The sequence below is a fragment of the Rissa tridactyla genome, chromosome 2 (genome assembly GCF_028500815.1).
Source record: "Rissa tridactyla isolate bRisTri1 chromosome 2, bRisTri1.patW.cur.20221130, whole genome shotgun sequence".
NCBI classification, from domain to species: domain Eukaryota; kingdom Metazoa; phylum Chordata; class Aves; order Charadriiformes; family Laridae; genus Rissa; species Rissa tridactyla.
In genome coordinates this window covers 98,310,671-98,440,202 of record NC_071467.1, presented here as the reverse complement: position 1 = coordinate 98,440,202, position 129,532 = coordinate 98,310,671, and the positions used below count along the sequence as shown (strand labels likewise).

General features: G+C 40.7%; 4 protein-coding genes across 16 annotated transcripts; 3 read left to right on the top strand and 1 right to left on the bottom strand.

The window, feature by feature from the left end:
• Positions 1–43,187: 43,187 nt before the first annotated feature.
• On the top strand, positions 43,188–68,611 carry DEK (DEK proto-oncogene). Of its 3 annotated transcripts, none has more exons than XM_054193638.1 (11): positions 43,188–43,326; positions 45,331–45,477; positions 47,807–47,908; positions 48,405–48,514; positions 51,213–51,307; positions 53,993–54,113; positions 55,305–55,487; positions 62,152–62,284; positions 64,570–64,718; positions 66,015–66,083; positions 67,032–68,611. In XM_054193638.1, exons 2-11 carry the CDS (start codon positions 45,342–45,344, stop codon positions 67,041–67,043), a joined length of 1,110 nt encoding a protein of 369 aa, XP_054049613.1. In that variant the 5' UTR covers positions 43,188–43,326; positions 45,331–45,341; the 3' UTR covers positions 67,044–68,611. The 3 variants fall into 3 exon arrangements, with proteins under 3 accessions (XP_054049613.1, XP_054049612.1, XP_054049614.1); XM_054193637.1 differs by having other exon boundaries at positions 43,189–43,485; XM_054193639.1 differs by lacking the exon at positions 43,188–43,326 and adding an exon at positions 43,943–43,962.
• KDM1B (lysine demethylase 1B) lies at positions 65,125–100,176 on the bottom strand. Of its 4 annotated transcripts, none has more exons than XM_054193632.1 (22): positions 100,091–100,176; positions 97,354–97,456; positions 96,413–96,537; positions 94,477–94,566; positions 93,368–93,479; positions 92,539–92,655; positions 91,538–91,576; positions 90,248–90,452; positions 88,975–89,159; positions 87,961–88,137; positions 87,740–87,814; positions 86,230–86,367; positions 84,572–84,743; positions 83,404–83,531; positions 81,855–81,986; positions 81,387–81,461; positions 80,437–80,553; positions 79,475–79,600; positions 78,123–78,245; positions 75,877–76,029; positions 75,185–75,268; positions 65,125–65,142 (listed from the first exon to the last, which is right to left on the bottom strand). In XM_054193632.1, the coding sequence occupies exons 2-21, from the start codon at positions 97,441–97,443 to the stop codon at positions 75,185–75,187; spliced, it is 2,463 nt and encodes an 820-aa protein (XP_054049607.1). In that variant the 5' UTR covers positions 97,444–97,456; positions 100,091–100,176; the 3' UTR covers positions 65,125–65,142. The 4 variants fall into 4 exon arrangements, with proteins under 4 accessions (XP_054049607.1, XP_054049608.1, XP_054049609.1 ...); XM_054193633.1 differs by lacking the exon at positions 65,125–65,142 and adding an exon at positions 67,224–69,640; XM_054193634.1 differs by lacking the exons at positions 65,125–65,142; positions 100,091–100,176 and having other exon boundaries at positions 72,418–75,268; positions 97,354–97,631.
• On the top strand, positions 98,370–127,744 carry TPMT (thiopurine S-methyltransferase). 8 transcript variants are annotated; one of them, XM_054193642.1, is made up of 11 exons: positions 98,370–98,509; positions 98,985–99,138; positions 101,037–101,198; positions 101,976–102,068; positions 103,169–103,301; positions 103,768–103,820; positions 108,517–108,591; positions 109,332–109,417; positions 110,399–110,443; positions 114,580–114,696; positions 126,483–127,744. In XM_054193642.1, exons 3-11 carry the CDS (start codon positions 101,059–101,061, stop codon positions 126,626–126,628), a joined length of 888 nt encoding a protein of 295 aa, XP_054049617.1. In that variant the 5' UTR covers positions 98,370–98,509; positions 98,985–99,138; positions 101,037–101,058; the 3' UTR covers positions 126,629–127,744. The 8 variants fall into 8 exon arrangements, 6 of the variants coding, with proteins under 6 accessions (XP_054049617.1, XP_054049615.1, XP_054049618.1 ...); XR_008465160.1 differs by lacking the exon at positions 98,370–98,509 and adding an exon at positions 115,750–115,844 and having other exon boundaries at positions 99,048–99,138; positions 126,483–126,536; XR_008465161.1 differs by lacking the exons at positions 98,370–98,509; positions 126,483–127,744 and adding exons at positions 115,750–115,844; positions 123,177–123,276 and having other exon boundaries at positions 99,048–99,138.
• On the top strand, positions 112,921–114,585 carry NHLRC1 (NHL repeat containing E3 ubiquitin protein ligase 1). Its single transcript, XM_054193636.1, has one exon. The coding sequence runs from the start codon at positions 112,934–112,936 to the stop codon at positions 114,122–114,124; it is 1,191 nt and encodes a 396-aa protein (XP_054049611.1). The 5' UTR covers positions 112,921–112,933; the 3' UTR covers positions 114,125–114,585.
• Positions 127,745–129,532: the final 1,788 nt, after the last annotated feature.

Here is a 129,532-nt window from a genome sequence, read left to right as displayed (position 1 = left end):
CCAAGACAGGAAGCTTCCTTTGTAACAGAGGAGGTCACCAACCTGTCCTTGTCATGAGAAAAAAATGTGCACACTGTTTTCACTTCTCGAATTCTACTGCTTTTTCTGTCCTGCCTGAAGCTCTTAACTGCCCTTTTTTGGAAATATTAAGACAGCTTTATTCCTTCCAACCTAGGCCAGTTTCCTTGGTGATGGCTTTGCCTTCGCCTGGTGAGGCTCTATCTACAGGCTTAAAGGATGGCTAGAATAGGGGGGCTTAATAATATATTTCAGCCCAGATCTTGTTGTTTTGACTATACCTTCTGGAGTTGGGGATGGGCAGGTCAGAGACGAGACAGAACTGAGGCACCTAATTTTATGCCTATAAAAACCAACAACAGGACTTCCACAGACATCTAACAGGCAAGACCAAGGTGTGGAGCTAAAGCATACCTTTGATTCGTGCCTTTTCTTTAGGTATGATACAGACTTAGCCTTTGAATAATTTAGGGTGAGAAATGGTTTCCAAGTTGAGAGGGATTACTCCAATGGACTGGTTATGCAGGGAAATGCTGGAACTGAAACACAGCCATATAGGAAAACCAAGAACTCGTCCCTCACTCCCAGCATCCCTCTCTTTACTCGACTCCCCGGGAGGGTTCCCCACGCCATTCCCCTCATCTTTATAGTCTCCTTTCTCTATCCTACTTTACATCACCCTAATTTATGTTGAGCCCAGATGTGAAAAGTTTTGTCCAGATCCACTTTTCTCCCTGTGGAATTTAATTATGTGGTTAGACAATCTCAACGAATAGAGTTTTTAAGGATTTCAGCCTCTCAGTGTGCCACAGTAAGGCTGTTTGAGGGAGCTCATCTTCTCCCTGCTGTTTTAGGCTGGCCACTTTTGCAATGGCAGCATCCAACAAGGACACAAGACCACTTCCCAGATGAGAAGCAGCAACATGTCAAAATGCATGCAACTGTTTGCTGGCAGGCATCTTATCATATCACAGCTGTAGTAACAAAATTCAGGATGGCTCCACATTCAGGTCCCTTTTTAGGATGGTGATAAAACTTTTTTCCCCTCCTCTGCTCAGAGCAGAGAAGACAGCAATTACAATAATCTCCTTGAAAGGACATCTTTAACACGCACCACCTAGCAAGCGGTTTTTGAATTCAACAATCTCCAAATTAGCATAGTGGGAACTCAAAAACAAGCAGATTGCTTGCTTGCTGCAAGTGACGTAAGGGTTATTCAGTTGCACTGAAATAATTTGGGGGTTTTTAATTTCATGTTGTTTATTTTTGTGTCTGTTACATTCAAGTGCCAGGTAATTTTATTAAAAATATGTGCTTTTGACCTATTAATTTTTTAAAAGTCTCTTACAAAACTAGGTATACCCATTTGGGCAGAGAGAATCTCTAGGAAAAGAAACATAAGTTTTACAAGCCTGAGCAGGGGCAGAAGGGCAAGAGGCATACTAAAGCCTTTGCTTTTCCAAACACTGCTAAAATCCAAGCAAATAGTGTTTTCTGCTTCACTACTATCTGCGGTCATTGAAGAAATGACAAGTGAACTCATCTTTTTTTAAGCATGACTTCATCTGTGAAAATCCACTGGCTCCACTTAACTTCCCTATGCTTGTCCGGAAGAAATTTAAACAGATTTAAGCATATCCTCCAACTTTTTATTTTCTCTCTCTCTATATATATATAAAAAAAAATATATATAAAATATATATGTATGTGTGTGCGTGTGTGTGCGCGCGCGCGTGTGTGTGCGTGTGTGTGTGTGTTTCCTGGGATATGACAAAACGAACTAGTCAGGGGCAAAATTTATCAATACATTTGTTCCCACAGAGAAACAGTTTGCATTGTATGATATAAACAAAGCTTTGAAGTGTGAACTCTGAATCTGTATAGATTCCATGAGTTCTCTCTTTCTGTGACCATGGTATATGAATTCACGGTGAAGAAAACGTGCTCAGTGAACTCTGTCTACAAGTAAATAACTAAATTTCTCCTTACATTATCCTTAGGATAACTGTCTACATGATTGCAATTTACAAATCTGGGGAGAAGGCAATTTCCCAAGTCACAGGGAGTGGAAATGCCGCTTTGTGGAAGAAGAATCAGAGGCTTCAGACAAGAGCAGAAACATCTGGCCCGCTTGCATGGAAAAGGTTCTGACATCTCTCTCACTTCCCATATGACCAAAGTTAGGTCAGCTCCCACCTGCAGGAGGCAGATGGGAAGAAACTTACAGGATCTTGAAGTCCAGAGAACACGAAGTGTAAGGAGGAAAAGGGAACAATGGCAGGGAAACCACTTGCCTCTCTTGAATATGAAATTAACAGCATGAAGAGGCTGAGCATGACACTCTCCTGCCTCTCTCCCTGCTTTTAGTTCATGCGTAGAGTACCTCTGCTATACTGAAAAAAAAAAGCACATGAAAGGGAGCAAAAATCACACTCACTTAACAGAATATTCCTAACATTGCATGAAAAACACACAAAAAAAGATAAAGCCATCTCAATTTGCTAATGGATTTTTTTCCTTTCTAAGACCAGCTCTTAAAATAGCCTCTTAGCTTTGTATAACTTTATGGCTTTTTTAAGCAACATAACCAAGAAGACGGCAAACTGCATTTCCCAGTAGCCTCGCAGAGAGCAAACTCAGTGGCAGAACCCAGACATGTAGGATCTCCAGCATCCCTGCTGGTGATCACAAATGTCTCACCAGTCTCTGGGTGTCCCAGGGAGCAAGTTGCCGCAGGCTTCAGCTGTGAAAACAGCAAGAAGCACCTCCCTGGGCTGATGAAACTGGAACAAATATGCTGCTTCCTACTGAGCAAACCTCAGAGAAATTATCCAGCATGACTTGGTAAGAACCGAGAAGTTCCACCTGAGATTCTTTTGAAATATGGCGATCATCGGAATATGCTACAGAAACAGAGTTTACAATAATGGCTTCTTGTCTCTGGGTTAAAAAAATTATCAGATCATGATGTGATATGTAGCACCCAAACTTTGTACATGGAAACAGAATTTGGAGTGCAGGAGAAGAAAACTTATTTCCACTATGGTTTTATTTCTGATGATATTAGTTTAAGTGTTTGAAGAGTTTCTGGCAGTTCTGTTTAAATGTTTTTTTAGGAATAGTCATTTTTCTCCCCCTCAAGCAAAAGGACAGGAAGCATGAATCAAGACTGTTTAAAAACTAAAATAACAACTTCCTTTGTCCTTATTGATAACATTTTTGGTTTTGTGACCTGAGTGGATATTTGTGTGTGTGTTGACTGTAGGAAATCTTTTTCCAGTGAGTCACTATTTTGATGCAACATTTTACATAAAGCCAACAGTTGATCTTTTGTGTCATTTCTTCTGTTGTCAATGGGATTAGGAGAGAAAGGAGGGAACTGAAAAACATGTAGGAAGAATAAATAAAATTAATGTTTTACAGGAAATTAGATGGATGTTCTGCTGCAGTTAATTTCCATTAAACACAGCAGAGTATGGTGTGAATGGAGATAGTGATGGTGAAGGAAAAATTACAAGAATCAGCTTTAGCTCTTTGATTGTCTGTCCAGGAAACACAGAAGCTACTTTAGCTTCCTTCAACTGGCAACAAGTACACAATAAATCTTTTGTCATTTAGCGATAACCTGAATGTGCAACACTCCATGTACCATGGCATTTTGAGTTTGGATATTATTATGGGCCAAGAGGTCCCATCATAGGTCCATCACTCTGTCCAGACCACCCAAAGTGTGTTACAGGCATTGTATCAAGTTTTAAGATTCCCTCATGTTAGAGTGTCCCCAAACTGTTGACCAAGATCTCTGCTGTCTCTGCACCATCAATTGCCAAACAATTTAATGTTTTCATTTGAAAATTCTAGGAGAAGATTACAAAATGCTGAATTTAAAATAAAGAAGGGTTTGATTGTTGTACAAGTGTTTCCAGGCATGTTGCTAGAAAAAAAGTCAATGAGAAAATTACTTTCTTCATTCAGAAGGTATTGTAAACTATGGTTTTCCTCAGGAATGAAGATTTATTAATTAGGTAGATTTTATGCTCCAAACTTGTACGTGAAGAAAAGGGTGAAGAGCAAAGCTACTGAAGCCTGGTTTCTAAGGATTTGAGTGCCTTAATACTACTAAAACAACCACCCCCAGCTCCCTTATATCGCTTACAATGTGCCCCTCGACCAAGGGCAACGCAAGTTATGACTTGCATTGACCCACAAGCATGCTAGTTAGTAAGCCTTATATGCAGTGCTGGTCTTCTGACCAAAAAAATGTACAACAGTGGAGCGCTGCCTGTCTTTTTACATCAATGGCTCAAACAGTTGCCAAGAGTACCAGAAGACAGCGTAATCTACATGAAATTCGGTTAAGCAGAATTAACTCAGCTCAAACCTTTAAGGATTAGATTGATCATTTCACAAAATTGTAGCAAAAGTCAGTGCGCTCTATTGGGTACCCTTCAGTCTTGTGACTAAATACACTAAAATGTGTTCTGGTTACCTTTCTGTTTCATTATACACAGTAAGAAGCAAAGAAGAAAAGCTTTCATGTGACATCCTGGTTTTCACCAAGGGAAGCCAACTTCAGGACTTCTTCAGTAGGCTTTCCACCCCCTTAACAAAAAATACCTGCAGCAGATACACCATTTAGATTTTTTTTTTCCTAGGCTTTGCCACAAACATCCTCTGACCTTGGAAAAGTGCACTAATTTTATCTTCTGTAACACCACAAAAAAACCCTTACTTACTTGTGCCGCCAGGTGTCTTGTATACTTTGTTACAGACTGTAAGGCATCTTGCATTTCCGAGCTAGATGGATTCAAGTGGAAAGCAGAGAAACATAAATGCTCAACAAGGAAATATGAAATGAATTCACAGAATGTCACTACGTTTGTTAGTCATTACAAAAAAAGTTTTCTAGTGAACATCACTGATCTGATGAACTGGATTATATTTGTTTGGAAGATAATGCAAACGATCATTCAAACAATACGAAGCATCTACATGTGGTGTATTTCAATCCACCTTGCCTTAGCTAAGGAAGAATAGGTAAATGCCATGCACACTCTAACCGCTTGGACACTAGATGCGAATACAAAATGAATACTAAATGCCTGCAGAGCACTCATGGGATCACAAGGGGCCACTGATACCTCTCATTTCTGTATCTCTCCCTGAGTTCTTCCTTCCAACTTCCCACCATCTTCCCTTTGACTCTTCAATGTATACCATGCATGCCTTGTTATCTCAGACACGCAAAGACTTTGGCAGGCAGTTCCTAAAACCTCCTGAATGGTGATCCCTGCACTACTTGTCTGAAACCTGGCTAAATCTACTCTAAAAGTTTAAATCTTTTCACCTTTTCTTCAGAATAATTATTTCACTCACTCAGCAAAACCCCAAATATCCCACTGTGAATATGGCAGTAGTTTATGATTTTTTGTATCTGTAGAAATATATTACATGCTCCGGTGTGTTTGATCTTGGTTTTGCCTTAAAGGCTTTCGTTGTGAAATGTGTTGAAGCAACAGTTTTTCTGTTAGTATATACATCTGGGTTCCTGTTTTACTGGAAACGTAATATGCATGACCATGATATTTTTATGCTTGTCATTAATGTTTGCATAGGATTATCAGAAGGTAACGCCTTCAGGTTAACACCTATTTGACAATTCCTAACTGCTAACATTTCTACTATTAAAATGCAAGTAATGATACGAGGCTGGATTTTGTGAGACTGTGAGCTAAATTAATTACGCAGCTTGGTAGCATTACATTTTATCTTATAGGCTACTTCAAGTCATGGTCCCCCTGCAAGGCATCACTCAAGCATGCAGGATGCTGCGCTGTCAGAAAGAGCTCATAGCCTGAGTTGCAATCAGAGGCGACAAGGAAGAGTTGTGAAACAAGACAAGAAAATTAAGGCAGGAAGACTGTAACTGGAAGACGATACAAGCTACCTTTGTACACAATGAAATGATTCAGAACATTTGGCGTCTCTTCTTCAACCTCCTTTCCTCCTCATCAAGAAAATATATAACTGCAATTCTTGACCAATATTAACTAGTCATCACTGTTGGCTAGCCACAGGTAGAAGTCATAGAGGAAGTGAAGAAGCTGAAGGAAGAGGTTTCCCTTATGAATAATAAAGCAAGGTGTTTTTTTTAGAGAAGGGGCCACATAGAAGGTCATAACAACATGAGCGAGGCTGGCATCATTGGCAGAAGACAAAGGAGCACCAGTGAATTGTGGAGGACCTGAAATGTAGGGAGGAGAAGCAGCAATTCTCCCAGCTGGAGGGCTATGGGAGAGAAGGCACTTGGCATGTGCTGCAGGCCAGGGTAGGAACTGAACAGCCACAGCCGAGCAGCCACAGCCACCACCACAGGATGGCTGATGGTAACACCTAATGCCTGAAAAACAGTAACAACCAAAACCACACATTTCCTTTCACCGTTTCCAGAATTGCTCATTTTGTCACTTTAAAAAAAAAAAAAAAGGCTTTTCAAGCACATTTTATGAATTGGACAGAATGCTCTTCCAGGCCTGAGAGCCACATGAAACACTTCATCACCAGTTGATCTCAAACGTTTTTCAGTCATCTGATTTCATCACAAAGCTGATGGCTCCTGCATGGCATTAACTGAAACATAATTATTGGGAGAATTTTTTCCCCCTTTTCACCTTTTCTCAGTTCTACCCACCAACCCCTTCCCCACTTTCCCTCTCCCCTCAAAAAATCCTCACTGTTTCAGACAAGTCTGGGAGGAACCTGTTTTAGTAATCAGTAGGGTGCTCCAATTGCTTAATCATGACACAGATATTGCCAACACCTCACTGTGGAGGTGTTTCTGATGGGGTTTGTATTTTGCCATGCAGTCTTCCTCCACAATGTGAGCCACCTTAATAAAAGAAGCCATTTTACTGACACTTACAACTGAGAGGAACTTTCCCTGTCATCTGTAATTAGAGCTTCAGTAACTGATTGTCCTGAAAAATGACACGAAGAAACTGTTCTAGGAGGGATTAGCTCTTCTTGGTTAGAAGCTAGAAAACAAAGCAGAGTGTTTAAATGCCATGAAATCAAGCAAGCAGTGCTCCACAGACCATTCTGGAAGAACAGTTCTATGTGGAACAGCTTCCTGAAACACAGGCACAGAAGGATGCAGAGACCTGGCTCTAGAAAGCTTCTGTCTGTCTGTCTGTCGCTGGGGTTGGCAGCAGCCAGGCAGATGGGCTGCTGATCCCCTGACTCGGCCCCCTTGCAGAGTCACACAACGCTCCACCTTTCCTCAGATACGAAGTCCCAAACCCTGCTAATACAATCAGCAAGGAATTGACTACCCCAGTCTTTGGCTAGACACGTTTCTCCTTTTCAAAGTCCATTTGACACATTTAATCATCATGAACGCTGCCTTTATCAAGCCTGCCTTCAGTCAAGTGGCAGATTCTCCATACTACCTGGGCAGGGCAATTGAAACCTAATGTGTTAGGGTTTCCGATCCCCTGAAGCTCAGATCTCGTCTTGAGCATTGCCTTGCCATGTTTTTAGACTCTGGGAAAGCTTTTAGCCTTTGAGAAGTGTCACAGGCTCCAGAGCTCCTCCTCCATTTCCACCCCCTCTTTCCGAGGGAGAACAATTTATCTTTTTCCCAGCCAGCCCCAACTGAACAAGCTCTCCTCTTTTTTTCTTTTCTTTTTTTTTTTTTTTTTTCCAGTCCGTTCCCACCACACTGACACCCACTACAAGAACACCGGATCAGTCATTTGTGCTCCCTGCAGCTCTTCAGCTTTTTCTGGGCTGTGCTACACTTGTAGACTTCCTCTCCGGAAAACTGCCCTGTGTTAGATAAAACTACAGTAAAACTAGCAACAGCTGACTGCAAGGGCTAGCCTGAAAGTCAAACGGCTCACACACCACATTATCAACATTTGGAGTGTTACACAACCTTTAGTCAAGTACATATGGTACGAACTGTGATCACACAATTGCATTATTTGTCTGAATATCACGCGCAAAACAAATCTGATGGTTGCTAATGAGCTTTTCAACTTCTGTAAAGGCAAAACCACTAATGCATGCTAGCACTGTGTGGGAATTTCCAGTAGGCTTTCCAAGGGAAGAAAAAAAAAGCGATAAAGAGCCCTTTGCTCCTATACCCCATCTCCTTCAAAAAGCTACTGAGCAAAGCGCTAGATGAACACGCTAAGGTCACCTGAAAACCAGCTCTGACCAGTTATTCAGTGACTCTTCAAGAACAAAATAAATATTGAATACTTTAAAACACTGTTCATATTTAGTATTTACCCTAACTTAAAAGGGGAATAGTCAGTAAAACAGAAGACTACCTAGTCAAAGCTACCACAGTAAAGAACCAGAAAACATTAAAGAGAGAGTGCAAATTAAGAGCTATTGTGATAACTGGATAGTGTCTGGCATCTGAACAAAAACACACTGCTGTGTAAAGGGGCATAATGTCTGAGGAGATGTGCAATTAGGACCAGCTATCACAGAGTTTAACGCATTATCACTTCAGACTCCAGCAGACACGTTCATGAGGATCTTAGTTAACTGAAATCAGATAGACACTGCTGGAGAAAGAAGCTACTGGTGTTCCCAACCGCTCACCTGTGGGATAAATGCCTTTGAGATCCAGAGAACCAGTGCACCAAACTACGGTTTATCTTTTTTTTTTTGCTAGACTGAGTAGCTTGCTCATTAAACCTCATTTTCCTCTCCTTCTGCCTTCCTTTTATTTTGCTTCCTCTCTTCCCCTGTATTAAAATGTGCAGTTTAATGTTGTTAAATGTTGTTTATGTTGTAATGTTGTAATGTAAATGTAATGTAATGTAAATGTTGTAATGTTGTTAAACAACTACATTTGTGAATGTTAGAGAAAAGTATCCTTTTGAATTCGTTCGGCAGGAACCAGCAGAGGAGTTGCATACAAGGACGAAAGATGATTCTCTCCATCCCCTCTGAAATTGTGGCTCTTCACAGGTGCACACCAGGCTTGATTTTGACATTCCTTTTTGACACAACTACATGCCAGTCTTGACTTTAAAGTTCCCTTTCAGTAAAACTACCGCTGTGCTTTCTTTTAAACTATTGTGAAGAAATACGAACACAGAAAGCAGAGGCACATAAAAGGGAACCTAGCTTTGCCCTCATGATTTATACTGTTGTTATAGTTTGAAGAACCCACGACAATTTATTGTCATTTAGACAATTACTCTATCACCCATTGACCCCTCCCCAACCGGGAAGGGGAATCAGGGAAAAAACAAGGAAACCTAAGGGTTGAATTATAAACAGATTTAATAAAATAATACTAAATAATTAATATGAATAATACTAAAGAATCAATATTGATATCGATACCAATATAAAATATACAAGGATTATATTCAGCCAATGCAATCAGCAGGAAGCTGTGCACTCCCAGCAGTGGACAGTAAACGTCGGACACCGCAAGCGCTACGGCTTCGGGAGGAAGGGAAGGGCTTAGGGGTCCAGCACCAGGGCAAGAAGTTCTCAGGATCTCAGCCATCAAGGGAGAGAGCGAGCTCCTCAGAAAACTTTATAATTTATATTGAATGTGACGTTCATGGTATGAAATAATCCTGTTGGCCAGCTTGGGTCAAGTGTCTGGGTCTCGCTCCTCCTCTTCCCTGCACCTGGCTAACTCGAAAACACTGAGACCTTGAAACGCACATACCATAGCTGGCTATAAAGTAAATATTTTCACACATTCAGACACCAGAGTCTTCAAAAAATGCAGTTTTCCCTAGCATTAGGAGAAACCTCACCAAAAAGTCAAATTACTGAAAGAGAAATTAATCCTGCATCGCTCAAACCAGGATAACTGTCAATAGAAAGCTTTAACTAAGTTACAGTAATATTATTCAGTTGAATTTGGCTTGTTCTATAGCAAACATATGTGAGCTGTAAATCTTAAGAAACAAAAAAAATCTATTTAGCTGTAGGCGCTTTTATATCACCAGTGGGCTTAGGTATGCTTTCAGTATTTTGAATATTTTGTCTATTCAATGCTAATGCCAGTGGATTAGGCAGATTAGGTATGCCTACCAGTGCAGCTCCCCGATAAATTACAGGCTTTCTATCCATAGCAGGCCCTCAATAGTTCCATTTCCTGTGGAAATGAAAATGTATTTTTGGAACATAAGAAAGCACTCAGTCATTGAGCCATTCACTGAAGTTTTGTTAGTACCTTAAGAATACAACCATACATTGAAGCATGCCTACTGTTCTGTAAACCACCCTGTGAGCAGCAGGACTAACAAAGCCTGGTTTCACAGAATCACAGAAGGGTAGGGGTTGGAAGGGACCTCTGGAGATCAATCCCCCTGCTAAAGCAGGTTCACCTACAGCAGGTTGCACAGGATCACGTCCAGGCAGGTTTTGAATATCTCCAGAGAAGAAGACTCCACAACCTCTCTGGGCAGCCTGTTCCAGTGCCCTGTCATCCTCAAAGTAAAGAAGTTTTTCCTCATGGTCAGACTGAACTTCCTGTGTTTCACTTTGTGCCCATTGCCCCTTGTCTTGTCAGTGGGCACCACTGAAAAGAGCCTGGCCCCATCCTCTTGACACCTGCCCTTTAGATATTATAAAAATTGATAAGATCCCCTCTCAGCCTTCTCTTCTCCAGGCTAAACAGACACAAGTCTCTCAGCCTTTCCCCATAAGAGAGGTGTTCCAGTCTCCTGATCATCTTTGCAGCCCTCCGCGAGACTTTCTCCAGTAGTTCCTTGTCTTTCTTGAACCTGTGAGCCCAGAACTGGACACAGTACTCCAGATGTGGTAACACCAAGGCAGAGTAGAGGGGGAGGATAATCTCCCTCAACCTGCTGGCCACACTCTTTTTAATGCACCCCAGGAGACCATTGGCCTTCTTGGCCACAAAGACACATTGCTGGCTCATGGACAACGTGTTGTCTACCAGGACTCCCAGGTCCTTCTCCGCAGAGCTGCTCTCCAGCAGGTCAGCCCCCAACCTGTACTGGTGCATGGGGTTATTCCTCCCCAGGGGCAGCACCCTACACTTGCCCTTGTTGAATTTCATAAGGTTTCTCTCCACCCAACTCTCCAGCCTGTCCACATCTCACTGAATGGCAGCACAGCCTTCTGGTGTGTCAGCCACTCCTCCAAGTTTTGTGTCATCAGCAAACTTGCTGAGGGTACACTCTGTCCCCTCATCCAGGTCATGGATGAGTATGTTGAACAAGTCTGGACCCAGTACTGACCCCTGGGGAACACCGCTAGCTACAGGCCTCCAACTAGACTCTGTGACGCTGATCACAGCCCTCTGAGCTCTGCCATTCAGACACTTCTCAATCCACCTCACTAGTCCACTCATCTAACCCACACTTCCTAAATTTACCTATGAGGATGTTATGGGGGACAGCATCAAAAGCCCTGCTGAAGTCAAGGCAGACAACCATCCACTGCTCTCCCCTCATCTACCCAGCCAGTCATGCCATCATAGAAGGCTATCAGATTAGTCAATCATGATTGACCCTTGGTCAGTCCACGTTGACCACTCCCGATAACCTTCTTTTCCTCCACATGCTTAGAGATGACATCCAGAACGAGCTGTTCCATCTCCCTTCCAGGGGCGGAGGTGAGGCTGACTGGCCTCTAGTTTCCTGGGCCCTCCTCCTTGCCCTTTCTGAAGGCTGGAGTGACACTGGCTTTCCTCCAGTCCTCAGGCACCTCTCCTGTTCTCCATGACCTTTCAAAGCTGATGGAGAGTGGCTTAGCAATAACATTTGACAGCTCCCTCAGCACTCATGGGTGCATCCCATTGGGGCCCATGGATTTGTGGTTGCTGAGTTTGCCTAAATCATCTCTAACCCAATCCTCCTCAACCAAGGGAAAGTCTTCCTTTGTCCAGACTTCTTCTCTTACCTCCAGGGCCTGGGATTCCTGAGGGCTGGCCTTAGCAGTAGAGACTGAAGCAAAGAAGGCACTCAGTAACTCCACCTTCTCTGTATCCTCCATCACTAGGGCACCCACCTCACTCAGCAGTGGGCCAACATTTTCCCTAGTTTTCCTTTTCTACTGATGTACTTGAAGAAGCCCTTCTCGTTGTCCTTGACGTCCCTTAACAGATTTAAGTCCAGGTAGGCCTTAGCCTTCCTCCTTGCGTCGCTACATACTCTAACAATGTTCCTATATTCCTCACAAGTGGACACTCCCTTTTCCCACATTCTCTAAACTTCCTTCTTCTATTTGAGTTTTTCCAGAAGCTCCTTGCTCGTCCATGCAGGTCTCCTGCCTCTTTTGCTTGATTTCTTACTCCTAGGGATGCACCGATCTTGAGCTTGGAGGAAGTGGCGCTTGAATATTAATCAGCTCTCTTGAACCCCCCCCTACCTTCTAGAGCCCTAACCCATGGGTTTCCTCCAAGTAGGTCTTTGAAGAGGCCAAAGTTAGCTCTCCTGATGTCCAGGGCTGTAATCCTACTTATTGTCCTGCTTCTTCCATGCAGGATCCTGAACTCCACCATCTCACGGTCACTGCAGCCAAGGCTGCCCCCAATCTTCACATCCCCAACTAGTCCTTCTTTGTTTCTCAGCACAGGGCCAGCAGCACACCTCTCCTCCATGGCTCCTCCATCACCTGTGTCAAAAAGTTATCATCAGTGCTCTGCAGAGACCTCCTGGACTGTGTGTGGCTGGCTGTGTTGCCTTTCCAACAAATATCAGGGTGATTGAAGTCCCCCAGGAGAACCAGGGCCTGTGATCATGAGGCTATTTCCAGCTGCCTGTAGAAGGCCTCATTGACGTCCTCTTCCTGATCCGGTGGTCCATAGTAAACACCCACAACAGTGTCACCCATATTAGCCTGCCCCTTAATTCTTACCCATAAAGTCTCAACTCGTTCCTCATCCACCCTTAGGCAGAGCTCGATACATTCCAGTTGCTCTCTCACATAAAGAGCAACTCCACCGTCTCGCCTTGCTGTCCTGTCTTTCCCAAAAAGTACGTAGCCATCCATGACAGCATTCCAGTCATGCGAGCTATCTACCATGTCTCTGTAATTGCAATGAGATCGTGTCCTATGGAATTATGCCCTAATCTCTTTCCTATGGAATTATGTCCTACATTTAGCACCCACAGTGTAATGCAGTCCCTAAACCCTCCACGGTAACACAGCTGTATTCCCGAAGCTCCCTCACAGCAGTCATTACTCACACAACACCTGAACTTCTCCATCACACATGCAGTGTCCTCCCACACCATTCCTCCACCACCTCCTCTCCACATCTTCCCCCTTCCTAGAGTCATCACCCTCACGCTCCCTCTTCCACCCAGCTCCTGCCAGCCTAGTGCTACGTCTGCACCGATGGGTGACCAGCGGCAGTTGAACAGAATGAATTAGACCTGAGCTCTGTCTCCTCCAGTGTGGCAGAAACCATTATAAATTGGGCAGTGAGTCCTAAGATCATTAGAGGGAAGATGGAATAGGACAAAGGAATAGACAGGGTGGTTGCACACACTGTTTTCTTCGGAAACTAAAAATTTAGTCTCTTCCAAAGGTTATTGGGATGCTGCTTGGAGCTCCTTTTCAGGAAACACATCAGCACGGCAGAGTTATCAGAAAATTCATCTTTCAAAAATGTGCTGGTATAATTATGTTTCACTGTGCAACTTCCACTTTTGGAAGCTTATTTACACAGTTAACTCAAAAGAGAGAAAATAGCCAATAAGTGTGTTGCTGAGTTTTACGCATTTTACTGAAGCCTTTAAGAAACCATCTAAAAATATTAGTACTGCTGCCTTGGACTGAGGTCCTCAGCCCTATCTTCCACCTACAGAAAGTCCTTAGCATAACAGAACAGCATGCACTACGCAATTCTTCAAAAAAAGATTGGCTTGTGGCAAGTTTTTCAGTTTCCTCTAGCTGTGAGAAATTAGGGTGATATCAGCAAGAGATTTAACATGTTTTTGGCTGTTGTGTTATGAGAGAGATCTCAATAGGAGTCAAAAAGTTTTTACATTTGTATTTTTAAACTGTTTCATGGAGCCTAAAGAAACACGCAATCTGAAAAAGTATGGACTCTCGGCAAAACCAACATGGATAGCTGGAGGCTGGAGGACCCCTGAAAATTAAATAAAAGGCAGGAGTGGAAAAATGGGGACAGTGTTGTGGATATGTTGGGTTTAGAGAGCGTGCCCGTATGCTTTGCATTGGACTAAATGTTGCTTTTTACCACTACCCACATAAAATTTCCCACTTGCAGCTGCACTACTCAGCTGAAAACGGGAAGCCATCAACTTTAGATAAGGGATAAACGTATCTATATATCTATCATAGAAACATATTTAGCTGTGATTACAGTGGCCAACAACCACTTTCTTAGATTGTCAATGAACTGCATTTCTATGAAAAGGGATTAGCACTAATTACTGTTGTTTATATGGCTTAGTAGATACCTATGGATTTCATAAACAAAACCACAGAACCACAGACCTCTTCAGCATTTCCACCCCTACTGGTATACAAAGCAACGAGAATTGGTTTTCGATGGTTACCACCAGTTTCTACTGGCAGAAGTCAGGGCCTAACATGAACACGTTGCCTGCACAGTGCTTTCTTCCCTTCCTTTTCTTTCATCGCCTCTCTACAATCCAGGAACACACTACCCTTTCCTCTAGAAAAATCCATGCCTTTGAAGAGGAACATTGATATAACTTGTCCTAAATGAAAAGAGGTATTAAGACAAATAATACTATATAGGAAAGAGGATTCACCATGTTTGTTAAGATCCCCAATTGAATTTCTTTCATCAGAAAGACAGAACTCTGAACGTGTTTTTAATTTTTGGTTTGTTATTCATGATTAAGGTTGGCATAATGGTTTCTTTTATTTACGAAATGTCAAAATTATACATTTAGTTATTTTTTTAAAATGTTTTTAACAGAAATGTTATTGAATGTTCCTTGTCTACAACCAGTTTTTGTTTCATAATTTATGCAGTGCAGAACAAAACTCTCCTTCAAAGAGTCCTGTATCAATCTTAATGATAGATAATGGTAGTAATTTATAATTTATCCTCAGACAAGTTAGCATTCTAGAATTACTTGACTCTTCTAAACATAAGCTTTTATCTTCTAATAAAGTGAAATACATCAATCTTTCCTGAGCTTATTTGGCACAATTTAGCTTCCTCCTGAAATGTTGCAATTCTCAGCAATTATTTGAATCTTGCTCTGAGACCTAGAATTGCAAAAGCTAAAAATATTAAAATACGCTATTTCAAGTAAGAAGCAAATATATTACTTCACACTAGCAAGAGCTGAGTAGAGTTAACAAATGATCCCAAGCTTTCCAAAATCACAATATTTTGTGTTCTATTTTGTATTCAAACAAAGCCCAGTCAAACAGAACTAACCATGACACAGAAGACTAGAACAATTTTAAAATATATTGTGATCTCTTCACTGAGCATTCAATCTGTTCAGCTTAGTGCCAACACAGGCTCTCCTTAAATCCTAGACTGCATTCGTGGGATAAACTGCTGATTATATCAAAGGAACCTTCTCCTTGCCAAAGTATTTGATACCTGGCTGGCATTTTCACTAGCCAAGTGTGTTTTGCAAGCTTTATGAACTGTGCTGCAGCCTATGCTATTTTGGTTCCATGATAGCTAGAAGCAGCAGCTGAGACAGATCCAAGCCTGTCATTTTCTAATCTAAGTCACCACATGCATCGTGCTTCATCAGTGATGAAAAGCAGAAATATAGCAGCCGGACATGTCTTAGGCTGAAGAGTGTCTTTGGCCATATAGTGGTTGGAAGACATTTTAATGAAGTCTAATGTCCATAGCTCTAATTCATTTTGTGTGCAGCAAACTGAACTACACATACACACTCAACGCAGACCGTGCATTCATCCTCAAATAAAACTGAAATTACTTTGATTCTGGCAATTGTCAGGTATAACATCAGCAATGTTTAGGGAAAGCACGCCACGCTATCCTCCATGGAATCACTTCCAGGCTCCTCAGCAAGACAGGCAAAACTAAATGTTACTGCCCTGAGGATCAGAAGAAATTAAGTAATTTTGTCCTCATCCCTGGGACAGCAATATGTAATTTGTGAACAGAAGCAGAGCTGGGGTATAGGTGGGTGGAGGCGCTAGAAGGGGAGTTATGGTAGGTGGTGAAGTTATTGAACTGCAGGGGCAACATGGTTTAGTGATGGTTTTGTCAGTGTTAGGTTGATGACCGGAAAGGTCCCTTCCAACCTAGACAATTCTATGAAGAGTAAGGGTGAGGACCTGAACGAGGTCTGGAGGGATTCCCAGATATCCCTAGGGAGTGGGTACCAGCAAGCGGTTACAGGGTTCTGAGTAGAGGTTTAGAAGCTGTCAGGGACGACTTGGGCCTGTAGCAGGTTTTCTTCTCTTCCTTCTCCCCGTAACCTCCCACCCAGGCCAGAGGGAGTCTGACCTCGGTACAGCAGACCCCTCTGCGTATTGCTTTTCAACTCTGTATCCTGTTTCCCCATCTCTTTCCCCGGCAGGCAAAGCACCCTAATTCCCCTCCCATCACCCTTGGATACCTTTCTCCATACATTCCTTTTCTCCCACTTCCCTCATAAGCTTCTGGCATGTAAGAACAATGACATGAGCTTGATGGGACTTGGAGAAGAGAGAACTGTAAGATGGACAATGTTCTTTCCCTGATCTCTTTGCAGGCTGTTCTGGTCAGTTAACACTTCACTCACCATCAGCCAGAATCATCCCTGACTGGTTTAATTCTTCCTTGTAAATGCATAGCCTCCTTTTGGACAACAGATACTTTGAGTCACCAAGTCTCAGGAATCTGAAAGAAAAGCCAAATGGAAATATCTCTCTCCAATCTTGAAACAGTTCAAATAGATCTCCTGCTCTTGTGCCCACTACACCATTACATTTCTTTACTTCCAAAAATTCCACTTGGAGGCTGAATGTTTTGTACAAAACAACCACACCAAGGGCTAAAAATAAGTTTCATATACCTGTGTCTGGAAACAGTACAGCATGGCCAGGAAAATCCAAAAAAATGGGGAGTGCTTGACAGCCAAAGAAAGTCTGTCAAGTAAAATTACTCTGCTGCTGCCAATACTATTTAACACATTATTTGACTCCACTGGTTTCTAGGACATTGATCCCACGAACCAAATATCTCTCAACCTATCTTTCAAGTCTTATTTGCTTCTTCAATGATTCACTTGCCATAGGCAAAAAAAATACCCTTCATTTTTCTAAACAAGCAACCTACGCATTGTTCTCCACAAACTCTTCCCAAAATGATCGTGTACATTTGTGTGTATGTAAAAGCTTTAAATTTCAAAGCACAATTGTATTAATTTTGGTGCATAATTTCAGGCTTCCCTCTGACAATATAAAATTATGCTGCCTAGAGTCATGTAAATTGGGTACCATAATAACTAATTCAATTTGGAATGTCTCTCTCTTTCTCTAATATCAATTATCGTCTACACCACCACAGTGTCATTGAAAAACACTAGAACAAATTATGCACAAGAACCACTTTACAAGGAAAAATCAAGAGGATGTATGAAAAAAAAATATCTGATTACAAAGACTGTGTAAACTGAGACAATGAGATCACTGTTTCCCTACAGCTTATAGAATGCTCCTATTTTATGCTTTTTCCCATCAACACAGAGCAGATTTTGCACCTCCCCCCTCCCCCCCAATGGTATCAGTTAACACTGGAATAAACACACTGGGTCCAAATTTCAGTCAGTGTAAGATGACAAAGCCTTTCCAGGCTGCACTAGAAATTTACACCAGCTAAGAATCATTCTTGACATCCGCGAAATGTATAACGTTTGATCCTTTTTTGAAAAGCAAGTATAAAGTGATTGAAAAACATTTCCAAACAAGTACAGCTACATTTTATATTCACCTCTGCATACAGTGATAATGTATAGTACAATGCAATGCAGATCCGGGCTTCATAATACAAGGGCTACTATAAATTAATTACCATGTATGCAAAGAAATCTAAAGGTGGACAGATGAGAAGAAAGAAATACAAACCATGTAGTTATCCTAACGACTTGGAATGGGAACATGAAAAAAATATCTTGACCACTAATCAGAAGAATGTATAAAAATTTAAACCAGTTAGATGACTACATATAAAGCCCCACTTCTCAAAAACTCAAATCCTTGCAACATAACAGGCTATACTTCTCTTCTTTCAAAGACATCGATTTATTTTTTCTTGAAAAGGAAAGCCGTACGCTATTCTAATGAAAATAGTGGTTTTGATTATTTAATTCAAGATAACAAAATGCCTCAGACTCGTCCACAATTATAAACATGATATTGTATCATTTTGCTTAGTCTAAAGAGCCCTCTAGTGTTCACCTACCACAAGCACAATAAATTATTTCAAATGACTAAGGAACTTCCTTGCAAATCTCTACCTATTAGCTCTAACAAACACCTATAGCTAGTGGAAAGAAAGCAAATTTTAGGCACTGGGTGATACATCTGCATGAAGAAAGTAATTTGAATTCCATAGTTAGAACTGTTTATCATGAGAATATTTCTATATTACTTTCTGTATAATTTTGAAGGACTCATTTAAACAACATTTCAGCCAACCATTAATAATATTCATTAATATATATTTGTTTATATATGTACAAAAGGAGCCCTCAGTCTTCAAAATTAACTATCCCTCTTGTTCAGTCACCACTACTGAAAGTCAGTGACTAATGGGCCATGCTGCAATTATCTCCAAAGAGGTATTTTTCTATAGAGGTGCTGTTCAGTTCAGCTCTTGAAGGACGACCCCATTCCAGTTTAAGCAATGAATTGCAAAAACTTTCAGACCATGTTGTGGAAAAAAGGCAGTATTAACTTAAGATTTCTTACTCATTCACATGCCCCACTCCTTCATCTGGGTAAACAAAACTGCCAGTGGAGATAAGCTACGAACCACACCACGACGTGCCCCAGCGCTACCGCAAGCTGTTGAAAAAGCATATGCCATATATAGAAAAAGACTATGCCTTTGAGTTCTCTATCGACCATCCAAGAAAAGATTTGAACCCGTTCCTCCGTTGAAAAGAGCTGCAAGATAGAGACGTGTGCAATCCATAAAATAGCACAAAATATGCTTACATTTTGTCCAGAGGGAATCTACCGATAGACACACACCATGTGTACCCGTAGGGAGACATATATTCTGGACATGAAGAAAGAACAATCTCAGATTGTTCCCTCAGCAGAGCAGTGCCTTAAGTTGGGTAATAACAATTGGCATCATCTATCCTTGTTGCATCCCCACACCAAAGAAATACTTCCTGAAGTATGGTGTTACTGGTCATGGAGACACCCTAAAACTTATCAAACCTCCCCCATTTTAAGTCTCTCTCTGGTGGGTATTCTGGCTTAGTTACTGAATGTCTGGATCCTCCTCCTCTCACCTGCTGCCACAGATACTGTCCATCAGGCCAATGAGAACGGGGAATTTTCCTGCTGAAAATTAACCACCTGTCAGATCAGGCCCCTACTCTGTCTATCATGTGACCACACAAGGGCCAGCACTGGCACAAAGCAGAAATCAGAACTCATGGGTAAGGAGAAAGGGCATAATCATCTCATTTGCTCACACTGTCCCACAGGCTCTGCCACCAGTGTCCTGACACCTGACGACGGCTCCTCTTTTCCTTGTCTTGTAGCAGCCATAGATAATACACAAGTTCCTGCTGCTGTTTCTCATGAATTGGCACTGCCAGGTCCTCATTTCTCTCTGGACAGCTAGAAACATCTTAAAATACAAATGAAAGGCTCTCTGAGCTCCATCTCTGTCTCCGCCTTAGTGATATCTACCTGTGCCATCCCTGGAAGCATTTAAGGTCAGATTGGATGGGGCTCTGAACAACCGGATCTCGCTGAAGATGTCTCTGCTCATTGCAGGGGGAGTTGGACTAGATGACCTTTAAAGGTTCCTTCCAACCCAAACTATTCTATGATTTCAAGCCACAAAATAGCATTTAGCTTTAAACACTGTATAGCTCCACCAACAGAAGGAATGCCTCATTCTCACCTTTCATATCAGCTTTGAAATAAAGCTTGAGATCTAGCTCACAATGCAGTTCAGCTGACTTGCAGTGAATACAGGTCAATGAACTGCTAAATGGAGCATCTTTGAGCCCTCTCACAGCTTCTCCATTGCTTCCTTTGCTTTAATTGTCAAGCTTCTACTCCAACTCAGGACTGAGCCTGCAGAGGTTTTGGCTTCGGAAACAGCTAAAGAGATCTCCAGGATAGGACTTTTTCCAAAACACACATCTACTGCATACAGTGATCACCTCAGTCATCCCAGGTTCTCCTGGACCAAACTAGTATCAACTCTGTGGAAGGTTCAGACCAATGAGGAAAAAGCAAGTATTTCTGTTGCAAGGAAGGGGCCTTCTGGGATGGCTCATATAGGAGCCAGCAGATCATTAATAGCGACTCTCTTAGACATGACCTGATTGCCTCTTTAAGGAGGGTAAGCCAGAGGATGAAGGAAGTAAAGAAAGGATAGGACCAGATCAACTTCTTGCAAACCCAGTAGTCACAGATAACTGTTTCCCGTCTCTTTAGTGCTCTCCCCCAGCCACGAAACACTCGTCCCAAGGTGCTAAGTTGTGGAAGAGTTTATGAAGGTGGACCTTCAGGGTACCTGGTACCCCATGCAAGCAGCAGAAGCTAGGCAGGCTTGTACTGTACCTTTTTTTGTGAGATTCACACCGAAGCAGCAGTATTTCACCCAAGGGCACTAAGCTGAGGAGGTGAACCAGTTTTTCAGAAGAATTCAATCTTCACAGTTTTTTTGAGTGAACTGACGGGTCCAGGGAAACACCTTATTTAAACAGACACCAAGGAACAAACTGAGCTATCAGAAAATCTTGACCTTTCAGCTTTCTGAACAAGTCCTGCCCCTTAAGCTCTACACTTACTTTCCTCTCCACAATGGTCTTGCATCTTGTGATGGAAGACTGCATCCAGGCCTTGCCTGAGGTAAAGAAAGGTACAGTGCCTATCTGAACATGAAACAGCCCACAACCCTGCAGAGACATAGTCTCCATGATGCAAATTTAAGGCAACTGCCTCTTCATTGCCTTTGCATGGATTAACAATCCTTCCTGTAAACGGGCTCCCAAGAATTAGGCAATGCAGGGTGAATATAGCTTTCCATAGATAAAGCATTTGATTTGATCCACTCTGTAATCCGCTCTGTAATCTCCAACACCTTGAGTTCACATTCCTAAAAGTGTTTATCGGTACAGTACTTGTTATTGAATCTTTCAGCCCACACCAGTAACAAGCACTATGGATTTCCCAGTGAGGGGTCATTGCCAGCTATCACAGCAGGATTACCCATTTTTAAGGGGAAACAGGTTCTTATCCACACAGCTGTAATATCAAGATGAAGTTAGTACAAAATGATAACTAACTTCCTTTTCTCATCCTAACATCAGCAAGCTACTGCTGGTTACACCTTAGAAACTATTTCATCAACTGTAGTCATGATCCAGACCTGAAAGAAAAATGTATTCTCTGCATTTAGCATTTAAAAAACTACTTGTGTACTTAGAAACACACACCAGAGAGTTCTTTACATTGTCCAACCAGTATCACGTCAAATTCCATATCCAGACTCTGAAGGTGCCTTTCAAAAAAAAAAACCAAAAAACAAACCCAAACCCCCCCACCCCAAATCCCCAAACCCGCCCCCCCCATAGCTTATCTGAAGATCTATCTATCTATCTTGTGTTTACAGAAGCACAGACTGAGCTTTTGGCCTTGGCAAAGGCAAAGGATTGGATATAGCACTGCCACTTACTGGAGACATGAAACTTTCTCAGGAGATTATGAGTTTACCTCAGCTCCTACAATTCTCCTAGACCTTGCTATGCATTCAAAATTGTCCAGGACACTAGTATATCCACATCAGTTTAATTAGCTTTGATGCAGCTCATTAAGGTGAATTTAACCAAGATTCTCAAACATTTTTTCCTTTAAGATACTTGTTGTCAGCAAGAAAGGCAATTCTTCGTCCACACCAAAGCTTTTTATTTAGGGAGATAGTGCAATAAATACTAAAATATTTTGACATTTTATTCCTGTTTCTTTCCTAATTTATAGTAGCTCTTCATATCCACTGCATGGTTGCAATTGAAAAAGAAAAAGAAATGTAACCCTGCAGTGAAATAAAAGGAAATATATTAAATACTCATATAAATAATATTAGATTTCTATAACTTCTTGATTTTTAGAAAGCCTGTGCAAGAGTTTTGAGAGTAAAGTTTGATAGCAAAGACATCCCCTCTGACAAGACTGATATTTATCCTCAAGACGTGCAAGACTCTCATTACGGAGTTCCTTTGATTTGCTGTAGTCTAATGATATATTATGTACAATAAGAAACATTGCTGAAATAATGGGATTATGAAGCATAACATCAGCTTTGTCTGAGCTCTATTAAGCAAGTTAGATATATGAAAAGCCATTTAGTAACTACTTGCTCACTCTTCCATTAGGAAGAATATAAAATATGTTAATATCTTAAGTCCCACATGTTTATTTACAAGATTCTTACTTCAGGGATTTGAAAGGATATTTTTGTGTTACAGTCACTCTAAGGACAAAAAGCGTGAATTATTTTAAATATGGAATGAAAACGTCCATTCTCTGACCTCAGTTATACCACGTTTGTACGAAAGCTTTAGAACTGTTTATTACTCCCTAGCATTAGCACAAGTTGGTTATCTAAATGTAAATTAAATTTATGTTTCCCATCAGAATCAATAAAATTATCAAGGGATAAGAGGCAAAAGGAAAATACATAAAATCCTATAGTGATTTTAAGTCTACAAAATTACTCTATTGAGGTCATTAACCACAAGGTCAAAGCACATAAGATTTATGAAGAACAACAGTACCATAGAAGAAAACCTTGTTCTCCCAAAGGAAATTCACTGCCACTTCACTATTATTATATTTTCCCATGTAAATCAGAGTTACATTCTCAGTGTCCTGTTATGATTTCCCTCTTCCTGTAACCTCTATCAGAAAATGAAAAAGCAGCATGAAAACAAGCAGACTGACACTAGAACAAATTAATTATGATGCTCTGACAAAGGAGATTGGACTGTTTTATTGTATTAACGATAATATAGATTAATTTTAAAGAACCCTACTGGTCCAACTTCACGGAGACTATGGATGCCAGAAGAATATTTTGTTAAAACAAGCAATAATTTCTAAGGTCAGGAATGAACTGAGCATGCCTTTATTGGACAGGAACATTTTCAAATACCTCCCATGACTCAAAATCATGTTTCACAGCTGCTATCAAGTCAATTGTCACAATCACAAGGTTACATTTTCACCCTGACATAGCACAAAACTACCAACTAGTCTACCCCTTGAGAAAGACACAATATCATATACCCAATTTATTCAATATTTTTTCCTCTCCCCCTTTAAAAAAAAAGGGTCAAGAAAAAACACATGCGCTACAGATCCCTGTTGAGAGGTGACTCTGCAGATGTCAACTCAAGTAACCAAGCCTGTTTACAAGTACTTCTGCCTTTATCTTTTAAAAGTACATTGAACAGAAATTATTTTTAAGATGTATAGACTCATAGAATCGTTTTGGTTGGAAGAGACCTTTAAGATCACCAAGTCCAACCATTACCCTAGCACTGCCAAGTCCACCACTAAACCATGTCCCTAAGCACCATATCTACATGTTTTTAAACACCTCCAGGGATGGCAGTTCAACCAATTCCTGGGGCAGCCTGTTCCAATGCTTGACAACCCTTTCAGTAAAGAAATTTTTTCTAATATCGCATCTAAAGCTCCCCTGAAACAACTTGAGGCCATTTCCTCTTGTCTTATCAGTTGTTACTTGGGAGAAGAGACAGACCCCCACCTCTCTACAACCTCCTTTCAGGTAGTTGTAGAGAGTGATAAGGTCTCTCCTCAGCCTCCTTTTTTCCAACCCAAACAACCCCAGCTCCCTCAGCTGCTCCTCGTAAGACTCATGCTCTAGAACCCTCAGCAGCTTTGTTACCCTTCTCTGAACACGCTTCAGTACCTCAATGTCCCTCCTGTAGCAAGGGGCCCAAAACTGAACACAGTACTCAAGGTGTGTCCTCACCAGTGCAGAGTACAGAGGTACAATCGCTTCCCCAGTCCTGCTCACCACACTATTTCTAATACAAGCTAGGATGCTATTGGCCTTCTTGGCCACCTGGGCACACTGTAACTTCATGCTTTCTATTTCATACACCGCTCTTTGATTAATAACCTATTTTTCCTTTCCACTTCTCAAGAGATATTTCAGAAATCAATGCGTTTTCCTTCTGCAATCAAAAAGGTTTATAGATCTCATAAGATTTTACATTGATCTCTTCAAATGTCCCTAAACCTTACATGCCAAACGAGGAGGAGGTTTCAATACTTACCCAACATTCTTTCAACCCATTTCAGGTGAAATAAAAGTCAGACATTAAAAACTTTACAACTGTTTCACATAAAGCCGGGTCTTTTCATAAGAGCATATGTGAACTGAACTCAGAGTTGAAATTGAAGCTACTTCAAATTCAAGTGCAACCCAGACCAAAGCAGGGAGCTGCTGCAGAACAGCAGTATATGCTACTGCCATCATCCTGCCTGCCAAAAACAGTTTGTAGCCCCAGTACACAATGTTCACTTCTGGTCATGGAGGGTTTAAAGACAGCAGCCACCAGTCCTTCACAGACATCACACAGTAAACTGGCAGGATTATATGGAATTAAGAGTGGTGTAAGTGACATTAAAATTCAGGACTTCAGAGCACATAATAATAGTAAACCACCAGAAACTGGAGGCCAAAATCTTGGACCTCTAGAGGCAGATGCCCACCTCTGAGCAGTGGCTGCTCTCCGGGTCCAGCAGTGCTGTTCTGAGCACACGTCCAGGGTCTGACTGCAGCTGTTCACAGACTTCAGACAAGTGCAGTTTTAATTCCTTGCAGTTAGAGCATTGTCCCTCATAGCAATATATGACATGATAAGCAATATTTGACGCAGAAATCTCTAATATTTAAATAACATTACGAAGCCTGGTTTTATTCAGTTATTAATCACAGTCTTGTATCTACACTTGTCCTTCTTACAACAATACGCTCAAACCTTTACAGTCATGCCTTCAAAGCATACATTTATCAACAGTGACATAATAAAAAAGAAAAAAAAAGTGCTAGAACTCAATGCTCCATACATTAAAACCAACAAGTTTTCTCCTTTAAAATAAACGTAAACAGAAGAGCAATAGGATTTGGGAACTCTTAAGTGTTCTTTATAGCACTCGTGATATACATTTAACTATTTGCTCACAGTTTAATTAAAAAGTATGGGGGGAAAGCAACTGCTCTGAATTGCTCAGGAAAGTTGTTCAGCTCTACGGTGCTTTAATATCTTTTAATATCTCTGCTCTGTACTTTAATATCTCTGGCTAACATAGCGGGTGTTTTCTTTCCTTCTAGCAGTTCCCTTTTCACTGTACGCTGGCTGAGACTGCTCAGCTTCTGACAGCAACCACACACCGAGAAAAACTAGTGCTCATTTCACCTTCAGTACTACAGAAATACCATACTAAAAAGAGGTAAAAAAGAAAAGGATATTGGCTCTTTTTATACTGATACTAGTATATACAATCACAGAATGGTTTTGGTTGGAAAGGACCTTAAAGATCACCCAGTTCCAACCCTCTGCCATGTGCAGGGACACCTCCCACTAGACCAGGCTGCTCAAAGCCCCATCCAGCCTGGCCTTGAACACCTCCAGGGATGGGGCATCCACAGCTTCTCTGGGCAACCTGTTCCAGTGTCTCACCACCCTCACAGTAAATAATTTCTTCCTAATATCCAATCTGAATCTACCCTCTTCCAGTTTAAAACCATTACCCCTCGTCCTATCACTACACTCCCTGGTAAACAGTCCATCCCCATGCTTCCTGTAGGTCCCCTTTAGGAACTGCAATAATGTCTCCCTGAAGCATTCTCTTCTCCAGTCTCAACAGCCCCAGCTCTCTCAGCCTGTCCTTATAAGAGAGGTGCTCCAGCCCTCTCATCATCTTTGTGGCCCTCCTCTGGACTCGCTCCAACAGGTCCATGTCCTTCTTATGTTGGGGGCCCCAGAGCTGGACACAGTACTTCAGTGCTCATGAGAGCAGAATAGAGGGGGAGAATCACCTCCCTCAGCCTGCTGGCCACGCTCCTTTTGATGCAGTCCAGGATGCGGTTGGCTTTCTGAGCTGCAAGCGAACATTGCTGGCTCACAGTCAGTTTTTCGTCCACCAATAGCCCCAACACCTTCTCGGCAAGGCTGCTCTCTAATCCACTCATCGCCCAGCCTGTATCCGTGTTTGGGATTGCCCCGACCCAGGGGCAGGACCTTGCACTTGGCCTTGTTGAACTTCATGAGGTTCACATGTGCCCACCTCTCAAGCCTGTCAAGGTCCCTCTGGATGGCATCTCTTCCCTCTAGAGTACCAACCACACCACTTAGCTTGGTGCCATCCACAAACTTGCTGAGGGTGCACTCAAGTACAAGTAGTAGGCCTAAACCCAAAATATTATTAGTGAACAAACAGTTCACTGTTTTCTCAGAACACTTTCACCCTTCCTTAGTTGTTGACGTTATCAGGTTGTCTGAGTTGAGCTTGAATGAACAACTTCATATCCCAAGCTTTTCTGAGAGAATGAACAATTGGCAAATGATAAATCACTGCTCAGTGGCACTCAGCCAGGAGGCAGGAGCTCAGTAAACCCACATACACTAATATTCTTGATGAGGGAGGCCCTCAGGGGCCATAAATTCCCTCCTACCATCCGAAGGGTATCACCACATGCATGCTCTCAGTCACTCTATACGTCGTACCAGCCCAGCTTCTCCCCGAAACCTGCGCTTCAATTCATTCCTGTGCACTCTGATACACCAGTGGGATCTACTGAGCTGATGGAAGGCAAGAGGACCATCAGAGCTCCCTTAATTCCTAGGAAGCAACTCAGCACAAAATAGGACATGAGCGTGTCTTCTGAGGACAACGAACCGGGATACAAACCAAATGAGGGGACTAGGAGGTAATGAGCTGAAGGAGGTAATCAGTGCTGAAGGGCACACTGCACAGTCTATGACTTTTTTAAATGCCTGCCTTTTATAGCTTTTGCAAATTAACAGACTCAGCAGGCTGGTGGGAATCTGAGTCATCTACAGCATAAAATAAATGTATTCAAATGTCAAAACAACTAAGTATGAGTTCAAATTTTTGGAGACATATTTTTAATATCAAAATAAAATAAATTACAGTTCTAATATGTCCACTTTTACTATGTCAAAATCTAGTGTTTTACAATAAATAAAATGTAGAACTATTACTAATACTACTTTACATTTGATTTTAAGCCCACAAAGTAAATTAATCTCTGTGGATACTGCAAAATCCCATGGTTAAGACTGACTTTATATACACACAAAAAAAGATAAACATCTCATATCAGAGCTAAAAACCCAGAAGTATTCAAAAGAATTAAAAGATTAAAACACAGTATTTGTCTTTGTTAACGACAAAGTATTTCTGATTCTTAAGACATTTTCCCTTCATGTCAAAGAAAACTTGTTGATTCAAAATCAAGTAATTAGAACTGTGAGGAAAGAAAGAAAAGCACCTCTGAACTGAAACTTTACTCACACTGTAATTTATTATTTTAAATATTTAGATGTGATGTGATAGCAACTTCCAATCTGGTGCAACTGTGGGCTTTCTCTGAAAGAAGAGCTCCCATTTGCCTCCTTCCCCTCACCCCTCCCTTCCTTAGCTTCCTCTCCGCCAGATCTAATAACTGTGTGGCCACAAAGCAAGACAGTCCAGCAAGCTCATCTGACAGAAACCTTACTCAGTCTTCTGCCAGCCTCCAAAAAAGGACGAACAGTTTTCCATCAGACCAGTTTACTGGATTTCTCTTGCCCCAGGAACAGAGGAAGTGTACGCATAGGTACAGAAATGCAAGAGAAATACACGTCTTTCTGCAGGAGCTGCAGTTGTACCAGACAGCATCACATCCAGACACACGCCCAGGGCATAGTTCTCAGCTAAAACTGAATTTATTTTATATTGCGCCCCCGCCCCCCCCCCCGCCCCAGGAAAAAAAAAAGATGGTACTGACTTCTCACTTGTGCCAGAATAGCACTGGTGTAGGCAGATGACCTGCAAGGTCTGGGAGCTGATCAGAGACTTGATCCTACAATCACAAAAAACCCAATCCGTTTCCAACTGGACCATGTCTATTATCCAGCTAATTATCCCATTAATGAATGCTAGCAGCAGCATAAAAGAGGGCAGTGACACGTGGTGGGTGGGCGGGGGAGGACAGGGACACCCCCTCCAGCAGAACAGGGACTTCAATGCAAAACCGAAGACAAGTGGGATTCCCCAAGGGAAGGAGCAGAGATCCACCTCGTGAGGACAACAGGCACAGACCTGCGCCTTCGCTCTCTGCAAACCTTAACCAGTCCCTGCTGCGACGGATGTGTTCACCCAGGCAGATGTGAAACTTTCCTGTTTTGGCAGGGTTTATGGCTTCTGCATCCTTTCACTCTGTGGAGACCATTTCATATTACTCTTTTTCTCCTGACAGTTTAATGAATAATACAGCAGAGTGGTTCCACTAAGGCAACACCACGGTAAAGAAACAGCAGTTCTCTTCCTAGTCCATTACTATTTGCTAAATAAACCAAATCATTTTATTTCTCTGTATCTGTTTTTTTCATAGTCCCATTACCACTTACTAAATAAATCATTTTACTTTATCCTTATTTTTTTCTTCCCATCCTCATCTTATACACTGGAAGCATCTGGAAATTTGTTGCTATTCGAATGTGCAACAACTGTACATGCAACATTAGTCCCTTCACCCCTCTCCTCATCAGCTATAAATGAACAACAGTTAATTCATTTTTGAAATAACCTAGACATTGCACTTTAAAATATCCTGAAATACTTGATTTTTCTCTGATTTTTTCAAATGTATGTAAAAACACCAATTGGTATAAACAAACACATACAAGCTTAGATATTATGTAGTATTTGCCAGAATAGAATGCAACACAGAAAGGCAAAATGGGCCAGTTCTCAACTCCGCAAAGGCAGAGACAGAATGCAAGTAGGTGAAAAAAATGCCTTAAAAAAAGAAGTTTTAAACGTTTTAATATACTGTAAGGATTGAACATTTAATTAACATGAGCAAAAGACAAAATATAAATGATTACAAGTCTACAAACAATACTTATACTAGCCTTTACAGAAGAACCCCAGACACAAAACCAGGTATCCTCAGAAGAAAGCAGAAACCAACACCTAGTAGCACTTCCAAAAAAAGCTGTTTCCAACTGCTCTGAACTGTTTGAATTCATTTTCAAAACTGCTTTTCTGAGGTCAGGAGCAGAGCCTATGCCAAAGAATGTGATCTGTTTTGTTAGTCAAAAGGGAGTATTTAGTTTGGGAAGCACCACGAATGTTTTAAGGGATCGTATTTTTTGCAGGTTACTACCAGGAAAATTCCAGATTATTGGGACTAAATTACAGGATAAGAAAGCGATATATAGCTACTTAAAGGCTATAAAGGAGTTTAATATGTATTACTACACACTAAGTTTGAAAAGTAGTCAGTGCTCCTAGACAGAACCACATAAATGAGAAAGATTCTGTATGTTCATCCAAATCAATCTGTACAAATTTAATCGTAATTCCAGAGAAGGAAGACCGCCTTACCCCACCACTAACTGCATTCAAAATTTCCTCTTGCACAGAGTTTCTGCAGGATGGCCTCACTGCATGAGTGTCTTTGGCATCAGGGATGTCCACAGCATGAGAAGCAGCCTTTTCTACTGCTGGAAGAGTGTGGAAAGATACTCAAGGATACATGTCCTTGTGTGAATGAAAAAGGACTCTTACAGCTTATCTACACAAAGAAGCTACTCTGTATTAATTGAGGGTATGAATTTACAGCGCTAATTCAAATGCTCAATAACTTCTTCCACATGCAATGAGTTGAACACTCCAGGATAATGAACTACTTCACATTCAACAAGAATACTCAGTACCCATAACAGGAGCCAGCGTGGAGCAACGGATATTGTGTACCTCCTGCTTTATTCCACTGCAGCTTTGCTTGGAAGACACACCTTAAGTATCAGGAAAATAGAAACTTAAAAAAAAAAAGAGAAAAAATCTAAACTGTTTAACTTAATGCCTTCACTTTTTGCAGATTTGCAGGAGAGAGCACGCTCCCACTTCACAGTTTGTAGACAGAAGGCTCATTTACACAGAGACACTCATGCTGCTCATGCAAGTCCTGCCAAATCCTGCAACTGAAGATGTCGGGGAACACTGAAGATGTTGCCCCTTTTGCTGCCTGCCTCATCTTCTGCCAAAGATGGCCCTTGCTGCAGCACAGTAAGCCATCTGTCCGGGCCTCGTGACATCCCAGTTCATAGATCGCTGTATTTGCTTTCTCTGAACAGAAGTTTGGGCGATGTCCCATTCGTGAACTACCCCAGCTGCACAGCAAGCGTACATGTTGTTCTGCCACCCTTTGTCCTGCAGCCTAAGGAGAGCAGCAGAACAGAGAACTAGACCAAAACTTAGCAGGGTTTATTTGCCAGAACCTTCAGGAAGATTAATTTGAGTAAGCTTTTAAAATGTATTAGTTAACCCATAAATAGAGTTTAAAAGTGATTGTAAAACGCTTTTGTTTAATTTACTTTAGAAGTCAGCTAAACAAACAAAAGTAACTTCCAAATATAAGTATCCATAACAGATTTCAATGTGATTTAATTAATACACTCTTGAAGTTAGCTCAAATTCATATTCCAGAATGTCCATGGAGTTAATCTGCAATATTTTTTCTGAATGTTCCTATGTATGCAAGCCCAGAGAGTGCTATTCATTTTCTCTGAGGCACAAAATGCCGTGAAGACAGAGGGCTGTGTTTAGCACTGGGCAGGAAGGTAGCTGTGAAGAAGTGTGAAGTGAAAGCATTTCAAGCAAGTATTTTTGTAAGGCACTCACAAAAATTACAAAAATGGCTCTGTTGCTTAGCTCATTTTTCAACTGAATTACTTAACCAGATGGAAAGCCAAGATATGTGACCTTCTGTGCCAAGTAAGGTCACATTTTTTTTTTTTAATAGATTTTAGAAGTAGAAACTACTCTGAAAAGACAAGCAAAACTTTTGGTGAAAACTCAAGGCGAATGCTAAGGCTATTACATAGGCAATTAGCCACACAAAACAGATTTAATCTAACAACATTCAGATTTCTGAGAAAAAAGGCATATATTATACCACCCCTATATTACTGAACATTCTGATGCATACTGCAAACCAAATTCTTCCTTGTTAAGTCACCTATTAAGCACACCAGAAAAAAAAGAAAATTACATACCTACACATTTTAAAGGAGAAATAGCCATGACATAACTAAATTGCTATTCTGATGAGAGCCATGGCATTTGTTTTTAGTAAGTCTTAACCTCTATAGCTAATGCTAGATCCTGCTTTACTTTTCAGTACCTGTATACCCTCCCAGCAAAGCTCAGAGCTTATTAAGACAGAGGCTTAAACTTAGAACTGAACTGACATTTACATGTCAGAAGTGACACATACAAACTCTCTGCAATTGAATCATGTACTCCCCCAGCTGCCTTCAAGAGTGGGATACATCAGCTCACAATTTACTGTGGGCAAACAGACTTTTCTCAGAGTAGCTTCATTCAGGATTCCTTTAAAACAGTGGAAGGACTTTAGCAGGCTTTAGGACATGACAGATCTTACACCCAATTTTAGTCAAAATTAAGCAAATTTTTAATGTTTAATAAATGTTTACTTTTCAAGACCAAAATAGGAAGTTTTATAGAACAAGCAGATCTAGTAATTACATATTACAATTTTCCATAAAGCTTTAAAACCTCTATGTTACATTATTACAGTCTACAATTCTGCACACAACTGCACAAACCTCTAGGTATGGGAATATGCCATCTGTATTTGGGTAGTTTGGGTAGGCAAATCAGGTAACCACTCTCATAGGCATTTATAGCATTGGGATTTCAGGACCCATTTCTGAGAGGGGAAAGGCAACTACTTCCAACTTACCAGAGTGTTCAAGTTACAGAGCTCATGTGTGATCAAGGATCTTGTAATCAATGCTGCAATCCACCACCAAAAAGTCTAATTCTCATCAATAATAAAAGCTGCTTTACATAGTGGGTATAACCGTTTCCCTTAAGGCCTAACTAAGATTCCAAGGAAGCCTTAACCCACCACGGGTAGCGGCAAGCATAATGTGTGTTAATTCATGATAATTTACAGCAGTTTAAAAGCACAGCAGTACAAGTCTTTCAAAAAAACAAATAGCATAAAGCAACTAAGAATAAACTAGAAATGGACAACAGATTTTTTAAAATATTTTTTTGATCTTTTATTTCCAAAGTAATAAAGCACTCAATGAGAAATGGCCCTATAACTGTCATATAGTTGTGCTTATGTAACAGCAGCCTCTTTCCCCAGCTACATTTCAAATTGAAAAAGCATTTTTTTTTTTAATTAAAACCAGGCAAAGGATTTTCCCATAAGCTTTCCAGGAAAATCAACCTCTGAATGAAAACCAAACATAAAAATTTCAGCAGGAAAGAGGAATATTCCAATAAATCATGAGTATGCAAGAACAACATTCAGACACAAGACAATGGTGAAAATTCTTATACAACTTTCAATTTATCAGGCCACTACAGACTACCACCTATTATAACAAGAACATAACATAACAATTTATTTTAAAAACAGCTCAGCTGCACAGGCATTATATTGTGTGCTCTCTACTTCTGTCTGATTTTCATATATTAGTCTTCAGTATCAGGAGCAAATGCATAAAAAGCATGAGAATGTGTTCTATTCCACAAAGACACTTTTGTCCACACAACTATGCATGTTTTGTTCCAAAAAGCAGTAGATAATTTTATAGAATTACAGGATTTTTTCCAAGTTTGACAGTTAACATTTTTGCCAAAATTAAAGAGTTGCAGTTTATTTATGAAATAATTACTTGGGAGAAGCTAGGATACTTAATTTGAAATTTCGCATGCTGTATCACCATCCTGTAAGCTGAAGAAGTACAACAAATACCTGCAACAACAAAGGTTCTACAACCAGAAAAAGAGTCTTGTGAAATTATTTTTATAAAAGCTGGAAAGAGTAATACCTGAAACACTCCACAAACTTTTGTAGAATATGAACAAAACTAAGATCTAGTTTACCAATTCTTAAATCCTTTAAAAATTATTAGGAGTAATACACCTCTCTGTGTACACCTAATCATTCATAAGATTTAAGTGAGACAGTTGTTCAACACAGACCTAACAAAAGCATCATCTTAACCAACATGTTGAAAAAATGCCTGTTTTAAAGTTAATTTTGCATTTCAAGGTCTTCCTCAAAATCTGCCTACAAGGTACCTAAATGTATGGAGTGAGGATACAGGAGACATCAGACCTGTGAATACTTTAGTTTCACTAACACCTCTTTGGCCTGACAACAGAACATCAACAGTAACAGTTGTTTGGTCATTTTTTGCTGAAATCTTGAACAGCACAAACAGTGTAAGTTCTAAAATCACTCTCAGAAATTCAAGCAAATAATTTTATCAAATTTTTCATGACAGCAAAACATGCATAATAAAACGCATACATGTTTGCAAACATAGCAGAGAATATTTGGAAGTGAAAAGTCATCAGTGAGATAGCCGATATTGGACACGTTTACACAACAGATGTTTGGTTTTCTGTCCTACAGCTGTCTGACACGGATCATACCCGGTGTTTCACCTTAACACGTCAAGCTGTAAAGCACAGCAAAGCTGCTGCTCCATAGACAGCAAAACCATGGAAGGAGACAGAATGGGTATCATAACCATTTCCAGATAAGCTATCCTTGTTAGCGATTAAGAGTCCTGGGAGACTATACAGTTTGACTTGACCCATTTACTTTGCTCTTTTCTACTGACTTTTAGGAAAGATGTTTTAAATTTCCTTTTTTTTCTTTTTTTTTTTCCCACTGTCCTGGCAGTATGGATGGGAATCAGCAGACTTGTAGCCTGTTTCCAGTTCTGCCACTAAATGATATACAAACTATGTTATTCCTCATTTTACTGAATCATAAAATGGAACAATAGAACTCCAATAACTGACTTTACTTGAGCAGCTAGCCCAAATTTGGCATCTTGGAGGTTATTTCACTTAGAGAGACTAATTGGTAATTCCATTAATAGGAATTTATTTATTTACAAAACACGTACATGGGACAGAAGAGGATGGGACAGAGGAAAAGGTGAAACAAAGAAAAAAATATTTCCAACTAGTTCATGAGCTCTTCTGTCACTAAGCATTTATACTTATATATGTAATCGAGGGATGATTATTAACTAGCTAGCCTGTGAGTTTTCAAAAAAAGCTCAACCAACTACCCACAGACGCATGCGGGCAGTAATGTGATGTTATTCCTGGAAAGTCTACTTGTAATGTCCACATTTCAGAAGTGGTATCACTCATCCTCCGGCAACTGAGTACTCAAATTCTGCCTGCTGTGACAGCCTTGCAATAATTTTCACTGGTACTGGGATTGCCATAACCAAAGTATTTTACAGAGCAATCTAATTTTTAGAATTACATCAAGTAAAATAGTGACTTGATACTGTCTGCAAAATAAATAGGATAACTAAAGTGCTGATTTCCATACAAGTAAGTGGATATTCTTGTGTTTGGGTATTTTGACCAGGAAGGCTTAACTCAACTTTATAGGAATTAGTTAAAAAACTATATACAATTCCAGTAAACATTTTAAGAACTTACATAGCTTCCATTCACTAGGCATCGCAATGTTTCATTGTTTTTGAGCAAGCTTCAAGTTTATTTTCTCCATATTATACCTACAAAATGCAGGTACAGAAATGTTCACTAATTTGTTTTTGATGACACAGGAGGTAACTGTTAGATGCAGAAAGACAGGACAGGAGCTTGTCTTCTATCTTCATACTCAAAAAGTCTTTCCACTTTTTCAAAGATGGACAGTTAAGCAATAAATAATAATTTGGTAAAACACACTTAAATCTTGAGCAACTGTTTTCTAAAATCCAATAACACATGTAAATACACTTTGTATTAGGAAGATTTCAGAATCTATTTCTGTTATGGTCATAAAAAATACTGAAATATGAAAGTGTCTTTCTGTTTAAAGAACAATAAAATTTACAACTACAAGCTTCTATTCTGCACAGAAAACTAAAAAAAGGTTGAGCAGCTGTTCTAGATCAAGGAGTTTAAATCCGTGTCTTCCTCCACAAAGAATGGCTGAGGTCCTAGGAATAAAGTTTGGGAGATCTCGAATTCCGCAGAGCTGACAGCAGGCTTCCCAGTAAATATCCAGCACCTCCCCTTTTGCATGGTAGCATCTCTGATCGCTCCTATGCCAGTATCTTTGTTCCTTTATACCATATCAGAGTACTGAATGCCCTTGAATTTCACTCCTGCTTGTGAGCAAAATCTTCCGCAAGCTAAAACATCAGGTGGACTTTCCTCTTACCTATTAAAACTCCTGCAAGCCAGATTGCTTTATCTCGTAATTACCAAGGTGCAGTCTTTATTTTAACCTCTCATAAGAAGAAATTTCTATCACCATGTCCACAGAATCTAGTCAGGAATTATGAGTTTCACAGCTTTCAAACCTTTCCACATCATTTGAATGTACTATACAATGGCACATTTCAAAATGATGGCCTTCTTCAGCCAGCTATATCCATTGGAAGAAGTGGTGAGTGATTCAGTCCTCTCAGCCTAAATGTATTCTCCCCTTTATTCTTTTTCTTAATCGTTATTGCATATGGATACCTCTTGGAATTATGTAGTGCATGCACTTCAGTGCAAATCTATCATGTTCCAAACTTTAAATGAGAGGAATCAATTGAAATTTGCTTGGAAAAATGAAAAAGAAACATGGTGAAGAAATGTAGTGACAGAATTCACGATTCCAGACTTTCTATCGTTGTATAACATTCAGATTACGCTGCAGCTCAGCAGAGACTTCAGAATATTTACCTTAACTTTCCCCCTCACGTGACAAACAGTTGAGTCTCACATTCAAAATTAGGCCTTAAACCATCAGTTTTCTCCAAAACAAGGATACTGCAATCAAAAGTCATACTTCAAATAAGCATTATCAAATTTCTTTCCACTTAAAAGTAGTGTGACGATATTTAAGTAGGTTTTTTCCCATCCATTTCCAATGACTCATACTTAGGTATCAGTTCCATATAATAAAAAGATGGGGTGTTTTTCCTTTACAGGCTTTAATAATTTAAAATATATCTAGGTTCTTACACTGCAAGCAAACTTTACCTAAAAGCCCCCTAAAGATGTGTTACCATAGGATCAAACATAGAACCTGACTTATGAAACAGTAGATCTTCTGTCCCATGCTAAACCCCTGCAGCTCTCTGCAGGCCTCCTGTAACTTTCCTTGGGGTCCTAGACCATGGTGGAACCCACCTCACAATAAGGGGAAGCAGATGCAGAAATCTGTGAAGCCTCTGGGATCCAGCCACCAGAGGGGAAAATATGAGCTTCCTATATTTGTCTCTACTTCAGAATGTCATTACTGGAATTCTTTAAGACTTTTTTTTTTTAACTTTAAAAGTCCTTCTCATCTTGTCTTTGCAAGGCTATTTATGTGCGTACACATAAAATAGTTTCCCTAAAGCTTTTAGTTATGTCATACCAGAATTTCCACTAAAAAGGTCATCAGAACTGAATGCTTGTAGCTTTTAGCCACACAAAACACCATTGTGGTTTCTTGCCCCTACTGAAAACATGTGTTACATCTATATTTCCAATTCTGCAAGTCCTATTAAAGAGAAGAATCAGTTAAATTGTGCATTATCCAATTTACATACAAATCCTGTATTAAAAGCCTGACTTGAGCTAACAAAAGTAACAAAATATGACAGAAACTATTGAATAAATACGGTATCCAGTTACAGTCAGGTAAATCTAGAATAACAGCTTGAAACAAATAGCATGGCATAAAGTCTGAAGTAATTGGGAGCAGAACTTTGCCACCTGGCATTTACTCACTTCACTAAACCTAAAGCCCTGGAAGGGTCAAGCAATGAATAACCACATAATTTGTGGGAAGAAATGTCTAGAAACCCAAGATACAGAGGTGAAATGAGGATAAATGCTTTGCTTCCGTGCTGAACTTTCTGGATTTTGTTAGTCTAAGCCAGGACATGGATATCGCTTTAATATGCCATGAATATTTTCAGTGTGAAATTCCATTCATTTAAAAATAAGATGTGATTCATACAGAATTCACATGGCAGGGCCTGGAATTTTAAAGTAGCTTGGATATAACATGCAGATGTATAAACCTTTAAACAACTTTAGCTGGGATTTCTTTTTTCTATATAATAAACATAAATGTTTCAAAAACAGACTGTAAATACTTGGAGACCGTAGCATTTGTTTCTATATGTTTATATTTCAGAATAAATATTAAAGGCTCAAATCTGAAAAGTGAGAAGGTTGTTCACAGTAGTAGTCTCTTCAAGCTTAAAAACTTTTGTAGGGTTGGATTTGCACAACACGTGGCAAAGCATACCTACAGAAAAGGTATGTGGAAAATACCTTAAAAAGCCTGTTAAAGTTACAGAGAGTACGTGCTTAAATGAGTGTTATCTAAAAAAATTTAAACCTTAATTAGTCTTATTACTTTTAACTATGTAAAATGAAACCCCCACTGAATTAACACTGCCAGAATAACCCCGGAGCAAACCATCAAGCAAACCCACATTCACAAGCTCACAGAGTCGAGAGGAATCGCACGAAAATCCCAAAGCTGAGAAAAGTTCACCTCTTTCACAGAAGATAATGCAATTAACACACGCACCACGAACCAGCAATCGCGCCCTGTTCACCTGAGAGGAGAACCCCCCCCCCCGGCGTCGGGCAAAGAGGGAAGCGGGCTCAGCTCCATCCCACCTTCCCTCCCTCCAAAAGGTACGCGTCGGTGCCAAGGTACAACCCCGGGCAGGCGTGGGATGGGGGAGCGCAGGCAGGGCACCCTGCGCAGCCCCTACCGCCACACGCCGTTCCCTACCTTTACCCCTCGCCGCCCGGGACCGGGACCGCTTTTCTTCTGGATGCGGCGCGGGTGGGACAGGCGGGAAGGCGGCCAGGGGAGTTGCTGCCACCCCCCGCTCCGCGCTGGCGCCTCCTCCTTCCCTCGCTGTTCTCCTCCCCGTCACGCATCTGCCGGCCGGCCGAGGAGGCTGCCGGCGAGAACGGGGCGCTGGGGCCGGCTCCCCCCCTGCGCGCCCGCCCCGCTGCTGCGGGCGGAGGAAGCGGCGGCCCCGGGCAGAGCTGGGCGCGTGGGGTGGCCCCGCCGCCGAGGCCGCTGGCCCCGGGCAGGCAACTGCCGACGGCGCTGCGCCGCTGCCGCCTCCTCTTACAAAGGGCAAATTCATCTGACGTTTCGGTGGAAAGGCTCGGTGCCGGGCGAGTCCCACGGCTACCGGGGTTGGGGCAAGGAGGGGCGGGGGCGGGCGGGAATCGCACTCTGAAAAGCCTCTTCTGGAAAATGTCAAGTTATATCATGTCCTGTCGACAAATTATTACCAAGATCACCTTAAATTATTAGAAAGCTACAAAGTTTTCCTCTTCTCGTTTTTTGGGGTTTTATTATTTTTTTTTAAGCACAGGTTGCCACTAGCAACATGCAATGCATGTGGAAAACCACCAGTTTCACTTTGTAGCTCAAAACTTGATGATGAGCTAAGTGCAAACGTGTCCTGGTGCAAAACAGTGATACCCTTGGAAATGTTCTCCATTTACAAGTTTAAAAAAGTGTAATTGTACATTGCCAACTGTATCGAAACCTATAGACCTGTCAAGTAGAAATTTCCAGACTCAAACCTTAAAGCCTACATGAATTGACAGTGTGTCTTTCTCTGAAGTGTGACTTACATAACATTTACATAGGTAACTGGCACATACGCCTGCTATTCATGGCAAAAACTCTCTCAAAAGTAGCGGGAGGCCAGGAACTGGGTGAGCACTCACCACAGGTCAGATTCTGTCCTTGCAGTACTTCACAAGGGAAACCGTGCTGCTAACAGAACTCCAACAGCGAGCGGCATGTGGGACCCCGAGGTGAAAGCCCAGCCCTGCCCTCAGTGTCAGCAGAGGGATGTAGGGAAGCTCACCGGACTGCCACCTGCAAGAGCTACATGCCAGCCCTTCAAAGTTCCTGGGCTCGTACCTGTAGATCTACATACTACATCTAAATACTTCATAGAAGACATAACAGCTGTGCAAGCTTTGACTGAACTTGCAGTTGCAGATGTTATTAAACACGCACAAAGCAGTAATATTCAAACCCTGCAGAGTAAGATTTAACTTCACGGTAACTGAAAGGTTAACCAAAATCCCAACATAGAGCTCAGTTTGACAGAGTACAGTGTTGTCATTCACACGCAGGTAGAAAATGTGACTTTATGTACTGTTTTGATTCATTGTCTATCTCTAATGTTTCTTATTACTTTAAAATTCTGTTGAATCTTTACATATACTTACCCTGAAGCATGGCCCAAATGCAAATTTCTAAAATACAGTGAAGCTGCTTAGATCAATTCACATCAATTACTCGTTTCACGTTTGCGAGAACTTGTATTTACAAGGACAACTCTTTAAGCTTCTTAAGGGTAAGAAACAGATGACAACTGGGGATGATGCAATAGTCTGCTAATCCTGAAACACTTACATGGGGAATAAAAAGGGGAATGCAGGATGTCAGAAGCGAGCAGGACTCCCCCTACGAAACATTTTGCAAATCAGGTATTCTTATCAGTCAACAAAGGTAAAATATCTCACGCAAATATGCAGTGAACACTTGGAGATACTCAGGATACATCATTAATCACGCCATAACTTAACTACATACTGCTCAAATAGTTTTCAAGTTTCTCTTGTCTTGTAAATTGTATTAATTAGCTCACTGATTAGTTCATACTTAGATTCCTGCTTTCAGGAGCAATTCTATAATCCTCAGAATCAAAAGCAATGTAATGCTTCTAACATTAATAAAGATGTACTTGGCGTTTACACAGGACTTTTTCTCAGCATTTCATAGACAAGCCAATTTGACATTTCTAGGAAATGTGTAGCCACTTGACTGTTACAGAGAAACTGAAGTGCCTATGTATATTTATATAACTCATACAAGAAGTGCCTAGATTATTAAAAATTAGCATCCCATAATTTCTTGCTGTGGTATTTTACTCTGTGGATAAAATTCATAATGAGAGTTACTGAGTACTTACTTTGATGCAGGGCACTTTCTCTGCATTCTACAGATGACCTTTTCTGTAATTTTGCCCACAGCAGACTTGCTAGTTTCTGCGTTGATGGCAGGACACTGCAGTCACCAGTCACTTTGGAAACAAAATAAATGCAGTCCTGGGGGACTTTGTACACTCTGTGAAGCCCGCACTTCTATTCCCAAAAGCTTCTCAAAAACTGCCGTATGCTCTATACTGAAAGCCAATCAACATTGCTTGCTAATAAAAGCTGCTCTGAACTAACCGAAAAGAGCTGTTTATATTAATTAACAGAGGCTGGTAACCATGCTTAAAATAGCCCTGCCTGCTGCACTCCAGCCTTCAATACAAGCCTGCAATGTATCTTTCAAACATGTCAGCTGCTTCTTTTCACAGCACCTTCAAACCATGTTTCACCATTTAATTCTATTGAGTTACTACATCTAAGAAACATACCCTTTGATATCTAAAAGTGAGCCCAAGGTACCTCCAGGATAACTGTTTTAGGGAACTAGTGTTTGCAGATAGAACTAGCTGTCAAAACTAAGACAGTGTCCTTAACGTTGGGACTATGGCAGTAGTGGAGCAGCCTCTCTGTGATGGAATAAGAAGAGCAGGCTACAGTAAGCAGCTCTTGTATTAAGTCTAAGAAGCTCTTAGAATCACTTATCCCTTTCCAATTTAGCCTTCTACCAGAACCAAGGGTTTTTAAGTTGCGTTTAGTACCTTTCACTACACTGTGTAATCACCTTAGATAATGCTAACATTTTATACCAATATAATTCTCATTCAGGTCTTTCAACTTTCAGCTGAAACTGTATCATTAAATTAACTTCATCAAGTTGGGTGGAGAAAAGGCAGCAATACAGAAGCGTCAATACAGTGAAGCATCCCAAAGCAGTGTATTGAGAACAAGCATCCTTACTCATAGTAAAAATAAGAAGGTATATCAGTTTTGGTCTTTGCTCTTGAATTTAGCAATTTCCCTTTAACACATCTGAAATTTTCTTCTAACTAATTTTCCCCCTCCTTCTGCCAAATTCTAGCATTGCTGATTTTTTCTAAAAGTCTTTTTAATCCCCATTGTCTCAATCTTGTCTGGGAGATGCAACAACCAATAACAAAACTGTTAACAGCATACTCCATAAACTCATAAATCAAAAAGATGCTATGAAGGGCAGAGAAGGTTTCAAAAGACAGAATCAAGAAAAGTTAGTTATTATAGCTGTTGAAGTTCTGCCAGAAGAAACCTGTGACAAAATGCAATTTACCTTCACTAAGAGTATATCAGTTCCTAAAATATTGAATTCAGTCTATGCTTAAGGATCTCCCTGCTACTAAAGTGATGTCTTCACTAAAACGATCAATGAAGCCATTATCTTCTATTTCTCTTCAAGGTGCCATTCTAGTGTGATATGTCTAGTGTGACATTAACATAGGTAGTTTAATTAGGTAAATCATCTCCATTGGGTAAACACATCCCTCCTTACAAAAGAGAGAGTCTAATTTATCATCACAACCTGAAGCACAGCCTTTGGATTTCTTCTGCCACGATTCTGAACTAATCCAAACCTATTCATCCTATAGGAAGAAGTCTGTTGTCTTCAAACATTTGTCTTGTGCCATTTGCGTTGCCCTTGGCTTAATGATGAGATTATTTTTGCCTCCTTAGTGTGTGTTAACTTCAGGCTTGTCTAATTGTGTATTGTTGGTAAATAATTTACATCTTTTCCTTTTTAAGACCACCACCATCTGTGATTGCACCAGCTTTAAGAACTTTAGGAAAAGGAATCTGCATCTCCATTGCCTCAATTGCAGGGTGATTAATATACACTCCTCAGACTTTCCCTTTGTACATAATGTATGAATTGTAGTATTTCCTAAGTGTTTTCCTATTCCAGATTCTACTATTTTGTAGTATTTATATTACACACATATCCCAGTTTTACTACCAATTCTACAGGACTATGCTTTCCACACACCTAAGATTTAACAGTTCACATCAGTGTGCCATTTTTCTCACTTCCTCTCTCTCCTTGACCTGGTCCCTCCCAAAGCCAGAGCCACCTACCCACAGCTACTCACACACTAACCAAAAAGCTGCTGTCAGTACCATATGGCTTGGAGACACTTATTGGCACTGGCTAGTTCGAGCTACTTCCTTCTCCAGCGTTTTCTTCTGAGCACTCCTGACTCCTGCCGAAGGCACCTTAAGACAAGCCTGGCCTCCTTGCGGGTTTGAAGAATAAAGCCTGGCAGGCCACAGGGCGGGAAGCGGGACGGGGCCTTTGCCCCTTCGGGGGCCGCCCGCGACCCCCACATTTTACAGGGGGTAAGGAGGAGGCCTCACTCTTCAGCCTCACTCTCCTACCTCAACGGCCGCTTTCTGCCGTTGGCCGCAACCCCCACAGCCCCCCCTCAGCCTGTCAGCACCGCGGCCCCCGCCCCGTTAGGGTAAAGCGGCACCGCCGGGGGGACGGGAGGTGAAGGAAAGGGCGCGGAGAGCCGCCACCCGACAAAGTGCCGCTGGCGGCGGGGCGGCCCCTCACACACATCCCCCCCACACCGGCGGCAACGCCCTGACGTCACCGCAGGGCGGGCGCACGTCACGCGCATCCGCACGCCCCGCCACGACCGGCCCCCTCCCCCTGCCCCCCACGCCTCCCCGCGCCGGCCGGGCTGCGGGCGCGTGATTGGCCGTCGCCTTCCCGCTTCCTTCTCCCCGCCCGCCAACCCGCCATTTTGAAAACCTTGTTGATTCCGGGGGAGAGAGGCGAGAGAGTGGCTGTTCGGTGGGACGGTGTTTGTGCGTGTCGCTCTCTCTCTCTCTGTGTGTGTCTTGCCGCCCTGCCCCCTTCCCTTGCCCTCCCCCCTTGTCCTTCTCCTCCGGTAACTGTCGCCTCCAGCTGCTGTTGGTGCCGCGCCCGAGGAAGGAGCCAGAAGCCGGGGCTCGAGCTGAGCTGAGGTGGGTCCCCGCCGCCATGGCCGTAACGGCGCCGGAGAGGGCGCTGCCGCCTCGCCGCGGTCGGGCCGGGCGGCCCAATGAGGCGGGTGACGAGGGGAAACGAAGCGGGCACGCCGTGTGTGGCGGGGCCGCTTGTCACCGACCGGCGGGGGCCCAGGCCTCCGCGGGTCGGCGGACGGTGTTTTCCGCCTGAGTTGTTTTGCCGGGCGCTGTGTCCGGCGCGGCGGCGGGAAGGGAGTGGAACGCTGCTTCCCACGCTGCCTGCTGGTTCGGGGAGGGGGATGGCGCTCGCCGCTGCCCCCGCCGCTGTTCTCGGCTGCCGGCGCCTCCGGGCGCTGCTCATCTCGTCCTCGCTTTCCCCGGCCTCCCCGTCGCACGTCGGCAAGGGGACAGGTGGCCAGTCGGTGTCCGAAAAGTGCTGGAGAAGGGTGGGAGGTGCTGTTGTGCGAGACTGTCCTTCTTGGGGCGGCTTGTGAGGTACTCTTGCCCGGCCGAAAATACCCCCGGCTGAAGCCTTCCTAAAGGTGGATCCCGGTACCCTTTTTCCCTAAGGAAGTCGTCCTCACGGACCGGGTTGCTGAAAGGCTAAGAAGTCACTTACTTCCCTCTTCCCCTCCTGCTCCTGTTGAAAGGGGAAGGAGAGACAGCTCGTAGTGCTTCGCTTGTTTCTTCCACTTGTGCGGACAAGTAAAATTCAGAGAGTTAATATCGTGAAAAAGTCGCGTTACTTTTTCGTGTCAAATGAAATTCTGGTAGTAATATCCTGAAAGATATTTTACATGTTTCTCCCCAGTGATTTAACAAAAAGGAGTAAACTTTCTTTTTTACCTTACTACTGGTAATGTAACTTATTTTTTCTATCATTTGGAGTGCTGCTGTTCTCTGACACCTGCTAATGTTGCATATGAGCAGTTGATTTCGTTGTTGTTTATTGAGACTGACCTCTTGCAGATCATATTGGCTTTAATATCGTAAAAAGAAAATGGTTAATCGTGACTTTTTTTTTCCCCACAAGGACTTGTACAACTGATGCTGTATTTTGTTCCAGATTTGTAAACAGTGAAAGACTTTGAAAACTAGAATTTTTCTAGAATGAACAGACATGCTTATCTTCCTTTGTTAGATGGGCATTCTCTGTCAGTAAGGAAACGGTACTGCAAAAGTGAGATGTTCCAAAGTTAATATTTAAGCCACTTCAAATGCTAAGAAAAGACTCCTTTTAAATATGCTAAGTATGAAGCATTTATTCTTTTATTGTAGATCTGCAGATTAAAACCAAAAAGCATTTTCAAGCCCTAAGATGCCATGGCTATTTGAATTTTGAAAGCAGTGTTAAATTTTTCCAAATTGCTTGTAACTCTTATTTTTTATTTTTCTGTTCCCATTCCCCATCTAAATATGTAGTTTGTTTAACTTGCTAGGAAACTTGTACGCATGGTTAACTGTGATCAGAAATAACTATTCAGCTTATAACATGGTGCACTAAAATTGTGATATCTTAAAACATTGCAGTTCTTAATAGATAACAGCATCAGCTGCCTTGAGTGGGTGTTTCTGAATGTCTCACAAAGCAACCTTGAAGTCTTCTGTGTGTAAAGAATTGATAACCTTTTAAACTGTTCTTAACCAGGCTAGTTGAAGAATGGATAGCAATTCCTCCTGAAAAATTTTATGTATTCTGTGCATGCAGAATACTTTAGTGTCTTAAAGAATGTAAACAACCACAATATGAGCATTATGACATTACTTCTACTGTACAAGAAGATTTAAAAAAAAAGGCAAATTTCCCGTATTTTTCGTGTATAATACTATGTTGATGATGGTTTCCCTGACTGCTTTTTGCAGAACCATACACCATGTCTTCTGTTGTTTCCTCAAAAGAAGATACAATGTCATCTGAAAAAGCAGATGAGAAACAACCTGAAACTGAAAACAAAGCTGAGGAAAGTGATGAAGATGAAGAAGAGGAAGAAGAGGAGGAAGAAGAAAAGGGTACGTGTTTTTCCACTGTATAAGTTGTCCTTTAAAAATGCCAAGTTTGCTGAATGCAGTCTCCTGTGATGTTTAATTGTACAATTATTGTTTAGGAGAATCTATGGTACATCTATCCCATGGGTCATAAATCGCTTCTCAGTAGACTGTAACAGGCAACACTAGAAAAAGCGATGCTGGTGTTCCTCAGGAAGGATTGAAGGAATTGCCAGCATCCTGGATTCCTACACTAGGGTTTGCTGTTGTGTGAACCTCTAAGTGATTATAAGAGGTAGTGTCCTTTATAAAATTATTTGTATAAAATTGCATATCCAAAAAGGAATCCTTTTTTTCCAGTAACACTCTGAAGTGATCTGTGTTTGCAAAAGAGAGAAACTTGAAAAATCTGTGCAGTGGCTTTGGAAACAATACAGATATCCTTGCTTAACTACTGTGAATTAATTTACCGGGTACCAAAATTTAATTATATCGGAGGGGAGAAATTCCATTTGACTAACTTTGTTAATAAAAGTCATGGCGATATAAGACGAGCAAGCAAGGCCAGATTTTTGTTGTGGCATGTAATTGAGGAGGGTAGTCAAGGAATACAAGATGTGATAAAGGAACTACTGTGCAAAAATGTTCATTCCTATTGTGAAATCCCTAGGCGCCTATTTTGCAAATGAAAGCATTCATGTAAATAGAGCTGCACCATGGCACAGTGAAAACCAAGTGTGCTGGTTTTGGCTGGGATAAACTTCTTCATAGTAGCTAGTATGGGGTTATGTGTTTTGCTGAAAACAGTGTTGATAGTACAGGGATGTTTTAGTTATCGCTGAGCAGTGCTTACACAGAGTCAAGGCCTTTTCTGCTCTTCACACCACCCTGCCAGTGAGTAGGCTGGGGGCTGCACAAGGAGTTGGAAGGGAGACAGTTGGACAGCTGATCTCAACTGACCAAAGGGGTATTCTATACCACATGATGTCATGCTCAGCATGTAAAGCTGGGGCAAGAAGAAGGAAGGGTGGGGGGTTTGGAGTTATGGTGTTTGTCTTCCCAAGTAACTGTTAAGTGTGATGAAGCCTTGCTTTCCTGGAGATGGCTGAACACCTGCCTGCTGATGGGAAGTAGTAAACGAATACCTTGTTTTGCTTTGCTTGCATGTGCAGCTTTTGCTTTACCTATTAAACTGTCTTTACCTCAATCCACCAATTTTCTCACTCTTACCCTTTTGATTCGCTCCCCCATCCCACTGCAGGTGGGGGAGGAAGTGATCGAGTGACTGCGTGGCACTTAGTTGCGAGCTGGAGTTTAAACCATGGCAGCAAGCCACTGATGGTCTTGGATTCTTAAGAGCTGAGGTCTGCCTTTAGGAAAGGCAGTAGAAAGAAAAGAGATGATGCTGTTTGGGAAACAGTAGAGTAATAGAATTAGGTTTTTGGAAACAACTGTTTCTTGTGTACACACAAGTATGTTTTGCTCTGTTTTCAGCAGATACATATCCAGTTTTGAGGATGTTCATACACATTTTGAAGCTCCTTTCAAATGTTAAAGACATCTGTTTAGCACTAAGGATAGTTTGATATGTGATTTGAGGTCAAGTATTTTAGTATGAAATGTTTAGGTGAAGCTTTGGGGTTTTCTCCTGACACAGTATCACTAAAGTAGTGATGTGCAATGTATACATAAACCAATATAAATGTATTCATTACTAAGCAGTACCAGAATTACTGGGAATAGTATTCTTGTAGTATTTCTAACACTTGTATTGTGCCTGTAGAGTGCTGTGCTGTGTAGCCCTGTGAGGTGTAGTATAGTTCCACTGTTCTTCTGCGTCTCCTGCTAATAGGTGTGGGTCCTCCGGTCCAGCAGTGAGAAAGTGTCTGCAGGCATGCTGGACTCACCTTTTGCACATCTGGTGGTAGTATTCTCCTTGACAGGGCTAAAGTGGAACTGTGCGCTTAGGGGCTAGGGCATCCCAGAAGGAGACCATGCAAACGGTGTAATTTCTGTACCTCAGAAAGACAGTGAAGGGAGAGAAGGATGGGTTTCTGAAAATGCACAGTGCTGCAGTCTCCATTGTGGGGTGAGGTTCCCTTTAGGAAATGCCCAGTCTTGTCTTCAAGGTTAAGTTGTAAGCAGGATTGTGGTTAAGAACTGGAGACTCCGATATACAGCTCCATAGAATCCCATTGATCTGTTAGCCAAAGGTTTGAAAGTGTCATAGTACCTGGCTATATAAATTTTTGATTTTCAATTGCAAAGATTTAGTGTCATGTTGCTTGTCACTGCAGTGGAATCTGCTTGTGTAATGAAACAATACTGTATTTAAGCAAGTTGTCTTTTGCAGAGAAGAGTCTCATTGTTGAAGGAAAAAGGGAGAAAAAGAAGGTAGACCGACTGACCATGCAAGTATCCTCATTGCAAAAGGAACCTTTTACAATTACACCAGGTGAGTTTGTCCTCTCACATTAGAATTGTGAGTGTTGGGAACGATAATGAAACATCTTAAAAGACCAAATTATTAATTTGTTGTAGATGAGGCCGAACTTAACAGAGTCATGATACTTTTTAAAATAGTAAGTTTATTATAATTCTATGAAAACCCTCTTTTACTCTGTAGCATCAATTTAAACCATAGAAGTTATATAATGTTTAAACTTACCTGGTACTTTCAGTGCCTCGCCACCACTGACAAAGGCAGGAAAAACTAGAATAAAAAGAAATGTCAAGTCCTTGTACCCTGGTCTAGGTACTATCAAGTAAGAAAACAAAGGGGTTGTCAGGATGCCTAATTGATAGGAAAAGGTCTGCTTAATGTTTGACCTATTATAATGTCTGATGCTATTCTAAAATAACTTTGTTTTTTTAAAAAACAGTAGATATTTGCATTTATAAGCACATAAATAAATAGAAATGTGATGAATCGCGTATTTTAACTGTTTCAGGAAAAGGACAAAAACTCTGTGAAATTGAAAGGATACAATTCTTTCTGAGTAAAAAGAAGACAGATGAACTTAGGAACCTGCACAAACTCCTCTACAACAGGCCAGGCACTGTAAGAACTTAAAATCAGTCTTGCATATCTGTTCGTTCTCGTGCATAGTGAAAATGTTTGTAGTATAGTTGTTTTTATGTTTGCACGTGGGGATCTACTTCTTAAGTGTCACTTATTACAAACTACTTGGAAAATGAATATTGCAGGACCAGTTAAGCAAGCCTGTAGCTTTTCTAACTCCTGTAAGCTACTCTCCCTGTAAAAATCCTATGGAAAAGTGTACTGAATTGTAAGTCTGCTTGAATATAGATTTTGTTTAATTTTTTTTTAATGAGGGGAGGGGTGGTTTACCTTATGAGGATGAGCTGGGAATAATTTATGGTTCACGTGCTAAAAGCCGCTAAGATGCAGAATATAGTAAAAATACTCCATGTAGTTATTTTGTTCAATGTAGCTTTTTCTTAGTACTTCTATTTCTTTTATGTTTGAAACCTGTTAGTGGGTTTTAATAAATTGCTACTTACCTAGTAATTTTCTCCTTTAGTTTGCACAAAGTAGTAGAAAGTAAAACTACATTATATGTAAAGGCTTTATAGTGTTTTTTATCACATTTATCTAAGGCAGTTAAAATATTTGTTGAAAACTGATATGCTTGCTTTTGTATTTAAGGATGAAACTTAAATATAATAGCAAATCTTTCTTGGAGCCCTGTATGTATCAGTGATCATGTCTTAAATTTCAGAGTAAACATGGCTCATCTTCTTTGCTAATAGAGGTAAAACAGATGTAGAGAAAATAAGGCAGACTACATTTTACTATTTCAATACACTTACCATATTTATAGGAATTTGGTTTTAACCTCTTTGTGTATTTTGGATACTTGAACAGCCAGCACAGAAACCAGGAACTGAACTAGTATAGATCCATGCTAGCTGTAATATCTCAGAGCAGTGCTGCAAATGCAATGCTTGTTTAAGTAGCAAAGAAAGATCTGTTGCCTCAAGTACTCAGAAAAAGAACAGTATATATTAATTAAAACCTAATTCTGTGAATTGCGCTATGTATTCAGTATGGCAATAAATCAGACTAGAGAATTTCTGACTTGGTGCATACAGAGTTTTGCAAACTTCTGGATTGTCCTGCAGTAGAATTTAATTGTTTGGTAGGAAAGGTACAATAACAGAACCATGTAACTTTCTCAGTTAACTGACTTTACTGTGGAAGTCACCAAACTGCATCCATTTACTCTTTATGAAACCACTAACACTTTTCTACTGTCTTTGGGGGGAGGTACTGGCATACCATTGCCTCAGAGTCCATCTTTCCCACTTTAGATTGCAGATCCGAGACATAACTGATTTAAGAGACTGTGTTGTTTACTGATTGTGCAACACACTACAAAGAAACTAACAACTTAATGATACTGTTATTAATAATTGATTTAGTAATCAATAAGAAATAATCTAATCAACCAATAGACACACAACTACTTGCAGTTTCATAATTATGTGCAAATTATATAATCGTAAATTGATACCTAGCGCTCCTAAGTCATACTAATTGTATGTATGTATGTAACTGTATTGAAATACAGCTCTTACCCTTCCCCCCTCCCCCACTTATTTGGTTGCAATTCCGCACCCCCTTTGCTCTGCCCTCCCACATTTAGTCTTTTAGACATAGACTTGTTGGAAAGTCCAGCTGGACTGCTGCAGCATCCCAGTCGTTTGCGTCCAAAGATATGAGAATATAATTATTTGCTTGGAAATAATATTGGTATGGTTTCATTCAAAACTGTATTTAAACAGAACTGTTGAGAACTCAGAATGCTGTTTAATATAGTGAAGATCAGATGTTGTCTTGTGTGCACGTTCTGTGTGTGCTTTGGATCGTAATTAACATTTTTAATAAAACATACCAATGCCATCTGCAAATTTTCTCTAGGTGCTGGACAAAGATAATTCTCTTTGGAAAAGGAGCTTAGCTTTGGTAAAATTATAAACTAATGGAGAAACACCAGGAACAAAATTTGTAGAACTGTTGAAAGTGAGTTCAAATTATTCTTGATAGTGTTAAGATCTCAGAAGAATAAAAGATTTGGGGATGTTTTTTAACTTCTTTTTTTTGATAAAAAGAGATGGAGTGAAAACAAAGAACTTAATATATTTGGGACCTTGATGGGAGCAATTTTCCCATTACAAGGGCTGTCACAATGAAAGTTCAACCCTATTGAGACCGCAGGTATTATGATAGAACTTGTAAATTGGGTGGTATGGAAATGCAAAAATTTGTTGTGCTACAGAAAAGGTTCAAAAGTACAATCACAGTCCAATGTAAGACTTTAGAAAAGTAAATAAAGCAAATCTGCTCTAGCAGATTATGTAGTAAAAATAAAGTTCACTATTCTATAACAACTTACATGGTACAAAGTATGCAACAGGCTTCATATGATCGTAGTTGTGCAAACCTGTAAATAATCATGCGGTACATTATAAACAAGCTTGAAATGGCAGGTGATTTTTGCCTGGTAAGTTATTAAAAGGAATTAAAAGTACCAAGACAACAAGAAATTAACTGTTGTAGTTTGGCTGTCATGAGATAGAGACGTAATGTATCTAGGTTATAACTTAAAGGGTAGAACTTTCTGTCATCAGAAAGCTAAATGCTAGAATAGATTTTTCTCATATGAAAAGTTAACAAATGTAATTGGATGAAATCTTTACTTGCCATGGAAAGTAATCTGCGTGTTCTGTTCTAGGTTGCTTCCCTCAAGAAGAATGTGGGTCAGTTCAGCGGGTTCCCATTTGAAAAAGGAAGTGACCAATACAAAAAGAAGGAAGAAATGTTAAAAAAGTAATGATCTCTGTTGCTACTTAACACAGTGTGACTCATGCTATATGATTCTCTTTATTTTCAAAATTTTACTTCAGATTAAATTTAAACTTTAGGCTGAGTAGCTGTTTCATAGCTCTACGATCTGTTTGAGCTCATTTTAATTGCACAAACTGATCTCGTAAGACAACTTGAAATGTATTAAAAGGAGTTAAATTGTGAACATTTCATTCACAATTCTTACAGTCCTGGCTTTAACTATCACATGCTAACTAGCAGGTTCTTCTGCCAAGGAAGGAAATCATAATTTCCCCAGGGCAAGCGTAGTGTTGTGAATATGTTGTGCTCTATTCATGGTGCAAACCTCAAAACCTTCCTCCTTCACAATCAAAGCCATTTCTGCTTATTGTATATGAAACATACACTCTTATTCCTAGAATTGCTGTAGCAACTAGCCTAACAGTATTTTTTTAATATTATTGCTTTTTTTCTTTTTTACTGTTTCCCCTACATAAGCTGCTGCTTTATTAACTGGAGAAACTGCTGCAGCTTGGTTTTGACTGGACTGAAAGGGTTTAAAAATGCCCTTGCATATTTGAGCAGCTAGTTGTAACAAATGAAAGAACTAATAACTTCTACATAGTTGATTCTAATTTTTTTTTTAGTGTCCGTTTGTTGATAGTGTGAAGGTTTCCAGAATGTGAAATTTGCAAATCTTCCTTCCTCAGATACACAGTTTTCTAGGAGTAGGGTTTGTCAAATACCTCTAATCTACAAGACAAACTCTGTCTCAGGATGGAGTTTTGACTATTTCCTACTGGTTTAATTTGATAATGCTTCCCCTTAGCTGCAAAAGCTCAAAAATATTTTTGCACATTTTTTTCATATTTTCTGTATGAATGAACTGCTAGTTAAGTTTTGTTACCCTTCAGTCTTCCACAAATATTCTAAAAACTGGTTGCATTGTCACTCATATCAAGGTACCGAGGCCTGTGTGCTTGTATTACTGTGGTAAGTTCTGCTGCTGTTCATGGCTGTGTATGAAATGCTGCTGATTAGATTATTAGTTTATTCTGACTATGTGGTTGATTTCTGCCCATGCTGTACGCTTGGACGTCATCGTGTTTTAACAGCATTGAACAAGATGAAAAAAGGAAAAAAAATAAGATCTTACTGTTTAGATTAAAAACAATGAGGGTTGAGGTTGTTGTGTGGATTACAGTTCTTGGAATTTTTTCTAAGTCAAAACTACTTGCTGTGGAAGTTCCTGACTCAAAACTTTGTATGCACTTGTTTATTCCACACTTGAACTGCATTTTAATACTTAGTACATTATGTTTGCTGTTATCTGCAGGTGTATCTTTGAAGCATTAAAAATATGGAAAGGATCTGGGAGGCAATATTTTATTCTTTGCATATATCAGTTCTACCCTAAATTGAAATACAGGGACAAATGCCATGTGTAACACAACTCAGAATTTTAGTCAAAGCAGCAATAGAACCACAAAATCCTAAATTCAGGATAGAAGGTCTTGAAAGTCTGAAACAGAAACTTCGATTCTATGCAGTTTTTAAATCTGTTAACAAGTTAAGTAGTTTTAACTCTTACGTTTTAAGAGACAATAATACTATAGAGGTTGACTTGATTATGCGGGAATACCTTACAAGTATTCGGTGTATCCCCAAAAGCTAAACAGGAAGGCTCTCCTCATGTTAAGATTGCAAAAAATTTTTTTATGACCTTGCCTAGAAAAATGATTGAAAGATTTGACTTCATCATTGGAAGGATGGTGAATGAACTATACTTGGAGGCAGGGAGACGCACCAAACCAGTTAAGGTTTCTTGTTCCGATGCCCTAAAACATGGGAGAACAAAGTTGTTTCGCACCCTTTAGAGAAGTTGTAGGCCACCATGAAATTGTTGCACTGACTTTTAAAATAAACAATGAAAAATAAGTTTCCTTTGACTTTGATTATCAGAAATAGCTGTTTAATTTGTGAAAAATGTTCAGACAATGAAATCTACTGTTCAGGCAGCATTGTACAAAATGAGTGAAGAGGAAAGCTAAACATTTGAAGGGAGGTAACAGGTAGACTAAGTAGGGGTTTTCTTGTGTTGCTTTTTTTTAATCGTGTTAAGCTTGCATTCTGATGTCATACCTTCATAGCATTTGACTCTTCCTTTACACTTTTTTCAGTACTAGTGGGACAATTGGTTCAAGATCATTTTGGAGTAAAGGGGGTGGATGTGAGAGTTTCTCTTAGCCTTCTGTCTTCATCAGTGGTACTTCTGTAAAGGGGTAAGGAAGTAGAGAAAATAAGAGGGACGACCACTGCCCCCTTATAGTTCAAATCTTGTTCCCACTGGATTTATTTTCCAAGATTGATTTATATTTTTTTAGGTTTTTTTACAGTGTGGTAGATTAGGAGAGATTCTGGGGAAGGCTTTTTTACTAAGATTTTATAGCTTTTTTTCTATATCCTATTTTACATACCTGGGGATTTGGGAATTTTCTTTTATTTTGCTGAATGTAATATGGTGGTGGTTCTTTGCTTAACTATAGATAAGACTGGAAACGTAGTTCTAAGTGTGTGTGTTCACATCTGTTGTCAGGTTGCAGACACAAACCAGATAGTGGCTTCTAACAGTCAAATGTTGACTGTTTAAGTTGTGAATCTTTTCTTTCTCTTTTTTTTTCTCTCCAGATTTAGAAATGCAATGTTGAAAAGTATCTGTGAAGTTCTCGACTTGGAAAGATCAGGAGTCAATAGTGAGCTGGTAACCAGAATCTTAAACTTCTTAATGCACCCAAAATCTTCAGGCAAGGTGAGATGCAGGTTGTTATGCTTGCTTTTATAGCTCTGTTCTGATAAAAAGTGGCAGCTGTCTCTCTGTTCCTTATTATTTGCTTGTTACCAGTGGCGATAAAATTACTGTTCTAACTTATTGAAGTAGTAGTGGCTTCTTGAGAGTAGCTCTGCTCCTGCAGGCATCCATGATGGTGTGAGGGCTGAGATAGAAACTATATGCTTACATGTATGTGCACCTGTTGTACACTGTTAGTGCACAAAAGTGTATGCGGTCAACACATGAAGCTAATTAGAGCTATCCATACCCCAATACCATGAGTAGCTTCTGCTTTGTGGGTGAATGTAGGGGAATAGACATAATATGTGAGCAGGAAAAAAAAAAGAAAAAAGATGTTAGAGCAAGGAAATAAAACCACAAAAGTACAGGAAAATAAGCTGTCAGATGTTACTCAGGTATGCTACAAGTTCACAAGTGTATGTAATCACATTTGGTCATCGCAAAATGGAATTTGTTGCAAGCCTAGGAAAACTTGCTTTAATTAGTATATGCTACTGCACTAGATTCAGCTGCCAAGGCTACTATACTCTATTATTAATCTTCTTGGACTTTCAGTTTTTAATCTAAAAGTGATACTTACATTGCTAGACTGTTGCTCAGGAAAACTAAAGTTATTCCCAGCAAACACTGGTAAGTGATGTGAACAGGGAGTCTGCATGCTGCCTTAGAGGCACTGGTACTGAGTGATGACAAAATGCAGTTTTGCATAAGACATGACAGAATTCCTGCCTGTAAGTCTTCTGAAGAGTTGTCACTAACTTATTACCAGAAGGAAAACCTTCCTTTTATGGATTTGGAGGGGGGGGGGGGGGGGCGCGTGGGTAGGTAAAAGGTTCATTCTAGATTGTTTTTTCTTGCTTCCCTTCCCTATCTCTTAACCTTTGAAGATTTGTTTGATTAGGGGGGTGGAAGGGGTGCTTAGCTTAAAACTGGAATTTCATTTTACTCAGGTCTATCTATGTAATGAATTTCTGATTATAGCAAAATGTTATGGCTTAAGTGTAGTACATAAAATAGTCCTGGTTTTTGTTTCAAGACTTAGACACCTCTTTATTTGTTTACTGTTCTTTCATGTGATTTGAAGGAATTTATAACTTTAAAATTCACTTTTATATTCCTATTTGGATAACACACCTTCCTGTCTCTCAGCCACTGCCAAAATCCAAAAAAACACCAAGCAAAGGTGGCAAAAAAGAACGCAGTAGCACTGGAACAACAAGAAAAGCAAAACGCACCAAGTGCCCAGAGATCTTGTCAGATGAATCCAGTAGTGAAGAAGATGAAAAGAAGGAAAAGGATGATTCTTCAGAAGAAAAAGAAAGTGAAGATGAGGTAATGAAGGTTTTGTTTTTTGGGTTGTGCTTTTTCACAACATAGGGCTAAAAAAATTTGTCTGCAATTTGTCATTATGTGGTTGTTATCTATTGGTAATTCCTGTAACGTGCAGAGTTGGGCGGTAAGTTATGTTTAACTGAATGAATGGTTTGAAAGAAAAGGGAATACATTTGCAATTTATAAGAGATTTTCATAATTTCTTAGTGCATTAAAGTTAGAGAATCTATAAGATAAGAGGTGAAGGTTCTCATTTTTGTATGTATATATGCACCTTATAAAACTGTCACTTTGGGGCAGCCAGGATTTCAGACATAACTGATTGTGTTTCTTGTATCATCTTGTGATGATTTTATTAATGTAATTACATGACAATTCCCAATCATAGAATCATTTAGGTCAGAAAAGATGCTTGGGATCGAGTCCAACCACCAACCCCACTCTACAAAGTTCTCCCCTACACCATATCCCCTAACACCACATCTAAATGACTCTTAAACATATTCAGGGATGGTGACTCCACCACCTCCCTGGGCAGCCTATTCCAGTGTCTGACCACTCTTTCTGTGAAGAATTTTTTCCTAATGTCCAGTCTGAACCTACCCTGCTGCAGCTTGAAGCCATTCCCTCTTGTTCTATCGCTAATTACCTGTGAGAAGAGACCAGCACCAATCTCTCTACAATGTCCTTTCAAGTAGTTGTAGAGAGTGATGAGGTCTCCCCTGAGCCTCCTCTTCCTCAAACTAAACAGTCCCAGCTCCTTCAATCGCTCCTCATAAGATTTATTCTGCAGGCCCTTCACCAGCTTCGTTGCCCTCCTCTGCACTTGCTCCAGCACCTCGATATCTCTATATTGAGGTACCCAATACTGGACACAATACTCAAGGTGTGGCCTCACCAGTGTTGAGTACAGGGGGACAATCACCTCCCTACTTCTGCTGGTCACACTATTTCCAATACAAGCCAGGATGGCATTGGCTTTCTTGGCCATCTGGGCACACTGCTGGCCCATATTCAGCTGCTTGTCAATTAGACTGCTTGTCAGTTAGAACCCGCAGGTCCTTTTCTGCCAGGCAGCTCTCCAGCCACACTTCCCCAAGCCTGTAGCGATGCATGGGGTTGTTGGGGCCCAATTGCAGGACCTGGCGCTTGGCCTTGTTGAAGCTCATTGCATTAGCGTTGGCCCGTCGGTCCAATCTATCCAAGTCTCTCTGTAGAGCGTCCCTATCCTCATGCAGATCAACACTCCCGCTTAGCTTTGTGTCATCTGCAAACTTGCTGATGGTACACTCTATGTCCTTATCAAGGTCATCAATAAAGATGTTAAACAGAAATGGTCCCAACACTGAGCCCTGAGGGACACCACTTGTGACCGGCCGCCAGCTGGATTTAACTCCATTGACCAGTACTCTTTGGGACCGCCCATCCAGCCAGTGCTTGATCCAGCAGATCATATGCTCATCCAGGCCACGAGCAGCCAGTTTTTCCATGAGAATTCTAAACAGTGTCAAATGCTTTTTGAAAGTCTAGGTAGACAATGTCCACAGCCTTTCCCTCATCCAATAATCGGGTCATTTTGTCATAGAAGGAGATCAGGTTCGTCAGGCAGGACCTGCCTTTCATAAACCCATGCCAACTAGGCCTGATCCCCTGGTTTTCCATTGTATGACTTGTAATGGCACTCAAGATGATCTGCTCTATGACCTTCCCTGGTACCAAGGTCAGACTGACAGGTCTATAGTTTCCCAGATCCTCCTTTCTGCCTTTCTTGTAGATGGGTGCTACATTTGCTACCCTCCAGTCCATTGGGACCTCCCCAGTTAGCCATGACTTCAGGTAAATAATGGAAAGTGGCTTGGTGAGCATGTCTGCCAAATCTTTCAGCACTCTTCGATGTAACCCACCCGGTCCCATAGACTTGTGTGCATCCAAGCGGTGTAGCAGGTCACTGATCACTTCGTCTTTAATTGTGATGACCTCATTCAGCTTCCCCTCACTGTCTTCTAGCTCATGAGGCTGGGTGCCCAGGGAACAGCTAGTTCCACTGCTAAAGACTGAGGCAAAGTAGGTGTTGAGCACCTCAGCCTTTTCCTCCTCCTTTGTGACTATGTTTCCCTTTGCATCCAATAAGGGAGGGAGATTTTCCCTAATCCTTGTTTTGTTGTTAATGAATTTATAGAAACATTTTTTGTTATCCTTAACAGCTGTAGCTAGGTTGAGCTCCAGCTGTGCTTTGGCTCTCCTGATTTTCTCCCTGCATAGCTTCACTACATCTTTATAGTCTTCATGGGAGGCCTGCCCCCTCTTCCAAAGGTCATAGACTCTCCTCTTATTCTTGAGGTCCTGACAAAGGTCCCTATTTAGCCAGGCCGGTCTCCTTCCCCGCCTACTTGTTTTTTGGCACGCAGGGACAGCCTGCTCCTGTGCCTTTAAGTCTTTTCTCTTGAAGTACGTCCAGCCTTCCTGGGCTCCTGTATCCTTCAGAGCAGCCTCCCAAGGGATTTTGTCAAGCATTCTTATGAACATGTCAAAGCTTGCCCACCAGAAGTCTAAGGTGGCAGTTTTACTAACCCCTCTCCTTGTTTCTCAAAGAATCAAAAACTCAATCATCTCATGATCACTGTGCCCTAGACGGCCACCAACCTTTATTTCCCCCACAAGTTCTTCCCTGTTCACAAGAAGCAGGTCCAGGAGGGCACCTTCCCTGGTCGGCTCACTTACCAGCTGTGTGAGGAAGTTATCCTCCATACATTCCAGGAACCTCCTGGATTGTTCCCTCTCTGCTGTGTTGTATTCCCAGCAGGTATCCTGGAGGTTGAAGTCCCCCACAAGAACAACAGCAAGTGACTGCAAGATTTCCCCCAGCTGCTTATAGAAAGCTTCATCCACCTCACTGCTTTGGTTGGGAGGTCTATAGCAGACTCCCACAGTGATATCAGCTTTATTGGCCCTTAACCTAACCCAAACACTCTCCACCCCATCATCACTATACTTGATTTCTGAGCTCTCGTAGCATTTTCTAACATACAGGGCCACTCTACCACCTCTCCTTTCCTGTCTATCCCTCCTGAAGAGCTTGTAGCCATCGATTGTGGCACTCCAGTTGTGTGAGGCATCCCACCACGTTTCTGTGATAGCCACTATGTCATAGTTTTCCTGGTGCATCATGGCTTCAAGCTCCCCCTGTTTGTTGCTTGTACTGCGTGCATTGGTATAGATGCACTTCATGTGAGCTAATGATTCCAACACCTTTTTGTGAGTATGGGCCCCATTTCCTACCAGAACCTTCTCAGGTGCTTCCATGATTTCTAAATGGCTATCTCTACTCTCAAATGAAATGGCAGAGTGAGAGTCCTCACTAGTCCACCATCCTTCAAGCCCTGGCATGCTTCCCTTGGGTTTACTCCTGACAGGCCCAGTTATCTCCCCTTCCACCCTCATATCTAGTTTAAAGCCCTGTCAATGAGCCCTGCTAACTCCTGCCCCAAAATTCTTTTCTCCTTCTGGGACAGGTGCATCTCACCTGCCACCAGCAGGCCAGGTGTCTCATATAGCAGCCTATGATCAAAATACCCAAAGCCCTGCTGGTAACACCAGTCCTGGAGCCACAAGTTGACCTGTTGTCTCTTCCTGTTAATTTCCTCATTCATGACTGCCACTGAAGGGATAGAGGAGAACACAATTTGCATTCCTGATCCCTTAAGCAGCCATCCCAAGGCTCTAAAATCTCTTTTAATTGATTTTGGGCTCCTTCTAACCACTCCATCACTACCCACCTGAAATACTAAAAGGGGGTAATAGTCAGAGGAGCTCACTAGGGCCGGAAGTTTGTCCAACACATCCCTGAGCTGTGCCCCAGGGAGGTAGCAGACTTCCCTGTGAAGTGGCTCAGGGCGGCATATTGGCCCCTCTGCCCCCCTCAGTAGAGTGTCACTCACAACAGTGACCCATCTGCTTTTCCTTTTGGAGCCAGTTGTGATGCTGGGTCCATGGCGACTTGGTCTCTTTCTAGCATTTCTGGCCTGATAGATATATAGATTTTTTATTTTATTTTTTTTTCCTGCATAGAGTTTGATTGGTTACCTAGGACTTGACTTTGAATTCAGTAGGGGTCCCTGACCTACCTAGCTGCATTGGTTTTGGATCTTGGTGCCATATTTCTCCTGGATTTTATGTCATGATCTCTCTTTTTGGGTTCTCTGTCTTGGATCACAAAGATAAAATGAGCAAAATAGTAAGCAGCCTTACAAAGATCCCTGCAATCTCCAAAGTATTCTCATCTCATTGCATTTTCTGTTCTCCTCTGTTTTCTTTGAAACTTCTTTTAGCCTTGCATAGTAGAAGAGAAATAAGATTAACTTTGTATTTAAATGCAAAACACCTTTCCCTTTCAGCCCTGTACTTAATCACAGAATAGATACAAAACATGGAGGGCTAGTACAAGTATAGAGCTATTTGTGTACCAAGCGTGCACTGATTTATCCATGTGCCTGAAGCCTGGAAAAAAGAAATTAAAAGGAGCTACAGGCTCCATCTTATCCTATATTTTGATTTAGTTGGGGCTGCCTTTTTAACTTTAATCAGAGCCCTGCAATGAACAGCACTTAGTCGACTGTTGGTGTCCAAGGAAATCCTTTATGTAAGCTATGGAACCTCTAGCTGTAGTGTAAGACCTTTATTTACATTTCGTATATTGCAGTGGAAGTGTGACAGGCTGTTAAGTAAATAGTCTGAGCTATAGAAAATAGTAACAAAAATCTTTTATTGAAAGGCCAATACATGTAACTTTATGTAACAGATTTTGTCACTGTTATTTTGATAGGTGTTAGTTTTAATTTATAAAGATTGTTTCATGGGGGCTTGGGGAATTTCCTTTAACTTAATTCTTAGTTTGCCCTTTTTTCTTTCCCTACAAATGGCAAATCGAAACAGGGCTGAAATACTAAAAGTTAATTTTATATTTGTTCATCTCTTCAGCAAGACACTTGTCCAACTGTGAGGAAAGGAATATCACTTTCAGAGGCAGGAGTTGTCTTTTAGAAAACTTTTCAAGAACTCAGTTATTTAAAGAACAAAACAAAAAACCACACAAAAAAAAAATCCAGCAAACAAAAAAGCCTCGTAGTAAACCCCATTGATTTAACTGGATCTTCTTTGCCTCCTTTCAGAAGGTAGGAGTTGGATATGTCTGCTAGGCAATAGCTGAGTAGGCTGAAGTCTTCAGAAACTGAAGTTAACTTGCATGGAATAAAAGCTTAATTATTACAAAAACACTAGTATGTCAAATTAGTTTGAATGGTGAAATGGGAAATGTCTGTGTTTGTACAGCTTTAAGATTGGAAAAAAAAAAAACCCACAACAAATAGTTTGTGACACCCTTTAACATACTACAAGTGAAAGGATGTAGGCAGCATATATGCTTTGCTGCCCCAGCTCTGTTTGAATCTTAGGCATGGAGTGGCTGGAATAGATTGTCCTCAGAATTATGTGTCTCTTTCTTTAAACAATACAAACAAAAAAAACCTTATTGTTACCTGGAAGCAAAAGATATCTGAAATATTTTTGTGTGCTGGGGGAGCATAATTTTATTAAAAAAAAATGAAATGTGAATGCTAGGTTTAACCTCTAACTGTATCTGGTGATGGTGCTTTAGTAGAAACTTGAAAGCTGAAATGCTAGAAACTACTAATGTTTATTTAGAAATGGAGTGGTCCTTGAGTGTATTTTCTGAATTTCAACAGTGGAAGTCTTTATTCTTCACTTAATGCTGCAGACTGAGTGCAACCCAATATAAATAAATATAATCTAGTTTGTTAAATGCTAATTTCATGAGTTGCACCGGGTACTAATGGGAGAAGCAGTTAAGTTATATGAACTAATCTTAATTGTTTAGATGTCATAGTCTGCTCAGTTGACTATGCTGCTATTTTAAACATAAATTAGAATTATGAATTTAGTAACTAGTTACTTTTGTTTTGTGATGTTGTTTCTCTGAAGTATGGTTTATTCCTGGTCAGTGTTCCATGTTTGTTTCTGTAAGGAGTTTTCAGCCTTGTCAGAAGTACTATCTAAAGATTGTGTTAAGCACACATTTAATTTGTGCCAAAAATGCAGTGCACTGATATGTGTATACTGTATGTATTTATGTTCTCAATTTCTTCTGCTGATGTTAACTTAAAGCAACAGTTTTTTGGGTTTACTAGTCACAATACTTGGCCAAATTATGGAATAGATAATGTAGTTCTCAGCTAGTGCAAAGAGAATTAGCTGCATGTAGTCTTAGAGAGCTATAGCACCTGGAAGTAAATGAATACAACGTACCACGTCCTTTTTTAAAGGAACATCTTTAAAGTGATTTTATAAGTTAATTATAAGTGTGAACGGAAAGTTGTAGCACAACAAACTATTGGTATCATCAAAAAGTTCTAGCTGTTTGAGCTTGAGAGTCCATGTAGGAGGACAATGTGAAATTTAAAAGAATGTAGGAATACTAATTCTGGGCATATTCCCCCTATGGTATAGGGGTAGAAATGACTAATAAAACATAGTAATTAAATTTGCTGATTTAGTTTGTATTGACAGAAAGGATAATTTCCACTGTGTAAAAGGGATATGGATTGTTTGCGTAGAAACCATCATTTTAATCTTCTGTTTTTCTTTATAGCCTCCTAGAAAAGCATCTAAAAGAGAAAAATCTAAAAAGACAGCTTCCAAAACCAAGAAAGCTGTGAAGGGTGCAAATGTCAAGAAGGCAGACAGCAGCACTACCAAAAAAAATCAAAACAGTTCTAGAAAAGGTAAATGTTTTAAATCTTTCATCAGACATTGTCTTGTTGTTTAACTGGGATCCTTATTAGAAAGCAAGCTTTTGCACCTAATTGTGAAAGAAAATAGAATTTGGTGAATTGTTGGCTTGCTACTTGATGATTCTTTCCTTGCAACAGTAACTTGAAAAAAAAAAAAGTTCTTGGTTTGGGTATGCTTCGTGTAATTTCTGTTTTTTACATATATGTACTTTTTATTTGCACATAAACTGAAAATACTAGCCTAATTCTCCCTTCTTCTATAATAATGTTAGCAAAATTCTGTTGGTGTCTCTATAGTGACTTCACACTAGTCTTATAATTGATCTCGTGGTACATATCCCACTGTGTATGTCTTTTGTTCAGCAGCTTTATGTGGTTTTTGTTAACATAGATAGGGGTTCTGCGTGCATCCTGTTCCTATTGGCTTTCTTGTATCTGATGATATACATGAAAGCTACACAGATATTAAGGATCTAAATGTATGTATAAAGATTGCAGCAGTGCAGGTGGGGACAGAGTGGTTTCTTTGTAAGCAGCTTTGCAGAAAAGGACCTGGATGGTGGCAGATGGTTCTCACAGACAATGAGCTGGACCCAGTTCAGCAGCACGCGTGCCCTTGTGATAAGGAACACTGTCAGCACTCTGGGCTGTTTCAGCAAGGGTGTAGCCATCAGGTTGAGGGAAGTGGTTACTACCCCCTATTCATCACTTGTGAGCCTGCCTTGGGAGTGCTGTGTCCAGCTTTGGGCTCCCTGGTGCAAGACGGAGACAGACGTGGACATACTGGAGAGAGTCCAGTGGAGGGTCAGTTGCCAAGACGGTCAGGGGGCTGGAGCACAAGATGTAGGAGGGGAGGCAGAGAGAGCTGGGTTTGTTCAGCCTTAAGAAGAGAGAGATCGGGGGGATCATACTGCGGTCTGCAACTACCAAATGGGAGAGCACAGGGAAGGCAGGGACAGGCTCTGCTTGGAGGTGACAGGCAAAAGGTGCCACCAGGGCAACTGGAATTACATGTTAGGGGAAGAAAAGCCTCAGCATGAGGGTGGTCACAGAGAAACGGGGTCTGGAGCAGTTGTAGAATCCCCATTGTTGATGTTCAGAGCTCAACCTGGCAGGGTCCTGTGCAACCAGCTCCATGTTGGCCATGTTCCGAGTAAGGGCTTAAACCAGATGATCTCCAGAGGTCCTTTCCCACCTTAAAATCTCTGACACTCTTATGAGATAGCAGTCATGTCCCTTTCACAATTGTAGTATGAGTTATTAATGCAAAATATATCCATACTGCAAATATACTTTATTTAATGGCAGCACCAGCATATATATGTTATAGAGCAGACATCAGTTCAGATTAATTACCCTGCTTGACAGTGTATTAAGAAAAGGAATCGTTAACCTCTTAGGCATGGAATTTTGCTAAACTTCTCAGAAAAGTAAACTGGCCTGTGCTGAATTCAATGAATTTTCAGAGTAGCTGGTGGCAGTACTAATGTGGCTGACTCTGCGTATGCTTTATTTTGTCATCAATGAATTTCATATATATGTGTGTGTGTGTCTTCTGCATATATTATGTAAGATATTTATAATGTCTTTACTCCTACTGCATTTCTGTGTATGTTCGCTGTACAAAAATCAAAATGTTAAGTCTGTCTGTAAGCTCCTTATTTAGATTGTTTGGGATCTGCTCTGAATTTTGTCTTGTTGGCAGTAGAGGAAGTGCATGGATGTCAGAGTCATTCAGTATAATACTTTTTCTTTTCGTGCTGGAAAAGATTGTAGGAGTGTCCTGTGCCTCTTCAGCTAACTTTCTTTAAGATTCTCTTCATTTGTTGTCATGGTGTTTCTGACAGCATGTTCAGTAATACAGCATTGCAAAATTACAAGATCCTAGTGGACAGCACTGCTGAGGAAAAAAAATTCTAGCTACTTAAAGCAAATAAGTACTTTTTTAGGGTCATAATGCCTCAATTAAGAATTGCTGTAATAAACCAAACCATTTTTTTTAGTTTGATAAATTACTTTAGTCTATCCCATACTTTCTAAAGTACATATTGATTTGTAAACTGATAGTTCATCAACAATGATGTGGATTCATAAATAAATGTAGTACTTGATAGAATTAGCTTTGGTTTTAAATGCATGGTCTGGCAAGATGTCTATTTTAAGGTAGAATGTCTGCATCAGATGCTTGCGGAAAGTTCTGATGGCTTCTCTTTTGGAGGAAGAAAGCAGACAAATGTAAATCTTCTATTACAATTCAAATCGTTCTTCCTATTTAGAAAGTGAGTCTGAGGATAGTTCAGATGATGAGCCTCTAATTAAAAAGCTGAAGAAACCACCCACAGATGAAGAACTTAAGGAAACCGTCAAGAAATTGTTGGCCAATGCGAACTTGGAGGAGGTCACAATGAAACAAATTTGCAAGGAGGTAAGCAAATATGATTTTGCAGTCTCTTTTTAGGCAGTGGGTTATCTGTGAACAGACCTTTGTCATCATTTCAGAAATAGAGGCTTGCACTCTGCACAAAGGTTCAGAAACAAAAATAGTTTTGCATTGATTTATTGACTTGCTAACAGATTTAACTAGGAGAGGTTTAATCTTAAGATATGCAACAATGATACCCACCGGTAGAAGGAAAATCTCAAAAGAAAAATTAGCTGCATGGAAAGTAGCAGTATTACCTCCAAAATATCTGCCATGTATTAAAGTGAAAATATTTGAGTTGTTGAGACAGTGCAGCAGCTTGCCACTGTCAAAAGGGGAGGGCTGTGTCACGCTCTCTGTACATTTGTGCTGCTCACCTTGCTCTCATTCCTCAGATGTTCTCTTTATGAGTCCATTCAACTCTCATCTGTCAGCAAAAAATGAATAGTTCTCAGCTGAGTTAGTGAGTTGAATCAGTTCAGCAATCAATTAATTGTCAGGACAGGTGCCAAGAAGGAACTGCGTAGCTGGAAAAGGGAAAGGTGGGGAATAGTGGCCCAAACACACCCAATACTGTTACCTTGATACTTCCTACAGTCACATGTTTATTTTCCTGGTTCTTCCAAGAAGTTGTCTTGAGAAAATTAAACCAGAAGTTACTCTTATGAGAAAACTGTATATTTTGTACAAATTCTTTGTCATGTTTATAGTTGTTTTAGAAGTCTGAAATTTGATATACTGAAATAAAACATTATGCATTTGTTGTCAATGCTGGCATCTTTTTTGTTTGGTTGGTCCTCTCCCACCCAGTTAGCTAAAGAGCAATTGTAGAATAGCACTGTAATACGTTGACTCTTCTATTAAGCACTTGAAAGGATCACAATTTTACTTGTTACTGAAAAATTAAATACACCTTGGGATTTGATATTTGTTTAGCTTCCTACACTAATGCAAAGTTATCTGACTACTTAAAGAGCATGCAAGACACAGATGGGAGAATTCTTATTTGCCTGACATGGCAAGCTAGGCATTCCAGTTTGTTGATGTGAAAAATTTAATCAGTGACCAAATACAAAAAAATGCATGTATTTAGATATTTATGTGGTCAAAATAAGAACAGGAAAATAAGCTTGTCGCTTTCCGTAATTAATAGAAGGCATTTTGGCAGTTGTAATACTAGAAGTACCACACCAATTTTTGCCTAATTTCATTTAAACTCCTTCTATTCATACAATACATTGCATGAAAGTAATTTGAGACTTGTTTTGTTTTTTCTTTTTTACTTCTTTTTTTTTTTAGGTCTATGAAAACTATCCTAGTTATGATTTATCTGACAGGAAAGACTTCATTAAAAAAACAGTCAAAGAGGTAAAGACTTTATCATTTAGAAAAGATCCTGGGTTGGGTGTTTTTTGGGTTTGTCTTTTTTCTTCAGCCTACTAGAAAGTGGCATCGCATCCTGTTAACACTAGTTTTAATAGCTTCCTGTATAGCATTGGAAGTTTAGTGCTCTGATAAATCTGAACTCTGGCTCCAGTTTTTTTTTCTTTCATATCCCTCTTTCACAAATAACCGCTTCAGACTCTATTTTCTTAGTATGCTACTGCTATTATGATTTCTCTGGTAAGCAGAAATAAAATTAAAGCTATCATAATTTTTGATGACTTTTACTCTCTGGAAGCTATGCATTTGCTTTAAATTACAGTCTTGCCTGCAAGGTGCCCTATAATTCATGCAGTGACCACATAGATTTGTAGGTAATGATGCATGAAGGTGTATAAGCTCTGCAGATCTGCAAGCTCTGGCAAAGAGAGAAGGCAAAAGAGCATAAAGATAGATAGGTTTTCTCTATATGTGCTTCTGGTAGCACAGTTATAATGCTGCCTTTGAGTTTGCTGCACTGAAGTATAGGCCTGATACAATGTACTCATGACAAAGGGTTTATTGTCCAGTCTGTAGTTGGCAATTTGTAAGAAAATTTTCAAGTTCACTTACTTTTGCTTGCCCCAAAACTAAAAACGGAACTAGAGAAGTGAGATTCACATAGTAGAGTTAATAAAGTAACTTTTGTTTTTCTTGTGGCTTCACTTGCAGATGTGTCTATATGGCTGTCTAGAAACAGTTGCCTATGTGCTGTGCATACGTTTGTCACTATTGGCAAAGGCACAAGAGAGCAATTTGTCTGCTGTAGGGATGTTCTTGTTTTTTTGTGGTAGCAAAAGTAGAGTGTATTTTATTGATAGTTTGATGCAAAAGGAGAGGCTGTGTGTAATTGCATTGAGAGCAAGGAGAAAACTAATGCACTTCTCATTTCAGTTGATTTCATGATCTGATTTGACTGTGGGAAATGAAGATTCCTGGTTTTATGTTCCCATGGATTTGAAGATCTGATAGGCACCAGCAAAAGAAACGTGTCTTACCCTTGTGGTATTTAGTCAGAGATGATTCTGCTGATCTAATGTTGAGTGTTGTTGTAAATTGCTTTGTGTATCTTTTTTTTTTAAAAAAAACAAAACAAAACTGCATTTGATGCAGTTTTTAGCTGAACATACTTAAGTTTCATGCATGGCAATAAATGTTCCATTTTTTTATAGTTTTTGTACATTTTGAATTGCTTTGTATAACTAGATTCATTGGAACCACCATAGCTTTTTAGTGTGGATTACTAGCTCGCAGGAGATTTTAAAATCAAGTAAGATGAAAGCTGCTTATCTGCACATATACATGCAGAGACTGGAATATTGCAGTATTGGTTATAAAGATATTTTGAATACATATCCATTCTGAAAATAACAAAAGTTAGTCACATGTTAATGTCTTATATTCTGATACATTCTACAGATGCAGAATTATTCTAAATCTAGATTACTGTCTTGCATGTGTAGGCACTGAGAGAACTGGCAAAGCATGGTAACGAATTGGCATATAGATGTTATTTTTGTACTTTTAAAAGGCTTTCTGTTGTGTATATAAAGTTATTTCAGATTTTTTTTGTGCAGATCAGTTTTTTAATCTTGTTATCTTAGGATTTATGACATGAAATGTCAGTGTTCAGCAGTGAGGCTGTGATGAAATTGGTATGCAGAAGCTTCATGAAATTACAAATGAGTTGAGGTTTTTACAATGTTTGTCCCATCTTTCCTTGTACAGAAACTAAACTGTAGTTTTATACTTCAGCTTTTCAGCGTTTAACTTTGTACAAGAGACTATAGGCACATTCGTTTCAATGGCTTGACATAGTAAATAAAATCCCTCCAAGGCTAGAGAACTTTCTAAAGTTCACTTTGCAAACAAGCTTGATGGCCTAGCATCTCAGAAGTGGGTATCCAAGATGTACAGCTGGGAGGCTCGATAGCTTTGGAAGCCCGCAGTGGGGCTTTCGAATTGGGCAGCGCTGATGTGTGCGGTTCATCTCTCTTCTGTATGGGAAAAGCTCTTCTGAACCTGACCCTTGGTGCCTCAATGTGGACAATGGTACTTTTAAGCCTGCAGTCTTGAACTTTGTCCCATAGCTTTTCGGATCAAAGTGAACTCTTTGCATACATTTTTGTTGTTTAGGTTTCTGTTCTCCATACGCCTTGTTGCTACTATGAGAAGTCCTACTCATAAAATCATGAAGCTAATAGTTGCCAAAGTGTGGGCTGCCATTAATGCTGTGAGCACAGAATCCCTCTGACTAGTATTGCTGGAAAGACAAAGTGTATTTTTTTGAATTTTATTATTGTACAGTTGAGAAATAAGAGTTCATAAATGATCTAAATTCTGAAAATGTTCAGCCAGTTAGACTATTAATCTTCACACACTTTTTGAATTTCTTTTGTGTGTAATCATTTATAATAAGGCTGAATGTAATGGGGTTTTTTGTATTCAATAAATGTCTTTCACAAAAATGTAAATCAATTTTGATGATTTAACATTTGCTTAAATGTATAGTAAAAAGAAAAAAAACTATACAGAAACAGGTTGTTGTCTTTATCTCATCTGGTAGAAAGTATTCAAGCCTGATTCAGCAGGCTACTTTAAAGATACTGTTGTGGAAATGTGTGTCCTTGCACCAGGATATGATTTTATATCTTCTGTGAAGTGGATTTAGTTTTGTTTTCCTTTTTTTTCTCTGAACAATCTTAGCATAAAGAACACTTTTTAATTTGCAATTAAAAACATCAGAAGTTTCTAAGTCCTGTTCTAAAGCGGTAAGTTACTTGTGTCAAGTTTTGTTGGGTTTTCAGATGGATTTTCTACAAATACTTGAACTGCCTTGTGATTTTTATGTAAATACACAAGTTAATTATGTGGGTCAGGAAGTGTTTTTAAGATGAGTGATTCCCAAGTATAAACACTTCTTAGAGTATAAATTATAACGAAAACTTACAAAAGATAGTGTACTTCTGTTTATTGTATATATGCATTACATGCCACTTTGGAATTGTGCAGATGGAATGGAAATGAACTTTGAATCCCTCAAATACTTTGTTTAAATCTTTTAACTACAAATAAGTGTAGTTCTCAACAGAGAAGAAATGTCTGAGCTGTTTCCCTGCTAATCCATACCAGTCTGGCTGCAACTGATAACAAGATTCCAGCTCTTTCTACAACTGAGGGAAACGCTGCAAGACAATACTAAAAGGTAAATAAAATGTCCTGCTTATCTTGATGCTACTGAATTAAAAACATAGCTGATCAGGTCTATAAATCCGGTATAGACATGCTCAAAAAAAGTCAAAACTGACTAACTGGATAAAATGTAACTGAATGAAGTGTTCAGGCATATACCTTCCAGATGTTTAAGATTGTGCTGATTATTGTATCCTAGAAAAACAGTCCGAACTTCTTGATTTGATTGCTTACAGCATAATTCCTACAGTCCAGTGTATTGGTTCCTCTGTTTAGTTAAGTTTTTGGTATTCAGTATTTTGGTTGGTGACCTGTAAAACCACACAAATTAACCTGAATGACATGCTTATATAAACAATTGTTCTTATAAGTGAATTAAGCACTTGAGGTAACAGTGTATGGGGCCCGGTTGGAGAAGGAAGATGGAGAGGGTTAGGTGGGGAAAGGGAAGAGTAGAAATTTTGAGTGAAAAGAGGTTACACGTCTTTAGGAAAAGAGATGAGTTAGAGTGGTGTGGTAACCCATGGTATATTGCTCAGGCACGTCTAATCAAGACAAAATTAGTAAGGCACAACTTTTAAGTGTCATCTCAGGTTTTTTCCAGAAGCTCTAGACTAATAGCCCTCTTGGACCTGAGCAGGCTTATGGCATGTGTTCTTTCTGCATTATCATGTTACAAGGCACGTGACAAAGCAAGATCTATGAATGTCTGGGTTTAGATCAGCCACTGCTAAAATGGACTTTAAAATACCCCTCTTGGAGCCCAATGCTTAATCTGGCCAAATAATGCCCTTGGCAGTCAGCATGGTGATTCCAGTAAGGTTTACTAGCTCTGATACTGTTTCAGAGAGAGGGTGGCTCATGACCACTTGGGTAGATCTAATTATTCCTGTTTCCAAATCCAAAAATTGACTATAATCAAGTGTGTTAGACTGAGCTAGATGAAACCATTCCTGAAAGAATTTCTGCTGGTGGTGGTTGTTATTTTAGTTCCCATTATTTAGGGAGAACAGTGGAAATTCTGTAAAGCGCTGAAGCATTGTCTGAAAACTTGCAACAAGAAATTTAGAAAAATCAGTGTTTCACTTGCTGAAAAAGTTAAGAAACATCTTGAATGTCGGTGTGTTATTTTCTTCCTTCAAAGAAATTTCTTTCCTGCCGTTGAATTTAGAAATATTTATTAAAGCAAGTAGCTGGAAGTTGTAGGTCTAAAAATTTATTCAGATGGACCTTGACTTGCAGAAGTGGGCTGACAGGAACCTACTAAAGGTCAACAAAAGCAAACACAAGATTCTGCTTCTGGGATGGAATAACCCATAAAACAGTGCAGGTGGGGACAGAGTGGTTTCTTTGTAAGCAGCTTTGCAGAAAAGGACCTGGATGGTGGCAGATGGTTCTCACAGACAATGAGCTGGACCCAGTTCAGCAGCACGCGTGCCCTTGTGATAAGGAACACTGTCAGCACTCTGGGCTGTTTCAGCAAGGGTGTAGCCATCAGGTTGAGGGAAGTGGTTACTACCCCCTATTCATCACTTGTGAGCCTGCCTTGGGAGTGCTGTGTCCAGCTTTGGGCTCCCTGGTGCAAGACGGAGACAGATGTGGACATACTGGAGAGAGTCCAGTGGAGGGTCAGTTGCCAAGACGGTCAGGGGGCTGGAGCACAAGATGTAGGAGGGGAGGCAGAGAGAGCTGGGTTTGTTCAGCCTTAAGAAGAGAGAGATCGGGGGGATCATACTGCGGTCTGCAACTACCAAATGGGAGAGCACAGGGAAGGCAGGGACAGGCTCTGCTTGGAGGTGACAGGCAAAAGGTGCCACCAGGGCAACTGGAATTACATGTTAGGGGAAGAAAAGCCTCAGCACGAGGGTGGTCACAGAGAAACGGGGTCTGGAGCAGTTGTAGAATCCCCATTGTTGATGTTCAGAGCTCAACCTGGCAGGGTCCCGTGCAACCAGCTCCATGTTGGCCATGTTCCGAGTAAGGGCTTAAACCAGATGATCTCCAGAGGTCCTGGGCATAACAGGATGGCAGTATTGCAGAACTTGCCATGCTTCTTCACCTGACCTTGTTCACTGGACTGTACTTAGTTGTAGACTCGCTGCTGCACTTTTATTTCTGATCTAAATTTTAGACAGATGTGCTGAAAGGAAAAAAATAATTCCCTCACACCAGCTATTCTCTTGGAATGTCATTCTTTGGGGGAGTGTGATGAAATCTCCTGATTTGTATGTTATTTTAAAAGATGCATTAGTATTTTGTTTCCATTTTAAAGATTGCTATTATTAGAATGAAGTTAACATTTTTCAAGACTAGTGTCAGCTGTAACAAAAATAACTTCCTGCAGGGAGTTAGCATTAGGAGAACAAAGCGTGTCCTTGGGATACAAACTTTGAACTGCTAATCAAGTACGACAGAGTTAGGGGAAAGCAGTGCATCTTCCACACAGTAATGTTTTCGCTGTTTCACACCTATATGTGGTACTTGTTGAAATACACTTTCAAAGGGAGTAGGAATTTATTTTTTTTTTTAAGCTGCCTGCAGTCAGACTTAGGGCAAATGACTATCTGACCCCTCCCACTCAAGAAGTACAATGTAGATAAGTGCTACCAGAATTTGTCACTGTTTGCGTTTTAAATGTGCTGGGTATATAGCCAGGCTTGCACATGCTTATAGTGATCTGTGCTAGTAGGCACCTTTTGGAATCGTGATCCTACAAAGTTTTCATACTGTTACGCAGTGAAAAGCATTAAGTGATTTTTCTGGCTATTTTAAAATTACGGGCCATGCTTCTAAACAATTATCACTGTAGGTTAAATTTCCTTTGGCTAAGGAAAATCTGATAGGAGCTTATGAATTGCTTTGTAAACCTTTGAGGCAAAAGACACTGACTGTTATGGTATTGTCCAAATAACAGCAAAGTTAATACTTAGAGCTCAGAGAAGGCTGTAGAGCAGCAATACTAAGGAATTGTCTAGCTGGAGGAATGTACTAAAAGGAAATCTTAAATCAGTATCAAATACAACAAAAAAGTAGGCTTAGCTGCTAGTTAAATTTAAAGGGGAAAAAACCAAACAAAACAAAACATGAGCATCCTGTGGATACTTTCCAGTTTTATTCTGCTGCTGTAACATAGTCACACAGAAGAGCTGAAGTGTAACAGATCATGCTCTGCATTCAAATATTTTTTTATAACATTTAAACAAATCTACTCAAAGAAAACATTCCCCAGTTCTTTATTTGCAGGGAATAAATTAAACACAAAAGAAAAACCACATACATGCTTGAAATAAACTTTAACATAAGTATTAAAAAAACTTTTGGGGAACATTAATTAAAGAATGAAGTCTCAGAACCAGCCTGATGTTCTTACACATTTCAAATGAACGTAAGTTAAAATGGAACAAACTTTTTTTTTATTTACTCCTCAAACTTAAGTGCAGCACAACACAGTTTAAGTGCCTTGGCACCAAAATAATATACAAATAATTAATAGACTAGGCCATTGGTAAATTTATCATTTTTTATCCTTTTTTTAATGCTATAAGTGCACAGCAGCTGAAGCCAAATGTGACAGTATTTGTTCATGTCCGTCTTTATTCTTTAGAATATAGGATTTATCTACCTGCAAAGTTGTACATAGATGTAAAACCCCAAATATAAATTAACAGGATGGAAGCATATGTCTAAAATCAAGCATGTTCAGGCAAACTTTGGTCTGCGGGAATGGATGCTGAGCTCAGCTTTGCAGACAGTTCCTACCTAAAATGTGGTGTGTTTATATGTTGTTATTAAGCTGACAGAAGTTTTGACCAAGGTCAGCTGAATTAGCTGTTGAATATAATGTTTTGGGCTTGTAGTAATAAGCTTTTGTCCCACCTTCAGAAGCTTCTCTCCTAATAACTTTGTCATATATGACAAAACTGGGAAAGAAACTTGGAACTCAAACATATGCTGCTCTCAAACTTTCCTAGTTATACTGTAAGTTGGCCTGTAATATATGAAATCAACAAAGTGCAAATGATTACCAAAAGCAAAATCTGATGTCTGATTATCTTTTCTCATCAGAGGATTTTGTCTTGCTTCTTATAGCCTTTAAATTACAATTTAATACTTAGAAATACTTTAAAACTGTACATACTAGCATTTATGTAAAAGAAAGTTATGGACAGTTACACTTTTCCTATTAATCCATATAATTCAGCTTTAAGAAGCAGAACAGAAATATATCTGAAAAACATCTAGTTATATAAACATCTTCACCTTGTAAATTAGAGATTAAATAAAGGTATTTGACAATATCATAGCTACTCTAAAAACAAAATATTAAGTATTTAAGAAGAACTGCGTTTATTCAGTAGGATTTTTCTTAAGGTTGCTTGTTGGGTTTGGTTTTTTCCAAGGATAGAGCTTTATGGAAATAAGCACTGTAACTCAAAAAAGTTTGCTGTGTCATTCTTAAACGAAGAGACTAAAAAAAGAAAAGAGGCTATGCATGAGAATGGGAAGGGGAAAGAATAAGTGCTTACTTTCCTTCCAGAAATCATGAAGTCTACGCAATAGAGTTATAGGGAAGGTGTGGGGGAAGAGATCTAGAAGTTGGGTTTATTTTTTTTTTCATTAATACTGTTTTAGTGGAACAGTATTACAGCAGATATCCTGGTTGTGTCTGTCTTATTTCTACTGAAAAATATTTTTTTCTTCCCTGTCCCATGGAAAAGCTCTTAGATGCTTAGCCCTTACTGAATTGCTCCCTCAAGTTGTTCTTAATAATACTTTAATAATAAAATAATAATAAAAAAAAAAACTTCAAGTCAAAGTGCAAGCCACCTTGTTTCAGCCCTTCATAAAAGTTAATATTTTTTCCTCATTCATCTTCACTTATTTTTTAAATATAAAAGCTGAATGAGCTGTTAGGAACTTACAGTCCTTCACCCCTCACTGTGCACTCAAATCAGTAGATAGTTCCTCTACTCAGCCCGAATGAATCTGGAAGTTTGTTTTCAAAATATCATAGAAATATAGTATTTTTAAGCTGTCCCGTTTCTACACGATCAGAAGCACTAGGCAAATCTAAACTTAGCCTATTATTGTAACAAGAATTTCTCTGAATAAGTAGCAGAGAGAATATTTCAAAATTTTTTGAAGTAATGTAAAAGTTAGTTTTTCAAGTTTTTATTAGCTACAATAACCTTTCTATGATTGCACTGTAAACTGTTCCAGCAGTCTGATTTAAAGGAACAAACTTGATATTTCAAAGCCTTCTTAGTGGAGGCTAAGAATATGAAAAATATTATAGAAAAGGTTATTGATTGCAAGTAGAAAGAATGATAGTTGAGTTCCTACAATAATTCTATAATTTGTCTAGGCTATTCAGGCTTTTGGGAGCAAGTTTGAACTCCTATGAGCATAATCAACCTGAGAATCACAGTTAGTGGAAAATTCCCATCGTTATAACTAACTGCCAGCATTTTTAATGCTGTATGTTAACTTAGTCTTGTTTTAATCTGACCTTCTGAAATGAAGGTTTAAAATAGCATAGCATCACTTGAGCCATACAGAAGAGGACTCTCAACAAAAGTTCCATTAGTTAAGCTGTGGCCAGGGACTCCAATGTCACTCTTGCTAGTAATAATACCTTAGCTGGAAAAAAAACCCCAACAATCTGTATCATCAGGGTTTAAAAAAGGGGCGGGAGGGAGAAAGAGGGAAAAGGAAAATGGAAAATGAAGATTTTTATCTTCAGGTACCATATACTACTGAAGTACCACTTAGGAAAAAGGCAGCAAATAAGAAATTTGAAGATAGTTTTACCCACAGAAAACAAAAATATATCTATAAACACAAAATTTCATTACTTAATATGCTGCTATTTTGCTTGCTTCTCGAACCCCACTCAAGTAAGCTCCTGTAACGGTCTGAGGAAAGTGCCTATTTGTGGCCTGTATTTAAAAAAAAAAAAAAAAGAAAGTTAATTGTTTCTGAAGCTATTAGAACAAATAGAATTTCAGTTTATAAGATTAGTTTTGTTTTCCTTAAGCATATATCAACATTTTTAAAAGCCATGGGAAACTTAGAAAGAATTTAGGAGGAAATATTTAAGATTTTTAGCAACTTCAAAATTTGCAAGCAAGTCAACTAGAAAAATTAGTGGTCTGTTTTGCTATCTGCACTTCAGTGGGGCAGGGAAGTTCTGTTCTAGTATGGAATGCACCTAAACCATCAGAAGCACGCATTTGTTCTGTCATTCCACTGTGGAGTAACAGAAAGGTAATTTCACCAAAAACACAAGTGGATTGTATAGTCTTCTCATGTTCTGTGCTTATTGATTACGCAGTTCACTCCTGACCTGAAATATCTGGCAGACTTTCCACGCCCAATAATAATATGAATAAAGAGGGTTCTGTGTCCAAATCACAAAACATTGCATATTTGTGTAACAGAATATTTATGTGCTACCTCTAGATTAATTGTGTTGGTTGGCAAAAGACAATCTTTCATAAGAAATAGCTCACTAATAACCTTAACCAACAGTAACAAAGATACTTACTTCACCAGCGAAAAAAACTTTTCCTTGTATGTCTTCAGCTATAATGTCATAAGCTTCACCACTGCCCCCTGTTTTTACAAAACTATATGCCATCTGGAGCCAAGGGTCTTTGCTCCAGCGGGTAACAAAAAACTTCACTGGTTCAGGAACCTCCTGCGTAATCAAAAGAAAAGTTATGTGCTGCAAAGAAAAGCTCGTATTTGCATAGTTTTTTCTGATAAACAGTTTATTGTAACCTTTAGAGTATACGTAGACTCTAAGACTCCAAGACCAGACTGGATGGGGCTTTGAGCAACCTGGTCTAGTGGAAGGGAGGCTGGAACAAGATGATCTTTAAGGTCCCTTCCAATCCAAACCATTCTATGTAGTAGTATTATGATACAGATTAGATCACATTCTGGAATTAAATTTGAATTTTCTTTATTGTACTACTAACTGCAAAGATAATTTTGTTTGCTAGACTTGCGTGATGTCTGAAACATCACAGTTGCACTGTTTTGAATGCAACAAATATGGATATTGTAATATACCTAGAACTACACACAAGGAAAAACAATTCTCAAGAGAGATACATACTCTTGCAAACAGATAATACTGTTATCAACATAATTCAACACATTTGCATGTATAATGTAAGAACCTTACATTTTGGTAAGGTATGATGCTTTGCTACATCTAGCTTGTTAAATCTCAAAATGTAATCTTCATCTTGGAGATAACTTTATTCCAAGGGGGAAAATAACATTACTTAGCTAAGATCAGAATATGAGCTGGCTTGAAAACTAAGTTCAGGGAGAAAACAAAAACCAGAAAGTCAGTGTGTCTGTAGCTAAGCCATGACAGTAATACTGTGTATTCTTTGTCACGTTGCAGCATGCAAATCCCACACAATTCTACCAAAATCAGCCTGGATAACCATTGTATGAAGGCTTAATCAACTACAGCTGTGTCTTACTCTTGAGGGACTTGTGACAAGAAAGCAGAAGCATCCTGGCTGCCTCTTACATGACATCTGGTATCAACAGATAAACTATTCCATTCAGGTAGCACATGAGAGACTAAAGCTCAAGCAATCAAGACAATGGTTAGCCAAGTATGGCAAGTTTCATGGATGTTCTGATGCACATCTGGAAGCTATCTTGTCATTGAAAATCCTGATGCATTGTGGACAGATGACTGAAATTCACAACTGCTACAAACCACCGAGACAGACATGAAAATCGCTCCTCTAGACTAGAATGGCACCAAAGACCTGTTTGCTACCTCGACATTCTCATGAGATCAAAATAGCAGGTATGTGGACTTACGTTGCACTTCATTCTGGTAACTGTAAAGCCATTACCAAAAGCATGTTTTCTAGGAAAAGTTGGGCTTTCAGATGCTGAAGTTTCTTCCCAAGATCCTTAATTCTAATATCTGAACCATCAGTAAAACTTGAGAGATCACCCATGAACATTAACTCAAGCATTCCTTGGGATCTAACTGCTCTAAGTAATTTAACTAAGGCATTACTGTTTATAGAGTGGAAAACAAATAATATTACTAAGTGATAGTCTTCTGCTTGCCCCGAATTTCTCTGCTTTTCCTATTTGTTTTTATCTGGGTGATGAGGTGGGGGAAGACAAAAAGGTAGAAATTTGTATCTAAGACTTTTTTTATTTTATTTTATTTTTTTACAGTCAGAACGTAGGGCCCTTGATAGACCATTTTGCCTGTACCTCCATCCCAAGACAACTCAGGAAGGGTTCTGTCTTATTAGAAGAGCAAGGTATTGATTTGGTTTGGAGGTGGAGTGGTGGTGTCATTTTGGTTGCTTTTTACATAGAAGCAGGGGGAATCACAATCAAATTCATCTAGCTTAAAGCTTTTATGATGTATTGGAAGTGGTGATGACCAAAAAAAAATAGTTTGGAAAAAGTGACAGCTAAGAAAGAAGTGTATTTGTGTTACCTACCTAAAGTATTGATTTTAATTAATTTTCCTTTCTAAAAGTACTTTAAAGGATTGTAGTTCATTTCTGTTATGCGTTATCATTTTCCTTCAGACTGATCTAAGATAATTCAATTCCCATTCTTCACACAAAAGACCAAACGTTTCCTCAAAGGAAGCATATTCCCTCAAACTGACACAAAAAGAAATAGTTTGAAATGTCAAAGGTTTTCCTATATGTTATAAAATAAAACAACCAAAAGCTTTACTGCTGTTAGCAAGTTCATTCATCTCCTAAGAAAAGGGGCTTCTCTTACCTGCTCCTTAAACAGCTCTCGAAGTACAGTCATACACTGTTGCAGTACTTGTTTATCATCTAAATTCTTAATGGTTGCTACAGCATCTCCAGTGACCACTGACATTAAAATGCTTTGTTTGCCCTAAAATCAAGACATTAACACATGAGATCATTTCAAAATTATTAGGTTATTAAGTATTTCTTTAAGAGTCCCTTTTAATTGGTATTGACAAAGATTTTCAGCTGCAAAGCAACTTCTGTTCTAGAGGAAAGAGTTTGATTCCTTAGAATAAAGGGTGTGTGTTCTACAGTATTTATGCTCAAACCACTAACGTCCTCTGATGTCTTGTTCACAGAGCTGTGTTACAGTCAGCCCCTTCTACGACTTGCTGAATTAACTGAAAACTTCCTATCTACCTATTTAAAGGCTATACAAAAAGATTTGACACTCATAGTGTCATAGAATAGCACACAGATTCTCAACTCCTTTAAAGAACTCTCCCTCTTGTTTACATAAGGCAAGTCTTCTGTTACTAAACTTGATAGCTAGCAGAGAATAGCTATCAAGCACATTAGGAATTATATCTAGTGTCTCTGGAGAGCACTAGCACACTGAACCTCATGTAGAATGAACTTTAAAGTACTGAAGAGAAAACTTCTTTAAGGAAAGTCATATAGAAATAGTGTAGTAACTGAGCACAGCCTTCAAAGGATGGTTTCCTTTTCGAGTAAACCATAAGATTACAAAATGGCCTTTTAATATCTGCCAATTAGTAAGCAGCAGTTGTTGTAAAAGTATGAAAGGGTACGATATAAATGTGTAATGTGTCTGCTTGGAACTGGCAGGGAAGAGAAACTTGCACTGGTTTGAAATTGTTTTGAAATTCCTAAGTTTGGGACTGACCCTACAGACCTCAGTTTCATACTAAACCTAGTGTTTGTCTCTTCTGCTGCTCTACATAGTTATTCAGGCTAGTGCAAGCCATTAAGTATTAATAAGCCAGCATGATTTTTTTTTAACAGGATTTTTAGCTGATTTAAATAGGGGAACAGAAGTCCTAAACTGAAAGTGACTATAGACTTTTTCCCACATTAGTACATCTATAGTCAGGTATTACAAAGTTGTTTTCAAGGTACTTTGTGAATAAAAGCATGTATATTATTTTGCATCCAAACATAGGAAAACATTCCCATTTATTTGCAATGAAGTAACAATCAGCTTTTTCTTGATAAATAATACTGCTTCCATGTCTTTTAACAGTTGCAGGGGCGGGGGGAAGAGGAAAACCTTCATTGTTCAGTAATGCTTGCACCTGTATTACAAACTAAATTTCTGAAGGGACAACAGAAAATACAGCTAGCATGTGATACCTCTGGATCCATGTCATAGAAAACACTAAAGAGCCCACGTTGGCTGGAATTGGGTGGAACGTGACCAAAAAAATCAGCTCCTTGAATTTTACTGTCCCAAAATCTATAAGGAAACTGCAAGGCAATCTAGAGAGAAAATGAGAGAGGGAGAGAGACAGAATTAAAGCATTTCATACTATAGAACTCAAAACTGGATATAGTATATGATGTTCTCCTAATGTTTTTTCCCTTTTCCATTCCATTATAGACACTGTTGCTATAACAGGGTCTCAACAGGGAACATATGGCTTGTTCTCCAAGGGGAACGGGGAAGGTAAAAAAAGTCTCAAAAATTGCAAATGCACAGACAGTATTGAATTCACTGTGGAAAATGCTCAAGAAATTCAGCAGAATTTCTACAATAGAACTGAACTTAGTAATCCCCATCCTGTGTAGGGGGGTTATGAATCTTGCCTTTAAATTTCAGCATTGTTATAATCCGGTTTCTGGCATTACTTCTGTTACTGTTTTGTTCTAAGCACACATGCTACTAGGGATCTCTTCAGGACAGTCTGTCTTTTTGCATTGGGAAAAGGTAGGAGATTTTACATTGGCCAAATACACAACTTTCAGTATTATTCTGAAATAGTTTTTGTATTTATTAGGTCAAAAGCACCTGGAATAAGCATATTATTAGAATTTTGGAAGATCTGAGACTATCATAAAGGCTTGCTCAAAATCAGGCACAAAACGTTTAAACTGTGAAGTGATTCTGCAATTTCTTTTAAAAACCCCATTAAGTTGGGAAATCTAAGAAACAGAAATGCACGTGATCCCCAACAGCATTTTGCTCTTCTGGGCTACTATATATAAGTAAAACCAAAGGCATAATAAGTCCTGAGAAATACAGAGCAAAAGCAACAGGGACAAAGCAGCCAATGTTTCTATGAAAAGAAAATTAAATATAATCTGAAATTACTTACTTTCTCAATGACTCCTGCTCCCAAACTATTAATGGCTTTAATTTTTTTTTCTGACAGTGGAGGATTAAACTGAATGGCATTTTTCTGAAGAAGGGCTAGCGGTACAGTCACTAATACCTGAAAGAAATAATTACAATCGCAACCATAGCAAAAGCTGAATACTGCACTTAAGCCTCACAGCATCCTCTTAACTATCTTGGATTATCCTTCTAGGATTCGGCATAATACTCAGACATCTCTAAATTACTGTCTAGTTTTACTCCCCATTAATGGGAAACACATGCCTTACTTTCAGGTGAGAACAGATCCTGCAGTTTACTGGTTTGAAGCTGTAGTCTGTTAAATTGCGTGTATCAGAGTGGCTAACCATGCTACTACGATTAATACCTCCTGTAAAACATTCTCAATGGCTCTCAGATTAACAAAACCATCTTTTTGATAGGAGATAAGATGGCCGTTCTTTTGGTTTGGTTTTGTAATTCCTTCACAGATCCCTTCTCTTTAAAATATGCTCAGTAACACTGTTGATGTCAATCCAATCAACATCAAGTGTATGTATCATTTTAAAAATTACTAAAAGCTAGATTATGCAGCATGAAGCAGGTGGGGATACAGGGAATAGGGGAGACTGAGAAACACGGGTGGTTAAACTGTCACTTCAAAGACCAGATAAAAACCTATCTATCTGCATCACATTTTTAGCACTACCTTTATAATGCTTAGTTCTTCAAATTAACTACTACTCAAAACTCAAGCATGCTCAGGGAAAAACAGCCTCTAGGACATTCAGATACAGTCACTAGAATATGTGAGTTTTCATCTTTGAGTGGGTAGAAATTGAACTAAATAGTCTTGGGGGGCAGGGGCAGGAAAGACAAAAAGGCCATGTACTGTGGTCAATATTGTTCTTGCGTTCCCTAAAATCCTTCATCTTAAAGCATACCAGGTACCTTTTGTGTTGTCCATACTGTTCCATCTGCAGTAGTGATCTGAACTTCTTCACCAGAATAGTCAATACTCTGTACCTTTTGAAAGACAAATTGAAGATTGTATTACAAAATCTACATATGCAATGCACATTCAGACAAGAATAGCTAATATAGCACCAGTCTGCAAACTAGAAATTGAAAAACACAAATTTCTAGAGAAATATTGACAAAAAAAGAATAGCTTCCATGGAAGCTGAAAAAGAATTGTCATCATGATTCTAACATATAAGCTTATCATATCATAATATTGAAGTACTGGTAGTCCTCAAAAAGGATTTCCAGAAGTGCTGAAATTGTCCTCCTCTTCCTTTAAGACAAGTCAAAATAGTCACAGGCGCAGATTTGCCTGGTCCAAAATAATACAAAGATATGATTAGGTGCTTCAAAGCAATCCAAGATGGGCACTGCGACAACATTTTCCAGACTCACTGGCAAATTCAGCCGGATGTCCAGCCCTTCTGCCAATTTATCAATCACAGTAGAATATCCCACAGTTAGAAGAGTGTGATCTCCAGCAAACTGGGCAAAAAACTCATTGTGGTCCCATGAGCGTGCAGACACCTGTGGACAGAACATAACTAGCTGTTTCTGCTGTTGAAGTGACATAACTAGCAAAAGCCCCACAGTGTAGAAGCAGCCACCCCAATTCCCGTCAAAACTGGGGAAAAAAGGGTGTATCACCAGAATGTATAGCAATGCTGGCAAAAGCAAATGGTTTATTTACTCTAAGGCCATTAGACAATATATGAATTGCTAGATTAAGAAACCCCAATATGGGGAGTTCTGCTTGGTAAAGAAAAGAAGGAAAGTGGTAGAAAAATTCAGGTGGATTACAATGTATTTATTTCAGTTTTCTGTCTCTAACAAAGAAATCGGATTTTACAGCCTTAAGACTTCAAATTAAAATGGAAATAGTTTGTTTCCCAACATGAAGGGGAAAATAAGATACAGAAAAATCTCAGTGGAATGTTTCTTTCACTGTGGAGGTCCTTCCATGATATCTTTCATTGACCTTCTCCCCCAACCCCTGCAAACTCAGAGTTAGTACAATAGTGATATTTGTGCTAAGCAATCACCACTTAGCAGTGAAAAATTTGAAGCAATTCTCAAACTGCTATTTAAATGCCAATTCCTATCACTGCAGTTGCATTTACTTCATATTTTGATTTTAAAATTGAAGGTAAGACAGACTTTTAACATCTTTCTTATTTCCCCTGGGTGTTCCTGAAGTGTGAAAGCTTGACATATCAAATTGACTGCCCTGATGCAGCGCTGTCATGCAAATTTTTGTTATGTGCTTCTTAGTTCAGATCAGATTTGTGCATCTGCACATACCAATCAGCTGTCCCACTACCACAGTACAATTGACCCTAAACATCTTTCACCCAAGCAACGGCACTGAATAAATAATGCACTGCAAACAACATCAGACTTTGATATTTCCTGAATCTACTTGGTTAAAACTGAAGTCGCGAGGAAAGCCAAGTATCACATAGTCAACAGAATACCTAGGAGTGGTGAACTGGGGCCCACCGTCAGGGTGTTGGAACACTTCAGAAGTTAAATGCATTTATTCTCAAGATACCTAGCAAGGTAGAGAAATACCTCAGTTTTTAAACACAGAACTGAGAAGCAGAAGTCACACACAACATCTGAGGAAGAGTAACTCTTCCGTGAATCCTACCACCCAGCATCTTGGCAAAACTCCCTATTCCACTGCACCATCTACACTCAACTTCCATGTTAAAGAGGATGTTGCTGGAAGCATGTTATAAACTCCCATTAGATTACCTAAGGCAGTGCTGGAGTCTGTGTCTCAATGTTTTTACAGAGAACACATTAGGGATGTAGGAAGACTTTAAAGATAGACGATTCTTCCGTTTGGGCCATGGCATGGATCAGATGACTTCTCAATGTTACTTGCAACCCTGTTTTCTACAGAACTCAACCACTTCAGAACACAACTGTCAAAACTCACCTGAGAGAGATTGCTGCCACAGGCATACTCCAAATTACTGAGGTGGAACTGTAGTACTTTTTCTTCCAGCTCACTGAACTGGATGCCAGACTCCTGAATAAAGGCTTTATAGATCTCTTGTATTTTTTCTGTGAAAGAACATATTTAAGTTAAGAATATATCACGATTTGTCAGAAGTCCTACTGCATTTCAATATGCTGTTCTCTCGATCACAAGATTTTCAAGCTTATTGCTAATTTGCGCTAAGATATTTTTCTTCTCATAGAAAAAAATGAGAAGAAATGGTGATAAAATACAACTTTGTTGTTTAGTCATAGGTTTCCCTAGTAAAATAATCTCCTTCAAAAAGGAAACATACATAGCTTCAGGAAAAAAAGTGGTTAAAACCATTTCAAAGAAGAAGAAAAAAAAAAAAAGGAAGACTGTGCACTGTGCAAGAGCACAGCTGGACTAGCCAGTTGAGACAGGAGAGAAATTAATTGCTTAGCTATCATCAATATACAGTTGAAGATATTTCAGGGAAAATACACTTGAAGATAATGGAGAATCATTGCAAATAAATCCTGCTTAGTTTTTAGTTTTCACAAAACCAGAAGAGCTGAGAAATTTGATCTAGAGTTCGCTGAAGAACATAGGAGTTGCTAATTCTGTCTTACAGCATCCATGCTGAAAAGATCTGGGAGGCAGACGTTTCTGAGCGCATTTATTTTTTGTTGTTGAATGTGCTTGCATGCTCTAAGTGTAGTAGGAGGTGTTACCAATGGAGATGGGACTATTCTTTACAGCAGATGGCTTTAATCAGGCTCTTTTTTTAGACAGATTAGTCAAAAAGTATGAGAGTTATGGCTAGCTATGGCCTGCTTCAGCAAGGAGCAAGTCTTTTGAACTGCTAGTGCCAGTTATACTGAAAAAGCTACCTCATGAAAACAAGATACTACATCAGAAGTCATACAGTATTATAAAAGCCTTCAACTTAGGCTTTCTTAAAAGCTATGAGTGGCATTTTGGTCTGTGTATATCCGGTAGTCTCCCCTTGTCCTCTGCAAGGCCAGGTTATCACTGTTGGATTTAAGGTCAGGTGTACAGCCATACACTTCTAAAAAATGCCCAATATAAAACTCTGTGAACACAGCCAACATCTTCACTTTGCATTACATCTCCCACTTACCACCAAGAGGAACGTCATGATGTTGGGTCTTATCTTTTCTCCACTCAGAGACGACATCTAGGATGGCATTGAAATGAAAGTCCATACGTTTATCAATAGTGGGATCTGTTATCCTTCCACCTTCCTGGATCAAGTCACATTTCTCCCCTAGTTTGTGCATTTTAATGCCAAGCTTAAGAAAAAGACATTTTATTGCTTTTTAAGTATGGAAAAACTACAGTGCCTAGCCTGCTCAAAGTTATTTAAAGTAAGGTGAATCCCTCAGATTTAAGTGATGCCACTTAAAAAACATCCACAACTTTAAATAATTAGCCAGATTAACGCAAACTCTCATTCTCCTAAAACTGGAATACCAACAATCCTTCTATCCGTTAATTGTCCACAAACTGTTTTTTCCCTACTCTTCCATCTGTTTCTTTACAGGGAATTCTCAGAAACCTCGTTTGCAACTTCCCTATCAGGCCAGGGGCTAGTACAGAGATGTTGGGTCCGGTAATCAAACACGATGAACCAGTCTCCTTCATTTCTACCTCACCTTATTCTCTAAATCGCCATGAAAATCAATTCTTTTCTGCAACTTTCTGGAGCCTGATGCCCAAACAGTTCCCCGCATTCAGGAATTGACAGGATGTCGCATGACAGTTACCACCAATTTCATTAACAAGCAAGCAAATTAAAAAACTATTTGGAATTAAACCTATCATCTTGCTCTGCTTGTCCGACTTGTATCGAACGCACAGCAGAGATAAATCAGAATAAAGACGTTTTTATGTTCTACAGAGTCAATCTAGAGAAAATAGCACAAATATAGCGCTAACTTCTTCCTGGGCCTTGTTACTTGGGGTGCGCTCCAGTGTTTTTCACATATCCTCACATCTCTAGGCTGCTAATCACCACTGCAGATCTCTTCTCAAGATACAGTTGTACTTTGAATGAAAGATGACATCAGATGACCACAAAGGGATAGGCACCCAAGGTGTATTCAGAAGTCATTGTTCCTTAGCTCATAACTAAAAATCCTTTTAAAAAAATAAATATTCAGGACACAACAGAGCACTAAACAGTTAAAACAGCATGGGCTGGATTTGCATGCCTCTCTGAACAAAATCCATACTCAGTTTCCACTTGGAGAAATTCACCTTCCTGCCCAAAAATACCCAACCCAACCAACAAATTTGGGAAAAAAAAAAAAGTCAACCTGCAGTGTGTTTGCATCAGTAACTGTTATACGTATTCATCTTAACTTGTGCAGAATTGAACTAGAAATACAGAGGCTGAGCAAAGGCATGTCCATCATAGAACTATGTATTATGACAACGTACCAATAGCCTCCTACAGTAAAGCGTTTCTCAGCTCTCCGGAAGTCTGTCAGGGACCTTTTACATTACTATCTCCAGAAAAGGGGAAAGAAGTGGTTTCTTCTGGTTCTGAAGCTGCCTTGTTTTTCTTTACATAATGTGCCCAAAACCATTCTACAGCTCTTCTCTGTCCCCAGCTGTTATCAAAGTTATAATAGCAACACGGAGTTTACTTACACCACAGGACAGCGTTTTAATCATGTCATGAACAAAGACTCCCACCCTTACCCAGCCACCCAAATCTGGCTTTAATGACAGTTTTTCACTAGTGATAATATACGACCACTGCAGGGAACCCACTTGCTCACACATTAGTGCCATTGGGTTGTTGACACATCCATTGACGATTTGTGCACCTCTTCCAACAGTGACTCCTTTGAATGTCTTATCATCCCACACTCGGCCACCAATTCTGTCTTTAGCTTCTAAGACAATGACCTACGACACAATGCAGTTTAGTAAATTGTAAGATTTGATTATATTAAACATATCTGTTCAACTCCAGAGCAAAGGGGAAAGCAAAACACAAAAAAATCCCAAGTGATCCATCACTGCTAACAATCTTAACACTTTTTTTTTTGTTTGTGGATATAGTTCATTTATGCATTTTAATTGTCTTTTAAAGGTTACCCTTTGGGATATATACACATAAAATAACTGTAACTTTAAGAAAAATAAGCTGCCTTTTTCAAACAGATGAAGACCTATTCAGGAAATCTCAAAATTGGAGTTTAAGGCATGCTACAGACTACTAAACACAATAATCCAGGTGGTGTGTCCATCGGAGAAAGTCCATGCACCTGTTGAAGAAATTTATTCCTGGGATATTCCACGAAACCCCCATTCTCATGTATTTCCACCACTCGTACATACCTCCTTCAGCACCCACTGCTTGTCACAGAGAGACACAGGATACTAGACTAGATGGATGTCTGACTATGTTTTCCCTTACTTATATTATCTTTTTATTTTTATAGAAAGTCTTTATAATAGAGAAACTCCATCTCTCCAGAAGAGTAGAAAGCAACAGTGTGTGTGTGTATATATCTATATCTCTCTTATATATTGGAAAAAAAAAAAAAAAAAAAGGTCCTGCCAGTTGATACTTAGGTATTTTACAGCAGGACAGCTTTCCACAGGACTTGATGTACAAAAAAGATGCACTGCAATTTGTATTTAGCAATCAAAGAATGAGATAATGGGCCTATAGGATTCAGGGATTCATATAAATATATACATATATGAACATATAAATATATAAATCCAGAAAGTCAGATGCTCATACATCGCCTTAAACATCAGCCCTGTAAACACTTCATGTGTAAAAAGTCCCATCGGTTTCCATAAGAAAACTCTGATGTGTAAAATTATTTCACATTGTAATATTGTGAGATCACACTGTCAATGATAAATACGAGGGGAAAGGAAAATGCATGTGATTTGCTTGTTTTTAATAAGCAACAAGTAAGTACAGTAAAGTGCACACACGAAAGAAAATTTCACCTAATTTAAATAGCCATCATCATCTACAGTCCCATTATTGGGACATGAATATCTATGTCTCCCCTACCCTCCCAACCCAAGTCTACGTAAAATATTCACTCTATGCTTTGTTGAATTTTAGATACAAATAAATGCTGTTTTTAAACAGAAGATTTACACAGTAAAACCCCAGATTTTACAAATTAATTAGGATGGCCTATACATAAATGTTCATAACGAGAATGTAATTTTTTTTCATTTTCATGAAGAACACTCTCAAAGCAAAGGAAGTCTCATTTTTTAAGTAATGTACTCTAAAGTTTCTTACCTTAATTCCAAAGTTGTGCAGTTGTCGGGCTGCTGCTAATCCTGCTGCACCAGCCCCAACAATAATGACAGATTTCTAAAAAATAATAAAAGATTTAAATAATTTTTACATAAACAGTTGGAATGACAGGTAATGAGTAAAAAATCCAGGCCCAAAAAAATATTACATGTGCCATGTAGTTTTATAGCACTAATAACATAGGGATTAGTACAGCAACTTACATTGTGGTATTCTTTAGGAAGAAGATACTGGTCAGGACTGACTGATAAAATCCCTGTATTAATTAGCCCTTTCCTTGTCATAAAATAAAGTATCCTCTCCATTTCCCGTACACACCGTATACGCACAAGCCCCCGAACAATGATGTGATGGATACATTTTTGAGGGGTAAGAGCCTCCTGAAAAGCAGAAGCAAAGAATAGAAAGTGATTTTCTAATATTCATTTTTTTCATGCATTTACATGATATTTAAACTGTAAACCAGATGATACAAATTAATCATTAATCAGGCTTCTGAGAGCATTTTAAAAGCAACGTTTATGGAATTTTCTTGCTAACCAGCTTTACACAGGAAGGTAACAATTTATTAAGCTAGATTAACATGGAATAAAAGCAAATGAGTCTACAAGATACTCTCACAAACTCCACGGTGTGCTCCATCAGTACAGGAACAGTACTGAAATGCATCCCTGATTGCAAAATGAATCTACCTGGTGGAAATGCTAACAGTGAAATTCCAAATAAAAAACAGGTCAATATCCAAAACCTTCATATAAATACAGACATCAGCATCTGAAAGCTTCAGTATGTGAAATTCCAGCAATTCCATTGAAGGCAGCGTCAAAGAGTTAGCATAAGTAACAAGATAATCACTTCCCTGCCCAACAGTCACATGAAAAAAAAAATCATAAAGCACCTGCAAACACTATTTAGAAATGTTCAAGCATCCCTTTAAAAGTTAATAGCTGGGCAGACTCAGTAGAGTTTTAGTACTTTTAAAATGTTTGTATCTTACTACAAAAGAAGCTTCCAGGCATTAAAACTCAAAACCAAACCAAAACAAAACATAACACCAAAAATCCGGCCAATCTTAGAATGGATTTTCAAAGGATAGTAGCAATTTTTCTGGTGCATAAGAAGGCGTCTTAAGAAGAGTCCAATCCCTCTGCTCCACATCCCCCCCAAAAAGTAGCTATTATTTGTAAACAAACAAATTACCTGTTAATATCTCTTACCTTGCAGTTTGTGTACCACAGAGCCAAAATCAGGTTTCTCAAAGCCAAGTACATGGTAGGGTCTCGTGAATATTCTGGGAACTCATAGAGCTCATCCAGTTCCATGACATCTGGCCTCACACAAAGTGCTTTCCCACATTCATTGGGCTGGTAAAAAGGCTGGAAATATTTGTTCATGCCTGCAACTGAGTAAAGACACACCAAGAACAAGTCATATTCTGTCATATCTTCATTTTATCCTTTTCTCTCTAAGATGATCCATTGACCTCACACAGATAAACAAGTAATGAAGCTTTCCAACCTCTAGCCACTTTCAGAATGATTTCACGTATATTGCTCTCCCCTCTCCTACTCTCTAGGCTGTGCAGCATTCATTATTGTCCTGCTACCTGATGGGTACGTCTGTCAGAGCTTAAGTTTTGTCAGAGAAACAGTATGTGCCCTCAGATGCCATGACAAGTCCAGCAAGGAACAAGAGTCTAAACTCAAGTCTAAGGTCTAACATCACTGTACAGGTTCATGCAGTCCTCTGAATCCCTTTCATCTTCAACTCCCAATGCTGCCCAGCGTGGGTAGTAACTAAAAGTAATCACCTTCCACGAGCAGTATTGGTTGCTCTGTGTAATGAAGTTTTCTGTTTATTAAGCAGATAAATAACCATTGAATAGATAAGCTGATTTATTTTCAGCACCTAAGGAGAGCAAAGCCTGCTAAGGTGACGCAGAAACTGAACTTTCTTCAAAGGACTCTCTCTGAGCTGGTATTGAGGTATATCAGTAAGGATGAGTATGGGAATCCTCAATTACCTTTCACCATACCTGACCTATTCAAAATAGAATCCTATATACAAAACAGAATCTGAGTGCCTTAAGAAATCAAATCCTTTTCTGCAAAGCCCCAAAGATCCACAATATCAAAACTAGCAGAATCACGTTTTGTTTTGATAAATCTTCATTTCCTTAAGAACGCAAATGATCTTTAACTACCCGCAGGTTTATTTCCCATTTCTATAAACAAATGACAAGGTAAACAAAAAGCCTATGCAGTCTGTGCTTACTCCCTAAAGAAATGCCATACAAAATGTATTACCTTTATCTTACAAACAGGTAAACTGCATCAAAGAAGTACAGGGGCAGTCACACAGAGTGTGTATTAGTGCTGAGAACAGAATGAGTATTTCTGAATCAGGAGCATTATGCGCCTTACAAACTCAGTTATAAGACAAAATTTATCACACCTATTTAAGCACCAGAGCCCTACAGATGGCCCTTACCAGTCAAATTAGGCACGCTCTTTAAGTGCTCTAACTTCACAAGGTTGGATTCACCAGGTAACCGATTAGTGCTGGTACAGGATGGACTCATGCCCACGCAGTCTGGATAATATGCAGCTAGAAAGGGAGCTGCCACACTGTCTTTCAGCAAAGGAGGGAGTATGAGCATGGAGTACCACCAATGGTCTGAAACTTCAGCCACTCTCTGGCCAAGCGGAGAAGTGAAGGAAAGAGGGGAGAAGAGAACACGTCAGTACTTTGAAAACGTTGGAAAATGAACCAATTACCCCCCTCCCTCCCAAACTGAGACCAAAAAGCACTAGAAGTACCAATCTCAGAATTGCAAGTCATAAAGACATTTTCTCTCCCTCTTTCCCCTTCCTCAGCCTGACACAGAAAACCCGTAGCATTAATCCCTTCAGAAATGAAGCTGAAACTTCACAAACTCCACACCCACGTGGCAAGCAAACAGATGACATGACAACACATCTATGCCTTATCAGGCCTTTTATCAGACCATTTACAGTTGTTTATGCATCCAGAAATCTGAAAAGTCTACGCTAACGGATCAATTAGATTCTGCTATCCCCATCAAAGACCTCTTAAAACCCTAACAAACACTAATGATTCAGCCTTAATTTACAAATCAAGCATGCATTAAGGAAACAAAACCACGAAGCTTCTACAAGAGTCAACAGTAATCTTGAACATGTTTCCTGGGATAGAAGTACCTCAGTTACACTTGCCAACATTGGCTTATTGAACATCAGGTCATACTAAATCTGAAATACAGGGTTATATGATCATAAACCCATTGCAACACCAACGTACATCAAGTCTAATTTCGTATTATGCGGGAGAGGAGAGAGAAAACATGTTTTGATGTTCTCTTGTAGTCTTCAAAAAGAGGAGACCAGCTTTACTAAAGATAGAAACCACCTGAAAGACAGGGAAATTTTAGGATGGGGAATTTTATTTGAAAGCTGGCAGCCGAATACTGTTTTGCCTGACCAAAAATCAGAATTAGGAGTAAACCTTGACTCTTAGGCCACAGCTCAAAGACACCACGAACCACCTGAAAGCTATTTGGCATGGTAAGGGAATAGAGGAAAAAGATGAGACAGTAGAAGGCCCTAGGCTCTGTTGCAAATTGTATCTGACAGTTTCCTGAGCAAAATGCATGAATACCACTGTAATTGGCCAAAGGACCAAGAAAAGGAAAGAAATATGCCATGCTTTAAGATTGCTTTTATATTTTAGGACAAATGAGAAGGAACAGCCACTACTCACCAAGTCCTCAGGCATGGAACACTGGTCTGAGCCCTCAGTCTGAAAGAGAAGTGAGTGGTGTAAGAGCTATTCTTAAGCTGTACAAGAAAAAGTAAACGTAAACCAAAAGTAATTTGGCTGTGGCATAGTTCTTTAAACTTAAAAAATAAACAAAAAAGGTATTAGTGTTAGCCTTCTGTAGCAGAGAGAGAAATGCATAGTTAAAAACACAACACACCATAAACACCATAAAATGTTTCTCATTTGTTAAATAGTTTCTGCTGATCAGACATTAAGATACACATTTTATTCCATGAAATCTAGTGGAACACTGAAACAAACAAGGGGGAGTGGGGGAGGAATTTTATAGAAAAAAATCTGGAAAGAGTGCACATTTTCAAGAGAGACTCTTCCAGTCTAGACTATAAAAAAAATTCTCATTTATTTTTAAGAGGCTCTTTATCACAAAGTTTCAAGAGGAAGTGCTGACCCTTCCGATTTTTGTATGGTCAGTATATTCATGTTATGTTTTTAGCTATATAAATTCTATGGCACTATAAGGACTCTTTCAGATTTCAAGAGTTATCTTAATGCCAAAGCTGAAAGTTTTCATGTAAAGTCCCATGACAAAGTTGCTATAAATCAATAAAAGCCCATTGGGCTTTTCAAATGCTCTCCTCAATAATGAAGCATGGCCAAACAAAACCAAAATAAACATTTTGGTGTATGTCTGTTTTGTACATGCTGCTAATCTTTCCATAGTTTCAGAATGAAGGATTTTACAATTGACTATGCAGAGAAAGAGTATTTTCCAGATACTTCTTTCTTGACATTTCCACTCAGGAAACAAAAAGTCTCAACAGCGTGTAGACCTGTCACCGTGCAGCTCTCCAGGCCATCAGGCAATTGTTTTGGCATTAGAAACATTAAGCAGCAAAACAATAAGCAATTAATGTCTGCAAACAAAAAAAAAAAAAAATCAACTTGTTCATTTCAATAGGAGCAGAAGTCTTCTGTGTTACCTTGGTGGAATTGTTCAGTTTCATACCACATCTGTAGGTTTTTGCAATTTGTGGTGTCAGCTGGATTTCCTTTGTCAGCTGACGCCATTTACCACAGTCTGGCTTTGTGCACTGCACCTACAGGTCAAAAAACAAACATGTTTTTACTTGTTGCTGATTACAGATAAGATTAACGAAGCGTAACTAACCAATTAGAAAGCAGAGAGATGTGAGAAAGCTGTCAAATACAATTGTTAAATTCGTTCTCATGTAATACTCAGGTCGTTAGTAAGACATTTGGTGTACAGAAACCTTGTGCCCATCTCCTGGGAGACTGAATTTCTCCACAGAACCTAACTCCAAAATTAATTCAACACCGTTACTATGGTCTTCAGTGGGTTTGCAAGCAAGCATTACTGCAAAAACACGTTGTTCACCACTTCAAAAACAACAACAAAAAAACCCAACAACAAACTTCCATTCCGGTCTCTCTTCTTCAGCTCTCTTTACCAGGGAAATACAAAATCTGTTTGGCACGTCTTTCACACTTTCCTATAGCTGGCACACTTCCTTTCCCCCACCAAGTCTTATTCTACCTGGACATCACACATCTTAGCTGCTACTTCACTGAAAAGCAACAGAAGGTTGTTCTTTGTGGGGTGTGGGGGAGGTCTCCAACAATGGAGGAGCTGATCAGAATTATCCTTTTGATCTTTTCTGCAGTCTTCTAATACTGGAAGACCCCCAGGAAAACTCAGCTGACCTGCTCCTTGAACATACAATGTCAGAAATTCACATCAGAACATCACATTGAAACATACCCTATTAAATAAATCACCTTCTATCTTACCCAGTAAGGAAGCTGTTGATCAGCCATGAAGGCTTTTGGACTGGGCTCACTTTTACCATTACTTGTCCAAATCCTTTTCCAGGCAGTATATTTCTCATAACCATCTTTATGGCTAAGAAGAAAGCAAAAAGAAAATAGCAAGCACTTAGAAAATTGAATATCTAGTTCATTTCAAGCAATAGCAGTTAGTCTAAAATTAAACATTTTATTTCAGGACCAAGAAATAAGACTGTAGAGAGTCCTGTATTTTTCCTATTTAAAAAAGAGAAAGTCATCGTTCTTAAAATAGCAATAAATTGCATCCTGACCATTATGTCCTCATGATCATGAGCACACTTCCCGGTATCTAAGGTCTGGACAGAGTCACAGGTACTGCTAAGCTTATAAGCACCCAAAAGTCATAGAATCTTCATGGTTGGAAAGGGCCTTTGAGATCATCGAGTCCAACCATACACACACAAAAAAACGCCTACAATCTCTGCCACTAGAGCATGCCCTGAAGTGCCAAATCTACACATTTCTTAAATACCTCTAGGGATGGTGACTCAACCACCTCCCTGGGCAGGCTGTTCCAGTGCCTGACCACTCTTTCAGTAAAGTCATTCTTCCTAATATAAGTCTTAGTAGAGCTGGACTCAACTCCCACTCAAATGGGAAGGAGCTTGGAGCCAAAAACACTCTGTGAGCCTGACCAGTTTTCATGGTAACTGAACCGCAAGAGTTAAATCTGCTTACTGATTTGATGTTACAGAGAGGCAAGGTATCTTGAACCCACATTGTAAAGTGAATTTTGCTTTATAAAGGAAAATACATATACTTAAAACTGTTGTTGTTTAAAATTCTCTGCTGTTGTTTTTTAAAACAAGACAAAAGCTTCAGAATAACTGCACACAAACCAGCCTGCCTGAAGTAACCAGTTTTATTCACGCTGCTGTTTAAGTTGACAATTAGGCCATACAACACCTGCAGTTTTAGCACCAATATCCAAGCCTCAGGTTGAATAAAGCAAGCACAGAGGACAGGTCTTTGTACATGATGTTTCAACAGTTGTAATGTCTGCTAAATTTTAATAAGCACTGAAAAAGCACAACCTTAATTGGCAAATTTACCTTCGGTAATAGTGGTCAAAACATTCATTGCAGAAGTGTTCCCCACAGGAAAGATGATACCATCTAGACGTATACCCATTTTTAGCGCATCTGTAATGCAGGAGACATAGAAATAGTGTTACGATACATTTAGGAAAAAATCTCCCTATTGACAGTAGCACATTCTAGACTGCAAACAAAATACTTAGGACAAGCCAGGGCTTTATGTGACATTCATGAAGGCTGACTTACACAAGGCTCTACACTCATACAAATAACAATAAGATCATTTCAATTGTCTCAAACATTTCCAGTTTCCAAACTAAGCAGCACCAGATGCAAAGGAGGCAAAATGTACACAATGTGCAGTTTTATAGTTGGTCTGGCTTCCAGCAACCTCCTGCTAACAATGGTCAACTGAGCCTGTCTTTAGTACCCTTTAAGCAGACATTTCCTGAACATTAAATACATTTGGTCTTACAATATGTGCTGTGACACACCAAGCATTTTGCAAATGTATACAAAGGCAAAGTCCTTCTCCATAGGAACTTACAGTTCCTTTACTTTGTTCCATTTTGTTCTGACATTAGTGCAGGGGTGGGAGGGATCATTTAAATTAGTATTTTTCTTGTATGCATGATCAATTGATTCATAAATCATTACAAAATCCCATCCCCAGAACAACTGACAAAACTATAAAGGCAAATCTGAATACAAAACAGATGTTGCCTGTTTTTTTCACGTGACCAAATTGGCTGTGATTTTAACCCAATGAGAGAAAACCCTGAGGAAGCAGTTACACATTCTGGGGATTTATTCTTTATTACTCACAGAAAGAAATATCTATTAGCAAAGATTATATTCTTCAGACAAAGCAATCGCTCTTCACTTAGGAAACTCTCATTAAACTCAATAAGATAAATGCACGAGGTAAAAAGCATGAGGTAAAAAGCAGTGACTTAAGCTACTAACTGAAATAGCTAGCCATGAAATGATCTCATCTCAAATAAATAATGTTGAAACTATGTTCTTGGGGGGGTGGGGGGTGGAAATCAAAAAGAGTAAAATAACAATTCAAAAAGATGACTAAGCAGTATCTATTGTTTCCTCAATAAAAACCACAGTATCGCCAATGCTGATCTCTCAGGTGCTCATTGCCCCTACAAGTCTCTTACGCCACTGCCAAAACACTTGGCTTTCCTATGACAACATCCAGAATACATTGACCTCCTGCCACCAGAGAACAATCCACATAGATAACCGAATGAAGCACTGAATTATTTTAGATCATTGGAAAATAAATAAAACAAGGGAAGTTTGTCTCAATTAACCAGGGAGGTGGCTATATAATTACAGTCTGCCTGCTGCATAATGAGTTCTAATGCGTTACTTATTATAGATACATCTTGCCAGTATCATGCGTTCAGTACCTCCAGGATCAGAATGCAAAAGGACTTGTGCGAGTACACAGAAAGCCACGAACAACTCAAAAATAACGAGTTCAAATAAGTACAACAGTCTCCCAAGACCTAAAATTTCAAGGTCTCAGTCTCACCTCAGACTGCAAAGCATTCCAACGAAAGAGTGGTAAAGACTTACTGCAGTAAATGACGGTTTCATTTTCCATCTTGAAAGCAAGTTTAGCTTCCTCAGATTACACTAATATGCTCTCAGTTTCATAGAAGCAAGGCGTGTTCCAGAAGACACCATTAATAACATAAATAAGCGTATTCTAAAGATATTCTATATCTGAATTAGCAACTTGCACAGTAGAAAGTTATCCACAACAGGAATAACTTATGACACTTTCCTGGCATCTTAAGACTCATATTAGTAACTTTTGATTCTCCCTCTACATTTAGAAATAAAGGGATTTTTTCAGAACATAGTTCGGATCGTAAACTTCAGCTGCAAGTTTAGGAAAGCCCATGGAAAATGCAAATAAAAAGAAACAAACCTTTCAGCTGCACTGGCAAAGCAAACGGGACATGTTGCAGTGCATCCAGCTTTTTCACACTTTCTATATTTCTTCTCTGACGCTTCATCATCATCATCTGCTGCTTCAGCCGCTTTCTTCTTCACCTAATAAAGAATAGCTGAAATCTGACCAGAAATTACACAAACGCATCTTCTACAAAATGGCATTCAGACAGTTTTGCAGCTTGTGGGTAGCATCAAATGGTTAAAATGGTACTAATGAAAATTTTTGTATCCACTGTGAAATAGCTGCAGCATGAAACAGCTGTCAAAGTAGGTCAGTTTTTCTACACCAAAAAAAGGCAAAAACCAGTAAGGCTGGAAATATCATTTAAAGCTAAAAATGTCTTGCCTTAGTCTTACTGATGCCATTGATGAAATTATAAGGAAAGCTTTGAGTGTAAATCATATTTTAAGCTCTATCACATGCTAATGAGTCAAGCCTCGTGTATTAATTCTCTTTCTCCTTCAGAAGAAGAAAATCCCTTCTTTGTGTACTTATTGATTAGTGGCAATCTTATCTGCACCTCAGATAAAATATTAAGGTAGGCTTGGGGCTTTTTTTTGGACTCCAGATACAAAGCTGTATACCAAATGTCTCTTCTGGGCCTCAAAGATACTATGTATTGTGTTGTTTTAGGCCTCTGTCTGGGTGGGCAGGCAGCTTTGTCTGGCTGTACGTAAGTCTATGGTTGTATTTTTAACACATCAAGTATTTACAGGTTATAATGAACATTTGTCTTTTCTGGATATTGTTCACAAATGAGATACTTTGCCTACTTATTCGCAGAATTATCCAATTTTCCCTCTCTCTGGACAAGTCCACTTATCCACAATGAAGCCCCCATTCTTTCTAAATGTCAACAGAAAATAAAAAATACCAGAGTATGAACCCATGTGTTTTTAAATTATTATAAGTACCTGTCTTCCAGAACTCCTCAGAGGAAGGTTATCTGGAGACTGGTCTGAAGAACATGCCTTTTTTTTCGTTCGTACCCTTCCAGTTGACATTGTATTATTAGATCTGCAAAACAACATAGGCAGTAGTTAAGAAAAAAAATTAAATTGCGTGACTTTGCAGAGCTGTCTAATCATTTGGTCAGTACAACCATTCATAATACTACTTTTGTCAGAGTTACCTAGGTAAGAATCCGTTTAGCTTGGCTATTAATTCAGGAGGAAAATGAGAATGAGGCATTACGGGAAAGGAACAATACTACTATTTTAAACTAAATTCGGAGTTAAGATTAGATCCTTGAGTACATCTTGACAGGCTGTTCCAGATCAGCATACCCTGGATTTCAATAATCTGATTTGCATTACGTGAAGACCTGGACTGGAATTTGGGTTGGCAAAGTGAATAGAACGTCAGCTCATAATGCAACCATTGAAATGCCACTCTGAGTAACGCTTGTCCTGCTAACTACTGATTTATTGGTAGCAAGAGATTTGCACTGTAAAGCACTTTTCCAAACAGCGTACTGGAAAGATGTTTAATACCAGGAGAACAACCAGTTCCAAGACCTGCACACGCTCCTATGAAAGTACATCAGAATTTAAAGTCTAAACTGCAGTTGCATTGCAATTATATGTGATTGGAATATTACAAACTTTGCTGTTGAGGATCCTACAGGAGAAAAGAAAACATTTATGCCACAAGAGAGCTCTATAGCTGTCTTTGACCACATAGGTGGGAACACAGAAAAGACCACAGTTTATCACGTAAGCTGTGAGAAAGCATGCCACGGAAATATGAAAGCATATTTAAAATGTTATTATCAAAGGCATTCTTTTCACAGGGAGTAAAACACAAATAAATAGAGCCTAGAGGAAGAATTAAACCTAAATGTGCTCCACCACGCATAGAAAGGAAGTGGAAATAAAACCCTTATACTGCAGCACCGCATCATGAATGTTATATTGTTGTAGTAGGGATCAGTTTGTAATTATTTTTTTTTTTTTAATATATTTGAGACTTCTCAATTCTCTCTGTTCCAGGCTGCATCTTCCTTGTTCAAGTTGGCAGTGACGGACACGGCAGCACTAGCTTCGTTCAGAGATTCTGCTAAAAGTAAAGGTAACAGGAGGAGAGAATGTGCATTTTTACAACATTTCAAATGAAGCTGATGCAAATCAAGTAAATTGGTGCTTTATTCTCCTCTCAAGATAAAAGAAATTGATTTGGGAAAGGAAGAGAAATCACTTGATAGCCAGAGAAGTGAAAAATTAGTTCTGACAAGCCAATACAAAAAATAACTGTCTTTTTTGTATGCAACCCACCCAATTATAACTAGAGAGAGGAAAAAAAAGAATTAAGTCAATCCATATTACCTAAAAAAAAAAAAGCATGACTCCATCCTAACTTACCACTGTATGGGGGTGGATGAGGTTGGAGAGCAGAGAAAGGAAAACCAACCAGTTTCGTTTACATGAGATTTCCCTAAACTACTGTGCAACGCCCCAGGAAATGGTGGCTTGCTTTTTTTTTTTTCTTCCCCCAGAGCTTTCCTTCTGGATCAGTGGCACAACAATCTCTCTTTCTATCACCTTAGCTTCTGACGCGAGATAATCGTTCCTACGTGCTGCTGCCTTTACAGTCGTAGGCCATGGACTACCTTAGCACTGAGCAAGGCGCCAGGAGACTCATTTTGGTGACTACCAGGTGACCACAGTCTGGTGCGGCTGCAAGGCCCGTCATCCCAGAAGGTAAAAGGACAGGCAGCCGTTCCCTTGTGTACAGGGGTTAGAAAAAGAAAAGGCGTCAGTTATCACTCGCTAAGAAGGCTGGTAAAAATATTTAAGGTGCAGAGAGGCCTCCCATTTTGAAAGGCAGAGGCCAGTCGTGCAGAATCACAAACGTATTTTTGCTGTAAGCGCCAGGGGAGGGGGAAGAGGGAGGTGGGGAGAAAGAAAAAGAGATCGTCTTATGCGTATAACGGTAAGCAAGGCCATTGCTTCCAGTTGCATGCCACTTTGCCCCCATTTCCCCTCCCAAAACAAACAACACCCCCCCCCCCCCAAAAAAAAAAAAACCCCACAAATTTTTAAAGAACACGCAAACATCGCTCACTTTACTAAGCTTTACATGACTCTGCATCCTAGAAACATTATCGTATTGGCTGAGAAAATGAGCCCTTTAAAAGGACAGAGAGAGAGAGAGGTGCGTAATACGCTGTCACATTCTATAACGTTTCATCCGTCGGTAACGCGTGGCCTGCACGGGAAAGCTTTGTGGGGCTTTACCTGGGCAGCTGACAGCAAGTTTGTCTCGGGGGGGAGGGGGGCAGGGGAGCGGGGGGGGGGAAGAGAAAAAAACAGAAGAAACCGCACACACACTGACACCGAGGGAGGAAACGAGAGCGGCCCGATGAAGCAGGGCAGCTGGGACCACGACGTGCCCGCCCCTCTACAACTCAGCCCCAGCTCCGCCGCCGGTGCCCGGCCGGCCCAGGCTGACAGCCGGCCTCCCCCGCCGCGTCCCCGGGGCTCGCCGTCCCCGGGCCGCCGCTGTGACAGCTGGCGGGCGGGGACGCCGGCAGAGGGGTCCCGGGGGGAAGTCCCCGGCGGAGGGGTGTCCCCGGAGGGGATGTCACCGGCGACGAGGCGGGGGCGCCCCCGGGGGGAGCTCCCCCCCAGGCGCGAGCAGCCTGGCACTCACCTCGGGGCCGGGTCACTCGGGGGCCGGAGACCACATCCACGCGTGTCCGCGCCGCCTCCTGCTAGAGCTGCAGCGGGGGAGAAAAGCGGGGAGAAGGGCGAAGGGAGGGAGGGAGAGAGGGAAGGGGGAAGGTGAGGACGGGGGCAGCGCTCGCACCTGCCCCGCCGCCCGGGAAGGGCGGATGTCAGCAACCCCCCCGCCGGGCGCTGCAGCCGGGGGAAGGGGGTCACTCACCGCCGCCGCCGCCATCCTCATCCTCCTCCTCCTCCTCCTCCCCGGTGCCGTGCACCCTCAGCCCGCCTCCTCCTGCCGCCGCTTCCGCTCTCCGCGGTGCGTAGCGAGGGGGGGGCAGGGAGGCGCCGCCCCGTCCTCGCAGCCCCCCGAGGGACCCGCCGCCGCGCAGGTACCCGCCGCCGCCGCCACCCGGGCTGGGGGGGGAGCGCGATAAGGGGGACATGGGGGGCGCCGAACCCCGCAGGGTCCTTCCGGGTCCCCCTCGCCCCCAGCGGCTCCTCGCCCCCGCGGTTTGCCCACGGGTTTCAGGCGAGAGAGGGAGAAGTGTCGGTATCGACCTACTCACTGACCGGCCCTGGGCTTGGGCCTGCGGTTGCCCCCTCGGTGTCCGTCCGTGTCGTTCCCCCCCCCCGCCTCCCCGGGCAATGGGGCCGGGCAGCCTCTGGGTGTCTTCCAGATGTGTTTAAAACGGGAGGGCACCGGCGCTTCTGTGGCGTCCAGATGGGTGCGTTTGAACAGGCTTCGCTCCGGGGGAAAAAGTCTAGCCACCCATAGCAAGAGTATCCTCTATCACGTTCTCTATAGCTACATTTAAATAGTTGCCAAGTTATAATCTCTTAAACGGTACTAAATTTGTATTTGATTCAAGGAAGCAAGAGCCGGTTGCAAATCATTCATTGGGTGGGGGTAATTTTTCTGTCGTTTTTCACAGCTACTGGCGCTCCCTGGGGACGATGGACCGCCTAGCCAATGCATCCTGGGGCCTGGAAGGCACCGATATCGGGTCACAAAAAGACAGAGTGGTGTCTGAAGAGGAATGGCTGCAAAAATGGGAAATGGGTAACACTGGATTTCACAAGGAACAAGGGCATCCGTACGTGACTTTACTCTTCTGCCTAGGATGTTTAAAAAAAATGCTGTGAGATGAATGACTTGACTCAGTCAAAAAACTCTTAAACGAAAATGGAGCATTTACAAAAGGAAAATTCTTTTACACAGCTTGAAAATAAAATAAATATTTTTGTGGCCTACATTTGTCAAAAAAGGGCAGAGAAAAGAAAGGATTGCATTGCATTTAGAACTTCTACTCTTAAGTTTTAAACTATAAAGCTTGGATAACTTGACTAAGAATCTTAAATTTTATGATGCGAAGCTCTGCACTGCTGTTCATAAGTTATAAAACTGGGGCCTAAAACAATATGCATAGGGCATGGCAGCAATTACCATGCACTGAAAGACAGGGGCCTAAGAGAGAAAACCTGATTATATAGTTTTGCAACCAAGAAAAGTTACATTTAAGACCTGTATAAGTGATTTGATTGATACAGAAGTTTAATAATTATTCTGTTTGTCTATTGTGGCCCTCTTAGAGGCAGGTTGGTTGGTTTGTTTACTTGAAAAGACGAACAGAAAACAGAACAAAGAGAAATGTGTTATTTTCTAACAGAAATTAAATGTACTTTCTTTCTAAGTAAACAGAAAGTGAATGTTTTTTATTTTATGTTCTTATGGTATGAAGCAGGTTGGACTAGGAACCTATGTTCCATCATGGAGTTTGTGTGTTAACCTGGCATAGCATGTAGCACTTGGCTTTCAGTGTGTCAGCGCAAATACTCGCAGCGTTAAGTAAAACATGTCTGTTCTTCTGCAGGCTCCTACAGAAGTATCTGGATGTTCTTTTAAATGGCAGGAGTGGACTGAGGATATTTTTCCCACTTTGTGGTAAAGCAGTAGAGATGAAATGGTAAAGCACAGTTTATAAGTGCAAAAATCTTATTTGATGTGGGGAGGGAGGGAAGGAGAAGGGGAATTCCCAACCTTACATTGGCCAATGGAAATGCGCCGCATCTCCAGTGGTAGGAAAGCAGCGTCACTGGAGGCTGAAGGGAGGAGGAAGTTTGGTTTTGTTTGCTGGCGTTTTGTATAGTAGCATAAATGGGATGGATAAGGAGCAACCTGAAAGTCCTCCTGATTGTCCCGAGTTCAGGTTGGGGAATGCTGAATTTGTGATGGACAGAGTGGCTGAAGCTCTGCCCTTGACGCTGCTTCTTTTGGTGGCAATGCCAGCTTAAATTGCCTGCAATGAGGTCGGTTGTGCCAGAGCACATTTTCAAGGGGCCATGTGGCGTGTTGCACTGGGAACTTAAATGATTTGGGCTAAATATAACTTCCTCTTTTTTACATTTATTATTTTACTTTTACTTTTTTGCGTGGGTTATATTCACAATTAGGGGTCGTATAAGCCAGTGGGTTTTTTTCTTGGAGGGAGGGAACAACAAACCAAAAAAACCCTGACTGAACTGCATCCGCGAGGAATCAGGTTAGTTCCAGTCACCAGGTTTTATCACGGTAACTACTCACTCGTCTGAGTGCAGGCTCCGACGCGAGTTGCTGTCGCACTGAGCTGCAGCAGCCGGGAGGTTGCCGCACCCTGCTGCCTGGTGCTGCCAAGCCGCAGAAGCAGCTGGGTGGACCTCAGCGGCCTCAGCCGCTGCAGTTCAGAGCAGAACATATTTCTGTCAACCGAAAACGGACAGTTTCTCTGTGTACTCACCTTTGTTTTCATCGAGTTCATAGAAATAAATGAATAATTCATTGGATCTAAATAAAGCCTGTAAGTCCTCCTCAACTGTATGCTGAGTGGTGCGAATTTAGGCTCTGATCATGGAGGGGGAGGTGTTCAATAAAAGGTGAACGCTCCAGAAAGTCAGGATTAGACATACAATTATGTCCTAAAACCAGAGTTTCTCTAATGAATCAATGCTGCATGGGAGATAACCCATTTGGTAATGGCCCAGCCTTTGGGCCTTACGTAAACTTGGGACCTCTCTCTGCCATGTGCAGGCTGGCGGACGTGGGACACAGCGTTGTTGGTGTGGAAATCAGCGAGCAAGCGCTGAAGGATTTTTTTGCAGAACACAGTCTGCCTTATTGCGAGGAGCCAGTCCCAGAGATTTCAGGAGCAAAAAAGTTGCAGGTATGTTTCCTGCGCTGTGGAATGATCTGGTGTGGTTAATCATGCAGTGCAGGCATAACTGAGCAAACAAGTCATTCTGCTTTTATGCCTCTGTCTTACTGGTAATCATTCACCTCTCCTGAAGAGGTCTGAAAGGAAGCTCTGAGTTGTAATTTTGCACTGAGAAGCTCTTCTTTTGAGCGTATTACTTTGGCCTTCTTTTCTTACGGCATTGAAGCACCTGAATGTAAAGTAAATGTATTTTAAAATTGGACAGCTGCGTGCCTTGATAGATCAGAACCTCTCAAGGTGATCAGGAGAGGTACCTCAATAAAGAAAAAGTAAAAAGCTTCTCACAGTTTTTCCCAATTACACCTGAGTGTATATATGTGTATATTTTAAGGTATAAAGTATAAATATACATTTATAAGTGTATATTTAAAGATAGTTTGCTGATAAGTATTGTTTCCTTTGCTTTTTATTGTAGAGTACTTCTGGGAACATTTCTCTGTACTGCTGCAGTATTTATGATTTGTCCAGGTAGGAATACACAATGTGTTCTATAATTTTCTGTAGTCAAAGATGTATTAATACTGCCATAATATTTTATTTGAATCAGCCATAAAGATTTGAAACAGGTCTTCTCAAGAAAACTCTTATTAACTTGTATGATTCTATGTGAATAGCCAATCTTTAACAAAAATTAACTCTGTTGTTGACCAGTAGATAAAGATGCCAACTAAGTATCTTTAAATGGGCTTCTTGTTCTAAGCTGTCCTATGATTATAGAAAACTGTGTTTGCTTTTACAGTGAAAACAAATTATGTTTAATACTGTTGATGGATTCTACAAAGCAAAAACCCTAGCACAATCCCTTACAAAGAGTAGCTTAGTAAAAGTAAAGAAAATATACCAGAGGTGTCTTCTTAGACAGCTTTTCCTTTAACGAAGTACTAGATATATTTTATTTCCCCAAACTATTCATTAACATATACATAGGTACATAAGCTGTACCTATTGATTATATGTGTCCTGTGCTTTACTTAACATGCTTTTCTCGATGGGCTTGAAGTACATCGCATCACTGCAGTTTATGTGACAGCACAATATGTTGTCAAACACTGACTCCAAGTGTCTTGACAAACATGTCTCAACTTACTAATCTCTTTTGAAGGATTTTTAATGCTGAAACATCCTTATTTCTTAGTTAAAAGACACAACAGAAAATGCAAAATATTTCAATACAATCCGCATTACTGACTCATGAAAAATGTTTTAACTCATTGTGCTTCATGGCCTCAAATGTTGCTTCTCAGATTTTGTGGTGGCTTTGCACCTGACCTTCTGCTCAAGTGTCAGCTGGTGGGGGAATTTTGAAAATTACCAAGTTGTACAGGGACTGCAGGAGGACTTACAACTCTCTCCAGCCTCTAGCATAGAAGATTCTGCCTTGGACAGTAATGCGTCTGGCTTATTTATTTGTCCCCAGAAGTGGTGTTGACAACCGGCATTTTTAAGTCTGTCCTAAAATGTCCTCAGACCCAGACTGGTGCTGAGGTAGCTGGATATTGGAGAGCATGCAAGAAAACAGTGTTATTTCTGGTTTTGTAATGTATCTTGTAGGAAGCTGAAGGTGCCCAGAGTCCTGCACTGTAGTTCCCTCCTCTTGCAGTTCTTACTCAGACATGACTTTCCCTAGATAGTAAAATTCTGGTGAAGTTTTGTGTGTTTGTTTGCTTTTCTTACAAACAACTGTCAGGATTGAGGTTTTGCTTCATGGCTGTTCAATAAGAAGGAGGAGGTCAAGTCTTAATCGTTAGCTTTTCAGAGCTACTGCATTTACAGGCGTAATAGGTAGTTTAGGACGCCAGAATATGGTGCTTACTGCGTGATTTATTTTTTTTTAAATCTGCATAAATTGGAAAAAAAGAATATTCATTACTAAAATCCCAAATCTTTTAGACAATAGACCATTGTTAAGACTTCTGCTGGTGCAGCTGACTCTAGTTGGTTTGGATAATGTATGTATAACAAGCCCTGCAAAGTGAGTGCCTTGGATCAGATGAGCTGTATATGAACATGACTTTGTAGATACTGCCTGGTTTTCTTCCCTGCCTTGCCCCTGCAACGTAGCTACTTGCTGTGTAGATCCCTTTAAATCCTTGCTGTGAGTTGACAAGTTGCCCAGGGATTGCTTAAGCTCCTTGTCAGCAATTTTTGAAAAATCTCAGTTCTAAGTTTTGTAGCAAGTAGCATGGTAAAATCTGTAACTTCCATCATAAGATGATGGAATAATACTATGGAATAATTAATTAGTGACATTTTCCATGCATGTTACTGGGACCCGCACATAGTTTGTCACCCAGAAAATAAATTGGCAAATAGACGTTCTGGGTGCATGGGTCTGTACTGGGTGCAGTTATAGTGAAAGTACGAGCTGCTTTCCCTATAGCAGTCAGCAAATACCTGTGACTAGAAGAATGTACGCACTCTTCTAGTTTCTATGTGCAGACAATTTGATTAATTATCCAGTAATTATGGAAATTAAACTTACTTCTGTCTTGCTGAGGCTGGCCTGCAAACAAATCCTTTTGATCTCCATTAGCCTAGCATTCATTAGCGGAGAACTCAGATGTGCTCCTGACCTTTGTCAGAATGAGACATTTCAAAGACTTCGGCTAGTTAAAGAGTAACAGGAATTACTGCTCTTTGTGGAAACTCTGGGACATATGTAAAACAGTTATATTACACAACCATTGTACCTCCTAATACAATCATGGCTGCAAGGCTTTAAAAAAAATTTAAAATTGCATTAACTGAAACTACTAAACTTATGCAAAGATAGAAATTCACAACTTTACTGCTTAAATCCAGTGGGTTTTCTACAGATATGTGAATTTCTGCTTTACATGTTAATTTTTATTAGTTGTGGTAGTACCTGGACTGTGATCTCTCGTGCTACGTACCATATAAACACATAACAGGAGATAATGTGGTGCTAAAAGGTACTGGCATAGTGAAAGGTACACCCAAGACAAGCATGTCTTAAGACCTTAGCTTCATCCTGATTCTGCACCAGGATGAAAGACAGCTGTGTACCTTTTTTGACCTTTTTCCTCATGGCTTGTTCTCCTGAGAAGGAAACTTGATGTGCAGACGAGCAGGGAGCACCCAGATGCTCAGCAGGTCCTGAGATCTGGGCACCCGGGAGACCAGGACTGGGGGAAGGCCACAGCGTGAGACTGTCTGCAGCCTGCGATGTCTGTAGACCCTCTTGAAATCGGTAGGGAGTAAATTACATGAAATGCCTGTATGGAGCCACCGCCACCATTCCAGTTAGACCAGATTAAAGTTGGGAGGAAAAGACAAGTGCAAAAAACTTCAGGAACTTGCCTAAGGTCACACAGCAGACCCAGCTATGCAAAGAGGAGAACGGCGTCCAAGTGTCAGAAGATCAAGTTTGTCACCTGCCCCACTAGACTTCGCTTTGTCCCCCTTGTGCCCATTGCATGTTTAACTGTCTCTTTAAAAATCTCCTTTCATTTAAGAGGCTGGTTATTTAAATTAGATGCTTAGTCTTGGCAAACTTTAAAAGAAGTCAGGACTTAAACACGTTATCATGTCTCATCACTATAGAGTGAGAAATACAGGATCAGCTTCTAGGTTAGATTCCAGAGATATAACAATGCCAGGAGAAGAAGTTGTGGTTTAAGCCCAGCTGGCAACTAAGCACTACACAGCTGCTTGTCCATTCCCCGCCCCCTGGTGGGACGGCGGGGACAATCAGAAGGGTAAAATTGAGAAAGAAACTTGTGGGTTGAGATGAAAACAGTTTAATAATTAAAAAGTTTAAAAAAAAAGTAAGGGAAAAAAAAACCCAACACACCAAAGAGAGAGGAAAATAAAACCCAAGAAAGACAAGTGATGAAATGAAAACAATTTCCCACCACCAATTGACTGATGCCCAGCCAGTCCCAAGCAGTGACCCCCTTGCCAACCTCCCCCCATTGCTGAGCATGATGTCATATGATATGGAATATCCCTTTGGTTGGTTGGGGTCAGCTGTCCCACCTGTGCCCCCTCCCAACTTTTTGTGCACCCCCCAGCCAACTCGCTGGTGGGGTGGGGTGAGGAGCAGAAAAGGCGTTGATTCTGTGTAAGCACTGCTCAGCAGTAACTAAAACATCAGTGTGTTATCGACACTGTTTTCAGCACAAATCCAAAACATAGCCCCATACAAGCTACTATGAAGAAATGTAAATCTACCCCAGCCAAAAACCAGTAGAGAAGTGAAGAAAGAGGTGATGCAGTTGGACTCTGACACCCTCCTAGTAGGCAGAAAAGTATTGCACAATTCCATACCATATTTTTCTCACTAAGTAAACTTATTTCCAACTTTCTATAAAAGTATGCAATTTACATTATTACTACCTTACTCTCAACTCCTGGTTTAATAATTGCCAGAAACAAGGCTCTTCCTTCTTCCTCCCAAATATGCTCATCTCTAGTTGCACCCTGACTGCTCTTACCATCCATCAATAAAGGCACTTCCCAATAGTCTTGGCCGTTTGCAGGTTTTGGCTGGTCATTGAAGCCATGTGCCAGCATATCCAGGAGCAAAAATAATGTCTGGGGCAGTGGTAGACTGAGGCAAGCAGCAGTGTAGCTTGGCTTTTCAAACATCAAACAAATTGCAAGCTGACGCTAACTGTCCTGGGCACGTAGCTGGGAACTGAGGTGTCTGAAATTACTGAGCATGCTGAGTTCAGTGATAGTAAAGCAACGAGGCACCTTCTTTAACTTGCGTTTGAAATCATGCATGGGTTTTAGAAGGTGGCCAAGAACTACTGATGTGCTGAGTGCATGTTAGTGCAGCCTCAAGGGTCACAGCAGGGTATGATTGCCAAAACCCCAGATTTGTGTTTAATGCTACTCTCTACCAAATGTGTTTAAGCTACTCTCCTTCCTCCCCACCCTGTCTCAGCACACCCTAATGATGGGGAAATGCTGAACAATTCCAGCACGTCTTTGCTATCACAGCAGGGCCATGTACCAGCGGGGTTTCTTTGGTTCCAGATCATATTGGTTTGGATCATGAAAATGCTGGACCATAACAAAAAGGTAGTGGAGAATCTGCGCAGCTAGCTGGAGAATCCTTGTGACTCCACAGAAGTATATGAATAAAGATGAAGGCGCCATTTCAGTATTTTTAAGCCTTTTCCTCATCTCCCTATAGCTCAATACTTGGCAAGTTTGATGGTGTTTGGGACAGAGGTGCTCTGGTAGCTGTGAATCCACGCGACAGACAACGGTTAGTAAATTTTCTTTGTTATTGTCTTTAATGTATGCAGTGACATGTTTTTCCTCCTGCCGCTTGTCGATGAGTCCTCCTTCATTTAAAGGAGTAACCTATACAAGTTCTTGTCTACCACAAGCATCAGCTGCACTTGCAGAGTGCTGTACTCTAGATTTGTGAGCTTCCTTCAGGAAGCCACCCTGCCTCTTGGTGGGAAGATATGTGGTTTGTTGCAGCCCAGCAGAAGCAGAGCTGCAAGTCTCATGTGAATTTTATTATTTCCTTTTCACCCCATCTGCTTCTCCTCTCTGTTCTTTTTGCCCTCACTTCCTTTTATTCCAATTTTTCGTTCTTGCCTATAGCCAACCCAAATGTAGCTTGACCCTAGCCCAGGATTTTTTAATTGGATACATAATCTTGAATTCACAATAATTTTACAAGATCAGTACTGTATTGTGAACGGTATTCTAGATTGTGCTAAATGAATACTATGTTTTGTCCGTTAGTTTTGAGATGAATATGCAAAAAAAGATATATGCTTGTTTATGAGGAGTAAACAGTCACCTTTATTTGAGGTGTTTCATGTGTAGCATGAATTTCATGCTCATGAAATTCAAACTAAGCTTTGCTTAGTTTCTGTGCAGTTCAAGTTGTTTCTGCGTAGAAATACATTACCTCTTTTGTTGAATATTTCAAATGCTATGCTTGAATGTCTGTGCAGTTCCAAAATAACAAAGTAAACTTTCTCCTTTTAGCTATGTCAGTTTGATGATGACCCTAATGGAGGAAAATTCTTCCTATCTCCTGGTCACGGTTTCATATGATCCAAACAAACACAAAGGTGAGAACTTAGCACTGTTCATGTTTTGATTTTTGCATGCTTTAATACAGATTGTATACAGATGTGGTAGATATATTAGTGTCTTCCCCAGGTTTTTTATCAGCCGATCACACCAATACAGCTGTGTGTTAAAAATGTTAGATGTTGACCAAGCGTGAGACTAAATTTGCTTTCTCTCTAGTATTCAGACATGATAAGGGTAAGCGGTGGACAGACATGATATATTAAAGAAATGAAACTGGAAGTGTGGCTATGGCAATGAAGCTGGAAGAGTGAATGTTTAGAGTAACATCCTGTCTGGCCTAGGGAGCTTGAAGCATTCCCAGGAACATTGGCTTTGCTCTGTTTACCCAATACTTGCAACCTAACGTGTTACCCATCGTGTGCCTCTCTCCCAGCCACAACAATGATCTGAATATGCTTGGAAGAGGTGAAATTCTCTAAAGTCATAAAATCTTTTTGCCTTTTATACATTTATTACATACCAAAGGCTGAGGTATTTAAAAAAAAAAAAAAATTAATCATTAACTCTCAAAAGAAAGAGATTTCTTGCTGCTTTTGGGCTCTTCAGCATAATTATCCCTGAAAAAATAGGTCTTGTTATCATAAACAACAGTAGTTTAATTCATTGCTCTCCCTCTCACATTACCCTGCTTTTAGCTTTAATTATGCCATTGCGGTATAAAGAGATTATTGGCTGGATTCACACAGTGCACTGAGAGTGGTTGTATCCATGTCACGTTCGTGGTATCTGACAATGTGGCTACCCTGGCTGCACCCTGCAGATGATGCAGCAGCAACACCTGAAGCTGTTTGGTGGCCCACCAAAGTGTTCTTGGACATGGTGTTCTCTGGTTCCTGCAGATGGTGCTGTGCAGCGGGGCCAGGTTGCGGGCCAGGTGCTGAGTGATGGGGCTGGCTCTTCTGCTGCAGTGTCAACGCTTGTCTTCTCTCTGATTAGCTTCACCCATTTTCTTTCAGGCCCACCATTTTACGTTCCTGAGTCTGAAATTAAAAGTTTGTTTGGTAAGTAATACTTCATCTAACCCTTAGGAATTTTTTCTAAAACACATAAACATGTTTGTATGCTTCTGCCTCTCCCTGTGACAAGCAATAGAGTCATTTGCTTCTTATCTAAGAGGTGGAGTCATGGAAAAATCACAGGGAAAATAAATACCATTTAGCCACAGGGATTTTGCTGTCAACGAAAATTCTCAGCTCTTCAAAAGATATGAAGAAAACCCAGGAGACAGATACTGTCTCTTTCCTCCCCTTGGCATCTTTTCCTTCTCCCAGGGTTCCTACTGCACTCAGTGATCTTGCAGCTCCAGTCTTAGTCACGTTTGACCATTCTGTCTTTCTCTGCACCGCATCACCAGCTACCCTGGTTTTAATACACAGCCTTTGCATACCAGTTCTACAGGTTTTGCTGTACTTTTGTAGCCAAAGAAGGAAATTAATGTGCCATGTGAAGAAAATGCTAAATGTACAACTCTTCCATCAAAACTAATGGAACTCAGAATTATGGTGCGAATTTAATTTTCAAAGTTCCTCCTGATATGCTTTGATATTGCACTCCTTTTAAATTTACAGCTGTCTGAGACCCCTGCAGTGCCTGTGTGCAGTGAGTCATTGGCATGGACAGTTGAATCCCAGTGCAAAAGAGACGGATAAGTTTTCTCCAGTGCATTGGTGTCAGTGCGTTAGGGACTGTGAAGATATCTGAGGATAAGACTTTTTTTTTCCTGACCGTTTGCATTTTTCAGTGACTAATCATTCAGTGATTTGTTACTCTTTCCTCCTTTTCAGGCAACCACTGTGAAATTAAGTGTCTTCAAAAACTCAATGAGTTCTCAGACAAACACAGGAAATGGGGACTAGATTATTTTCTGGAAGTGCTGTATATACTAAAGTTTGTATCTTGATTAAAATTCATTAAAATACTTTACCTCCCATCTTGCTTTTATTTTTATCTCACCTTATAAAATTAGACGTGTTTGGTGCACTCTTAAAACGGGCTTCAGCATATAGAAAAATGCCTGTGGAACATTTTTCTCCATTTTGCTTACCACGTCAGCTCTCCTACATAACTGCCTTCACTGTCTCGAGATGTGCATAGCTTTTCTTAAACTCCATGCACAAATGAGCATTTTTAAAGTATATTTTTTTCTTCCGTATCGATTCAAATCATCAGAGCTAGAAAAAGAGAAATGTTGCTGTTCCTTTTGGGCCATTGCCAGTGGATGCTGTCTGCCTGGTGCTCCGCAGGTCGGCCCGGGCGGCTGGCAGCTCTGGGAGCTAGGGCAGCTGCTCTTCAAATACTGTTTCCTTCGATGCTGGCCTTGCACCAGCCCCGGCAGCTGGGTGAGAGAGGCGGGAAGCTGGCACAAGTTGCTTCTTTCTATCCCCATTAGTTGTGATTACGAGTCGAGAGACGAGCTGGCAGTGAGCAGGCAAAAATGCTTGGCAGCAGCCACCAAGGGGGAACCATCATCGAGGACGAAAGAGAGAAGGGAAGTGAATCAGGTGGCAATAAAGGAGGGAGTACGGGGAGAAAATGTCCCTGTGATTGCTCACAAGCGTGCTGTTCCCTCCCGCAAAAGCGCAGCTATGAGCAGCAAACCAGCACCGGGCTTGTAGGGTGCCAGGGGTCAGAGAAAGCCTGAGGAGTTGCTGTGTGTTCATGCCAACACAAACCTTCCTTTGTGGGTCTTCTGCCACTCCTGTATGGATACTAGAGTAGGGCCATGAAGATGATGAGAGGGCTGGAGCACCTCTCCTGTGAAGACGGGCTGAGAGAGCTGGGGTTGTTCAGCCCAGAGAAGAGAAGGCTCCAGGGAGACCTTATAGCGGCCTTCCAGTACTTAAAAGGGGCCTACAGGAAAGCTGGAGAGGGACTTTTTACAAGGGAATGTAGTGATAGGACAAGCGGTAATGGTTTTAAACTGAAAGAGGGTAGATTTAGATTAGATGTTAGGAAGAAATTCTTTCCTGTGAGGGTGGTGAGGCACTGGAACAGGTTGCTTGGAGAATCTGTGGATGCCCCATCCCTGGAAGTGTTCAAGGCCAGGCTGGATGGGGCTTTGAGCAGCCTGGTCTAGTGGGAGGTGTCCCTGCCCATGGCAGGGGGTTGGAACTAGGTGATCTTTAAGGTCCCTTCCAACCCAAACCATTCTGTGATTCTATGATACTACTGCAATTGCTTTAAATTACAAAATTTTGGGCTCTCAAACCTCTTTCTTGCCCTGGCCCTCTCCCCTTGGCAGCTTATTTTTAAAAAATGCTGGGAAGGCACGACTGCATCGTAGCGCGTTACAATTCACCAAGACCCGAAGGTGAATAAAAGCCATGGGGCTTTTTAGAGCCCTGTAGTCCTGGAGCCGCAAGCGGCTCCGACGACTTTACTGCTGCCGTCCCGCAGCTGCTATTTTCGGCTCCGGTGACTCGTACCGAGGAGGACGGCCCGGGGGTGGTGCTGGCGGCGGGCGGGGGCTGGCGGCCGCTCCGCCTCCCCTCATGGCGGCGGGGATGGCGGCGGCGGCGGCGAAGGAGGGGGAGGAGGACGAGGCGGAGCTGAGCCTGCTGGAGTGCCGGGTGTGCTTCGAGCGGTACGGCCCCGGCGGGCAGCGGCGGCCGCGGAACCTGCCCTGCGGCCACGTCCTCTGCCGGGGCTGCCTGGGGGCCCTGGGCGGCCCCGAGGGCCGGCGGCTGGAGTGTCCCTTCTGCCGGCGGGCCTGCGGCCCGGCCGAGACCAGCGACTGCCTGCCGCTGCTGCAGCTGCTGGAGGTGCTGGGCCCCGCCGGCGGCAGCCTTCCCTCGGCCTTGGGGAGGGGCGGAGGGGCGGCCGGGCCGGCCCCCGCCGGCCTGGGACTCCGGCTGTCCCTGGGGGGTTGGGGGTCGCTGGTCAACCCCACCGGGGTGGCGGCCTGCCGCAGGTCGGGGCGGCTGGTGGTGGCACATGACGGCAAGAAGAGGATCCACGTCTTCGGGCCCAGCGGATCCTGCCTGCAGCGGTTTGGGGAGCGGGGGGACGCAGGCAACGATATCAAGTACCCGCTTGACGTGACGGTCACCTCAGATGGGCACGTGGTGGTCACCGATGGCGGGGACCGCTCCGTGAAGGCCTTTGATTTTGAGGGGAGGGGGGTCCTGGCCGTCCAGGAAGGTTTCTGTTTGCCATGGGGCTTGGATGCCACCCCCGAGAGCGAAGTCATCCTGACCGACTCGGAGGCAGGGGCTCTCTACCGCTTGGCAGCCGACTTCCAGAAGGGGAAATTAAAGAAGTGTCAGATGATCCGGTCGCAGCTTGTCAGCCCGAGGGGGGTTGCAGTCTCCCAGACCTCGGGTGCCATCGTGGTAATCGAGCACCTGAAAGCTCAAGGACCGAGCAACGGCAGCACCCGAGTGAAGATATTCAGTGCAGAGATGGATCTCGTCGGCCAGATGGATAGCTTTGGGCTCAACCTCATTTTCCCCTCCAAAATATATACTATGGCTGTGGCCTTTGACAAAGAGGGTCGCGTTGTAGTCACGGATGTCTGCAGCCAGGCTGTAATATGCTTAGGGAAACCTGAGGAGTTTCCCATCTTTAACCCTCTAATTAGCCATGGGCTTTCTTATCCCGTAGGACTGGCTTACATGGCAAACAATTCTCTTGCTGTCTTAGACAGTGGCGATCATTCAGTAAAAATATATAGCTCCACCTGAATGCGTTCAGATACTTACTGCTAGGTTCACGCTGCTTTTTTTTGCCATAAAGCAGGCAAAGCTCTGGTGTTTGCAGGCATGTAGGGAGGAGGCATTTTCTGGGTTGTACTTTTAAGTGAATTGCCCTCTTTGACCAATATGCTGTGCTTTTTGCAAAGCTTACCTCAAATCTCTCGCCTGTCTGCAGGAAAAGACCTGGCTGTTACAGGCTCTAGTCAACAATTGACCAACCAAACAAATAATTTGGCATTTTAAAACAATTTCATTCCTTGATAACCTAATGGTTTTGGTACTTTCTGACAAATAATAACAACATTTGGAATGGAGTAATCGAAGACCAGCACCTGGGAGAGAAAGTGATGCATCATTTGTTTACCCTTCCCAGCGCATAGCTTTCATTGTTCTTCGTTAAGCATAGCTGCGCTCATCAGAATGACAGAGTGATTTGTTTCCAGGATTTCTGCACGAGAGAGGAGACTGGCTTGACAAAATGATACGAAAAATGGAAGCTTCAGTTCAAGGTCATCTGAATCCAGCTAAGATCATTGCGATGGAGCTGCCACCACTGATTAGTGAGTTATGTGAATTGGTGCTCAAAGCCTATTTTTTCCACACTGGGGAAGTGCAATTCTAGGCGCGCTCTTTCTGTACTAGTTTATTCTTACCTTTATTAGGGTTGTATTGGAGTACTTGGTCTTTCTATGCAATGCATAAGTCTGTGTCTTCATCTAGAGATAACTTGGTGTGTGGTTACCAGCATGGGCAGCTTTCCCTAAAAGCCCCTTGAAGTATTCGTGATTAGACCACGAATAATTCTGCATATAAAAAAACACAGCTACGCTTGGGAGGTTTCCACTACTGCCTGCCCTGAGAAAGGGTGTTGTAAGCCTCATCTTTTTCCTAGCTTCCAAATGAGGTTTTGTTGATTGTGAATACACAGCAGGTTTACTCCAGTTTGTATTTCCTTGAAAATAGTTTCACTGTGGACACGAGTTCTGTTGCCTTATTGCACAGTGGAAATTAAGGTATATCTGAATAATTTTGAGAAGGATTTAACACTCCCACTAGAAGTCACCACTGCATTTTTAGGCATTTAACTGCTCCGAAAATGATTACTTAGGAGGTTCAGTATTAAAAGGAAGTTAGATATAAATGTAAATGCTATCTGAGATAGGCTAAACAAGCAGGTTAAATGGCATAAAACTTTTGGAGTAATTTCTTTTATTTAGTCACTGAAATCATGAATATTAACTAACAATTTGAAATTCACAGGTAAATTTTTCATCTGGCTTTTGGTCTGACTTTAGGGCATTTAATAACTGCATGTATTGCCGCACCAGTGATTTACCAAATACTTACTTTAAATTGGAGCAATTTAGTCCTCTAATTCAGGCAATGTATTAATCTGTCTTATGTTAACATTTATATAAACAAAACAAATTATTAAATGCAGCTATTTGTAAAGGTTAATTGAACAGTGACCTGCCAATAAAGTGTGATTTGCTCACTCCTGTATTGAATAATTTAGTGAAAACTCCTTATATCTTTTAATCATGGGCTTCTCTGTTACAGTCCAATTTCTCTATTGCTGTTGCCATGTAGATGGTTTCTTTTTTTATTTGCAGATATCCTGCTGAAGTTGTCATAGGGTCGTTTTTTGCTATGGAAAAATAGATGAACATTTGGTCTTTTCCAGCCTTCTCTACTGCCAGGCCACCCAGTAACTGCATTTGGTGGGACCAGAAATATTCCTTGGCTATGATGGCCCTGAGCAGGAGCTTTCTTGAGGGGTCAGGAAGGAAACTTACTCAGAGAAGCAGCCTCTGGGATTATATATTCCTTTCTAGATGCCAAGGAGACATTGGTCTTTGAGGGATATAAAAACAACTAGATAACACTTCCTTTGGGGAACTGTTGTGTTTCAAAATGCATGGAATACAGTGGATGCTGTATTCATACATAATTAATAGTTTATTGCAATAGCACATGTGGGACCTGGACCCTTCCTCTGAACCATGGGCTGTGATATTTCATCTCCTCAAGCCTTCACGTCCACCAGGAACTTGTTTTTGCTGCTGAGCTCACGGATGGGCAAATTTCCTAGCCCCTACTACCGTGTAGGAAACTTTTCAGCAGCAAATGTTTTTAAATATTTGACTTATGCTGTTTTAAAATCTACAAAAACTCCTGGTGTTACCCATTCTGCTCCACTCTCCTTTGATATATGACTAGAAATCACTTGATGTTTGGGTTTGTAAGCAAAATAAACTTCGTGCCTTTATTCTGCCTCATTTGCCCTATGCCATCTCCTGCAATCTCTGCTCTACCTACCTACTGAAAGCAAACGTAGACTTTTTCTGTGAATGGTGTAGCTGTTTTCCTTTTGCTGTAAAGCTTGGTGTTGTACAACATTGCATCAAAGAAACCATTACATTCTTTCTTAATTAATTTGACACAGGTGCCTAAATAGAGAAGCCATAAAGAACTGTATGCACCCACTAAAAAAATCTGTGTTCCTCAGTGTGTAAGGGAAAATGCAGCAGTAAACCTGAAATCTTCCTTTTGTCACAGAAGAGAATTTAAAAGATAATGGGAGACGGAGATCTACCAGTATGCTGATAACAAACTAGAAAGCCATTGACATTTGTACTTACTCTCGCCTCTCTCTTTATGCATATATGCACATTTCCCCTGTGTCTGCTGTTGATACCCGTTGCCTTTGGGATGATACCTTAATGCCATCTGCTTTTCAAAGGCCCAGGGGACGCATGCTGCTCCTATCCATCTGTGGATCTGTTGCAGTTTAGTCACAGGCTTCAACGGAACAGAAACCTGGGTTCTGAGAGCGGGATGGCAAAGGGTAAGGGGCACCTGTCACTAGGTACGTGATGCCTTTGGGATCTGGCTGGATGTGCTGGAAATGAGGATAGCTAGATGTGTGCCTACCCTTGGAAAAGAGCGGTGGCCGCTTCATCTAGAATGTCACGTGGGACTGTGTCTAATTGCTTCAGTTATAATTACTGTTGCATTTATTTAAAAAAATAGAACCTAAATTAAACTTTGCATAACACTCTGCACCTCATGCTTTAACAATTTGGATTAAAACCAAACAAATATAATGGACGGTATTCCCCTAATGTCATCTCTTCAGTCCCCACTACAGATTAGTATGTCTGTTGTGCATGCACAAGCACTGTAATTCCTATTTGGTTTATTTTTAAGCACCAATCTCAGGTTGCTGTCGTTGTATATAAATATACTAGGGTATGTTTACGGTGTTTAGGAATAAAGGAGGCAGGGGAGTTTCAGAAATGTACATCAAAATTGTGTCCTGTAACATACATATTTTTTGTTTTGCTTGTGAACAAAATAATTTTAGATAAAGAATATAATAAGTGTTTTATATTGGTGAATAAAAATGAAGAAAGAAATACCGGGGGGGGGAAGTAATATTTACTTAATTTTGGCCATTGTGTGTTTGACCATCTGTCCATTCCCTCCAGCCACATTGCTGTGCGCATCAGTTGGATGTTTATATTTTCACAGAGCATGGAGGTAACACCACCATAGTATTTCTTTAACATGGACTGATTTCGGGTGAAAAGGGGACCTCCTGTAACATCCAGCACCCAGACCACTAAGAGTTTTATAGAGCAAGGTCTGTCAAAATGATGGCCTTGAATACAGGAGACTTTCTTTCTGGAAAGGTTGACAGAGGTAAAAAAGCAGCTTTCTCCCCTGGGACTGTGTGTTATGGTGCTGTCGCACCCTGTACAGTAGAAATTTGCCTTCGTTTCTTTCTCTTCAATGCTCAGTTGGTTTTTTTCCTGACTCTTCTCAGAGGCCCATCCTTGTAGTTTACAAGTCAGCTGTGAGTCACAGCTTGCCTCCACAGGAGTGTAATATAACTAAGCAAAAATATACAGATTTTGCAAAATCGGAACCTCACACTTCATCAAACAGCCAAAGTGGGCATTGACTATGCCTCCATTCCACATTATGTTTTTTACTTCATTATCTCAACTAATAATGCTAATAGTAACAAGTTTATATTTGACACTGTTACATGAGCATACAGGCTAGAGTGCTTCCTTAGTATAACCTGTCTGGTTCTTCTGGACACCCTCAAAGCTATCTAACACCAGAGAGGTTCTCAGTGAGCGGATGATGCATTGCACTTACGCCTTTTTCTCACCACTGCTTTCCAAGAGATTTACAGATATTGTTGAACTTGGCGCTCCTCCCTCTCTTTAAGGCAAACATGATATAAATGTCATGGCCCTGCAGCTGCAGACAGGAGAGCTGAGGATCAAGGGAAGCCTTTGGCAGACTTGAGACTTCAGACTTCCCATTACAAGGTTGGTGCCTTAATAACGCAGGGAGAGCCTGCAATTAATTATCCTCTTGTCTGGGAGTTGCCTTCCTGATTTTGGAAGAAGTTTTGGCATTTTACTGATGATCTTCTTGTTACTAATTCCTTTGGTGTTTCCTACAAATGATGGGAATTAATACTTTTCTAAACCACAATGTATTCCCAGATAATTGCTTCCAGCGTGCTCCATAGAGGGGTGTGGTTTCAGAGTTTTGAAATGCTCTGTAAGGAGGTGTACTGCTGTGAAGCCCCATTCCAGTGATCCAGTTACTTATTTGATGTTGAAGATAGAAAGGAGGAGAAGAGATTGACTCTGAAAAGGAGAAAAGATTAATGAAAGGTGTCCATGGTTTAAGCAGAGGGCGAACTCCACCAAGTCAGAGCACGGAGCACACCCATCGTTCCAGTAAAGGGGATGCATTCTTATGAGGTGAAACATTTCAGCCTGGAAAATGGACAAGATGATAAGGGCTGTTGCCTCTTGATTAGCATTGACCTCTGGCGGAGGAATAACTGACATTTGAACAGATTTCCCAGCCACAATTAGGCGTTTTTCAGATGGTAATCCTTAGGAGAGCTATCTGTTACTCTGTAGCAAAAATCTGTGGGAATTGAAGAGTTGGAGCAAACTAAGCATTTTAGGGAGGTATGCTCCCTATAATTGAATAAATACATATATAGTATTTTTCTAAAGATCCCTCTTAATATAGGCAATTTTTGTTCCTTGATCACAGGTGAACACTATATGGGCAGTGAGTTGAGGTGAGAACAAATTCTGCTTTCATGGAATATATTGCTTTTTATCAGGAAAATATTGCTAGTCAGAAGATTCTGTAAACCATTTAAAATACTCTAAATACAGTTACATGCTTCATAATGAATAAAAAGGTAGGCAGTTTTAAGCAGTATATAGGATTAGGAGAGAGAAAAATATAGCTGGGAAAAGCAAGGAATTTATTTTGAGAAAACCGTGAGGTAAAAAAAAAAAAAAAGAAAAGAAAAAACAACAAAAAGAAAAAAATATGTCCTTTATCAAAGCTTTCTTTGAAAAGTTCTAATACAAAGAAGATGATTTTGTGAGGCGGCTTAACCCCAGCCGGCAGCTAAACACGACGCAGCCCCTCGCTCGTTTCTGCCCCCTCCTGGTGGGACGGGGGAGAGAATCGGAAGAGTAAAAGTGGTGAGAAAACTCGTGGGTTGAGGTAAGAACAGTTTAATAATTGGAAAGCAATAATAATAGTAATGGAAAATAACAAAAAGAGAGAGAAATAAAACCCAAGAAAGACAAGTGATGCTAGTGGAAACAAATGCTCACCACCAACTGACTGATGCCCTGTCAGTCCCTTGGTAGCACCCCCCTGCCAACCTTCCCCCTAGTTTATAATGCTGAGCGTTGCGTTATGTTGTCTGGAATATCCCTTGGGTCGCTTGGGATCAGCTGTCCCGGCTGTGTCTCCTCCCAACTTTTTTTGCGCCCCAGCCAACTCGCTGGCAGGGCGGTGCGAAGAGCCGAAAAGGCCTTGACTCTGTGTAAGCACTGCTCAGCGATAACCAAAACATCCCTGTGTTATCAACACTGTTTTCAGCACAAATCCAAAACATAGCCCCGTGCTAGCTACTATGAAAGAAAGAAAATTAACTTTACTAAGAAAATTAACTTTATCCCAGCCAAAACCAGCACATCTTGAAAGGACTATCAGACCTACGTAATTACAGGAGGTAACTCATTTACTGGTTTTTGTTCCAAATATAAATAGATAAAAGATAAAACACATAGGAAAGTATTAATGCTTGCCTAGCACGATTTCCTGAATAATATGGATAATGGAATTTAACCAGTATTAACCAGTGTTTAGTAACTACTGACCTGTATTGAAAATAAGAAACAAAGAACAATTAAGTCTTTTACTATCACAGACTAAGGAGCTAAAATGAGAAGATATGTAATGCCATTAAAGATATGCTATATAAGAAATCTATCAAAAAGAGTCAGACAGTTTAAGTATTAAAAATTTATAGTCAGCTTCATATAAAAAGGATGTACCTGTCTCCCTTATTTGTCATTGTCCTTAATTAGGTAGGAAATAGTGGTCCTGAGTGACTTCTGCACCAACTTCCCCTCAACTTACAGCATGATATTATGGAGCCAGAAATATTTCAAATACGTGTACTTTCTATTCGTATTATTCCTTAAACTGACTTGTTTGAGTTGAGACTTGCTCTGTCATAAATAGTTTATCTGTGCAGTCATGAGTACTGCAAATGGAATTGTCCACATAAATAAATGCTGCAGGACTGGGCTTGAAGTCAGGTAGATTCAGGCTAATGCAGGGGTTTGCCCTGGAGAAGTCTTTGCAGCGGACTTTATTATGACTATTTCTGGGAATGCTGCTTTGTGGTTTTTTTTGCGTGCTGAAAGCCCTGCCCTTGTTTAGAATATATTGTAACTAATTATGACTTTCTTTCAACATCAGAAATCTTTTGTGATACAAATTTAATGTAAGGGTTTAGCTTTTCTTATTTATTTCCTTGTAACATACTGAACCCTTGCCTGGTTCCTAAGAGTCCGTCAGACTAAGCGGATCGGTCCCACACCTCCCTTTTGGGACGTGCGGTTGCTCAGTAACCAGGAATCTGGGGCAGGACTCACTCTGGACTGGCATCAGTGGAGACCTTATACCTCAACTGCTCTTGCAGAGCCTGAAGAGGAGGTTACTGGTATTAGGCAACAGTTTAGGAAAGTTACCGTGTTTACATTGTGGTAGAGACTCACTGTAGGTTCTAGGTCCCAAAAAGACTATGCGAAAGGACTTTTAAGGTTGCAGAGTAGTTGGCCACTTTTTGTTTCATTTCAGATGGAGGAATGCCAGCTTTTGAAGACCAGGTGAAAACTGCACTTTTTTTTCCCCTAGTATGGCAAAGTGCAATTGAAGTTGCCCTGGGCCCAGGATTAGATCTACGGGTCTATTTGTCATTCATTTTGTGATGCTCATAAAGCTGTTCAGTATTTGGATGGTGTTAGCATTAAAATGCAGCTGATATTATTATTCTCATTTTTCCACTGTGTCAGTGTTACAGAGAAAAAAACCACCCACTTCGAAAAAGTGTAGCTTGAAGGCAGAAGAACATCTTCTCTCTCTTGCGTCTCTCTCACCAGAGAAATAAAAGCCAGGCAACTGAATTATTTTCAAACACCTGTATCGAGCGATGGACTTTCACCCTCTCGCTTGTGTTGAACTTGAATCTCTGAAGTCTTTTTTTCTTGACAATAAGCCTAAATTTTTGATTTCTGAAATTCAACCATGTCGTTCCAATTTGTGCCTTCCGCACAGCCCTCACCCATCCTTCCCAGTTTGTTGTAGTCCCTTGAAGTGTCTTCCAGAACTGTATTTCTCATTAGCCATTGTTCAGTCACACTGTGTGGTGTGTATGTGTGTTCACTCCACTTTCGTTTCAGAAGGAGGATTAATTCCCCCAGAGGTTCTGTCCATGTTTTGGTTTTGCTGGCGTTTCTTTTTTAAAACAGCCTTTCATCTTTACGGTCACATTAAAGGGAGGAAACCTCAGATCACAATATGAATGGTGGGAAAGGACTTCAGTTGTTTAGGGAATGCATTTTGGGAGACAGGCCTGCAAGCTTTATTACAGGAGAGAAAAGGGTGAAGGACTGTATAATTTAACCTGTGTGTGGACTAACAGTTCCAGGAACCCTTTTTGTGGATGACTTCTGTAACTGGTCTGAGTTTCCCTGTCAAATGCTGGGGTACAGAAACTACAAGAAGTTTGGAAGCCAGCATAGGCTGTCTGTCCTCTAATTTTTTTACCTGTAAAAAGGAAGCCTTTTTGTCATGAATCAAAGAGGATGAAACGTGAAGTGACATGACAACAAAGGACGCCCGGTGCTTGCACTATTTTACAGTCTTCAATCTAAAAATGAGAGTATGATCTGTTGCTGATAATTTTGTTGTTGTTGTTGATTATAAGATGACTACATGTTTTCTTCAGGCTGTAAAGAACTAGGAGGGGGAGTGATTGGGTGCTTTGTTTTCCAAATAAAAGATGCCGAGTCTTGTTATGCACTTTAATTAGCACCTTCAGCACTCGTTTCCACCTTATACAGGAAGGGACGAAACTTCTTGAACTTAATGTCGATCTTCCTGTTGACTTCAACAGACAGCAGAACGGATCCAAGATCTGTGCTGAGCTGACTTCTGTACGTTTTAACAAGCGCAATTCCACCACCTCTCTCAAGGCTTTGCCTCACTCAGCTTCCTTACCCGCTGACCTGATGCTTACAATTCTCCTTTCTAATCTACTTCAAGCAATAACTTACTTTCTTCTCCACGCTTCAGAAAGACGTTTGGCCAGAGCACATATTTGCAGGCCTCACTTAAAAGTGATTGCGTAAGGAGAAATTTTGGCTTGGCCAGCATGGTTACTAGCTCAGCTTGCTCAGTAAGCAGGCTTGGTGGATGCACTCCTCCCTCCCCACCCTCCTCCTCCCAGGGGCAGAGCCCATGTTCCAAGTCTCAGGCAGGGTAGCCAGCAAAGCTCAGTGTCTCTCGGAAAGCAGAAAATAAACCAACAAGGGGCCTGTGACTGGGTGCAAAAGGGTTAATGGGAATGCGGCACTTCTGTTCCAGAGGCTGCTGCCACTAATCAGGCTGTTTATATTTACAGCTTTCCCATTCATCCTCACCAAGCAAAAAGTAAAAAAACAGGGCCTGAGCATTGCTGTGTGTTAGACAGACTGCGTGTATCTGATTGCTACTGAAGAGACTTGGAGGCGGCAGACTCACTTTTTCTACCTCTGGTAAGACACACACCTGCACTTAACAAGTGGATAATAATTAGCGGTGCTGTGGACAGTGTTGGTGAGCCGGCTCCCTGCTCACAAGTGCCCTGAATAATGGCAAGAGAACTGTGGGGATGTGCTGGAGTGACGCTCGCATACCAGACATTCCTTATCATAGAGATGAAGAGGGGTGAGAGCTTTCCGGGTAGGGGGAATAATGGAAGGGTTGTCCTTTCCTTCAGTTTGCTGGGACCCGCCTACTGATTTAAATTGTAAATAACGTTACAAAGCAGCTGTGACAGTTTGCTGTCGCTTAGGAGAAGGACCTGATTTCTACTAATACATAGCAAAAAAGGGAAAGAAAAGGAAAAATTATAAATCTCTACTAATTTAACATCAATGCCTTTTCATAACTTAATAGTTGTATTAACGACAGGTAGGTGATGTCAGTTCCTTTGGGACCCTGCAATCTTTTTTAACAGTACAAAACTTTCCTTTTTTTCCCCTTTCCACTATCATAAACTACTATCACCACCATGATGTTCAAAGACTGTATAGTGGCATGTGTCTGGTAGGGTCAGCAGGACAGGTTCCCTGCTATCATGGCATCTAATACAATCAAGCTCAATCTTAAAATTAGCTAGGTTTAGTCCTCTGGTCTTCTGTGTAAGAGGCCATTCATTCCTCTGGGGGTGGAAGTCAACTCATTGCCAACCTGAGTGTGTTCCAACACAGAATCACAGAATCACAGAATCACAGAAGGGCTGAGGTTGGCAGTGACATCTGGAGGTCACCTGGTCCACCACCCCTGCTCAAGCAGGGCCACCTAGAGCCCTTTGCCCAGGACCATGTCCAGACAGCTTTTGAGCATCTACAAGGATGGAGGCTCCAGCACCTCTCTGGGCAACCTGTGCCAGCGCTTGGTCACTCTCACACTGAAAAAGTGTTCCCTGATGCTCAGAGGGAATCTCCTGTGTTTCAAGTTTGTGTCTGTTGCCTCTGGTCCTGTCACCGGGCACCACTGAAAAGAGCCCGACTCTGTCTTCTTACACCCTCCCTTCAGGTATTTATACACATTGATAAGATCCCCTCCTTGAGCCTTCTCTCCTCCAGGCTGAACAGCCCCAGCTCTCTCAGCCTTCCTCACAGTAGAGAACCTCCAGTCCCTTAATCACCTTCTCGGGCATGCACTGGTCTCAATCCAGTAAATCCATGTCTTTCTTCTCCTGGGGAGCCCAGATCTGGACACAGTTATCCCAGATGTGGCCTCACCAGTACTAAGTAGAGGGGAAGGCGCATCTCCCTCCATCTGCTGGCAGCTCTCCTCCCAGCGCAGCCCAGAATAAAACGGCTGCATGAAAGGCAGTTTACACCCATTTGTTCTTGTGCTAGTGTTTCCCTTGAACTTGAGTAGCACCACGCTTTTAACTTGCCTGAAAGGAAGCATAAACAGTCATATCCCCTCTCAGTCTTCATTTTGCTAGACTAAACAAACTGAACTTTTCCAGTCTGCTCTTGTTTTATAATATTCACCACTCCCCAGTCTTCTCTGTAATCCTTTTGTGTGTCTGTACCAGTTTGAACTCCTCTTCCCTACATGCTGTGCTGAGTTTTCCAGGTGGAGTCTCAGCAATGCTTTCTACAATGTCATCCCTTCCTCCTCTTTCGCTGTTGGAAACAACTCAAGTGCTAACAGCCCCAACTACATATGCTTTCGTCATGATATCACTTGGCTGTGAATCCAGGCTGAATGCCCACAGCCTTGCTCTCCCCAGTATAAACAAGTTTAAGAAGGTATTTGAGTCAGGGGTAGAGTGTTTCTGGAGGTGAAAAAGGGATGGCATACAGATAATTAACATCAATAGCAACAAAAATGTAAATAAATCCATCAGTGTATCATTTCTTTCCCTGACAGCTAAGGAATGTGAGCTACACAGCATGCGACTAGCTCTGGGAAGACAGAACTCTTGTCCCTAAATAAGGGTTCTTCACCCGGTGTGCAAAAGCACAATCAACACACTGAGTAGAGATATTTGGTTTTATTCCAGTTTTGCAGAATCGTGTTCTGGGCATTTAACAACAGCCGGCACACCACACATTTCTGACAGTCCCTGATTCATAGTGATAAGATACAGCTGATTGGTAAGCTACAGTTTCTTTACCATCCCTCATCACACATACACATTCAAGTTAATGTTTTAAGCATCTTGGGAGATCCCCTTAATTTGCGTGCTCATTATTTACAAGAGGGTGTGCATTTTATAGTATAATCTCCTAGGGCTCCTCTTGGACACACTCTTATCTAGACTCCATTCCAAAGACTATGCATCTTGTCATCCTGTACTTAGATCAGAAACCGGGAGCGTACTCCCTCCGTGGGCCTTGTTCGCCCTCAGTAAGCTCTCAATATGGTAATCCTTCAACAATTCCATTTCTTTGATCTAAGTTTACGTCAATTGTTTCTACATCTAGTCCAGGTGCAAAAGGCCCAATTAAGATTTAAGTTTTAATTGCAGGAGTTCAGCTAAAGTTCAATCAAAGTTCTATTACAATTTTATACAAAGCGCTTATGTAAGTTTTTAACCATATTCTTTTGACATTAGGACTATTGCCCGCATCTGAGGTTAGGCTTGCGGGGATGTTAAATTCCCTGCCAGAAACCAAATCTCTCCTGAGATGACAGAAAGGTTCACTTTGGGTTCAGTAAAAACTTCAGTCAGACGTCCAGAGTGCAGGAAGATGTATCTGGGCAATATAAAGAATTATTCTTGCTACTTTTCCCCCCGCCCCTTTGCATCCCATCAGTTTCCTGGTTTATAGCTGCATTAGCCTGCTTCTAAGATAATTTATTTCTATTAATATGACTTTTCATCTGTTGGTAGCAATGACCATTACAGTTCTCACAGTAATTTGAAACTGTTTTTCCTGCTAAGTGATGGGAAATGGGGAACAGAGCTGCCTGCCCTGTCTTCTTCAGGGAGTGGAGCGAAGGGATTGTCCTCTGCAGAATGGCCATGGAGTTCAATGTAGCTAAAATTGAGCAGCTCCTCTCACAGACGGGTTAGTCTCATCCACTGGTCTGAATATTGGCCTGAAGTTTCTAAAAGATTTTTGCAACATTGCATCAGAGGCAGGGAGAAAACGATGGATCTGATCATTGAAATTGCATTTGATGTTTTTTCCCCCCACAGCAAGGAACTGTTTCAGCTTGATGGAGACGAGATACGACTGCCTCGGGGACATTCACTTTAGTTGTTCGCCTCCAACCCCAGAGTCTGATCTACTGTCAGGCACACGGCGGGGCATGGAGCAGAGCGAGGGCCCTAGCAGGGGTTAGGACCCCATCCAGGTAAAGCCAGGATGACCGGGAAGAGCTCATTCAAAACTAATGTAAATTAGGCTGTAAGAACAGATTTAGTCTATTCGCCACTGAAAGAGCCTGTAAGGCAACTCTGTTGAGAGCTGAGGTACGTTTAAACTGCATTGTTAAAAGCAATGTTCTATGCAGGAATCTAAATACACAGCTGTCAGCCACCTCATGTAGCTTTGAGCAGCATCTCTCAGGCAGGGTAATGATTAGGTGCATATATTCTGCATTTATTCCTAACTTCGGCAATTAAAACTACTTTTTTTCTTTTTGAGTGTCAGAAGAGCATCTGTCACCACAGCCCCTTTCTGGGCCCGGAGTGCTGCCATAAATATGTTGGACGTAGAAGATGATTTTCATGCCTCCAGCGCAGCTTTAGAGACACAGTCAAAACAGATCTCTGATAAGACATTGGTGGCAGCCATCCAGCCTGACTAACGTCCAGCTGGAATTTGGAGCAAAAAGGAAATGTAAAAGCACCCTGAAAATGTAGCTGAGGGCACTGGGTAAAACCCCGCTCTCCTGTACTCTGCTGTAAATTCAACGTACCTGTCCAGTGGGGTTACTCACTACTTCTGTGAGACAGAAATTTGGTTCCCAGTCTACAGTTGTGGTCAGGCACTTGCTTCCCTAGGTGCTCTCCAATTGCATTTTATTCAGTGAAAAATACAAGTTTCTGTGCATAACAAGACAATCCTTTGCATCCTGTCACAAATATAAAGTCGCATTTTATCCCACCCTTCCAATATGAAATATTTCTCCCTTCTAGAATGTCCAGGCCTCCTTCCTATATGCTAAATGCTATTTTAAAAAACCAAATTATTATCCATTCTTCTTTTTCATCAATATCAGTGGAAGATATATTATTTTGTTAGAACTACTATTTGTTCCTATGCTTTTTCCTAACATAAGTGTAATTTATTAGATTGTTAACCTTAAAAATACCTGTTGGTTTCATTATACAGTATTTGTTCATTTTACCTCTTTCTCTCAGACTGGATGATGATGTGGTGTTTTGGGGTTGAAAATAAAGGTTTGCTTTCTCTGTTAATTTTAATTTCAAAAAATGCTCAGTAAAAATTCAGAAACCCAAAGAAAACTTTAATTTTGGTCAATCTTTTAAAATATGTGCCTTGGGTTAAATGAGGTAGTAAAACCCTTCATTGTAAGCATCTTTTGTACTTTGGGTGCTGCAAAATCAAACACTTTGTCTTTCTTTTCACACTTTCAACACTGAAAGAAAAACACTGCCTTGCTTCCCATGCTCTCACTGCTGCCAGCTCCTCCTCTTCTCTGACTCCCATGACACGAGATGAAGCTGAACATGCTGGTGACAGTGTGCACCAGTCAGGCACAGCAAGATACACGCTGGGGACGCTGCTGACAAGATGGATATTCTTGGCAGGCACTGTGACATTTCTCCCTGCCCTTCACTGAAGAAAGGAGGTCAGTGGAACGCTCTGCCTTATTGGTGGGGCTTTGGGCATCAACTCTGGGTGCACAGCGTCACTGGCCTGTTTCCATGCCATGAAGTAGAGCTCAGAATATATGGGAAGACATGGGCATGCGTTCATGTCAAATCACATTATCCATGTTATGCCTTGGGAAGATGAGGAGCAGTTGGAACTTCCCACCAGACTAAAGTAGGGAGTGATTTTTTTTTTTACACTCTGCTGAACTGTGGATCGATGGACAAATAAATATGTGGGGATGCTGGAATGGAAGAAACAAAAATGAAAGAGATGGAAAGCAAGAGACAGACAAAGATTCAATCCTGGCCCTAGTGAAGCTGCAAAATTCCTGTTGACTGCAGTGGTGTAGAACCAGAACAAAATAGAGGGTGGAGGAAAGCAGGGACAGGAAAAGGGAATCAGGGAAGGAAGGCTTCAGATGATTTTGTCCCCGTGTTCCCATCCCTGTTCCCCTCACCCACCGTCAGCCTCCACTTTCTCCGGCGCTCATCTTTTCTCATTGCTGAAGGAGGAAGCTGTCATTTCTCATCTGGTATCTCCCATCCATCCATCAGCATGTCTGGGATAGCTGGCAGCTAATTCTGATGGGTGAACAACCTGTCAGTATCCCTCGCCAGTTCCCACGGGGCATGTAGACTGATCAAGCTAACAAATGCTGACAGGTGAGAGACATTCATCCACAGTTGCTATCGGTAGCAAAGACAGATGTAAAGGGTTCCGTATGGTAGCTGCATTCGATGGGGAAACGCAATGCCAGAAGAGAAACACCTCATTGTCCTGAATTGCACTCACTTCCTGCAGTCCTTCACAGATTGCTCTTTGGGCTACCTAATGATCTCATGGGGCCCCTATAACCTAACTCCCTTCCTATTCTGCCATAATGCCAAAGCTTTAGGGGAGACCAGAAATACATTGTGCTACACACATGCTGCCTAATAGATGTTGCCAGGTCGTGGTACAGATGTTGTCAAAAGCCCTTCCTCAAGAGGACAGAAAAACTTGGTGGAACCAGCACCTCACTCTTGGCAGTTGTTTCTCAGGGCACGTTGACATGAATGACAGAGCAAAAATCCTTTTCCCGATTATTTAACACCAGAAAAAATCAGGATTTCGCAAGAAGAGAACAGCTACAGTCTGTATTAGAACAAACTGGGTCACATCTCCCTTTTCAAATGTTTTTGCATGGATGGCTTTCTGTACCTACAAATGGTGGAATAAAATTCACAAGCCTATTCCAGACATTGGTGAAAATTTCTTCCCAAGACTCTTCCCACAGCCAGAATCATAGTCAATCTCATAAAGATTCCCTTTAGTTTCTCTTCAGCTAATATCATTGTTTTTATTTAATCTTGCAATGATGTAGTTTTTCCACTAAGAGGTGGAAAATGGAGACGGAAGGGAA

What these genes read in the sequence shown, in the direction of transcription:
- KDM1B (XM_054193634.1), bottom strand. Translation starts at nt 97,470, where the DNA reads ATGTTGTTTTGCAGATCTAATAATACAATGTCAACTGGAAGGGTACGA. An exon ending in ATCAACAGCTTCCTTACTGG is followed by an intron (nt 92,656 to 93,367) that starts GTAAGATAGAAG and finishes TTTGACCTGTAG; the next exon opens with GTGCAGTGCACAAAGCCAGA. An exon ending in TGGCACTAATGTGTGAGCAA is followed by an intron (nt 84,744 to 86,229) that starts GTGGGTTCCCTG and finishes CTTTTTCTTAAG; the next exon opens with CTTGGCATTAAAATGCACAA.
- TPMT (XM_054193642.1), top strand. Translation starts at nt 101,059, where the DNA reads ATGGACCGCCTAGCCAATGCATCCTGGGGCCTGGAAGGCACCGATATC. An exon ending in CACAAGGAACAAGGGCATCC is followed by an intron (nt 101,199 to 101,975) that starts GTACGTGACTTT and finishes GTTCTTCTGCAG; the next exon opens with GCTCCTACAGAAGTATCTGG. An exon ending in CAGGAGCAAAAAAGTTGCAG is followed by an intron (nt 103,302 to 103,767) that starts GTATGTTTCCTG and finishes TTTTTATTGTAG; the next exon opens with AGTACTTCTGGGAACATTTC.
- DEK (XM_054193638.1), top strand. Translation starts at nt 45,342, where the DNA reads ATGTCTTCTGTTGTTTCCTCAAAAGAAGATACAATGTCATCTGAAAAA. An exon ending in TCTACAACAGGCCAGGCACT is followed by an intron (nt 48,515 to 51,212) that starts GTAAGAACTTAA and finishes GTTCTGTTCTAG; the next exon opens with GTTGCTTCCCTCAAGAAGAA. An exon ending in TCAAAACAGTTCTAGAAAAG is followed by an intron (nt 62,285 to 64,569) that starts GTAAATGTTTTA and finishes CTTCCTATTTAG; the next exon opens with AAAGTGAGTCTGAGGATAGT.
- NHLRC1 (XM_054193636.1), top strand. Translation starts at nt 112,934, where the DNA reads ATGGCGGCGGGGATGGCGGCGGCGGCGGCGAAGGAGGGGGAGGAGGAC.